The sequence below is a fragment of the Simochromis diagramma genome, unplaced genomic scaffold (genome assembly GCF_900408965.1).
Source record: "Simochromis diagramma unplaced genomic scaffold, fSimDia1.1 OVJJ01000618.1, whole genome shotgun sequence".
NCBI lineage: Eukaryota > Metazoa > Chordata > Actinopteri > Cichliformes > Cichlidae > Simochromis > Simochromis diagramma.
The window spans coordinates 9,056,616-9,200,794 of record NW_024387423.1 but is presented as its reverse complement, the minus strand read 5'-3'; the positions used below and the strand labels follow the sequence as shown (position 1 = coordinate 9,200,794).

Here is a 144,179-nt window from a genome sequence, read left to right as displayed (position 1 = left end):
GCACATGGGCAGAAGGTTATGAAAATATTTGTAGTCCTTCATACTTGTGCAAATTTTTGTCCATTTTTGTAAACAGTTAAATTAAAATTAACAAAGTCTTCTTCCTGTTACTTTCCTTTGAAGAGATTTGACTTCATACCAAAGATGCAAAGCTGCTGAGTAGAGAAAATTCACATTTAAATGGTGAAATTGGTTCTTGGTTCAGTAGTTTTAAGAATTACTTGAATTACTCTGTAAGTTAGAATGAATAAAAAAAATACTTAAATTACAAAAAACAGTGTTTTTCCCGAAATGTGTAGAGAAAAAACAGACAACAGAAGCGCCTGCAGCTCAGGAGGTAGGTGGTTTGAAAAGCTGGTGGTTTGATTTCTGACTGCTCCAGTCTACGTAGGCTGCAGTCTAAGTATCCTTGGACTAGATACTGAAACCCCAACTGCACCCAGTCCAATAGGCTGATGAAAAGAGAATTTCCCGATGCTATAAAATTGCACTTAATTCCTTTCAATATGTGTAAGACATCTATATTGATGTATTTTTATTGGGGCGCGGGGGGGAATTGTGATTGCCCAATCACTAATCAGCTGGTGTGTTGTTACTTCTCATCCCAGGTTCCCACAGTTATTAGGGCGACTTCCTGGCAAGCATAAGGGCCCATTGTAAGACACTTCCATCAATCCTTCCAGCGCTGCAGGGGTTAACAGTGCTAATTTTATATTATCAATTATCACCACTGTGCTGTTTCTATATTTGTCCATGTAGTCAGATGCATATGGATTTATATGCACACGTGCACATATCATGTACTCTGGTTCCCCCCTGGGACCACCCAGGTACAAGAAATAATTACTTCAACAACTCTGGGTTACATCAACATCCTCAACCTGTGTGTTTCATACTGTAACCCCCAGCAAATATTATGTCATCCACTTTTCTGCATGTCCTGATTTATGACTGGGGACTCTATCCTCGCAACAGCAGCTCAGCAGCGAACGTGGCCGTGTATTTGGAGTCATTTCAGCTCACAGCTTTTCAGCTTCTTTCACTCCTCTTGCGGTCGAAGAAATTATTGTCATATCTAAACATGGGTGCAATTATCTCTCCCATTTGGCTGCGTTGGTAATGTCAGCATAAAGCAATAATGTGTCTGACATTCAATGCGTATAACAACATCTGTTCATGAGCCATGTAGCATCCCCTCTGATATTCCTATTGTGATCATTTTCAATTGATTCTTTATGAGTCATTTCAGAGCTAATGACTTGTAAGCAGCATGTTGAAGAGAGGACCTTTGGGAGAAGGTACGCAGACTGACACGAGATAAGTCTCATCCATAGCGAGACCAAGGGGGCAAAGGCAGAACAAAGTGATCAACAATCTGCTGAAATTTGTGTATAAAAGACCGCAATCACACAGCTCTCGTCCGTGATTATATTCTAAAGTGCCAATTATGTCGCATCAGAAAACTACAGCGAGAGGTTGACACTCTACAATAAAGCAAATAATTTCCAGTTGAAGGAACAGAAAAAACGTTAATATGAGGGGTGGAAGATAGGGTGAGGAGGATCTCAGTTAAAGGAAGTAGCTAATAAGGTTTAATGGTGCGTGTCAGGAAGCCACAGTATGCAAGGGAAACACAGCTGGCTTCATTTTGTAAACTATTTGATATACACATCTATCCCGCTCACAATTATCAGCTGCTCTCAGGCCACTAGGGACAGTTTAGCAACTCCAATCAGGAACATTTTCTCACTGCCGTTCAACTGTAAAGAAAATCATCGCTGCACCAATATAAGGTGCATCGCTGCTGTACCAGTGGCCTGTTTGGGCTGCACTCAGTGGTCCTATAGATATAATGTCCAAAACCAGTAAGAAAATATAGTCAAAGATTACTAGATGAGCGTAATTATGGATGTGCAAAAAATGAGACAAATGTGAAAAACAGGATTATGGGAAGGACTGTTTTTAGGCAGATGAGGTTAGATGGAATTTCACAGTCCAGATGTTTGACATCACCACAAATGAAGCCGTACAACAAGCAGCTAATGCTGAGTGCTATTTTAATAACCATTAGAAAAACAAATCAGTGGCCTTTACGTGAGTACGAGTATTAACACTCTGTGGCAAATTAAAAATCCTGCAGTGAATACGTTACCTAATTAAAAGTATGAGGTTAATACAATGTTTTGGCAGTCATATTCTAACATTTAAGAAGTTACAGTCGTGACGCACTGATGTTAACATACATAGTTACAGTCCATCACTGCCAATAAGTAACTGATTGTCAGTGCTCACTTTAGCCAGTCAGGCAGACTCCTGACAAAATTTGTTTAACAACAGATAAACGCAGTCTAGGCTCCTTGACAAACAGAGAAAAGTATTGGTGTTTGTTGGCTGTACTGCTAGAATGAGCAGCAAAGCTCATCAAAGAGATTTCAAATGCAAGCCAAGCGTGACCACAAGAAATCCCCTCCCTGAGCTTCAAATCTTACACTGGGTTGGAAAAAAATGATTACAAAAAACCAAAGTTACAAAGTAAAGTGCAACTTTAATAAACTCCTGTTTTTAACTTTCAGGGAAAAAAAGCATAAGCATTATTGTTGATATTCTTCAGAAGTATTTTCCATATACACACATTCTGTAAATAAACACAACGGAAATTAACCACTTAGCTTTAAATTCAACTAAATCGAACGTTAACGTCATTACAGCTAAATTACACAATTACAGCTAAATGGAAAATGTGAAGAAATGTGAAGATGATAAAAAAAAATACATTTCATTATAGTTCAAAAGTAGAACGTGATACTCCTGTCATGCAAAATTACAAAATAGCAATGTGTGAACGCCTAAAACGTCTTTAAACACTTTTTTTGGTTGTTGTTTTTCTTTATGACTGTCTGGACATGTGCTTCAAACTCGTAACTGCTTTGTCTCCAAACTCAAGAATCTTTGAGGTTTTAGTTGTTGAGTGCTTAACTTCCTCACAAGGGTCAAAATAATTGTCAATGTCACTATCAGATTTAGTAACTGAATCACTGGAGGATAAACCACTAGAGGGGACACAGCTATATTCTCTGGCTGGGAGGATTTACACTGTACTGCAAGCAAGGATAAGCCCATCATTAAATCATTATGATTGCAACCCTTGACTGCTAGGGTTCGTCCCCCCCCCCCCCCCCCCCCCTTTTTTTTTTATGTAATCCACCACAGCATGTGAAAAGAGTATACTGAACTTTAAAAATTGGATGTTGTCTAACAAGCCTCTTTCATTTGATGGGTTTAATTTAAACTATTATCTTGTGGTTTCCTGATCCTATTATAAATATTTGAAGGGAAGTATTTATCATTGAGATACTGTATATCAGCACAAATGGATTTCCTGTGCAAGCAAAGGTCAGTGATTTAGATGCATAAACATGGAAATGGGAAACCTTCAGTGCCTTGACCTGTGAATCAAAGCAGTAATAACAAAGTGGTGATGTGGCAATATTAGTGGTAACCCCCCCCCCCCATCTTGTTAGATATACTTGCCCGTATGTTGTACAAATACGCTCTCAGCTGTACTCTTAACAGCAGCTGAGAGTATACAGGTATACACTCAGGTGCTGTTCTTGGAGATTTGTGAAAAGGCACATCATACTTCAGTCAAGCCCTTGCATGTTGCCTTGCCTTTTTTTCTTTCTTTCCTTTTCTGCCAGCTCTCTACCCCACCAGCTCTGGGGAGGCCTAAACAGGCGTTGTGGTCTGGAGCTGTTCAATGGTAACACCAAGTGTTTATCGCCCCGTGCAATGTGCAGGTGACAGTAATTATCAGCAGATGACAGTGGCAGTCCCCAATGTGGACCAGATGGTGATACAAGGGTCACGCAAGTATAGCCACAGGGATGAGGGCGGGCAAGAAAAAAGGATAGAAAAGGCCAAGATAAAGGTGGAAGAATGCAAAAGCAAAGGCACATTAGGCAACATGCTCCCTGTGTGTCGGGATAATACCACGAAACGGAAGCCTGATTTGAAAGCAAAAGAACCTACAGGTGACTTTTGGATCAGTGTGACGTACTGAGAGAGGTTACATTATAAAATAGCCAGCTTCCTGTTGAGGACATTTGCCCTGCATGCCACGTTAGCTTTCAAAGCCTGTGCATGCAGTGTGTAAACTTTATTCTTTGGGTAAACGCCGGCATATACAAACATATATCAAAGCCCAGTGCAGCCATAATCATAGACACTTAGGCAGATGTGTGATCAAAACTACACAAAGCAGCGGTTGCTGTTTGAAGTCGGTGAGGGGTGCATGTAAAATGGAAGGAACAACAACAACAGATGCTGATAATATACTACTGCAGGTAGCTGGATGCGGACTGACCCTGCTTTTTGTGTGGAGATTGTCTGTTTGCTCTTGGCTGCGGGTTGACACTTAATCTTCATAAATATAAACTTGAATGTTTGGTACATATTTGTTGGGTCGGTGAACAACACTGTATTTTACTAAGCTAAAAGGTGCTGAAGCATGTTAAAGAATATTTGTACCCATACAGAGAAATAAAAAAAATCATATTTCTTTTAGTGGAGATGCATCGATTGACTGGCCAGGGATTGGATTTCCCAGCATTCTTGACCCTGAGTGGTGACCGGTGACTTATGTAGGTGAGTCTTACTGTCCTATTACATTAATTACATTACTATTATGGTTCTTTAATGTCCAGTTACAAGCCAGTTCACTTTATGCATGTACCCTAACATACAGGCAAACAGACACGCTACCTTGTTACTATCAATGGAATGCTTCACTATAAGTAAAAACAAAAAGTTTGTCAAAGTAAAACTATAGGCGGGACTACCACAAAGAAATGTGCATAACGACAAACCCAGTCAGACACTTGGGTCACACCTCCGTCCAGCTGGATGCTTTAAAGAAGCTAACAAATACAAAATGGCTAAAGCTAGCCATAGCCACAAGCTAGCCACCTAAATATGAGCAAAGGATCAAAGCAGATACGAAGAAAGTTACAGAGATTGCTGAAAAAGAGAAAATGTTTGATGTTAACTGTTTAATTTCTAACCATAATAGAAAATGATGTAAGCACTTCACATTTGCTTTGTTCTATAAATCTGCAAATGCTTGTGTTTGGTAAGCTAACATACATTAGGTAAAGGTTGGATTGCAGCAACTCATTTTCAGTTATATATTTGATTTCATTCCAGTAGTAGAGCACTTTATTTTAAGTTGTATCAATAAGGGAAAACGTACTGCACTTTGTGAGAAATTGTGACGTATCAGAATTCATTTTATTATGTAAAATTTTGCATTAAATATAATTATTACTCAACATGATTATTGTTAGAAAGAAAAATCAGAATTCAGTTTTATCATGATTCCAACACTCAAGATGAGTCATCTGATATAAGATGATGTAATATCAAATATCACAACACCAGTACTATAGTTGTGCTTGTTGGTGTCCTTCCCCACATAAGTTAGATAAACAACTAGCAACCATGTAAATTAGAGCACCTGTTGATAGAGTGGAAGTTGTCACGTGTCTTAAGTGAAAAATGGTTATTCAACCAAGGCAATCAGGGCATTTTCCAAGCCCTAACCGAATGCCTAAACCCAACCAAACAGTGAAGCAAAGTGAAAGCCTTGTATGATGACTTGATAAAATAATAAAAAAATAACAATTTTGTTAGAGGGCTTGTTCACATATCATGTTCTACTTTTCAAGAGTGTCAGTTTACCAAGGATAGGAGACAGAGCAACACTCTGACCAAGTCTCACTTTGAACTAACCACACCACTGCTCACACCTTAACTTTGTGTCACACAGTGAAACTGATCAGATGGTACAACCTAGGCACTAATGACCAAGATATAATCTAGTGCCCGTTCTATACCATGAGTCTAACCTAGGACACAATAGAGCTATTGTTATAACACTGGAGTATTAATATTATTATACTGCCTAAAATTTTATCATTGCAAATGCCCAACACCTGCATGTCTGCCATCACTGTGCATGAGAACTGTACACCAAATAAAAAATGTGATACTGTCCCTGTTCTTTCCAAGAGATTAGGTGTCTCGTTAAATGCCACTCGAAAACCGCCATTAGTTCATTTCCCTCTTGGTTAATTAACATCTACTCCTGACCTTTCCAATGGATAGGTGCAACTTTATCTTGAAAGTCAAGGTTACAAAACTATGTATCAAAGCAGATTGATTACTGATCACCAGTCTGAAGGAGAGAGACTTTGGCTAACTGCTCAGGCTCCAGTGACCCAGCCGGGGGTCAGATGTATATGACATAACTAATCAGGAAGATACAAGACGGAAATAACTATACTTGTTGCGTTGTATGTCCATTTGAAAATGCAGTTTTTAAAAACCAAAAGACAAAATATTCTAAATCAAACTGCTAAAAATGTCTGTGCTAGTCTCAATCTGAATTATATGCAGTTTTATTCACAGTATACAGAGGTATAATCATTAAAAACAAAATAGGCACATCATGAGGCAACACTGGTTGCACCCTAGGGTACTCTTGGTCCTGTAGAATGGACTTCTACTTTTGTGCCATTATACAACCATTACGATGTAGAAGGACACTCATCAGACTTAATGAACACCAGCACATTACATTACATATCCATTTCCATGCTGAACGCTGACCAACATTTGGTTGCTCAAAGACGCACTCTACTGATTTTAGACACAGAGATCAGATTACTTGTTATGACAAGTGCCAGTGACATAATGCCTTTTGTAGCACTCCAAGAGCCATTTTTCTCAAGTCTGCGAGGTTACCTCGGATTAGACGTGAAGCTTCATAGTTTTCGATAAAATCAGTGACATAGATAGGTGTTCTAAGACAACATTAGTTATCCATGCCCCACATTAGTTTTGTGATCACAGATTTGGAGCAACTCCTTTCTTTTTTTCTTTTTTTTCTTTTTTTGTGTCCTGTTTGGATCTTTAGCCATCAGAATTGTTGTCTTAAGGCCAAGAGCAACTCCTTTAAATGTAAACAGTAAGGGAGGCCTCGCAGACATTTTATTAACATTTTGACAATATTTCAAGTAGTTCTTTTCACAAAGTGGAAAAAAGTCAGAGCATGGATGACTCTCATGCTTGTAATTATAGTGTCATTCATTTAACGGGAATATGGTCAGCTAAAACATCCAATCAAATTGGAATAATAGAAAGTGTAGCATGGGAGAGCCATGGCCCATTCTGGGGATTAAGTTACAATATCTTTGCTTTTACTGGACAAGTTTTTGTTTACTTATTTCCAGCCATCATTTCTAGGAATTTCTAGAGTAACCCATTATTGTTGTTTCAGAAACTTACTTACTTTAAAAAGGACTCACTTATGTTGATTTAAATCTATCTATCTATCTATCTATCTATCTATCTATCTATCTATCTATAATCTATCTATCTATCTATCTATATTATCTATCTACATATATTATATATATCTACATCTATATTTTACCTCAGTAACAGGTTTTCTACCAGATGCCATGGTTCTCAGCAGTGTGGGAAATTTGCCCATTCTATTTATTGTTTTGCCATGTTTCCCCCCCCTTTAAAATTATGTTAATTATATTTCATTTCACTGCTATAACAGTCAGCAAAACAGCTTCCTACATCTTTCTCTGTCCTGGACTAGCCCTTCCCACCGCACCCTCGACATGAGAATAACCAGTGATGTATGAAGCATGCCGTGTCTCCATCATCCACACAAGTCGTCCTTAAACCAAGACTCTGATCCCTATTCATTACGTCAAAGTGTGGAAGAGACATTTCTATTACCACACCAGATGTCCAAATCAACCATGTTGTTTCAGCGCTTACTGTGCTCAGCCTCCCTCGTCCCACCGTTTATTTACGTAGGGGAGCTCTGGCCGCCGGGGGGGAGTCCTGGCTAATTGTGAGCAGCTGTAATATCACAGGGCCATCATTAAGAGGGCAACGGCTTTGCACATGCATTCATAATCCACACTGAAATGCAACAGCAGCAGCGTTCGCCGACCGCTACTGAATTACCAGATTGTTCGTGTGGTCCAATTTTTACGCTGTGTTTACGAAGACTAAACCACTGGACATGATTAGCACCCACAACCGTGTGATATTTCTCTGGAGAGGCAGTCGTGGGCAGGTTAGAGGCCCGATCTGCAACATACGAGGGATGTGCGAGCCATTTGTGTGCGGAGTGGAGAAGGGTTTGCAGCACTCAAACTGTGTAGAGACTGAATGTAATCGCTCGGTAGTGTTGATGGAGGTTTCAACAGGTGGATCTAAAAACAAACTTAATTATTATTTAATCTTCTTCCAAAATCCTGAAATCATGCTTGCTCAATCCTAAAATGCCCATGTCGTAGAAAAGTAGAAATGTGATTCTGCTGCTGTTGGTGGTGTACTGTGCAGGATCAAGAAGAGACTAGAATAACCCGAAATCCCCCACCTAGACTCACTCCCTGGAATTCCAGCTGTTTATAGAGCAAACCTGAAAATAGAATGATGAAATATAGACAGAAAGTGTCACAATAACCTTCAATTAATTTACTAATGCTGTTTACACGAACATTGGCAGAGTGCTTTTGGGTGCCCTTTTTTGTCATATCTCCTTGTTGATGTTTGAATTTGTCAGTGCATGTCAGGACTCCAAAATGTTTTCATAATCTGGTTTTATTATAAGCAACACTGGCCAATGTTGAAAAATGAAGTCAAAAAGACAACAACGCGGCCACCGTGGCCATCCGCTCGGCAGATCGGACCGAAGTGGACCACACACAGTGCTTCAGTAAAGCTTTGCATAAAAGAGTTATTAGAATGCAAGAAAACTGCAAACAAGCCCCGTCCCACCACTCTGTGCACTCTCTGTGCACGTTTTGATTTTTCTAAACAACGGCGTCATTGCAATAGCATGATTGCAAATGCTTCTTCTGAATTTTTTTTTTTTTTAACTTTTTGGTATTGCATGTAGACAAAAACAAACTTTGGCTATTGGAACATCAGAAGATTCACATCCTGTATTTCAAAGTGTGTTTTGTGAGTGCTGTCTGTTTGCTGCGTCTATGTGTATGCATGAGACACAGAGGGAAAGAGACAGTGAAGCAGGGACATAAAGGGGTTCAAATTCATACGATAAATATTTACAGACAGCTATTTAAATTTGTTTGATACCTGGTAAATATTATATCAGTACAGTTAATTCACTCTGATATTTTACTTTTAAATACATGCGAAAATCTGGGATGTTTTTTTGTGTCCATATTTCCAGCAATGCCAAATCACCCCTGAGTCGGTGCGATACTGAAGAATCAACTCACCAGTGACATTTAAGATATCAGCCTGTTTTCTGTTTAAGCGACCAGACATACAGAGTTATTTCAAGTGGGCCCTTCTCTATTTTCACGAGAGAGCGTATGCAGATTATCGTCTCTATCAGCATCCTGATCTCAAATCAGCCCTTTCATTACCCGAGCTTAGCTAAGAAGAGACAGCATCAATATTAGATGTCAATGATGGGAAGAGGTGGCAGGCAACTCATAAGGTTATAGGCACGTTGTTCACGACAGGGCCAAGATCCCCGCAACATGAGAACGTATGAGTCATGGTGGATGACCTGTCATGGCAATACAGGGACCATAGATACTTCAATCACCAACAGTGTTTTATACTCCGGATGTGTGTTCATTTCCCTTAATAATACGTTCAACCATGTCTCCTAACAACATAATGAGGCAACATTTATATTGAAGGTATTTGATAATATTCACTGGCACACAAAACATTTATAATGAAGTTCTTGGCAAAATATCTCCAAGACAGTACACAGAACACAACAGTAACAGTTTGTTTGTATCTCATGTACCTATCATTCATTTAACTAAGTGTAAATCAAGTTATGTTCAGTTTACCTGTGTCTTTTAAAACTTTCTTCAGTAAGAAATCATCGAGGTTTTCCTCATATTTGCAATCATTTACCTTCTTTTATTTCCACTGAGCATCAGAGTGTTTTTTGTTCCTCCTATAGCCATCTACAGAATACATCATACAGGCATGTTTATGACTTTGACATCAATTTGTCCCCCTTCTTACTCTCATTTCATGAGAGTTGTTACGCTTCAGTCCGTGTGCTCGGAATGCAACTGCAAAGTGTTCCAGCTGGGCTCTCCAGAGGCAAAGCAAGGTCACGACAGGAGTTGCAGGGGCAGTGGGACAGGGCTATGTGTGTGTTTGTGTGTGCGTGAGTCGGGGCTGGGGGAGGTAGACGGTGAGAGGGATGCCTCAGGACCCTGACGGCTCCGGTTGCCTGAGCCATGACCGCCGGGGTGGGGGAGGCCAGCCGCAGATCGATCGTCGCGGAGCTGGATCCCTGCAATAGGGGGGCGATTGGATGCAGCGCGCTGGGACTGAATGACATAAACCCAGACGTCTAAGTGTCCCATTAGCAAGACAGCCGCCCATGTCATGGTCCCTCCCGCCCTCATGCTGCTGGCATCATATGGAAAACAGCTCAGGTGTTCCCCTCAATTGCTTGAGGACAACTGCAACACAGAGGACAGCGGTTGACACGGGTCTCTGCATGTGGCACTTCTGATCCTCCATATGTAACCATAGCAATTATATCTTTATGGCTTAAAACGAAAAAAAAAAAAAAAATCAGCAGAGGAAGCGGCAAATCACAGTGCATGTGTGTGTGTGTGTGTGTGTGTTTACATACATGTGTATCTTTGTATTTGTGTGTTTGCATATGTTCAAATCTAAATGGAGCAGGAGGAACCTGGGTCACAAGTGTACTTTCTCCACATTCAGCTCACAAGATGACACACTGTGGTCAGATTGTTGTGGACAATTCCTAAACACATAAGAAATGATGACAAAACAAGGAGGCCACACACAGAGATGCTGCTGCGACACACCGCCTGCCGGGCCCAAACACAGAGGCACAGCCAAGCTTAACGAGGCTCTGGTGAAGGAACAGCCCGCATGTTTTATTACTCTTTCACTCTCGACAAATGAGCATATTTAGATGTCCTCAAAATGAGCTTCAGCTCTGGGATCGCCTACCCACAGTGTCCATCAAACTCTTTGGCAGACACTGATTATAACATAGTCACCAATACTGCGTCAAGTAAGGGATTTGTAAGTAGTAATATTCTCTGTCATAAACATAAAAAGCTGTGTAGTTTCATGAAAATAGAAGGATTTTAGCTGAGGAGCCCATGAAAAAATAAGTTGCTTGAAATGACCCTGGGCAGACCAAGTAGGTGCTAAAATATAATCCTTTTTTGGGTGTAAATTTTCACAGAATTGTTAGAAAATTATTTTGCTACTTTGATCACTTTTACAATTAATTTCATCTAGTTTTAAAACGCTTTACTTACAAGTACACATTATGAGTTCATCCCCCACACACAAACAGACACACACACACACACCCTCAAATAGGAGACCACACATTCAAAGTGTGGTCTAAAGTTCAACTTGTGCTGAATATTGAAAAATACTTCCAAACACAGTGAGATTTATAAATGGGTGCTATCTGATTTCACTGTAAACTAAGATAAGCTAAATGACTCAAATCTACATTTTGACGCAGGGCTCTTTTACAAGACGGAGCCCCAGCGTGATTTAGGTGATACTGTTGTTATGGGTATGTGTCACTGCTGCTCTTTGTGTACTGGTTTACAGGTTCATGATGATGCAAAGGTCTGCCTTAAGTTTTATTTTTATCATACGAGGGTGAATGTGAGGTTTTATGTAGACCGTTCACATGCTTCTGTTTCCTTTGACTACAATAATATTAACTTTGTTGGGAATAATTCCACAGACAAAAATGCTGACAAGCCAAACATTATGCTAAGGATACAGTGCATCTGGAAAGTATACACAGCGCTTCACTTGTTCCCCTTTTTGTCATGTTACTTCTTTGTTCTAAAATGGATTCAATTCATTTTCCACCACAATACCCCAAAAATGGCAAAGTTAAAAAAGGTTGCTTAAAATGTTTTGTAAATGCATGAAAAATTTAAATACAAGAACACAATATTGTATACTGCAGCTCATGTGGAGTTGAGTGTGGACCCAAATGCAAATGACACGGAAACGCAGGAACGAGTTAACATAAAATGATTTAGGCTGAACATGAGAGTACAAAAAGAAATACCAAAATGCAACAGTTAACCTAAACTGGGGAAACATGGAACTAGCGAGCCATAAGGACAGAGGAGAAGAGACTCTGACAAAGGACAAGGAGAGACTGTGACAATATATACACTAAGGGGTGATTAGGGAATTTGAAACACATGGGAACACAGCAGGAACAGACATAATGAGACAAAAACTAAACACAATGCACACGAGACGAGGCCTAACAAAATAAAACAGGAAGTAGCATGGACACAACATACAGAGGGAAAGAGACAAACGGGGGAACGTTAAGGAACGAAACACAGAAGACTACAACTGGCGGAACATGACAACGAGACTGACTTAGTAAGAAAGATAATAAAACAAAGAAAGGACTGAGGGACAAGAGGAAAACAGAAGAGTAAACTAAACAACCTGAAGTAATCAGAATTACCCAAGAGGCAAATAATAAGAGAAAATTCACAAACACAAGGAAATTATTATCCCAACAGTGATAAGTAAACAAGGATTCAAAAGTCCAAAAACAAAACACTGGGTGAAAGACAAAGAATCATGACAAACATGTACAAACACACAGCCTTTGCTCAATAGTTTGTTGAAGCACCTCTAGCAGCAATTTCAGCCTCAAGTCTGTGCTCTGGCTGGGCCATTCAAGGATATTCACAGAGTGGTCCTGAAGCCACTCTCTTGGCTGTGTGCTTAGGATTGGATTGTTGGCTTGTTGGATGACGAACCTCCAGTTTGAAATCCAGAGCACTCAGGAGCAAGTTATCATCAAGAATGTCTCTGGGCATTCATCTTCATTCATTCATTCATCTTTCCCTCTACTCTGACTAGTCTTCTAGTTACTGCGCCCAAAAAACATCCCCAAAGCATGATGATGCCACCACCATGCTTTACTGTAGAGATGGTATTGGCCAGGTGATGAGCGCTGCCTGATTTCTGACCATAGAGTTGAAACTTTGTTCCATCAGATTTTATTTCTCATGCTCTGAAAGCGCTTCACGTGACTTTTAGTAAACTCCATGTGCCTTTTACTGAGGAATGGCTTTCCTCTGCCCACTCTACCATACAGACCTGATTAGTGGAGTGCTGGAGAAATGGTTGTTCTTCTGGAAGATTGTCATCTCTCTACAGAGCAATGCTGGAGCTCTGTCACATTGACCATCCAGTTCTCAGTGAGGTCACCTCCTTGACTGATGCCCTTCTACGCCAATCGCTTAGTGACTTGGTGGCCAGCTCTAGGAAGAGTCCTGGTGGTTCCAAAGTCTTCCATGTATGGGAGCTCACTGAGCTCATTGGGACATTCAGTGCTCTAGAATTTTTTGCTATACCCTTTCCCAGATCTGTACTTTAATACAATCCTGTCTTTGAGGTCTTTGACTTTATGCCTTGCTTTGAAATCTGACATGCATCATCAAATATGGAACCTTATATATGTATATATATATATATATATATATACAGCTGTGTGCCTTTCTAAATCACATCCAATCAAATTAATTTACCACAAGTGGACTTTAATCAAGTCGTAGAAACAACTGCTTTATGATCAGTGGAAACAGGATATACCTGAGCTCAGTTGTGAGTCTCATTGCAAAAGCTGTGAATACCAATGTACATGTTATATATTAGTTTGTTTGTTTTTTATTTAATCAATTTGCAAGAATTTCAGACTTTTTTCACTTTATCATTGTGGAATATTGTGAGTATTTTGATGAGAAAAATTTATCTATGTAATCTATTTTGGAATACGGCTGTAAAACGTTGAACAAGTGAACCACTCTGTGAATACTTTCCAGATGCACTGTATTTCAAATTTCTATCGATTGCTTGTTTTAAACAATTTCAAGGCACAGCTACTGAACGATAAATAGAGGAATGCGGTGAACTCTTTAAACTTCACTCGACTCCACTTTAAAATCCCTGGGAAAACCAGTGTGTTACCATGGCTACACATTGGTGTTGACTTTAAGCTCTCTAGTGATCGAATTCTCTCCCCCACAGAGGCAGTGTCAGCCTTCAGGTGGAAACAAATTGTAACAGGTTGACAATACCGTCTAATATCAGGATACTTGGGGACAGGACCAGGTTTACTTTTCAGAAAGTGTTCCGTGCTGCTTGGTACTCGTGATTAATACAGTAACTGGTGTGACTACATTAATGTGGGAACATGAGAATGCCGGTAAAAAATAATGGAAGCATGCAGCCACAGGCGTATTTGATTTCTTTTGTTAACAGAGATGTGACTTACACAAATGATGGAGTGGAGAATGAATCAGTACAGGAAATGCTCTCTTGCTAAGCCCTGCGTGTGGCCAAGAGAGACGACCATAAACAAAGCTCCTCTTTGTTTCTCCCCTCCACTCGCTCACTCTCTACTGCTCTCTCTCTCTCTCTCTCTCTCTCTTTCAAACACACGGACACTTACATGCACATCTGACATCTGTCCGGTCTTAGAAGTTCCCCCATGTATCCTAACCATTTTACACCACTAAAATTTATAATAAATTGCATTAAAATAACTTGGGCAAAAAGTCCCCAAAAAGCCACTTGTATCAAGCAGTCACATTGAAGGGAACCACGTGCCTGCATAGATATGTGGGACATTTGAGAAAGCAAAGTGAAAATAAATACTGTCTGTATCTGAATTATGTAAATAATAAATACACCAAGGAGCATGAACTCCAAAATCTCTGAGCAACTGCAAACACCAAAATAGTCTGAGAGAGCTCTGATCTTGGGAGCAGATGTTCAGGAAGTTACTCTTTTAGCCTTTTGGAAATTACCTATTACTATACAGACAAATAGTTTTTGCAAAGCTGCATACAGTAGGCCCGACTGTATGAAGGCAGATGAGCATCAAATGCATTTTAAAGTAAAATAAGAGACGTGTGCGTCCAAATAAAAGCAGCAATTCTGAAAGTAAAGCTGCAATAATTTTCTTGAAGAAAAATAATTTTTAATAAAAGTGAATGTATCCGTAAGACCATAACGAATAGTACTAAGTATATACTGAGGTTATGCTGTCATCCCATTATGAAACTGGGTTATAGGTAAAGTCATGTTTGAGCATCAGTTTAATTTCAGGCTTGTAAAGGTGGCTGTCAGATAAATGCATCAGAATATATATTAGTTAGTGAGGTGGTTATGATATACAGCTCTACAGTATTTTTAGAAAACTTTAATAGACTGATATTTTGCATATATATTTACTTATTTGAAATTAGGACGTCTTGTTTGGCCCTACCATTTGCTTTCTTTCTAGTTTAATTTTGCATCTCAAGGAACTGCAGTGATCTTATCCTTTTTTCTGCCCTTAATTGACTGATAAAAGGCTATGGAGCGTTGAGTCAGTGCAGGTATTCCTAAAAATCAAGGGCACAAGGAGAGAAAAAACAGTAAGTTGAGAGCCAAATAGATAATATTGCCTTGATCCTCTTCGTCTAACACTGGCATAATGCATTCTCCCCCTCACTCACTGTAATTGCAATACAATGATGTCAGCATGACAGGTGAGACTGAACGCGAGACAGCGTTGAATAAGCTGCCACCACAGTATCAAGAGCACAAAACGTATCTGAGACACTCTATGGGGTGTCAATTTAATCATGCTTAAACCAGGTATCACCTTCCTCCATGAATCTGCCATTGACAAAGAATCCAGCATACTGCGTTGCACTGAGCAGAACTAGGGCCTCAAGCTTGATAAGGTATCTGTGACTGACACTCACACGTACACACAACACTTCCCAGCAAGCAATTGACAGATGGTGACATGGTGGATGCAGCCAAGCTCTACGTCAGCAAAATCATCCCATGAAAATACCAGAATAATTCTTCCCAAAAAGTTGATTCTGTTACGTCCAGGTCAAGAGTATCAAGTTTTTGGATTTTCCTTACTTAGATGGTTGAGCATGCATAATTACAAGAATAATTAATGTTAAAACCGCTCTAAATTGTTAATCAGATGCAACTAAACAAATTAATTAATTAATAAAAACAACCAATACAGCTTTTAAATAATTCAGTGATGAGTGTAAAGTCACCAATGTGACTCATAAAAGTAATCTTAGCTATGCTTTGTGCTCCGCTGGCTCTATAATACCTGTAAAGTCACCTGAGTCATAGTCATAGCACCACCAAGTTACCTTCGACCCATCCCCAGCCCCCATAGACAGTAGTCCAGGCAAACAAGAAATAATTCATACAGCTTCCCACACAAGAGTGGGTGTCCTGTATCTGCCTGTTCGCTCCACTGCCTGTCTGTTATCACCTGCAATTGAAGTAATCCACAGGACTATTATACTCCAGCTTATTGTACAGGGGAATATAGCTGCTGCACTACCTCCAGTGTCACCACCTCCCAAGTCACAGCTGAATCATACCTGTGGAAAGCTGACACCTACATGACCAATACACTGTTGGCATGCATTGGCTCCGGGCTATTGCACATGTATTGTGTGCTTTATGCATATACAGATATATTTATAAGTATTAAAGTACCCATCGCATAGCAGTGTGATTATTATTATTATTTCAGAGTCAGTCCTCTATTATTTCACATGTGCAAATAGGCACATGAAAAAGGAATATACTATTAATAATTATAATTGTGATTAATTATGACATAAATATTATACGTATTATTATTATTTATTATATTTACAATTATTATCAAACCTGGAAGTATTTTGGTATAAGGTGTCAAAAAACAACAACATACAGAACTTTTGTCCTCGCAAAACTTTGGTGTTGTAGAGAGCCGTAAAAATGGTGAAAAATGACAAACTAAAGTCAAAGAAGTTATGCTTCGTGAACCACAGTTTTAACATTTGAGATTCAATACAGCACAAATTTACACAGTTTTTATTGCACTAGTACGTTTGGCCATCCTACAGTATTATTTTGTCTGTGATTTTAGTCCATCCTTAGGTGGTTGCTAGGCAACACGATGTTAGATTATATTATGCACGACAAAAGTTTGGTGGATATAATTTACATGTTATTGCTGGGACGTTAAAATATTTTTTTATAACGTGTTACAGGTGAATAAACACAACAAATGGGTCATTTGCTAGGCAACATGATAACGTCACAATATCTGATATAGATAGGAAACTTCAGGTGATGTATCAGAGTAAAAACAAACAAACATTTATAAGATATTATATAGCCCATAAACTACAGACCTGACTGTAAAAAATATATTGTTTTCTTATGATCTCGATAAGTTTTGTAGCTTTATGTAAAGTGTTAAAAATCGCAAGGTTTTCATTTGAAATATAACCAGTACAGACAACAAGGTCCTAGAATATGTAGCACAGCTACATGTGACTTTGATTGACTATTTAAAGTATGAAAATTTACAGATGTTTCAATTCTATGTGTAAACAGTAGTCTAGTTAGGATGCATTTCTCTGTTAGATGAACTAGAACTAGATAACTATTTTCCCAATAGTTTCCTATATCTTTAAAAATCCCTTTAGCCTGGACGCACAAAAAAAATGACATGTTCTCACTCTCCAATAAAACAGCATTTGAGGGGTTTAATTATTCAACACACTAAGTTGCAAACTCACACATATCCATGCTCACACAGCCTCTCATGTTGCCACAGGGCCAGAAATGCATTGTACTGGGAATTGTCAACATTCCCATGATGAGCCTGTAGGCCCTGTGGTCCGGGGAGGTGTCGAGATGAGGTGGGGCCAGAATTGATTGTAAATGCTGAATTATTCAACCGAGCCCTTCGCCATTTGAGGGAGTTTCTTCGGTTACGTTCAGAAGAGCTTTCATAGCAAAACAGGAGAATATTATCTTCCCCAGGCCTCCGTGGAGGCCCTGAACGCCGCTCATTAATGAGACAAAGCATCTAGAGCCCAGACACTGACACAAATTTACAAACGCACACAGGGAGAAATTCTGACACACGCATGCTAACATGCATGCCGAAAGTGCTGCTGACACTGATATCTCACGGCTGTACTTCTATATTGGCCAACTTCCAAAGTATGCAAACCCACTGCATAGGATTATAAAGAAGAGGGGAAATAAATGAGCGTGAAACTGCTAAATTATCCAATTTTTTGAGCTGTTTATGAGCATTACAAGTCTCTCTACACTAATCCCTTGAAATACATAAAAAGCTCATCAAAGTGTCGCTACTTTGATATGCTCCATTCATTCAAGTGTAACTGAGAAGCCTCTTGCTCACTTGAACAGCAGATAAATTTTCAAAGAACAAAAAAAAGAAGAAAAAAAAGGAAAAGCAGAGATGCCAGCTAATCCTTGGCCTTAAGCTGTTAAAATATCCTCAAAAGCGTTGCTGTAATGTCTGTATTTACATATTTACAAGACTCTCGCCATCTCTTTTAATACAAAGACGTGAAACAGAGATATCACAAACCCAATCTGTCGGTTCAAGGACAGCGTTTGTGGTTTTTATTTGAATACCATTATAATCTGCACTCAGTGACAGGAGTGTTTTATTACAAGTAAAATGAAGAGGGGCTCAATAAAAGTAATTAAATGTAAATGTTTCTGCTTTACACTGTTGTAGGACCTGACTCCAGTTACAAAAAATCCCGATGACCTCATGGCCCATAATAAATCTATCTGATCACATTCAATAGTGAAGCTTGCGAAGCATTCACGGGCGCTGTAATGTACTCGGCGAACAAAATGAGAGGGCTTTGGGTGCCAGAGATATGACTGCAGAACAGGAAACTCTAGCTTGGCTTTGCTTGCCTTTGGCCTGGGCTGTCATTAAATGACTCGCTGAAATTTTAATTCTCTGATCACATTAAGTGCTTGGGGAAGACAACAAACTCTGCGACACAGATCTTGGCGGTGTCATCTGTTCGCGAAGTGGAATATAAAGGTCCTTTGGTATAAGGGCAGTCATTCTGGGTTTTTTTCTTTTCTTTTTTTAGTGCTGGTGTCTTATGAAGGTTTTGGTTACACCTTTGCATAAGATGACAGCTTATTTCACCACCCAGACATCCTCACTGTCCTTGCCATCTTTCAGCAGCATGAAATCAAACAGATGACAGGTTGCACACACACACACACACGCACACACCCTTTTAGACACACGTTATTCTACTTCTGAATCAAATTTTAAACCCAACCCAACATTAACTGTTATTGTGACCTGAAGGCAGATTCCTACAGTCTTGTACAGCAGCGGTCCCCAAACCCCCGGGTCACGGACCGGTACCGGTCCGTGAGTTGTTTGTTGAGGCTCGGGTGTGGAATTCATGGACATAAACTGGTCCGTGGTGCAAAAAAGGTTGGGGACCGCTGTTGTACAGTCCTTACGGTAGCAGACTGTAAGGGTTCATTCTTCCCACAGTTGCCAAGTACTGCTCATAGAGGATCGTGCAACTGTGCATACAATTTAATAAATGTAAGTAATCTGTAGACTAATTCAAAGACATCATCATGTTTGCATTGTAATTATAGGCTCTATTGTGCCACGTCATAAAACTTTGATGCTAACTCAGCTCTCAAGATGCAGCAATTTGTGATTGTAATAAACATATAAGCACAAAAAATATGAAGATCAGAAGAAACTTTCCCAAATGTAAGATTTATGAAGTACTTTAGTGATTTATTTCTTGGTTTGTTTTTTTTTTTTTTTTTTTTTTTGCTTAGTGTTTTAGTTTTACAACCCTCAACCGTCTCACCTTTCCCATCAAATCAGCTTGCAGCTGCTTCAGGTACCAACAAGTGCTTTTAAACCCACTTCAGTGAACTAGAAAAAACTGGATCCACACTCACCAGGTGGCTAGAAACCAGAAGCTGTTAGTGAGCGGTAGTGTTGTTGTAACTGGCTTTTATTTGCTTACATATTTGGCATACAACTTTAGGAAATTATGTTAAGAGGTGTTGTTTTTTTTAATAGCTTGTTCGAGTGCCCCCAAAAAGTCAAACACATTAGTTCACATTGTTGTTATTCTTTGCGATACACTGAATTACTGGTCAGGCCACACTTTCCTTTTGCCATCTGCACTGACCTCATCAGTAATTACAGGTCAAGCATTATTGAAACTGGTTTTGTGTGTTTTAAAAAAGGTCAATTTATCTGTCAATATTTTCTACGTTTTATCATTCAAGGTCTTTCAGTAGCTCTCCATCCTCATTCCAGCAAACTAGTTTAATAAAAAGGGAAGATAACTCGCCATTGTCCCCATATTCTCCTCACAACAAATGATGCTTGGCAACTGCTGCCAATTCAAACATAAACAAAGCAGAGACCTCTGCACCCTCTGGCAACCTGATGAAAGCGAGACCCACTGAGGTCTCAAGGTTTTTGGATACATCGCTTGTAGGGGGAGTTTTTTTTTCTTGACCTAATTGATACTAGTTTTATCCTGTTTCAACCTACTGGGAAGCCAAAGGTGATGTTTCCATAAGAAGATCATGTAAATAAAGCCTACACAAGGAGAGGACCCCTACCAGCAGAGCATCATGGGAAGGGGCTACAAGCAGAGCCCACACAAGATGCTGATCGTGCCACTAAAAGGTTAAATATGGACATTGTGTTTCTGCTTGACTTCCCCCTGACCATCTTACTATTTGTTAATTATGGAAAGCATGGTGCTCTAATCTCTTCTGACAAGCAATCAAATGAGTTTGATATTACAGTATAAATGTTCTATAAGCAATATTTTTGAATTTTCTTTGGTTACTTTTGTATAGTGAGATAAATATGATTACGTATCTTCAGAGCAGATGGAGAAAGGCAGTCAGATGCAGGAATGGCATCGAGAATCCAATCAGTTTCCAATAAAAGACCTATTTCTGAAATAATCCAATTGTGATCTGAAGCTGTGTAATGGACAAAACAAAACTGCATCAAAGACACATGTGCAGTAGTCCTGGGGTTACACACAACAGTGATTTAGGCTATAGGTTGTGTTCACCAAATTGAGTTTGCCAGTAGGTAACGTATTACAAATTAATAGATAAATAAATAAAAACAGGCTGATGGGAGTGTGAAATCGGTGAAATACAAATGATATCCATCCATCCTTTCCAGCTGTCATGATTCCTTAGAGAAGTCAACATCACGAGCAAACTAACTGAGAAAAACAGCCTTTCTGTCCAATCATCAATGCTTGTATTTAGAAGAAGAGATAATAATAAGAAAAAGCATCTTCCAAGATTATAACACTCTATAAATATGTGACTATGCGCAATTTAAAACAAACATTCTATTTTCAAAGTTGGAGAAGAAAATTTCAAAGTACACTTATGACTCTTGTGGTTGTTTTTTTGTAAAAGGTGACAGAAATCTGAAGCTAAAGCTTGCAGTGCTTTTGACCTCTCAGTGGTATTATCTGATTACATTGCTGGCAGCCGAACAATACTACACCACAGAGGAGCCAGGACAGAAGCTAGACATACTGTACACACATTCACTAAGTTCAGCTGGCGAATGCCTCTCAGCTCAGTGGAAAACAGTATGGGCGGTAGAATACAAACTGGAAAACCCTGTGTGCAGAAACTGGTATAGAAGTACTGTATGAAGAAACAATATGTGCTCTTAATTTATAATTACTTTCAAGGAGTGCAGTACATGACACTCTAAATACATTTGCATGTTTACTTTGCTAGTTATTTCGTCAGTTCTTGGCAAGTCTGGCAGGTCTCATTGATTTGGAATGCAATGGCCCTCAGCACCTGGCTTCTGTTGTTTGAACTGTGACAAAATAGATTTTATTTGTTCATATGTGAGGACATAATTAGCTTTTTTTTTTTACAATTAATTTATTTCCTTCCAGGTCAAGTTTAATTTCAAGTTTATTCATTTATGTAGCACTTTTAAAAACAACAGTTGTTGACCAAAGTACTTTACAATAACACAGTCAAAGCAGAGGACATACCAATTCAAATAGAATATAGATTAAGAGAAAATAGAATCATGGAAAGAACAATAGAAACAGACTCATCTCGATTTAAAAGCTGAGTCAGAGCTGAGTCATCTTCAAATGGGACTCGGTTAATGAGCAACATAGAAAACTGAGCTTTAATCTCTTAGGCTGTAGTCGTTTGACTTCTACCACATTCTTGCCTCCTGATGTAGACCGTGTTGGTCTTTCAAAGTGAAAGCATTACAATTTGTGTCCATATAACTAAGCAAAAATATAGAGTTTTGTAACCGTTTCATGACCTGCTGTCAGATGCTTACTGCTTCTTTTGTATGGCTGTACTAACCAATAGTACAAAAATGAATGTCCATGAACAGATGTAGATATAATACTGAGACATTTCAACTACATAAAAGCGATGGCTTTGGTTAACTTGACAAATATATAAACTACTATCAGATGTTTTCTGAAATAACAAATTTCTGATGACTAAACGATGCACTCATAAATTTGATATGTGGGATTAGCTCAGCTTTTTTTCTAATTTATTTGCACACTGGACTGTACACACACGTAACTTTGTAGAAACAACTGAGTAATAGTTTTGAACTTTTTAACATGCAGTTACATTTGTGCAGTCACATGACTGATTCTCTTTTCAGTCATTAATAATTTAAATATACCTTATAGGACAAAAAAAAATGTATTTCCCTCCATGTATTTCACTTTTTTTCCCAAATCCCCTTCATTCAAACATATAGTTTGGCTGGAATATTTGGTCACTTGAAAATAAGTAAATTTACATGCAAAACGCATATTCTTCTTCAGTCTTAACAACTCTGTATTACATTATTCTTAGAAATTTTAGCACAGTCCCTGAACTGTGCTTGTTCAGTATTACCAAAGCAACGTATGATATTTAATGAACAATAAAAAACTGTTTTTGGAAATATAATTACTCATGTCTCCTAGATTATTTTTGATTTATAGTTGTTGTTGAGCGTCAACCTCAGTATGATATGTGCCTGCATCACCTGTCATAACTGTAATAATGACATGCCCCTGAAAAGAATACTGCTTTTGTCTCTCCTTTTCATCTTGCGAATAAGCTAATTATCTCTGTTGGCAGCTGAATAACACTGCTGAGTTCAATCGGACCACAGCGAGATGTTAGATTTGTCAGAACTCCGCTGGGTGGGGGATAGCCTTCTCTTGTGGCATTGGAGAACAAACATAAATCTTCTTCAACAATCTATTTTCCATCATACTTATTCACAGGGGACATCTCAAAGTGGTCTTTACCCTTTCTGTCAATGGCTGCCCTCATCCATCAATTTCATAGAGAATTATACCTCAGATCGATGTAGTTCATGACCGCTGAGCATTTGTCGAGGGGTAGTGGGGGCGGCTGGGGCGGGGGATGGCCGTGTGCAGAGGGCCGGGCGTTTGCGCTGCAGCTTGCTCTCAGAGCTCTGATGGCTACTTCATGTCGGACGTACGCTCATGCCCAGATAATTCACACGGCGGAGTGCGAACAAAACAGTGTTTAAGCGCCTATTTTTCTCACAATTGAGAATTAGAAGTGATGCAAAGAGACTAAGCAAACGCAGAAACACTCTCAAATAAATGGAAATGACTGACTGAATGAATAGAGCCATTCTAGCAAAAATGTTTTAATTTTCGTCACAAGGAATTATGTGCAGGAGTTTATTTTTAATTAGATTAAAAACACTTTGGCTGCCATTATTCCATTATGTGCAAATTAAAACTCTATGTGAAATGGATGCATTCGCACTACAGCTCATACACCAGCAAACAGAAGCCACATCAAACAAGGCTTTTAGTTTGGCAAATGGCTTTTTTTTCTTAATATGAAACAACAGATCAGAAAAAAATACAAATTCAAGCTTTAAAAAAAAAACCACCCCAGCTTTGGAGTGGAGACTAACCCCTGAAACTTTAGTCGTGTCCATGTTATCTGCTATTGTCACAAGCTATTATTCAAAAAAGCAGTTAAATTTAGGGAGAAGGACACACTAATAATAGGTGTGAGGGACAAGGCCCCGTCTAGCCATTATGGAATATTTAGCAATACCATTACACACCCTCTGACAAAGATATTGAGGCTGGATAATGGAGCTATGAAGAGCTGTAGCACAATGCATAATTGCTCCTTCTGAAACATTGATGAATTAAATTAGAGGGTGGGTGGGATCAAATTCATAAATCAAATTACAGTACCTTTGCTTCTGCATGCTTAAACAGTTGAGGATTCTTCAGAACTCACTTTCAAATTTCAGGGGGGAGGGGGGGCTAAAGTAAATCAAGTAGATGTAATTATGTCCATCTTCTCACTCCGGCATTGTCTTCAATTAATTTTTTACAAAGGCAACCATTAGCTACAAACTAATACCAGTTAAGCCTGAACAAAGCTGAATTATTAAATCTGTCAGCCTATATCCTGTTACGGCCTACTTATGAATAGTTGATTTAATTGACAAGGCTTATCGTACAGTGAGGCCTTCTGTGGCAGCTTGGGTTTTGAGATGCAGCGATATGTATAGTCCTGCGGTACAAAAGACCTGCTCACATCAGGTTCATTTAATGCGGGTCGCTGATTTGCTTAAATGAGGGATCTTATGACTGTCATAACTGCTTTATGGAACAGTAGAATATCAGCCATCATGGGGGCATACTCTGCTGCTGACCACGATTGAATGCCCAAAAGAAGAAATTAATCAAAATTCTTATGTGGAAAATATAAAATCAAAGAGAACACAAATGTAGCAGAGCTGGAATATCAAAAACATTTAACTTCAGTTGTTTATGCAGTTTTGGCAGATACAAACTACAAGCTTAGCTAAACGCAATAAAGTAAATAAGTTCACACAAATATGTAGCTCTATTTTAATTCCTTACATTCCTTTCCATTATGCAAATTCCTCTCTCTCTCTCTCTTACACACACACACACACACACACACACACACACACACACACACACACACACACACACACACACTTAAGACATTAAGTCCTCAACCTGGACCAGGCTTGTGAAGGATATTGGCATGTACACGAGATTGATGAAAATTACTTCCAGAGCATTTATTTCTTCTAATACCACTGAAAGAAGAGTGTGCACTCAGGAGATATTTGATCTGAATTAGGGAAACTGATGAAGCAATTGATTAATTGGAATTTAAGCCATCAGTCACTGGAGCCATCAGCAGCATCATTTACATTCCAAACAATCAGCTGATGGCCCAATAGGACACTAAGTATTAATACACAGCAGTCAATGTGATACTGCCACGCTGCCACCGGCCCTTATTGACAAGCACAATGACACTTTTAATCCCCACTTGATCAAGTTGCATACATTTTGGGATTTTCGCTCCAATTCAATATATTGTATTAATTTTTAATCTGGTAGGAGGAGAAGGGGTTTTAGGCAATCTTATCCATTCTCTGTGGCCAAAACCACTGAGACAGGGGAAGAGAGGAAGCATCTGTCTTCCTTTTACTTGATGTCAGATATTTTGCATCATTAACTGTTTTGACTTGCTTATGAAATGCAGCCAGGCCACATGAAGCACAAGTACAGCTTCAGACATTCTGACTTGAACTGAGCTGAAATGCACTAAAGCAACAATATTTAGAATGTATTCATGTCAGTTTGTACATGGCAGTTAAATTCTTTTTCACTACAATACATACAATATATCTGTAATGGCAGAAACTGGACATTTGAACCACATACTGTGTCTTTAGCTACGTGAAATCACTACCATTTTCCATCACCTCTCTAACGGTTCAACTAAACAATTTTACTGTTTTGTGTGTTTCTATTTCAAATATTATCTGTTACTTTTGGTCACAACTCCAACCGGTTAGTATGGCTGGCTATTTATGCTATTGCTAATCTCAAGAGTTTCACTTCCTGGTTAAATAAATGCTGTACCCCTGAGAGGTCAAACGCACTGCAAAACACCAGCAAATAGGAAAATACTGCAAAAGCAGGTGAAACAATAAGGTGACGGAGCAGCTGCAAAAGTGACAAGCTAACAGTAAACAGCTATAACAAGCATGTATCTACAGTATTATGTGGACCATGTGATTTAAAGCGCACACCTGCATCTTTCTCTGCCTTATAACACTGATGAATCCTCCGCTTCCTTTAAGCGTGCAATCCTTTGCATGTTTTTGTTTCTGTCACTTCCGCAGCTGTTCTGTCAGATTAGCATCTCATTAAAATGCTTCCGTTGTGTTTTGTGATATTTGTGTTTTATTCAGTTCCCCTTGTGTTTTGCATTCCTTTGCAGCATTTTCCTATTTGCTGGCGTTTTCTTAAGTTGCATTGCAATTGACCTCTCAGGGCGACCATAAAGAAAGGATTAAAAGAAATAAATCAATCAATAAACACCTACAATCTACCAACAGCTGAAGCAGTTTTGTTGTTTATTTCCAAAATATGAACTTTTACCACAGAAAGAGTCAGATTAACACTTCTATTGTTAGATCAGCACTGACCTATCATTATTTCCAGGCAAGCCTACAGGTAGTGGTTATTTTTAATAGCCACCAGGACAGGCTCATAATGTTCCCAATATAATATATTACATTACTGTAAATACACATGAAGTGCTTCCCAGGGTGGGCCTGCAACAACATATTTGACAGTAAAACAACAAAGTCATGTAACAGGAAATTCTTTGCATAAAAATAGAGAGTCTGAAAGGAAGCCAAAAAAATGAAACATTAGTACCACAATACATGGAGATCTGCTGTGAGTCATGCTATGAGCCACGATGCTGCGGCTCATAAAAGGACGTGCATAACCTTTAGCTTAGTTTCCTCAGACTACAAATAGTTTTTGTTCTCATGCTTTGGCACAAATTCACAGACGCAAACATGAATTACATGCCGGGCTATATGATTCACAGAAGGCACTGATTGTTCTTTCAAAGTGCCCATTACAGAGGCCTATCATTGCAACATCAAGCCCTCCTTCCCATTGACAGTGCTGACGTTTTCCCACTTGGCCTGAGCCCCCTACTGACAGCAACACCAGCAATGCTCCCTCCCTCACTTCTTTCTCCTTCCCTCTCTCCTTCCCTCTCTCTGCTGCTTCCACATCGTTAGATTTTGCTGAAGAAGTTAGTCATTAGTTGAAACAGCAGAGTGTTGTAATGAAATCTGCCGGCCACATCAATAGTGTTTACTGTTGCCAGTTTGCTTTGCTCCATGCTTTTTTTTTTAAATTTATTTGTTTGCTGTGCAGCAGTACAGCATCACTGTAATGACATCTACCCCCGTGGACGTGTGGGGCTGCACGTGGATCACATGTAGGTAATATTTAAAAAGGTACTTATCGTCTACCCTTTTGGTTAATCATTTATCATCACTTCATCAGATCTCACTGATAGATTGTTTTCAATAAAAGCACCTCTCTGTGGTTGGTTAGCCACATGGCTGACTGACTAGCTGAAACACTCTTCTCTGACTGGATACTCTTTTTTTTTTTCTCCCCCTAACCTAAAGCGCTAATTAAGTAGCCAGGGTGCTAAGTTACAGGGAAACAGCCAGCGGGAACCACAGTAGACAGACTGCACTGCTACAGCAGCGGCAGCAGCAGGCCCACTCACTGCAATCGTTTCCTCAGACGGGTGTCAAAACACCCCCAGTCTGCCTCCCGTCAAGTCCCCTGCGCAGAAATAGGAAGTGAGCTTCTGAAAGGAGAGATTAAAGTTTTCTGGAAGCACTGCTGGCAGCTGCACATGCCCTAAAGATAAACTTTATCCGACCACATGTGCAAAACTTTGCCGGAGCCATTTGTCATCTTCCAAAGTAATACATTTCCAAGTGGCTTGGATTTTAGACAAGAACATGAGACTGGCCACCGCAAAGTGGTCTGCTAGTGGTCCACTGTTTTGATACGGAGGGGAGAAATCTAAATTCTACCACATGTTTTCAAGAAATGAAATTGCCCTCGTGCACCTTGTTATGCTTTTCTGATTTTTAAGCTTTCTATCCCATCATTTCATTTTTAAATCGTAAACACGTCTTTTAATAAGAATCTTGTCAATAAGAGTGCTCCACGATGGATTTATGAAACACGTTTTCACTCAGTAAACACCACAGGCACATAAGTTGGTGTGTGTTATAGCAAGTAGCTATTTAATGTTTCTCAATGTAAAAAAAAAAAAGAGTAAAAAGACTTTAACTGCCATTTTGGTCAGTGTATGTAGTTGTATTAGTGAAGCTGAAATAACTGCCTTAATAAATATTAAGGCAATGAAAATAATGACTGTAAGAGAGCATCAGTATTCAGCATGTCCATAACAACTTTAATGAAAATGTAAAAAAAATATACTGATGACAATTTTTTTAATTTTTTAAGTAAATAAAAAGTAAACTTTACATAACAATCTATCTAGAACTGATAGCTTGATTTGAGAACATAAATTGGGCCTGTTGTACCACTGCATAGCAGAGATCTATGGTTGTTCTCCGAAATGACAACTGCCATCTGAAAATGCTTAGGAGACAGAGAAATAAAAAACTCACAAAAGTTCATTAATTCACTAATGAAATGCAGACTTACATTTTGAAGTTTGCAAAAAAAATAGCTTATTTTATTAAACTATATAAAGTTTTATTTTCAAGTATTTTCTGGACACGAATGACAGATGCTGGTCCTGATTTTGGTTCCAGTAAATCTGCATTAGCAGAGAAAAAAGCCTTGTTGATCCACCAGCTGTGGAAATCTGTCCAGTTTTAAAAGAGTGGCAGTGCCTACATTAGAGGCTGGATGGGTGACACTAGCATCACTCACAAGTTTTCAGCCAGGACATCGTGACAGTGTCCTCTTTAGTGTTTGTATATTCACTTGATTCTTTTTTTCATTTCAATTATTTTCCTTTTTCACTCCCTTTTTATTTTTACTTTTACTTGCCAGATGGGTTTGGTCACCAAAAACTACTTGGTTAAGAGAAAGAAAAATTGTGGCTTGGGATAAAATGTACTGCTGTAAACATTAAACCCGCATGTTAAAAAATGATGCCTACAGCACCCTACTGTGTTTACTTATACACCAAGAGGTCCTTAAGAAGTGCCCATATGTGTTGAGTTGGAGGTTTTACTAATTTCATAAACTGGTACTCTACAGCATTACTGCCAAAGGACAGTCTGTCAGATTTCTTACGTCAAATACTGACAGCGTGGCAGCGTTTGACGCAAAAACAGGCCGGTTCAGACTGAAAACTAAATTCTAACTCAGAAAAACTGATGTAGTCGCCAGAAACTAAGAATCTGTTTGTAGGTGTTGCTTAAAAAAAAAATCTTCATCCGACCTACTCTTGTGAGGCCTTGTGTGTGTGGCTTTATATAAGTAAAATTTAAAGATATGTATCAAAATGAGCAAACGCAAGGATTTGCTGTTTTCACCCACTAAACCTTCCCTGGCACACACACACAAATGAACGTACACATCCTTCCAGTCTAAGCCCTTGTGCCAGCTAGCCATCTGGTCAGAACATGATCATCATATGCAATCTGCCCACCCAGGCTGGCACTGATTCACCAGACCAACACTCCAATTACCCTCATCATGCCAACAGTACAGCAGAAAACCAAACAGCACACACATGCCACAATGGGACCCACCTGTGCAGGGGTGGAGCGGTTGCCAGATAGACTTGTAAAGGAAGGTCAGTGTCAGAGAAATCGAAACGCTAAACTCCACAATTATATAGTGTAATATATTATATGGTACATGGCGCAATTAGCATTTGTATCGTGAAACTGAAAACTCAAATTATACTGTATGTCATAAAGATGGATTCACCTTGCTTTAAATCATTTGTCTATATCATCACAATGAATTAGGGCTGTAAGGTCATGACCTTTGAGCGATCAATAGCAAAACATAGCCTGTGCCCACCCATGATGCATATGTGGTTGCTGATGCAAACATAAATGAAGAGAAAGCTCATTCATGCATCCAAGCATAAGAAGCTGAGGAAGCTTTTAGTGCGAAATTGAGAGCAGAAGTTTCTAAACGATGGATTTTGCCTCATCGGTGAAGCCTGACCATTACCTCTGTGGCCGACATCAGCTGATAAGCCCAGTGGCTCAACAGTGATCCATCTCTCGGAGCGTCTCCCTTTTCTTAATTTTAATTTTCCCATTTCTAACCAATGCTAATTCACCCCCTCTGCTGTATGATCCATAGACCAGGGCCTCAGCAGTGCAGAGTGCCAGGAAGGGTCACTGTCAATTATATCCATTTAATACCCACTTATGTCTCCAACGACGTCTTCTTCCCGAGGTCACGCAGACTTCGCCCTGCACTTTATCCAATAATCTCACAGAATATAGGCTTGGATATTCCAAAAGATCAATGTCATTAACAAGGAGCCACAGCACGCATTTGATTATGGATGTAATTAGTACAGGCTTGAGGGGGCTTGCTCCCATGCACAAAGAGGCAAAATCCATTTAGTATCAAAATTGCCTTAAAAATGGACACCACTCTGAGATCATTTTTGCAACTGATGACCACTATAATGCAATTAGTATCACTAATGACAGAGAATTAGGGCTCATATACATAATACTGAAATCTAACTTTGACAGATAGAAAAGAGTATTAAGAGTGGCTGGGCGCAAGTCGTGTTCCTAGTTGCAGTGAGAGGCTTCAGTTTACAATCACTAGTCTCTGCCGGTAATGCTGAATTGGGTGCTTGTTTATTCAGTGCCATTTTACATGTGGAAAAAAAAGGGCAGTCCTGTTGTTCAAGTGTCTCGGACCTGTGAAAGGTGACACTGTGGATGCTGCATTAAGAGGATGAGCTTTTAATAATTCTGTCACAGAGCCGGGAAATATCAGACCTGGATCACTTTACAGCCCTGCTGAAGAGAGCATGTAGCCTTTTCTCCATTGAGAGGCAGGCTTCATTAAAACTCTGGCCCCTGCTGACTTTATCTCTGCACATCAGATCACTCTCCTCCACTCCTTTTCTTTCTTTCTTTTTTTTTTGGCTCCAGCACGATCTCAGTCAGCTTTTTGACATCACAGACACACCTAGAGGTGTTGCTGTCCATCGGTAATGCACTGGTGTCAAGCAACTAGGTCAGCTGCAAACAAAGCAACCATCACTTATTGGTACCATATCATTTATAAAACATCCTTATTCTGTTTTTGAATTAACTGCAATACACGGGTTTCCCTTTAAAATACATGTCAAGTTTACTATTTGAGTTCCTTTCAGTATCAATAATGGCTGCAGCTTTCTGCTAATGTAGGTAAAGCAGCAACACATACCTCTTTACTGAGAGCAATCTTGGCCTTCGGTGGGAACCTGTTGCAAGGGATGTGAAAGGGAACAGACAAAATGACAGCACTGAGGAGAGTTACCGTGGCATGTATAGGATTGCATTGCCCTGAAACTCAAGCCTGTGTGGTAACAGGGTCAGCCACTTAAGATGGCAAGATAACCATGATGATGGACAGTTTAATTTTTTATATAATATCATCAACGGGTCATACTTCTCAGAGGGAGAGAGGGGAGCGAGAGGAGAGACAGAGTTTGCGCTCTTATGTGTCAAACAGTCTATAAAATGGAAAATAGATATACTCGCGGAACGATGTATTTTCTTTTTCTAGTTGAATTTAATGTCAGTCGCTAGGTAACTAACGATCTCTCCAGCACGCCGGGTATAAATGATGTAGTAACACACTGTAAAATGTTAATTATAGGCATTAACAACCGATAACATGTGTAAATGCCGTGCACACGTGTGCTTTGTATGTTAACAAAACCTCCCATACTTCATCAAACATTTCATGATGCTCAATTATAGGTCTGTATATTTCTTTCTGGATTAGAGGACCTCTTCAAACAATGGTAAAAGCAGGAGGAAGACAGCTGTATAATGTCTAGCTGAATTTTCTTTATAGCTGACTACCGAACCACCGTAAACGCACACATGCTAAAACCCTTCTCTGTTTTCCATCAAGTTGCTGTGTAGTGGTTATGTTAAATGTAGGTGGTAAGCTCATATATCTAATTATACAATAGCCAAACATTTTTTGTTAATGAAATGGAGGGAGTGTAATTGAAAACTTCAGCATAATTATTGCTTGGCAAGTGGCTGGCTTCGGAAAATTGCACGTGTAGGAAGAGGTCTCAGCAGGGGTACTTATGAATCAAGCCATTTCAAAAATCCTTACAGAGGGCCACATGCACACTCGCATGCACACAGCCTCACACTTTATTATCATTATTATAACTGTAAAAAATTGCAGCCAAAAACAGCAACATTACTTACAGAGTACAAGAAAGAAAGAGACTATACAAACATTCATGCTTTCTGTTCTTTATAATATGTTAGTTGCACCTTACTTCCTTAAAAAGACAAAACAAATTCTCACAATTATATTTAAATGGTCCTTAAAACTGTAACTATTGCGGGTTAAAGAGTGTAAGGATGTGAGCAGCTCAGGACATCACCTCATAGGTCCAGAGGAGCCAAGACATATATAGCCAGGTCTGGATGGTTTGGCAGTCGTGCTAACAATGTTTGTCACAACTGCCCTCTTTCCAGCTCAACCTCAAATGAGAGAAGTCAGAGAAATATGGGATTACCATGAGTTATTTATGATGCTGAAACCCAAGAGCCCTCTTTATGAAATCATCTCCGTTGATTGGGCTGCTCTGTCGGAGGGCAGCATCTGATATGATTTCAAATGGTTTAACATCAAAGTGGCTTGTGTAAAGTATGAGTAGTTTTGCACACGTTCAATCAAAATACAGATCTTTATCGGCATCACGCTGATTGACACGAGCGGACTGTTGTGAAACAGATACCGCGGCTGTCATAGTCATTATGGATTTTTCTGTCTAAAGATACAGCTAGTGGGGAAAAAAAGCATGCGGCCTCCAAACTAAAACGCTCCTCAGCCAGCCAACATGCGCTGGACTCAGAAACCTCAAACTTTTGTGAAGTCGTATCCTAGATCAAGGTCTAACTGCTGCAGTTTAATTTCAAGAAGGTATTTTAAATTTACATGTTATGATAAAGTTAAAATTTGACATAATTTATAGATATAGATATATAAATATGTGTGTGTGTGTGTGTGTGTGTGTGTGTGTGTGTGTGTGTGTGTGTGTGTGTGTGTGTGTGTGTGTGTGTTAGAACTAACAGGCTATAGATGAGGAGAGTGGAAGTCTGTCCTTAAGTTGTGCCTACTCAATGAAGGGGATAGAAAACCAAGAAGAGAAACACACAATGATACAATCAATGGCAGTCCATAGTTAATGAACTTTGTGACCTTTAGGAAAATGTACACTGCTCAACCAGATTCTGAGTATTTAATAATTCAGTTAGAGAGTAAGAGAGCCAAACAGAGGAGCATCTCTCACCCCATATAGTCAAGAATATCACTTTGTCCTGAGACAAAGCTTGACGTTTTATTGCTCTGACCAAGAGAACAAAAAGAAAAAAAAATCATTATGGAGACATTTGTGGTGGTTTTAATAAAAAGGCAGCATGAATGGACTAATGGGATAATCTATGCTAAAAACTAAACCCCCAAATGAGAGTCTATGACATTTGAAGCCATTAGTGTGGAGATTGTGGTCAGCGGCATGAATTTACATGTATGGGCATTAAAGAAAGTATGTGCTAGAAGTGGTGAGTGAGGAGGAGGAGATACAAGAGTAGCTTGATCTGCCATTGAGATCTTCTGAATGGGAGATCATAGGTGCATTATTGATGAGTCTCAGTTTGAGTTTCAGCTCCAGAGGAAATGATAAGATGTAATGCAATGGTCTACTGTGATCATGGACGCCATTGTCCTGCAGACTCCATTGCAGGCTGCTAAGTTTCCAACCTGCTGCCACAGCATATCTCGTTTTACTCAACACAGCCTAGCTTTATTTATATAGCTTTTATCATGCACATGCGCTGCTCAAAGTGCTCCACGGGGAAAAAAAAGAAGATATTCATGCATATAATTTTGCAAAACATACCTCTTTTAAATTACTTTTAAAGTACTTGCTTAGGCCGCTATATCTTTTACTACCTGGGTCTCGGCTGTGTGGATCTTTCACAAAAAGAGAAGAGTTGTCTCTTCACTTAATTTGAGATACAGTAAACTAAAGGGGAACGTAAAGGATTAAAATTGCTATTTAGTCTACTAATCCTCTTCTCCAGGAGTTAAAAGTTTCTAAATAACTCTGGTCAATGGTTTACATTCAACACATAGGCTAACTTTTAGAATTAAATTGTCAGAACTACATGATTTTTGGAGACAATGAACTCATGTTAATTTGACATCAAATTTTCATTTAGTTTTAGTCACAGTCTTTTGACTAAAAAGTCATTTAGTTATCATTTAGGCATCTAAATTCTTTTATTTTAAGTTGACTAACTATCAAAAGGTTATACTAGACTAAATCTATAGGTTGACTAAAATATAAAGTGTATACGTTTGATGTGATTTTATTGATGAGAGTTGCTCCACATGGTTTACTAAGAGTCTTATTTTTGTTGACATGTGAAATGTGAAATGTGTCCATATGTCTGCTCCACTCTTCCTCCCAAGCGTTGACATTTTGTTGTGTTTTCATGAGTAACACGGAGCTAGTTGTACTGTTTCCTGGTGCAGATCAAAAGTGTGTGTCTGTTACAGCACAAGGAGATTACTTCTAATTGGATAATCTGTTGGAAAATCAAGTTTCATCATACTTTTTGTCCTTGGGTGTTAGTTTTTATGTAGTTATTGTCTTGTTTTTGTCAGAAAAAAATGTTGTTGACTAAAAATATGATAAAAAATTATTGGTCAACTACTTTAACACTGCATTGAACACCATCTGTAAACATGACCACGGTAACACATAAGTACTTATTTAAAATAATCTTGGATGCAAGCAAAAAGCTATGAAAATATTATAGCCTGAACCTGATTTATTGAAAACATGAAGGGCATCTATGTAACACAGATTTTTTAATGATAACACATGGTTAGCACTGTCACCTCACACCAAGTATGTCCTGAGTTCGTATCCACTGGCCACCTGGGGTCTTTCTGTATGGTGTTTGCAAGTTTTCCCATGCATGCATGGAAAAACATGCAACCTATGCATGCAAGGGCTTTCACCAGGTGTTTCGGCTTCCTCCAACAATCCAAAGACAGGTATGCTGGCCACTTGCAGATTGCTACAGTTTGCATAGTAAACATTGACTTGCCTGCAAACACCCACCAACTACTCTGGTTTTTCACTTACAAGTTTTGCATCTTCCATTAAAGAGTACAACCTGCTAGCAACCAAAATAATCTCACCGATGTTACCGAACCACTGTCAGCAATCTCCTGGAATACTACCAATAATAATACCAACTGGTTGCCGCACAAATTTTTTCCTTCAACACCTGTGGCTGTGTGACGGAGAACTAAAATAGTGTGAACGTGAGGGTGAATAGGTATCTGTTTCTATTCTTTAGCCCTTTGATAGACCTACAACCTGTGAGAGCTGAGACTGTGTTCAACCTCCCGTTGACCTTGAAATGGATAAGTGTGAGAAAAGTGTGAGAAAATAGATGGATGGATTGTTATAAAAATAGAAAATGAACTATGTTTTTGAGCAGAGCTTAGGTTTTTCTTATACTTCTTAGTGCACCATCGATTTCTTTTGCAACTGTCCTTACAATAACGCTAGATTACATTTTTTTCAAATTCCACTACAACTTACATCACTGCTATGGTTTCATAAGGTTGGTAGTTCTTCAAATTTAAAAGCATTCTGGATGCTACAGTGGTACTAATTTGGTCAAGTGACTAACTAACTATGGAGTGTAAATGCAATGGAAATTTAAAACAAATACCAAAGACAAAAACAAGGGGAAGAAATCTGACCCCTCAGCTAACTTGATTATTATTGCAGTGCTTACAGTGTTTTCTGTGCCTGCACATATAATCAATACCACTAGGCAATTTTAAGCGTGATCAGTTTGGATGGATTATTGCTTGGCAGGAAGGCTTTAACATTGATCCTCTCATCATGTCAATCACCAACAGAGACAACTCTGAAATCTTCAAGTTCCATACATCAGCAAGAACTGTTCACGATCAGGACACATCAAAAACATTCTGAGTCATGACGGTTTTAAAGGATCTGCTGAGGCCGGGGTTTTTATTACCCATATTGTAAGGTTTTTTAGGGACTTGTGCAGTTTCTATGCTCTGCATCTATTTGTTTTCAGTATAGATCCGCTATCACTCTTTTAGGAGACAATTTCCAGCAACGGTGCGAAAAGACAGACTATGCAGCAATGTACTACCAAGAGAAAATACAGTTAAATTGTAAATGGTCGAGTAACCTGTAAAGAGAATGTTCTGTAATTCTGTGAAGTCAGAATGTGTCTATTGTATCCTTAAAGGGTTAGCAGTGTCATGAGCTGTTAAACTAACATGCATGTCCCCCTTTTGGTAGTGAGAGTAATTACACAAAGGATGTTGACTGGTACTTAGTATAGCCTTGCAATGAAAACAAGTGCTATCATTTATTTATTTTTATCTCTATTCTCAATATGTCCCAGAAACATGTTTTGGCTACATTGTTGTTGTTGCTTCCTTAGTCTGAGCTGATTTAGCTTTCGGTTGCTCTCTTTAGCTCTAGCCAACCAATTGAGCCTGGTTGACCTAGAACACATCACTACAGGTGGGCCAGCCTGGAAATGTTGGAACAGACATCAGATTTATAACAGAGATTTACCCAGCGCTGATAGTTGTAAGAAGGCTAGAATGTGATTGTTGTTTGATTTCAGTTGGAATCAAACAAGTGCCCTCTCTGCTATATTTGTCCAACTGCTGGAGCTAGTTCCTTCATTCATTCCTGCTGCTACGGGGGCTGAAATCCCATCTAATGAACAGCAGATAGCAGAGACTGGCTCAAATCAGTGTTGGGAAACTGGGACTGGCTGGTGAAACGCAGAGTGAGTTGTAATATCCTAATTTTCTCCCAGCTGGAGCAGGCTTGAAGCATGTAACTGATAGTGTCCGCATGCATATTTTACACTACAGCTCAGGTGTAGTGTTTCAGCACTTGCAAAGAACTGAACAGATTTGATAAATATAGACTACAAGACCCATAAGAAAATAAACATATATGGACCAAGCTTGCTACTGTTTTTGCTTCATCATTTAAGGAAACAGTATGATTGCATTACACTGTACTTGCCAGTTATTCTTTCAATGGATCATACTTTTACCATTCATAACCCTAATGCTACATGTCCTGTAGGCATCACAGGTCGCCCTATAAAAGCCCTTATTTCCACAAATTTACTTTTTCTTGCTTTCTGTTTGATTCCCTTTTACATCTTTAGTGGGTTTTTTGCAGGTAAAACGCTGAAACACTCAGTACTACACTTTTGCAAGTGGGATTGTCAGCTGTGTATATACTGCATAACAGGCAATAAACATAAGATGTCAACTCTATATACACACTACATCAAAATCTTACCCAACATTTTCTGTCTTAAAAAGCAATAATTCATAAGTCAAACATTACATCAGAGTATGTGTATGCCTCATTTGGCTTCACAAAAGAATGAGAGATTAGGTCGGAGGAGTGGATCACAATGCACATACTAACAACACTACTGTGGCGGGGTGTGGCTTGTGGCTCAGCTGCGGGGGAGGTGAGAAGCAGTGGGTTCAGGGTGTAGTGTCAGGGGAGGCTGACCCACTCAGCTGTTCTCCATCACCTGGTCATGCCTTCCCTGTTTCAGTAGGATGAGCGGGAGAGCGGCGTTCTGTAAGGGGACAAGGCAACTGGAAAGCTGCACAAGAAAAGAAAATATTGTAAATGAAAGCATCCACATGCCTACAGCGCTGTGGGTCCTTCATACCACAACTACAATTACTGGCAACTCTATAGGCCCCATACACCAATAACACAGTTAAACCAGCCGATTAAAACCGAAATAAGTCAATATTTATCATTGCATAACTCAATTGCAAAACTCCATTTTCTCATAATGGCCTCTGATAATGAGGAAGCTCTTCTTTGTCATGTGACTGAAATGGAGCCGAATCATTGGATTGTTACAGTAAGTCATGACAGTTTATTGGCATAGAATTCCATAATGGCACAAATCAATAGGAACCCTGGAGGCTTTCCCCTCAGCCGGATTTGACACATTTGAATAAGTGCCGCTGAGGGGGAGCAGGCTTGTATTGAGAGGATTCAATCACTCAGCAAACAGTGTCATGTTAACCAGAGTGATCTTCATCTTCCAAGGAATAATCCCCAGATGAGGCAAACTGCGGCAGCAGGTACAAAAACAAAAACCATCAAAACTTTCCTGCTGGAGGACAAAGCTGGTCATCAAAAGCCATGAAAATCGTTTGAACAAATAATGCTTATGCGTTCTGAGAATAAAAGATACAATCAGGCCCGTGCCCTTCTCACCCCTCCTCCTCCTTTGAGATCTCTGTGTTGGGAATAATATAAGGCTTGAGGGAGCGGGTTGTGAGATAAAAGGCCACATCACGATGATGATCTCTATCGATCGGCAACCTTGGGCACACAGAGGAGGTCCGGCATTTGTCACGTCGAAGCTGAACCCAATAGCTGATCCACACCGCTCTCTGATGAATTGGCCCTGTTCACCAAGTTTGTTTAATTGATGACGTGTTCACTTTCAGGTGCACCACCACTATGTTCCACGCACTCATTGATTTTCCAAAAAACACCCCCACCGTTCCTCGTACTTCTTTTCCTTGTTTTCTGTAGGCACCTTACTGCACACTATAATCGCACCTTGGCTAGCCCTCAGTAGCATTACAAGGGGGATATCCTTTCCTGCATCCTGCATTTCACCGCTCACGTAGTTTTTAAGAAATGGATATGTAAAAGTGAAGGCGAGTTTGCCCACTCTGGAGGCGTTTTGCAAAATTACACCCACACAAAGATCCACAAAACCGTTTTTTTTTTTTTTGTTGTTTGTTTTTGTTAACACACTTGACCGTGAATGTCGAACCTATTAGTGCAATAATTCCCATTAAAAGTCCTTTTTTTAAACTGAAATTAATTGTGATGTTTCTCACTTTTCTGAAACTTTCTGTTGCACTCGTTGTGGTAGGTGGTGCTAAATGGAGGGTATAATAACCACTGACTACAGTCAGTAGAGTGCATTAAAAATAATTCTGATGTTAATTTAGGACTACAAGCATCTATGTTGGTGAAATAGCCAATTCTTCATTGCAGCAAACTGTTAATGCCCACCAGGCTAAAGTGCACCATGCTTCATCAGCTCTTAACAATCCATACAGGAAAGAATTTGAGGTAACCACACAGTCCTATTCCAGGGGATCTGGGCTGCGTAACTTTGTCATCTTGAGAGCCTGCATGAAAACTAACACTTGCTGGAGCAGCCAAGCATCCAGTCAAGCGCTAGGTAGGCAGCTTTTGGCCATCACAGGGAAATTCCAGCTTAATGGGGGTTTCTGAGTTTCCAGTGTGTCCCTCTGCCATCCACAGAAAACACTGATTACCTGAGGTGTGCTATCACACACACACAGGCGCGCGCACACACACACACACACACACACACAGCTTTCACACTCTCTTAACTTTGGAGTTTTTACTTCAGGTGGATGCACATGCTTTAGACGAGCAAAAACAGGAGAAGTGTGGGTGTGAATTTGACACTGAAATGAGCACAAAGCTAAATTTGTGGCATCATTATAGGACTTGGAATTTAAGCAAATATAAAGGATAGGAGATGAAGCGCCTCAGCAGGCCACCGACCGACTCTCGAGCTGAGATATGGAAGTTTAAAAAAAAACCCCACAAAAGACACAGCATCAACACAGGCAGAGAAATTGTGCAAAAAGGCACACTTTTGGATTTAAAGCACCTATCTCAGATCCCAGAGCCTTGAGAATGGGATTGGATTACTGTCGGCTAGATTTACTCCTGTGGCTCTTCGCCACTACATCATCGTAGGGCCCCCTGCCTCTGGATCAATGGGGATATTTACTGCGCCTGTTTCAGGGAGACTTTCACAGTAGGCAGGGCATTAAACAAACAGCCGACAGCCCCGTCCCAATGATGGCCTGTCTGTTCACACTGTGCCATGCCCAAATGTCACACATTTTCACTTCAAACAGGTAGCACACAAACATGAGTCAAGTGTAGATGAAACAAAAGGGGGCAGGCAATTTGCTCTGTGTGCTGAACAAAGAGGGGAAAGAGCCACATTTCACAAAAAGAAAACAAACTAAAGAAACAGAAAGGCAAGTCATGTTTACTTAGATAATTAGCCTTGTAACCCGCTCTAAAATTATACTTGTTAAAAATCTCTTAAATGGACACACCTCAAATAATGCCTTGTCTGCATTCCCCCGGTTTCTCATAAATGTTCTCTTTTTAACAGTAAAATAAAATTGCACTTCACATGTCGAGCATTCCATTGTATTGTATTGCTTAATGGAAAAAAAAAGGACAGAACTGCAACAAAATATCTAATTCTCACGGGGGGTGGGAAAGCAACCCTACAGTGTGGTAATTTATAACCTCATATAACCCTCTAACTGCCCTCCTTTACAGCGCATCACTGTGAGCAGCAGCAGCCTGTTGAGCTATACACTTGAGAAGAAGAATCCCCGATCAGGGCCTGAAACAAGCGTCTTTACATGCATCTATTCTGGTTCTTCGCAAAACGCGAGCACATGATTGCAGGCACGAGCGGAATGTCATTCGTTTTCCTTCAAATATGGGCGAAATGAGCGCGTTCACAGAGGGAAACAGTCAGTATGAAATTTCTTCATTACTCCACAATTCCACTGACTAAGCCTGTGCGATCAGCTGACAGTGAAATGTCAAACAATGGGCTGGCAAACGGCAGCACGCATTACCGAAACGGAGAGAGAGAGCCCCCGAGGGCGGCCTTGGCTCACGTCCGTCAACGTGAAAAGTAATATGCGTGTAAAAGTCAAGGAGGAAAAAATAACAGAAAAATAAACACTTATGGCTCAGCGGTGAAAGCTCACCAGATGAGTTGTCACTTAGCTGCATTGGATAACGTGTTGGCTCCCTTACTGATTTCGCTAAAGAACCAAAATAATACATTTCTCCGCATATCTATTATTAAATATTAACTGTTTTGAGTTTCCAGGCATAATAATTATATCTATGAGATCTATGGTTGTAACTTAAATGTATTTGCTGCTCATTTGGTAGAAACTTTCCATGTAGCCTTTTAGTCTAAATGAATGTGTCCACACAGCAAATTGTAAAGTTACATCTTTAGATTTGGTGATTTTGAGTGACTTCATTTGTTTTTTGTTTTGTTTTTTCCCTTAGAGAATGATTTATTGTCCAGCTCTCCAAACCGATATGAGAGTGCCTTTAAAGCTATGGTTATCTTACTTTATATAGGGAGGAATTCAAGATCAAGGTTATAGTCACATCTGCCAGCCAAGTTGCCACAGATAAGCATTAAGAAAAAAGTCTTTTGTTCCAAGTGATTAAAGTTAGCCTCAACTTTCATCTTGCACCTGATGCGACTTAATGTTGTTCACAGCAGGAATATTTTCTTTTCTCCCCCATCGCTAAGAATATTTGGTGTAATTCAGTCTTGTCTTTTTTATGTTGGAGAAAGTGAGAACATAGGTTTTTATGTGGGAGTGTGAAGCTGTGTGTGTGTGTTCGCACACATGTGGACCATGTGTCAAATGTCCCGCAGCAAGAAGGCTGCCATCGTTTTACGGCTCTCACACAAACACACACGCACGCACACACACACATAATAAGTTCGCTGATTCCCTCTCAGATGCAGCACTGTCACTGGCAGACTGCAGCAGGAAGAGAAGAGGCTTTAAGGTATAAAGTGAACATTGTTTTACACATTAACACGTGATTCTTTCATTTAAATTACACAACAGTTATGGTTTGTTTATTTCTATTATGTTATTATGTTATGGTTCATCATGGGTTTTGCATGTGCTTAGCTAAAGCCTTGACCCGTAGTCACAAATTATTTGTAGTGTTCTGATATAACAATTCAAACTGAGATGATCTAAAATATACAAATACAAGGACATTTGCTTAACTGTGTGTGTGCGTGTGTGTGTGTGTGCGTGCGTGCGTGTGCGTGTTTACCTTCAAATGACAAAGGAAAACAAGGATTGCAGCTTTAACAACCTTCTCTTTGCATTACAGACAATGGGATCATTTTAAAATTGTGTGTATTATTACAAATTGCTGCATCTTTTATGTATTTATTAATAATTATAAATGTGCCTTTTTCTGCACGTGCAGAATAGTGGATCTCCATCAGTCGCATGCCTGTGTGTGGACAGAAGAGCACACACATGCACACACATAAGTAAAATAAGTAAAAATATGCAGACAATTCAGAAATATTTTTTCTTATAAATTGAAAAGCTCATTGCTAAGTAAAAACATAAACAAAATATTAATGAATGATTTTTTTTCTTGAAGAGCCTCTTTGAAGAAAATGCTTCCCAGACCATTATAAAGCATCTGGAAATGATTCCTTGTTTTTTTTTCCACCCATTTTTTATGACCCAAAAGAGGAAACATATCTTTGCTGAAAATCATTTTAGGCTCATCCAAAAAGCACCAGTTTGTTTTGGCAGATAAGATAATAAGTAATTTCTTACTAACATATCTGCTATAAGTGTGGTGGAATTTCAAAAGCAAAGTTGTTGTTTTTGCAGATATTTAAATAGCAATGGATTTAAAAGCTGTTTTCCACACTCACATGGTGGCTCACACTGCAAGACCAAATTTCAATGGTAATAATTAGGATGACTAAAAAAAAAAAAAAAAAAAACAAAGAGAAGGAGAAAGCGTATTAAAGATAAGGAGACCACTGCAACACACACACCTGTTTTCTTTTTATTTTATTTAAGAAGGTTGATTGAGTGATGAGTTTGTACTCTGACGAGTAGCACAGATGCAATAACAGAGAACTGACTCTGCCAATTGTAGGAGTGGTATGCTGAAAACAATGAAAACAGCACGTGATAGATAGCTCAGTCAAAAGGTTAACGGTAACTCACAGACAAAACGTCTTGTTTTTAAAAAGTGCATTCACAAACATGACAAATACTCTCAACTCATGATGTCTATTTTTTTTAAGTGATACAAAATATGCATACCTGTTTTAGATTTGTCTGTATTTCTATACATAGATATTTATTCAAAAGGGTCACTTTTTTTTGTTTTTTACAAAGGTTAAAAGCAGGGTTGTGGTCATAGCAGCTTCGGATATCTCTAGCTTCTTCACTGTGTAATGAGATAATCATAGTCTCAACCGATATCCAAATAAAACCTACTGTTTTTCTCTGTTGTTCAACTCAAATGACATATTGTCTTCATTGAAAGAGATTTTCATGAGTGAAGCCTGCAGTTTAGAAAAAAAGATCAATAAAATGCTTGGGCCATTAAATATATTTTTGTATACCCGCTTTTTTTTGTCAATATCATAAATACTAAAGACACACGACAATAATATAAGACAATGCTGGGAGACTAAATGTAAAGATTAAAATAGTTCAAACATTATTTTTTTCAAGTTTTCTAGATCATGAAAAAAAAAATCAGGCGAACACAGAACGTTATACTTCAGTCTTTTCTTCAGTCTATCCATGGCCCTTTATATTTAAAATAGCAACCATAAACGAGGTTGGCAGACATTGTTCAGACTGACTTTGAGCTAAAACTCTGTCCTTTTTGTGTTTTAGTCCTGTCCAGATAAGATGCTTGCCAATCATAACTGAGGCAGGATCCTGGTTTTCAAAGGAATTCATAAAAGCAGTCAAACGTACTGATAAAAACCAATAAGTACCATGCAAATCTTGCAAGACGACATATTCTCAAACAAGAGACAAAGTATTCTTCGTATAGGCGAAATATCAAGTGAGCAGGGAATGGGTGAAAGGCAAAAACCTCTAATCAATACTAAATACTATGTTTCCAAAAACAAACAAAAAATATTTAATCTGTACATAATATAGTACGCATGAGTTCAGACTGGATCAGCAGTTTCTTTCCTCATAAACAGCCTTGTAGTCTTTGCCTACCTGGAATTATACAGAAAAGTCTCTTTAATTGATCCCAATTTCTTTGTTCTCCTCCATAAATCTGGAGAAGGGACGGTTAGCTGTGACCTCCAGACCAGTCTTTTCCATACCCGTCATGGGAGGGCTGCTGCCTGTGTGAACGCGGTCCATCCCTCCAGGCATTGCTCCCAATGAAGTGATTCCTGCGCCACCAAGGCTGACGGGCAGCTGGGGGATGCCTCCATTCTGGATCACAGAGATTTCATTGTTCTTCATGGCCAGGCCATTGGTGATGGCGGCTGCGTACTGGTTCCAAAAGCCCGGGTCAACGTTCATGGCCCGAGCAGCAAGATCTTTCTGAAACATCTCGCTGAACTTCATGGCGTCCCCACCCAGCAGGGCCATGGGATTCTCCACAGACAGTCGTCGACCCCTTCGGGCTGGGGCATTGTTCCACATGTGCGTTCCCATGTGAACCTAAAATTATCGACAAAATGACAAACAAATGAAAAAAATAATGACTCTGTAATTGTAAATGGAAAATACTTGAAATAGAAATTGTGTGGGATGTACTGGAAAGGAAAACTAAATGTAAAAACATATAAGGCCACATTTTTGGAAGGCTCTCTGTTTTGTGCTTCTTTTTTCTTTTTTTTAATTGATACATAATTTTAAGCAAATAAAATGTATTAATGTAGTACTTTTCAAGAGCAAAAAACTGTTTGTTGGCAAAATCTGTAAATATTACAGAGCTTTGAACCTATGTAAAACTCAACTGATGCAATGTACTTTAAGCTGGGTCATACCTTGAGATTGCCCTTTGTGGTGAAAGCCCTTCCACAAATAGAGCAGGCGAAAGGTTTCTCCCCAGTGTGTGTACGCTCATGGATTTGCAGAGCACTGGCTGAGGAAAAATTCTTCCCACACGACTGGCAGTTGTGCTGCTTAGGAGTGCGTCGTGGAGGTGGGGGAGCCAACATGGGGTTGATGCTAGGGCTCATGGTGGTTGGGGGCGCTGCAGCTGGAACCTGAATGCCCACGGGCAGGTGAGGGTTGTCGCTCAGAGACATTGACTTCCCATGGCCGTTCATTTCCATTTTAATCATGTTTGATGCAGTGCTGGCCAAATTGGGAGTGCTCAGCCCTGAACAAACAAAAGTAAAAAAACAGAACAATTCGATTTATATTCTATTAGTAAAACACCAAAAGCTTTTGAACAGTCAGAATTTGACTTGAAAATGTAAAAAATCCCTGCTGAAATCTTAATAGTTATTTGGTCAAGGTCCTTATTATTCATAAACAACTCTTTTCTATTTTTTCATTCTCTTACTGTCAACAATTTTTCATCTTTAAATTATTATGATATTGAGATGTTGTTATTAATTCATTATTATGAACTCCCAAATGTGCCCAGATAATGAATTCACTTTAGATTTGTGTTTTTGCACATACACACCTCGATCTCTGTTTAGAAACAGCACGTTGAAGTGGCTCTCCTCTTTGATAAAGTGCCTGCCTGGCTGAGTGGCAGTCAGGTCAAGGGCCCCAGTGCCTTCAGTTGCAGGAAGCGGAGATGGCGTCTCGGATTTTTCCGACTTTACTGTTGCCAGGCCAGCTGTATTGTTGTCTTGGACCTCCTCTGCTGTCATGGCACTGCTGATGTTATTATTGTTGAGTGCAGCAGGGGATTTGGATCGCTGGCTCTCAGAATGACTGTGGGCTGGGGACAAATGCTGGATAGAGCCAGAGGACTCAGACAAAGCGGGGCTCCCCAAGCTTTGACCCTCAGCATCCCCAACTGCAGACAGAGAATCAGTGGTAAAGCAATCAGTCTCCCCTCCAAAGCTACTGCCATTCTGCAAAGGCTTCAGACCAAATGTACGAGTCATGTTGACGGTAGAGTCAATCATCTTCATCTGGTTCTCCATTGCAGCAATGCTGGAGATTACAGAAGTTGGTGGAGAGCTCCCAGGTGAAAAAGGTTTGGATGAGTCCATATCTCCCTCTTTTAAATCAACTTCATCATCTATGGCCTGCTCCATTTCATCCAGAAGGTCATCATCATAATTGCTCATGGCATCTAAGCTCTTCTCATCAAAGGAGGGGTCAGTATCCATTTCTTGCAGGCTTTCGGGGATGGGTGTGTTGGGAATTTGCCCGCCCATGTGCATACGGATGTGCTGCTGTAGTACAACTGCATTGGTGAATTTCTTTTGACAGATAGGACAAGAGTGCTGAACCCGAAGTGGAGGTTTGGACCTGTGGACACCAAAGTGTGTTTTCAGATTTCCCTTGGTTGTAAATGCCCGCCCACATATCTTACATTTAAAAGGCCTTTCACCAGTGTGGATGCGATAGTGCATCTTCAGAGCACTCTGGCAACTCAGAACACGGTGACAGATGACACACTGGTTGGGGTCAGTCATCTTCTTGTCAATATTCTCAACAAGCTGCTGCAACTTGGATGTCTCTGATGTTTGCATAGAGTCTAAGAGGCCTCCAAAGGGAAACTTGGCCTTAAAATGGTCTGAGAGCATGGGAAGGACAGGATGGGAGACAGAATTAGAGGCCGAGTTGGGGCTACTGATGGGTTCAGAGACCTGTCCACTGCTGGACGATGATGTGGAGGTGACAGTAGTGGAAAGAAGCACTTGAGTTATGGTCGTTGTGCTAGTCGTGTTCTCTCCCGGTCTAGTAGAGCAGCTTGCGGGCAAAAGAATGCCTTCGGGTTTCAGTAAAGGAGGTGCCTCACACCCTAGGCTTGGTTTTGGGGATGGTGAAGTAGTGGTCATGCATGAGTCAGTGATGATATTTGGGGACAAAGATGCACAGTCACTTGAGGGTGGGGATGGCCTCTGAGGAGACCTGTTGAGCGGAGTGAGGCTTGGAGACTCACCAAATCCTCCCATCATACTCGGTAATGTTGGAGGCAGCTGGAGTCCGACAGAGGTGGGAACTGTGGGAAGAACTGGCTTACTGTCTAGCCATGTGGTAACAGGTTTTTCTGGGGGCAATGACATGCCATATGGGATGCCTGAGCTTGTGGGAACATTGTCCAGGTACTCTGGCACAGGGTAGGGGTTCATCTGTATATGTGGGTATTTCTCTTTGTGCCTCTGGAAGTGGACTTTCAGATTCCCCTTGGTGGAGAAGCGGTTGCCACATATGTTGCATTTGTAGGGCCTTTCTCCAGTGTGGGAACGCAGGTGGATCTGTAGGGCACTGTCACTGCCAAACACCTTGGCACAGAACCGACACTTATGCTTGAAGAAGGGGTCCTCAGAGCTGGGCTTAGTGTCAAATACAGACACGTTTGGGGGCTTCCCCTTGCGGTGCTTCATTAGAGCAGAGAGAGGATCGAGTGCATTGGCTGTGGCTGCTATACTGGCCAGTGGATTAGGGAAGATAACACTGCTCGAAGAGCTGTGAGGTATCAGCGGTAGACTGGAAGAAGAGCTCAGGAGGGTGCTGTGAGTGAGGGAAGGAGGGGTGCTAGAGTTCCTGGAAAGAGTTGAGCTGCTGCTAATGCCACTACCTCCTGTTATACTACTACTAGTGCTAATGCTGTTGTTTGTGACAGAGGATGAGCAGGGGGGAAGTAGAGATGACAATCCAGTACCACTTGGTGGAGGAAAAGCTGAGTTAGTTGAGGATGTGATCGGAGCTGAAGAGTTAGATTGCTGACTGCTGCTTTGTGGTGTTTGAGAGAGAGGCCCTTCTATTGCTGAGGTCAGAGGTGAAGGTCCTTGACCATTGAGAGTGGCCGGCAGTCTAACAGGCAGCTGATGGACTGGGGGAGTGATAAAATTATGTAGCTGAAGCTGACTTGCAACAGGAGGGACACAGGAGGAGACGGGCCCCTGGCTTCCAGTAGCGTTGCTGTGATGGTGGTTAAGAGCAGGCTGTGGGGCAGACTGTCTGTTCATGAGAGCCACTTGACTGCGAATTTGTTCTATTAGCTGCAGCTGATGAATTTGCTGCTGTTGGAGGGCCATCAGCTGGTCCAAGATCATGGGAATAGCCATGGTGGAAACCCCACTGCCCGCTGCTGCCCTTACACTCTGTGAAAACTGGGCAACTGCAACACGGGTGCCATGAAGAGTCTCTAAGGTAACATTGGTGCTTGGCATGGCGTAACTTGTAACAGCAGAGGGAACGACATCATTGAGCTGAGGTAGGGAGCCATCTGGCTCAGGGGATGTCACATCTCTTTCTTCAGGATCCACATTTTTTTCGGGAGAAAGCTCCAGCTCCATCTGCTCGTCCTCTTTTTCCAGGACACTGACCCCATTTAAGGTTGCTGTCTCTGGGATGTCATCCCCCTCACCAGCAGGGCTGTGGCTCCCCTCCCTGGGGTCCTCACTGTCAGCCTGCTCACTAGGGCAGCTGGGTACAGGGGAGGGCTCTGTAGGGTACTCCTGTGAGGGGTTAGGTGTGTCCTCATTGTCATTCACTATAAGCACCAGGGGGTTCTTAGTGCAGCTCTTTAAATGTTCACAGAAGTCTGACCATTTGAAGAACTCAGCACAACACTTCTCACATACATGGGTCTCCTCACTGCCACTGCGGCTCTCATTCCCGCTGTCGGCATCATCCAGCACATCACCTCGGGCTACAAAAAGCAAAGGGAGGGGGGTCAGAGGAGTGAAAAGGGACAAAAAGAAACCAAAGGGAGGAGGGAGGGAAGAAAGAAGAATTAATGAATAAATAATCAATAAAGAATCCACACATATTTTCCAGTGCAGTGCTGCAAAGATTTAACCTTTGATTTTTTTTCTCTCTTTTAACATAACCAAAATCAATATTATTTTTTTTTTCACTCTGAACAAATTGCCCTAGTTCACCAATTCTCAAGACCCAGATTTGTGCATTCACACCCTCTCCATAGGGCCAGGTAATAATTTTCTTTGTGCAATCCATCAAATTATGAGGGCCTATCAGTTGTGGATACTGCCACTTAATGAAATTCCATAGAACATATTGATTTCCAATATTTCATACAATTCACAGCTGCCTCATCTGTTGGGTACAAATCAGGACTTTGATGGCCCTATTAGGATTCCCCTCTGCTATCAAGCTCAGTCATTTCCACTTGAATTTCAAATGCCTGGCTTTCCATTTAGCATCGCAAAGGTAATGCTAGAGCCCTGAATCTAAGCAAATAACTATACTGAACTTTTGCCACATTGTCACAAAAGTGCATTATCATATGTAAGTGATGATATCTGTTGACTTTCGACTTTTTTTTTGTACACTATCTACAAATAGAAAAAAACCCATAAATCTTGACCTTTTACAATGTGCGTAACAAATCACTATAATTTAAAAGTTTTCACAATTTCATTCTTTTTCAAAATGTTCCAAATAGAAAACATTCCCTTTAAGTTAGGCAACACTCAGTGTGTTACTCCTCTCTCTCCACTGGCCATGCTCTCTGACATAAGACTCAACAAATTACATGCTAGTGCCATGGCAGCAAAGTCACTGATTAGTTACACATGTTTAATCACAGTTGTAGGAAGCCACTTCCTCTTTGACATGCAACCATCAAGAGTCAAACAAACCCGTGCGAGCTCCGAGCGTGGACCAAATTCACACCTGATATAAACCATGTAAAAATGGCCTCCTCTTATTAATCCCCCCCCCCCCCCCTTAGTTATAGCGTGCGGGTCTCTCTGTCGGGGACGTCTGCATAAATAAAAATGTCTGAGTAGGAAGCACACTCAGTCACCACAAGACATCTAGCACGTACTTTATTTCAGAGTCGTCTCCTGTTCAGTTTACATTTGACGACCAGCGAATACCTGGTAAACTATTTATCCACAAATTAAACCACTGTGTATACACATTTAAAATGTTAAGACAATTTCATGGGCAATTGCTGGAAATAAAAAAAGATTTACTTCATGCAAAGGCTGCTATAAAACAAGGTTATGTTCTTCAGTGATCCTATATTGTTTAAAAGTAGTTAATAACTAAGAAAAAAGTTAAATTCGGGTTAATTATTACTGTATGTGTATGACAAAAAAATCCCAAAGCATAAAAGTTGCATGTCTGAATTTAGCTGCTTTCACTTGTGCATATTTTCCTTTTTCCTCTAAGCAGCTCACCCAGTGGGCTAAACCAGCTTGTTCACTAAATTTTAAAAAAAGAAATCAGAATCAGAAAATTCCTTGGAACATATAGTGCACATTTCCTTATCATTAAAAGACCCGTTATGCTTTTCAAGTGAGCAATAGAGAGATTCATACATTGCTTGTGCTAACTTCAAAGGTTAAAGTGGAGTAAACCATAGCAAAGCAGAAATGAAGCATTTTTGCCAATTACAGTGACTCATTAGGAAAGAAATTCATCACTCCTCCTGTAATTTGTGGCCAAAGGGGCCATGCGCCATCGTGGTCTGGTGTCTGTGACTTAATTAATTATCAGCAGAACAGTTTTGGACAGACTCCGTGCTCTCATCCTCATTGGGGTTAGAGCTGACAAAGTAAGATATTATTTTACTAAATCATGGGTGCTGCCAGTTAAAAAACATCAATTAAGGAATTAAAGGAAAAGAAAATGTAAAATCCTTATGGTTTTATCCCAAGACATACATTGTACGTTGAGGCCTCCGTATTAAAAAAAATCCATTGAAAAACAAATTAGTCATTTAAGCTCAAATACAAAACAGAAATTGACAAGTGAAAAGGAGCAAGTGACTGGAAACGTCAGCGACACGTGACGGCAGGCTAAAAAGCTCCTTAGCCCAGCAGCGGACAGCAGAACTCATTTCCATAATTGAGGGTTGAAAGGTCAACACAAATGAGTAGGCATTGTGTTGAGCTGATTAGTTATTAGAATGGTATTACTGTCAATCTCTTTTATTCATTCATACAATTACAAGTGGGGGTCTTTGTATGCCTCTGACCTCTCGCTCTCGCGCGCGCACACACACACACACACACTGACACGTTTCCTAAGACGGACAAAGAGAATTCACAGATTATGTGCATATGTACGAGGACAAACACCTAAAAAAAATTACGACACGTAGACCTGCAAAAGCATGCTTTTTTGCCGTTAGTAGAGTGTACCAGTCACTTCTACACATACACAGGCCTCTGCTCCTAAATTGACTTATTTTCAAAAAAACAAAAACAAAAAACCAAAAAGGAAAGAAAAGACTCTTATAAATTACATTTTGTCCATTAAAAAAAATCCTTCCTGTCTGATAACTTTAGTAACTTTAGAGCGCTAATTATTATTATAAAATAAAAAAAATCTTATGTCCGATGCTGTTTTTAAATTCAAATCTGAACGCTGTGTAGTTGTATAAAATACACTGCCTCTTTAAAAATGTGCACGCCGCTAAAAAACAAGAAAAACACACGAAATTGCCGTTTTCAGGTTTACTTTGACTAATGCTACAGTTAGTCAGCATTAATCATAGAAACACAAATTACAGCTGCGTACATTACAGATTATTGTCATACTTCCCGAGGAAAAAACAAACAAACAAACAAACAAACGAGCATTAGGAAAGCTCATAATCTTAAAACAACTGTGTTGCTTTAACCTGTACAGTGCTTTTGTGCTGTGGAGCTAAGAGGCGACATTTTGTGGTTGCTTTGGGTTTGCAATGCAACACAGTGGAAAGGGATGCATGCATACGTGTGTGTGTTTCTATATGATTTTATGTGTGTTTGTGTTGGGGAAGGGGCTAATATTGATTTTCCTATAGTATGAAAAAGAAGGGGACGGAAAAAAAATCCCATCCATTTTTCATTGCTTTAAGAGTCTTCATTTACGAATATTAAGTTGAAGGTAGTCAATAGGGGGATTGTAGACATTGAATCTGTGTGTCCGCTATCTTGCTCAGCTATCTCTGGCATGCCAACTGAAACTGCTAATCTGACATATTATATCAGATGAGGTATTCATGCTTACCACGGATTCTGTGAAAGTCACAGAGCCGGGCATTGAGAGAAGCACCGAAGCCTTGGCCAATTACAAATTTTCCCATTCTTAACAATTTCCAGATTCACATAATGAAAACAAACAGCAATGACAGTGGGAGCATTTACCCTACGTCGAGGTATTTCAATCTCAGTAAGTGCAGGGTATTGTAATTTAAATGCGCAATTAAAAAGTCTTCATCATACCCCGAGAACTTACATGTCATTTACACCAACAGCAGTCTGTGAGAGCAGTATATCGTGACCAGCCTCTGTGATTGCGCTCTTCCTAAAAAAGGCCCCTCCTTCTGCCCCCTTAAAATGCATTCTTCTCAAGAATGTGAGGATAGCTTAGGACCCTTAAAGAGAGATACATCCCTGTTGGTCCTGCTCAAGCTGGAAGTTGAGGGGGAAAAAAAAAAAAAGAAAGAGGCCTGCTGCGTCCAACAATGTTGGAATTTGTGGCCTGATTAAATTTTTCCATTACACTTTTTGACACACTTCCGCAACTCTAATCGTGAGTACAAAAAATAAATAAATAAATAAAAAATAAAGACGTTTCAAGTTATTTTAAGTTGTTTGACGAGACATTTTAACTGAGACACAGCGTGCACTCTGCTTCGTTCTAACTGGGACATAATCTGCACCGGAAGAAGACAAATGTCACTTAAATTCTGAACATTTGTAGTTAGTTCATTTTTGTTTAAAAGAATGACTCTTTAGCATACTGGTTAAGCGTCATAGCAAAGTTAAGATTAACTGCATGTTTGCATGATTTAAAAAAATAATAATAATCAAGATTCAATAAAAAAAGGAAATCTAAATAATTATGCTGTCCTGCTGTACCCATGAAGCATATCCACGAATGACCCAGTGCATCCTCGGACTTGCAGAGGCTCAGTCGTCCTCAGCACAGCGCTGTGAGTGTGTGTCATCGGCCTGGTCAGCCCTACTGCAGAGTGGTACAGTCATATCTGCCCCAACAGAGAGGCCTTTGTCATGGCCTGCAGATGTGGAGCAGCCAAAACATTAACGATTTGTTTGTGTAAGCATTTGCAATACAGTATTCAATGACGACACTCTGTCCAGATGACACTCGCCAAGATGCCTCTCTGCCTCCGGATTTACAAAAAGAGTCCGAGACGAGGCGCTCTCGTTCTCTAACGTCAAAGGAGATTTTTTATTAATCTTTGCTTGGGGTTTGTTTAAATCAAATTGAACTCAAAGCTATATGTTTCCTGTTTTACACAGAAGGCAGAGCTGCACATCTCCGCTCACACGTTGCTCCTCCGCGTCCCCACTTTCTGGACAAACTGGTGTTTAAAATCATCTGAATAAGCCAAAACCAAACCATCGAAACCAAACCATTTAAAGGAGAAATTTACCCCTTCAGCTGACTATATGTTAGCTTTTTACCTAAATCCTCCAAATCTGCTGTCTTGTCTAACATTAAATAGTTCTTCCCTTCCCTGTCTAGTCCTTCCTCTCAATCAGGATCTCACTTGTTCGTGTGCTGAGTGGTAATTAAGACACAGCCATATTTGAGTGCCTTCTTGAAGACATCTTTGGCACAACTATGTGGGTGGTCCACAGGCCTGCACCCAATGGTGAGAGTGGATTAAAACAAAAGGCAAACAAAGCCCCGCTGCAGGGGAAGTGGTAACAACCATGTTGTCACTACCAGCAGGGATTTTCTCACTTTATTACATTTTTCTGGATTCATAACCATACACGCCCGTGCCTCTGCTGCTATGACGAAAAGAAAGGAAAAGGGCTCAGCCCAGAATGAACTCTGAGAAGATTTTGACTTCAAATAATTGCGACTGTGACCTGAGCCTTGTTGTTACCTGTTCCTCAAGTCTCTCATGTTTTTCCAGAGTAATAATTTTAGAAAAAGAAATCTGCCTTTCTTGCTTGAACGATGCAGTGCATGTCCACTGACAACTGAGGAAATTTACCTTTGAAAATTCTTCTAAATCTTCGTGTGACAGCGCAGAGTTTGGCCACCATTGCTCCCCTGCACATTCACACCTTGAACGACACTGGATGCCGAGAAAGCGGTGGCGTGGTGAAAAGCCTGCTGCTGCTAACGCTTTCTAGGACACGAGGAAACTGCGCTGCCAAGGTCAACGGCACACATGTTCTAATTGTACAAGGAGCTTGACATCTAGCGGCAGGATCTGGCTGCCGGGGGCTACACAAAGGTTAAAACAGCAAGCTTTATAAAAGCACTTCTAAGCAGACCACCCCCTCCTCTTCCCTTTCCCCATCCTAGCACACACACACACACACAAACACACACACAAACACACACACAAACACACACAAAAACCCTCCCATGCCCCCAGGAGGAAAGTGTCCGGAAAGCCTGAGGGGAGATGATATGCCAGACAAGGGCTTGTTGGCACTTGATTTTAGTTTTTCATGTTTTCATGGATGCGGCACATTAAAGAGTACTCAGTAAGCTGCAGAGGGACAGCAGTCATAAATGCCACATACAAAGGAGACAAAATAATATTGAGAATATTTAGGGAAAATGAAGGTGTAAGCTGAAGCTTTCCAGGCACAGGGTTCGATTTGGCTGATTCTTTCCTTGTTTTCTTATTTGTAAGAAATGGTGAAGATCCCTGAGCACAATTTGAACACCACATTCTTCTTGACGTTCTCTTCAGCACTAAGCTGAGCAAAAATGGATTTTAAGTCTCAGTCGAGCAGCGGCTGACGACTGGAACTTTTGAATCCCGTCGACGTTAATACGCGGTGGTTATGTCAAGGCCAACAATCGATAGTGTTCGTCGCAAGCTGCACCACACAGCAACAGAGAGCGGAGAATCCGATCATGCTGCAACGACACACTGACAGGGTGACATTCGTAGCTCATCATGTAAGGTAGTGTTGGTTGAGGCATGGTATTATTAGGTTTATTTAAGTATGTATGGGCTCACTGTGCTCTGCCAAAGGCTTGAGATTGTTTCACTGCTACGTCTTTCCTGAAAACAAGCGAGCCAGTATAGTTGCTTCAGCAAGGAAAGAACATTCCACGGACACTTCCAGTCTCGAGCACAATGGCACTGACAGCATACAGTATGTTACCGATAACGCTGTCTGAGTCTGTGTGTATTTTAATTACGCCAGGAGGTGTGTGTTAATCTGTGGAATAAAATTCAGAATAAGTGTGTAGAGATTTTTTTCTTTTTAAATTCCTCTCTTCTTTTTTCCCCTCTCTCTGTGGATCTGACTGTTTTCTGTTTTATAAATTGCAATCAACATTTCAAATCAAATATTTGTAACCTAACCTTGAAATCATCCAAACGTGAGATTTGACAGGAGCAAAAACAAGTTTGATTTTCAATCCACAATCCTACAGGAGTGCAACCTGATGGATGATTATCTCTGTACAGAATCTGAGCAGGGTCATCTGAAACACCGAATCAGGAAAAGTGTCTGTGTTTGTCAATTAGTCAGAAATTATATTTAAAAAAAAAGGAGAGATCCAAAGAGTAAACTGAACAAAAGAGTCGGGAATCATCAGTGTGATCCCCCACCCACCCACCCACCCCTCACACCAGCATTTCCCCATGCAAAGAGAGCTTCTCCCCAGAGATTACATCACACATTTCTATTCTAAAGAAACCCTGGAAAATGTGTGTGTGCGTGTTCGTGTGTAAGTGTGTGTGTGCATGTGTGGGTGTCTGCGTCTGGGTGTGAGTGTGGGCCAACATGGGCCAAGATAGAAAGGTATAAATAATAGCAGTGATTTGTTGAGAGCTCTGAGCTTCACTGATACCCAAAACACACACAAACATAAACACGCACACACACAGCTTTCTAAGTTTAAATAAGAGAAATGAAATTGACAAATTGTGATTTTTTTTTAAAGTTTTCAAGTAAATTACAGTATTGTTGTTAAGATATGCTGCAGTAAATTGACATATTTTGTCTTATCCTCATATTTCCAATACATAAAATGATTTTTTTAAATGTTAGATTTGCCACAATTTCAATAATAATCTGCCAAATAATGTGGGACTTGTGCTCTGTACGTTTTTTTGTTTTATAGAAATCCAGTCATATTATTCCTGCAGCACTTCATCTGCCTTCGGACCTGACTTTAGCCCTATAATGATAGTGTTGCTGCGCAAAAGCGCAGTATAAAGGACAAATAATCCTTTTTTCCCCCCACATGGCGAAGACGAGCTTTGTCAACCGATCTTGTCGATACTGTGCGCAAAAAGGAACAAATCAAGTGTGCTAAATTTATGTGGGGTGGGGAGGTGGGGGTAAACAAAAAGCATTTCCATAACAAAACAAGTCTTCGACCTGCAACAGATTCCGCAGGCGCTCAGGGACAAGAGACACACATGCAAAAAAAAAAAAAAAAAAAACTAAACAAAAAAAAAAAACAAGATAAAAAATAAAAAATAGAAACGTATAAATTAAACGGCTTTTTAAATGAAGTGATTTTTAAAAAAAACTATTACGACCCATTGCTTTCACATCTGCGGAATAAATAATTCTAAACCTCTGGGAGAAAAAAAAAGGCAAATAATTTTCCAACTTCTTTCGTGTGTTTGTTACAGTTGTGCTTGCATTTCGGCGCGTGCGCGTGCACGTCCGAAACCAACTGCAAAAGTGTTGAAATACACTATTTTGCAGTGTACAGAGCTCCGAGATTTTTGTTTTTTAAACAGGCCTTTAAAATGGGCCTCCGGCACCTAATGTAGACGCTGTAACCAAAATGTAAACTCTTAACTATTATTAAAATTAACCTGCCTGACAAAAGACGATCATATGATGCAGGTTTAACAGTTTTTTGGGGGAGGGAGGGAGGGGGGACAAAACAGACACAAAACTTCTAAATCGTCAGACTTCCTCTTCGACTAAGGTGACACGTTTGACTTAATATTCGCATCGTTTTTTGATTTATTGCAAATGATTCCGCCTATGCCTATGAAATAAATCCAGCATCCCCACTACAAAAAAACAAAATAATAATAATAATAATGATGATAATAATCCAAATGACTTTAAACCTATTTAATTGAAAAGAATGTGTTAAAACGTTTGTCAAACAAAGTAAAGAAACAAACGTAAATTGAAGAGCAGAGCTGCGAGGGGAAGCTCTGAAAGCAGATCAGGCTAAAGGAACTTCAGCTGATCAAATCCACTCACCGTGCTCGGAAATCACCCCGGCTAGTGCGGGATCCTCGTCCGACTTGAGGTGCTGCGGTTTGGCTTGCTTGCGTCGGGACATGCTGCTGGCTTTAGTGGTGGCGATGCTGCTGCGTTTGCGCTCCGAGATGTGTCTGCGTTTTGCAGATACATCAGCGAAGAGCGAATCAACACACAAAAAGTTCGCAAACAGTCTGGTGGCGGAGAGAGAGAGGAGGAGAGAAAAAATATAAATCTGAAATTAGCCGGTGTTGCTGCTGCCGCTGCTGTTGCTGTGCGTTGGATTGCGCATGTCGGTATAATAATTATGATAGTGAATAATGCCTCGCGATTAATGGCAGTGTGTGAAGGTGGGGAGGATTGGCTGGAGGCCAATGGACGCGCATTGGATATGGTAATGAGGGACGGACTAAGCAATTAGCCGCTTCACTCTCAGACTTTATCCGTCTCTTTTGTCTTTACTATCCAACCTCCACCTCCCCAACAACACAAAACAACACAACACACCAAAATCTCTTGTTATACCCAGTTCACATGGGGTCTCCAACGAGGGGAACGCCGGGCTCCTTTGCCCCCTACTCCTTTGAGTAAGCGCACTGACTCACAAGTACTAAGGATTCACCAGCGCTTTCTTCTTTTTTCCTTCTTTTCTTTGACGAAGTGTCTCTCCCTGGCCTCAACGATCCATCGTTTATCGCAAAACTTCAGAAAACGTTTTCTCGTTAAGTCTGTCCCGAGATACTGGCTCAGTTCTCGCAGCCCCTCTCTCTCTAACTTCTTTTATTTATTTATTTTTCTTGTTCTGTGCGTGTGGCGAGGTGAACACGCAACTCCTTGAATCGGACTCAAAGGAAGCGACGTCTAAAGTCGAGATGTGTCAGATTTCTGTCGGTGGACATCTTCCCGGTGAAGCAGCCGCTGTTTGAGTTGCTACACGGGCACCGGCAGCAAGGAGAAGTGGACGGGACGAGTTAAGTTATTTGCAATAGAGCGATAAACTGCCACCAGCTTTTGCTTTTCTAAAGGCGCAGCTCCGCTCTCCAAACTTTGACGCGCGTCTTCCGAGAGAGCGGCGCCAAGATTAGCAACAGTGCTCCTCTCAGTAACAACAAGAACGTCTGTGTGATCAAACACTCGTGTGTCCGACAAAGAGAAGTCGCTTCGGTGCGTGTCTGACCGCGACGAAGTTCCTCCCGTGTACCTCCTCTCGCCGTGTATGCGCCCTCGGCTCGGTGCGCTCTCCAAAAGCGTCTTTTCTGGATATTTGCTGATCAAAAAAACCCTAAGCACCACTTGATTTCCGAAAAACCAAAACCAAAACAAAACAAACAAACAAAAAGAAAAAAAACTAAAGCTTTACTCGATGTCTTTCCTTCGCTCGGCTCTCGGGCTCATATCGAAACCAACTTTGAAGTTATCTTCTGGCAGCCCTCTAGCAGCGTCGGTCGGTCTCTCGCTGTTGGGCATGGCTCTGTGTGTGGGGGACTGCGCTGTGTGTGAGAGTCAACCCCCAAGCAGGGGTTCAGCCCATTGCTTTCAGCCACCACTAGGATGTACCACCACGTTACTGTTCAATGGATCGTCCTCAGACTTCTGTGTGAACACCCAGATTTGACCTCCCATCATATAATATCTCACCCGTCACCGCCCGTATCCGCCAGAAGGCTGGGTCATCATATTAATGCGGCAGAGTATTTTTATTTCGTGACATCGGCGATTTTCTGATTACACGGTAGGCTTTCAATCACAACACCCCGGCTTTATTCTAACTTTGATTCTGGAATGTGGACTTTTTACGCACGGTGGCGGTTTTTGAACATGTGGGCTGCTTTTTGATTTATGTACCGACACTAATATTGGGGAATTATTGCAAAACAACACAATAATAATAATATGAATATGAATAAGTAAAGTGTGTCAGAGTACACATCATACAGCATATAATTAAAACCTCTTTCCCTCAACACACAGTTAAAATAAATACAGAAATTAATTATAATTTTGAACTAAAATGTACGCATGCACGGTGGGGAGAAAGGAACCAAATGAGCTCGTGCTTGAGTGCCATGCGAACACTGCGTTTTATTTATTTATTTATTTATTTAACAGAAGTAACGGTTTCATGTTTATTTCCGTATTGCTAACTTAAGGAAAATGCATTTTCATATTGCATCGTTAAAAGTGGATGTGGAAAATGGGCACATCATAATCGCGCTTGTTTCCGACTTCAGGCGCACAAATGCTGCCAATTCCTGACTAAATTAGAAACCTTTTTACTGTAATGATAGATCTTCAGCTTTTTTCAGTTCATGGGTGAGCTCAGTTAGAGCTTCCCCGCTCTCCCCCCTCCCTCGCCCTCCCTCTTGTCTGTTTGACTTGTCTATTCCCCCGCGTCCACCTCATATGAGAGACAAATCTGTTGACAACAAGGTCGTCCTGTGAGCAAACTTTCGGTGCCCCCCCCCCCCCCCCCCTTTCTTCTTCCTCTCCATCTCTTTCCATCATCCCCTTTGAAGTTATGTCCAAAAGGCTGTTATTATCTGGTATTAATAGATGCAGCCCCAGGAAGACAAAATCAGCTATTGATAATTGCAAGGAGTATACGGCAGCTACTGTATCGATCGGCGTGTCCTCCACTCCCCTGGTACTGAGAGATAAGGAGACACACTCTTTAGAGCAATATAATTTCTTTTGACCTATCTGCTTGCTACAGACTTATGATGAATAGCCAGAGTGGCTGAAGTCCTTTATCACCAAAGTTACCCCCTTGATATAATATTGATTCTTTATAACTAGCTCGCCACACAAAAATCAAACTGTCCACTTGGCCATCATCATCATCAATATCATCACAAAGGCGGAGGAATGAAGATCCCCCGCGCGTCTAAAGGCGAGCCGTTACAATCTCCTCTGTAGGCCTAATCTTTATTTTGCTGATGATGAAAGGAGAGGGGAAACGAGGCAAGGTGCCATTTAAGACGCGGTGCCATTTAATCCGGTATAGACTACACATACACACACCGCACACACTTATAGAGAGAGAGGGAAAGAGAGGGGGTGTCCAGACAGGGCTGCCGAACAGCTTTGGAATTCACGTCGCTTGAAAAGTTTGATTTCCACTAAGCTTTACGTAACCCTAAGAGCCCCTGTGATTTTATATAGCTTGATCTGACTTCAAAAATAAATAAATTACCAAGTCAAATATTATTGTTCTCCAATTTACTGCAGTGGACGAGCAAATAAATACATAAATACGTTTTTTTTTAAAAAAGCACTTTTTTGTTTCATGGCACTGCGGATGCCGGATGCGCCTCAGAGGTATCCTTTAACCTTAAAGGCTGCTTCGCTGCAGAGCTGGAGCCCCACCGAGGCTATTACAACGGGGGCCACTCTCTCTATTCTCCGAGAGAGGAGTGAGAGTGCTGCTGGTGCTGCTGGTGGAAGAGGAGGAGGAGGGGGGGCATGGTGGCGGAGGAGGGTGGGAGAGGAGGGAGAGCAGAAACGTGTAATCACCCAAACAACCGTTTTTACCCGTTTCACCCCCTCTGGATCTGTGTCGCAAGGTGAGAAAAGGGCTGCTTGGGCTTCCACGCTGGCCCTCGCTGCATCACAAAGTGCACAGGCAGACTTCGGTAACAACTCCTCTCCTCTATTCTTACACCCCGCAGTCCGCTGTGAGCCTGTCTGCCTTTCACTGCGGATATCGTGGAGGGAGGCCGGAGCGTGAAGAAGACACCAGAGAGGTAAAAAAAAAAAAAAAAAAAAAAAGACTCCCAGAGTTTGAATTTACTGCTTCGCTTTGGCCGCTGTGCATCACTGTATAATAATAGCTTTAAAGTTATCCGTTACATATCTTTAAATAGAAGGATCTAAGAAATTGAATTTTTATATGTGTGGCTCAGGTTGTAAAGCATGTGATTAGACCGCTAAAGTGGCGCAGTATGAAAAAAAATATGCGTGTGTTGCGTCGGTGTCCAATCAGACGTCTTTGCGCCGCCGCAACTGGTGCCAAGACGCATTTACACACACCGCAGGCTACTGTAGCAGCCTATAGCAGCCTATGGCATAATCCCAGGGCTTCATCTGCACCAATCAGAGATGAGATGGAACTTTTTCTGCCACTGAATGAGCCCAATTACAGCGTCTCTGAAGGCAAACCCAAACAATATTTATGTTGTTTCATTGTCTGCGTACGCTTTTGAAGCAATCTATACTTACATTCTGTCTGTTGCTAAACTTGTACTTTATTCCTTGTAATTAGTCCACGAATAATTTACAATTTAGCAATGATTTTTTTCCCAGTCTTAGAGCTAATAAATACAATTATTACGTTTTGGCAAATGCATTAGTGGAATTTAGTGTATTTGAAGTATAATAATACTACACATATACAGCATCATTATAATGATTGTAATTATTGGAGTATGGTCACTATAGAGGTTTTAATAATATTGTGTCCTAGAGCTAATTTCTGCATATATACTTGTAAATGTATAAAGTAAACACATTGTTATCCCCCACCAGCCTTTATCCTTATACTACTGTATGTCTTAATACTTCGAAATTTGCATTTAAAAATTAATTATTTTAAAATGAAAAAAATAGGAGCACAAGTTGTGTTCTAAAGTTTATTGCGGCATGCAGAACTGTTTGTATGTTCTTTTTTAATTAAGTTTTGTTGAGGGGGGGTTCAGAGAAAGTCACTTCATGTGCAGCTTCAGCAGACACTGCATAGTTTTTGCTATGTGCTACTCATCTTTTAGTTGGATATCTAAACGCACACATACTTGCACACGATTTGATACATAATTGTGGACATCATGCATAAGTAATGGCTGTTGTAGCTGGGACTCTAACTAAGTGGTAACTGTCTGTGATCCTGCTCTGAAAATTGAGTGTTGTGCTCTCACACTGATCGCACAATCAGAGATCAGGCGGCACATGAGTCTGCTTGATAGAACCCAACCATATATTTCCAGTTATCATCAGGACCTGCTCATCGTGCTTCATTTGAGCCAAGCTGAGATAAAATGTGACAGGCAGCTTGTACCTGAGATGAGTAAAATTTGATTTGACTGGTCCAATCAGGTTTAATTGAAATGAATTGAATCAGCCCATTTCTTCTGCTACTGTAATTAAATTAGTAGCTGGGCCGCAATTGGACGTCGAGTTGGCACTTGAGAGGAGATGACAAAATGCTCATTGCTGCCGCCAAAGGACTATGTGTCAAATTTGGTGTGAAAATGCTGTTTGACACACTGGCATAAGCTGTCGCTTTGCTCGAAGTGTGTACAAACAAACACGCTGGGATTATCTCCTGGACTGAGCCACTTCCTCATGTGAATGAAAAAGTGTGGAGATATGCATGCAAGTCATCAGAACAAATTAAGTGTGAAAGCACATTTGCTGCATATAGAGTGCAGCAACATTTCTGTTATTGCTTTATAGCCCCCAAAACACCTAAATGAATGCCAAAAACACTGACGCTGGCTTGCCACTGCAGCTCTTACAAGGTCTGAAATAAAAAGGAGTCACAGACTCAGAGTCAGAAACCTATGGATCTCTTGAAAATTCAAAATTAAGAATTAACATGAGAAAAAGTTGAATAAAATTCTGCAGCATGCAGAAATAATAACACTGTCGACGTGTAATAAAACTGCAGTGCTCGTAGATCGGTTTATATTGGTGTAAGCTTCCTCGATAAAGATACATGTGAGAACATTATTGCACTTTGATGTTTGAATTGGAGGCCTTGTGTCAAATATCTCCTGTATCAACCAGGCCCACCACTCAGGAAGGGAAGAGGTTTTACTGCTCCAAGGCCTTGGTCATCTGTGGCTCTAATGCCATTTCCAAGAACAATGAGCAGAAAAGGGCTAAAGCCGCACTGATGACACTTAATCTCATTGGAATTCCTTGTCAGGTTTGACCTTGGAAAGATATTAGCCACTCGACAAGTGACTGTGGGCGAGGGGAGGGGCTGCGTGTGTGTCTGTCTGCAGTTACTGTGCGATTGTAAGTTTCTATTTAAGTATACAAATATGCTTCCCTGTGCTTTATCGCATATCATAGTGGCAAAATGATTTTCACTGAACTTGAAAGCCATTTCAGGTTTACAAGTGCAGCGTGAGCTTTTCTACCGAGTGTGTCTGCGCAGCGGTGTAGCGGTCGTGATGCGACTGTGGGGTTGTTTAGAAAGAGATTATCCATATGCATGTGAGCAGCCAGAAACCAGACCATTGGGCTGCAGGGATCTGTGGTCCAGTGATGTGTGTGCCACATTGTCTGTTCAATACAGGCATCTAAATTTTTAAACAGCATCAGTTACTTCATACTGCCATTGTTTTGGCACCATTTGCCTTGCTTAATCTTACAGTGCAGAGGTATGTGTCTGTGAGTGTGTGTGTGTCGGTGTGGGACACTGAGAGATTTTGTGTCATTATGAGTAGTTTGCGATTAGAAGTGTGTGTGTGTATGTGTGTGTGCGTGTGTGTGTGTGTGTGTGTGTAAATGTGTGTGTAAATATCTGTACAAATTTGTGGAGAGAGATAAAACTTAAACGCACTTATTTTTACACTGTGCCTCCTATTTTCGACATTCTCACAAGTGTGTTTCTGTATTTTACTCCTAAAGTGACTGCCTTCATTCAGTCCACAGTGTTGCATCAGTTTGTTTCAGCTGGTCCCACTACAAAGATGCATACAAGGTGACGTTGCTTGCAAACAGCCTGCAAGCATTAAAAGCAGCATTTAGAATCAAAACGATATCCATCCAAGTAAAGCTGAAGAGATCCCGTGTTGCCACTTTTTGCAAAAAAAACCAACAATTCCTGACTTTTTCCTTTTAAGTACTGGTATCTAAATAGATGCGCATTTGTGCACGAATGTGTTTCACAGACTGTTTTCAACTTAAGAAGTAGAATAAATTGGAAGTAAATATGACGCAGCATTTGTCTCAGTGATATCAGACTTCAACACCCGCACGTCCCAGAGACATAAAAAAAAGCAAAGTGCTGTTAGAACATTACTGCTGTAGAGGAGTTGCATGTTGTGGGGAAGATTCCTCAGTTTACCATTCTGGATGCACCGTTATGTCAACAAACCCTCAGTCTTTCTCTTTCTGTCTCCAGGGAGAAATATTTGCACAGGGAACCCTTCTCTGTATAGTTTCTATAGTATTCACTTCTTTGTCCCCAACGCTGACTTATTTATGGCAACCCGCTAATGAGCTATACGGTCTTTTGTAGTGAGAGACAGCATGTGTAAACATTTAGATTTTTTTTTTTCTCCCTCTTCAAGTACAAGGCGAGATCCACCAAATTAAAAGGCACAAAGTGAAATGAAATCACGCAGCAACCTAACACCTGATCAAATACAAGGTTACCCATGCAGTGTTTTGTGTTTTGCCGTGTTAATGCCCTATGTTGCTATCAGTCTGGCGTGTGTTTTGGAGGACTGCCAGCCAGAGGAGGAAGAGCACCTATTTTGTGGAGAGGTAATTGCTACACAGTAGCCTCTGATTGCCAGGAACTTTCACTGGGAACGGCCCCGGCTCCCTTTTCACTCGCACCGACAGCCTGATTACAAATCATCTTATTGATTTGATGAGTGCAAGATGTTTGCTAATAACTGTTCTCATACCATCTGTTAATCTTTGTTGTGATTAAAGAGGTAATCCCAATACCCATTATTCCCAATGACAAGAGCGGGGGGATCGTTCTCTTACACAAGCTTTAGTCCCTCGCAGGCCAGGCTGGGCTGAAAGGGAAGCTCGGGAGAGGGGGATGGGGGTGCAGTACCTAGGATATCAGCGATCTCCGAATGCAACTGAGAAGTCTGCGCCACCTTCCACATAACAAACGCGATACGAAAATAAAAGGGGGGGGGAGAATTACATCCTTGCTAAAAATCCATTACCTCGTGTAATCACGCAAAATGATTTTTCTTAAATATGATAATAAATCACAGGCTGGATCAATAGCCTGCGGACCAACTGCTATGCCCTGATAACGTATCAATCAATATTTAGTATTTAGTATTTAGATTTTAATTAATACCTTGGCGGGGCTCGCAGCCCGTTAGCACACGAAAGAAATATAATCTGTGATAAAAATAGACCAGAATAAATAAATTTTTAAAAGCAAATGAGCTCCTGTTAGCATTTGCACAGTAGCCCCTCGTATCTGTCATTGATCAGTCAGTTTCTCGGTTGTGATTAAGGACCCTTCAAAATCAAGCTTTGTGTGTGTGGAGGTGTGCGTGTGTGCATGCATTGCATAGAGGAGGGATGGACATGCGCGTGGGTTCACGTGGAAACATTTTCATCGATCATTCTCGGTAAGGCTGAGCTTCTGAAGCACCTGATCCAAACTGTTCATACACAGAAGATCAAGCGTGAAGGATGTGTTGTATTTCAAGTGAAAACATAAGCAGAAATATGAATATGAATATGCTACCAGAAGATTTCTGGTTTATCAGTAGTCTGAGATATATTATATATTGACAAATCATGTTTCTGTATGCTATGTTTACATTGTTTGGATTTGCTAACATGCATATCTCAAAGAGTTTGGTATTGCTTGATGATTCAAAAATATATATATTTGTTTGCTTTCTCGTCTTTTAAAAAAAAAATCACAAAAAATGACTAGCAGACAGAGAAGTAAGTATACAGCTAACTGGTTAAGGCCAAATACTTGCGTTAAAAAAAAAGTTATCATTGTTGGAAAAGACTCCAAAGATAATTGCAATTTCATTGGGAGCCTGAGCTGTTAAAATGTGTCTGTGTGGGAACGAAGTCTGCAAAGTTCCTCAAAAACTTCTGCTAGAAAAACAGCAGTTAGTCTGTGTAACTCACAATCTATTAGTATGTGTGAAGTTCCCGTTAGAGTTCACGAGTGTTGTTGTGGGGTGCAGTGATGGACAAACTTTAGTTTGTGATGGCTATGGGTTTGCTTACCCGTACCCTGGCTCAGTCCATTCCCAAACTGTGATCTTTTCCTGAACTCTACAAAGGAATTTTGTTGCATAAAGCGAACACAACAGCCAATGATTAGGAAAGAAGTTAACAATAAGAAAGAAACACTGATTTAAAACAAAGCAGCGCTAAGAGAGACAGAAAAAACCTCACATTTCCCACAGAACATGAGACATAAACTAATTTATTCTACTTCCACTCATCCGGCCTCCTTGTGTGGCCTTTGGCACTCTTTAGGGAGATCTTTGTTTCTCTTTTAGCAGAGTTTGCACTGGATGTTGAGTGTCGCCATGCTAGTGAATCACAGCACCTAAAGACACTTTGGTGTGTACAGCACTGACACACCAGCAGCTTCAGCAGAATGGCAGTATTTAAATAGGACTAAGAACAGGTGGAAATACCATGCAGACTATTTGTTTTCCCAGCACTAAAACTAGTAATCCTAATCTTAATACTCCTGCATGCTTACAGATATCCTGTATGCAGTAGCTTTAAATACTTTAAGTGATGCTTCCATGAATTACTCTGGAGCATACAGTAAGGAAGTGCAATTAATCAAACGATGTCCTGTTCTTACAGAAACACTTAAGCAAATAGTTTCAAACTGATGCATTTAAGTCATTGCTTCTTGAATTTACACGCAGGGGCCCTTTTATAATCTTTCCTTAAGGTTTTAAGTGTTGAACACAGGACTGCCAACCGCTTTTCAATTGGATTGAGTCTTGTGGCATTTGTAATTGGAATCCTTTTGCTTTATAACGAGATTAAAATAGTTAAATATAGAAGCAGAAGGGCAGAGTTTGACCATCAGGATGTGCATGGCTAACACAAGATTAATAAGACATAGTTAAACAGGATTCAGCGCTAATCCTCCTTCGAACTAGTGCATTTGACTTGACTGGTTTGACTTGTAATCTGATGACACGTGTCTTTCCTTACTATGTATTTTCTTAGTTAAAAATGCACGAATTATGATTCATGTATCAGGTATGTATTTACAACTAACTAACTATATGATGTCAAGTTGAGTTTATCAACACGACATTTTGTCTTATTGTGTTTGAAGATCAGCATTTAGTTGTACCTTACAGAGCATATGAAGAGGAGACTGAAGGGCTCTACAGATTTTTGGCTGGAGGCTGTGGTAGTTCTCAGGTTCCTGGAAAGTCAGTCGGTGACTAACAGGACATGTGCGTGTTGCTCTGGGCTACGGCTGGATTTAAGTGTCTCACGGCTGTCTGCTGTCTAACCCAGGTTAACAGGATATTAGGCCACAGCAAGTGGCTGGTCTCTCATTTAAGCTGATCCCTGACACACACGTCCAGTGTCACTTTGGCACATACTGTAGGACACGCGCATAAGTCAAGGTCACACCTTTGCCTGAATCTTTTTCATGTTTTAATATCTATTCAATGAGCATTTCTTATCAAAGTGATGAACCCCCCAGACACAGACAAGTTCCTCTGACGTGATAAGTCTGATTCAATATTTTCCCACATCCACAGCCATCAAACTGCAGTTATCACTGTTGAGCTTGAATATCAGATTAGCTCCGTGTTAAAGCTCACACACCATGAGACTGGACTGCATGGGCCAATCCCCATTAATCCCGTCTTACTGTTAGGTGGACAAGGTGCCAAGGAGGCCCTGTGTGGGCTGGCAGTGGGTGTATGTTAGCAGAGTGAGTCAGCTGCTGCCGGAATTACTGTAATTGAATTAGTGTATGTGTGGTAGTACACAACAGTTAAAGTGATATCATGTAAAAACACTGTAAAATTCACAAGTTACACATGTGTATCATCAAACTATATATTTAAGACTTTCTCAGCATCACCAGCATGAGGATTTACACGGACCAATCATTAGTAATACTGTGAGAGTTTGTTGACTCATTATAATGACTGTAAGGATATAGTTTCCCTCCTTTACATGCAGCCGGATTAAAGATGAGGTTATTAATGTTTACTTAAAAATAAATGAAGAAGTATTAGTATAAATATTTTTACCCTTATACATAAAAAATCATAGGTTTACCATAAACTCGGCATAGTGATATTATTTTTTTTTCTTTTTGGATTTTAAGCTGGCTGTGACTTTACAGTTTACTGAAGGGTCATTGCTATCATCAGCCCCATTTTCAACCATTTAAACAAATAAATATATGCTTAATCACCCAGTAAAGTAAGTTAGAGTCTAGCGCTAAAAAATAAGATTTAGCTTGTTGCAGACCAAAGAAAAATATACTGAATTTATACAAAGTGGAAAATAAAATGTGTCGTAACTTTTTGTTTGTGTGGAAACCTGCATATCATTAGGATGTATTTGTACGAATGTAAATACACAGATTCACTGCTACACAAATGAAAGTTTAGAGTCCTGGTCTGCAGGATTTGTCTTGATCAGGTGCCTCTGGCATCACATTTCGGCACTGGATGTGCTTATGGGTTTGCTTTTTCAGCATGCAGGATTAATGTTGGAAAAAAAAAATATTTCAACCCAAACCCAAAAGGAAAAGCGACTCCCAGAGTAGCTTTGTTTAAATCTTGTGTATGGGAATCTAGGATAGCATTAGCGCACGTTAGCAGATGCCTTCAGCTGATGGGAAAAAATTGTTTAAGGAGAGTTTTGCTTGAGCTTAGTACTTTTGCAAAGACATCATGGCAATAGAAAATATATACAGAAAATTGCGAGAACAATATTTTGCCTCTGATTGTTGAGTCGGTGTTTTGTTCGAGAATAGCTCACAAGCCTAAGCAGAAAGGTCCTAGTTTAATTCAAACTCATTTCTCTCTTCCCCATTTGCTTTTTTTTTTTACATATTTATTAGAAAACAAGAATAAAAAATTATATTTCATTGATTCACATGTGGAATTTCTGAAAAAAAAAAAAAAGGTCTACAGCTGAAAACTAAATTAAGAGAAAAGAAAAGCAGAGCAAACCAGAGAAACTGAAAGATTGAAATAATGCTGAAGCAGAGGATGAAGATGGTGGAGGGGGATGACGGACAGTTGTGGAGACAGGGTTGTTAGTTTATGTAGGCTGCGGGCTGACTCGACTGGAAAATTTTGATCACTTTAATTTACTATATCCAGGGTTGCCTCTCTCCCTGTCCAGCACTTTTATCAAGCCCTGTGAGCCCGTATTGATTTTTTTATTTTCTGCCCAGGATAAGAAGACAGAGAGTTAGGGAGCTCTGGTGAATGGAGAACTTTCCTCAGATTGCTGCTATTCTCCAGCTTATTGCATCCTGTCGTTTGTAGTTTCAGATGATGTCCAGTACGCCACGGCTGCTCCAGCCAATAAACAAGGTGACTAACAATGGAAGAGGGCCAGGAATGAAGAGAGGGAGACAAGCTAACCACCACACCACACACAGCTAGAATACAAGGGCGGAAGAGGACATTTTATAGCTAGAATTTGCCTTTTTTTTCTTTGTTTTTACGGCTATGTTGAGAGGCTGTTTTTAAAACGTATCATTATGACTATACTGCAGTATAGAAAGCTCATGTCATGTGTTTTATTTTTATTTCAGTCTTTTTAAAATCATTTTTTTTGGCATTAAATTTTGTCATCATATTAAGCGAAGCTCTGTGAGGCAGGGACATGATTTCTTAGGGATTTCTTAGCTAGGACTACAGCTGTAAAGCATTCAGCTTAAATGTAGTTTCTCTAAATTGTGCTCATTTAGGATCTAAAATAGCAAACCTTTTTTTCCTTGGACAGCGGAGTATTATAATCCTCCCCGACCCCTGAAGACAAGATACAATTTAACATTTTTTTAATATATTTGTATATATCTGTATTCTTGTTACTGTGTTTCTCCCAGAGCCAAATTAATTATCACCTTTGCCCCAAAGAAAAGGCAATTAAACAGGAGAGCTAATGGTTTTTCCTCTAAAAATGAAACGGGACAAAGGTTTTGTTCCCATTTCATTTTTTTAATAACGTGTGTATCAGACAAATTGTTGCATAAAATCTTCTGATTTTCTTTTACATTTTTTGCTTCTTTCTTTCTAGTGGCTCTATTTTTGCATTTTCATATGTTAACCTGTGTGTGTGTGTGTGTGTGTGTGTGTGTGTGTGTGTGTGTGTGTGTGTGTGTGTGTGTGTGTGTGTGTCTGAGAGAAGAGAAAGTGGGTGGGAGAGAGAGTAAGAGAGAGAGATTAGTGACAGTCTGATAAAAGATGTCTCCAAAACCCTAATTAAAATTGAATACCCCTGCGAATGCAAAGCAACATGCAATCTGCAGGTATTTCATTTAGAGCAACTATCTCAGCGTAAAGCTGCTTTTTTATGTCTTTCTTCATTGCACACAAATAGCTATACCCAGTTCATTTTATTTTTCACACTTCCACATCTGTCGCCGTCTTTGTCAGACCACACAAGCTTGCCCTTCTGTCCCTCTCTTGATGTAAGACAACACTGATAAAACAAAATCAAGCTGAGGAACCTGCAGTTTGTCCCCCCCCCTCTGAAAAGGCTTTCAAGGTTCAGCTCATTAAGATACTTAAAAAACAGAGAGCTCTCTAATGAAACTGTGAGCAGTGATATTTTGCAGGCAGCCCTTATGAAAAGGATCTTCCTCGCCTTTATTTCTTAACAAATAGCTACGCTGATAATGCTTTGATATCTATGGCGCGTCTATTTGTCAGGAGCAGTTTTTAGAAACGGATTGGATAGAAAGTCAAAGCAGTAACTCATTAAACTTTGATCCGACTCGTTTTGGAAATAAAAAATATGTAGACAGTTACAGTGAGTTTGATTGGTTGGTGGAGATGTGCACTTATGGTAACCGTGTGAAATAACGAGCGAGACTGATTTAATTTACAGATCATATCTGATCATTTCTCCTGTTCTGTCTTCAATAAAAAGTGCGTGTTCACAGTTCCTAAATCCTCACATTGCCTGCTTGTTGCATCATTTAAACTGAGCCTCTTCCTCTGTCTTTTTTTTTTGTGAGTAAGTTTTGTGTGTAAAACGAGAAGACCTATTGCACTGTACAGCTGAAAACCGTCTTTGAGATATGACCTGTGTTGTGGCTGCAGTAGCACTTTCACTTCCTACTGTCTGGACTCAGACTGCCGGCCATGTGATCTCAGTTTAGAGGAATCCACACACACTTGCCAGTGTCATCAGCAACTGGTGGCATATGGTTTACCCAGCGGTCAGACTCTTCAAATAGTTATTAGCTAGTTATTAATATTATTATTATTATTATCCGTTAGCTATTTCATTTGTTTGTTTTGGTTTTTTGACAGGACATTTTTTATTTTGGGGTTTATTTGTATGTTTTCTCCAGGTTCTTGGGAAACCACCTTCACATATGAAACAATTCTAATGTTATAGTAGCAAAAAAGAAAGAACTAATCAAAAAGAGAGTTCAGTCTCAATAACTAGAAGCAACGCAAATATAGGTTATAAAAAAGTAAATATTTGCCTGAAAAAAGGGGAAAACGTTGAATGGGAAATGAAAAATGATCTTTAAAGAATAAAGGAGAGGCTGACTGGATATTAACCAGGCCCTGTTTTATATGTTTTGTCGTGAAAAAGCATGAGCTGCACAAACAAACTAGGCTGCAACAGCCTCAGTGCAAAAACATACCAGTATCCAGGACCTCTGGTTTTGAAAAACCAGGAGTGCTTAAACATTGCTCAAAGCTCGCACCTATAATCATTTTTACTTGGCCGCCTGCCCATAATGCAGAGGAAATTGCTCTGGCTTAAGCCGCCGTTTAGTCACGAGGATATGGTCAATTTGGTACTCTGCCAAAGCCATACCCCTGAGTCATTTTACTGTATGTATTTTTTGTTATCCATTCCCAGAACAGCAGTTGAATCATACAGCACATAAATAATCCCCAGCACAGAGTTGAAAGTGGTGAACAATAAATGTGTCTTCGACAAGTGCTTGTTTTCCCCTAACCCCACAGAGCAGGCTTTTTTAACCTCCTCATTTTCCATGTAGACAGTTATTAACTTCTCAGATGATATCTTGTCATTGTTAACTATCGATTCCCGTCATCATTAGAGCGTCTAATAACGAGGCTCTTGCCTTGACAATTTTCGTATATCTGCCAGGAGTGACAGTCCCGCGTGTTAAAGACATGTTTACTTCACTCCGGGATCAATAAATGCTGTGAGCCAGCATGAGACAGTATAGGCCCTTACCAGTGTTATCGATGCACAGTGTATCACATTATGAAATATACGTAGGTGGAAGCTGCCCACAAGATTAAGGAGTCCTCATAGATCAATGAAGAGTATGAGCATTAATATGTGCTGCTACTTCCATCCCCTGGACACCATAGGTTATTTTTGCTCTCAGGCTGAACACCGATGCACGTGCTTTTGCGTGAACTGGGAGAATTAGATTTGCTTACCGGTGTTACAATCCAATATCTATCATTGAAAGGATTCTTTTCACACACGGCCAAAGGTCTCTCATTTTAGGCCCGGGCAGCGGCGCTGCAACTGAGTTCTTATGTAAGATTTTAAACTTATTAAGATGGGAGAAAATCTACTTTTGCAATGTGTTTGCATGACCGTGTGTGCGTGTCTGTGTGCGTGTGAGACAGCAGTGTTGAACTTGAGAATGAGGGTGGGAAAGCTTCACGATGTCAGGAAATGCTCTTTCTTCAAGCGATTTCACTGTTTAATTCCATGCTGAAATTTCGTCACCTTATATTAACCCTTTCATGATCTCGCTTTATTTTTTTCCCTTTAATCTGTGAAAGAAACCTCTTTGTTATTTGCATGTACCCTGAAAATGACTATATTACCCAGCACCATAAATATGACGTTTTCCCCTAGTAATCATCTTCACCACAACCAGTTGTCCTCATATAGAAAATGAACTCATAAAACTCACTTCCTATGATGCACGTCAGCCCTAAGAGCTTCTCATCTGAATATATCCCCACTGTGGAGGACAACAGAGGCGTGTTGTCATCCAGCTGACCCTTGAAGTGGCTAGATGAAGGGCATTGAGGAGGAGGGGTGAAGGGTGGAAGGGAAACTTGGGCCAAGGTCAAGAAAGCTAATTTGTTTCCTGTGTCCCCCTGCCGTCCCTGAGAGGCAGACCACACACTGCCCATTCAAAGGGGGGGGCTTTAATGTGGTCAAGGGTGCATAACATGGGGTTGAGCTCATCAGCTACTGGGTCCTGTATCATGTAAGAAAGAAATCATTTGTATTTTTTTCTTATTAAGAAAACTATTGTATAAAAGATATAATATTAGTGCTGTACAAGACTATATTTTGGGGCATTGGATAGAATGACAACCTGTGCAAACTATGTAGCGTTAAAGGAATTAGACAGATCTGAAGAAAGTAAAAGTGCACACTAACAAAAAAGTACACAAACATGTTTATTAACATGTTTATTCTATGTTGGGGTTGAATGTGGCCAAATATTTTACTAAATATCTTCAAATGGCACTAATTACTGATTGTATCACCTTTCTCTAACTGTGTCAGCTGGTCAGGGGAGCATAAGGAATGTGAAATAACAGAAACTACAATTGACAATCACTACAGTCATCAGCTGTGTCACCACGAAAATATATTTCACACACACACACACACACACACACACACACACACACACACACACACACACACACACACACACACACACACACACACACACACCACGCACACACACGATTATCATTAATTTATCATTATCTGCTTCTCAAGTAAAGTTTTGCGTTAGTTATTACCCTTTGTTAAAGAAAAAAAGTATCAAACAAAGAATTTACAAGTACTTTAGGAACTAGTGACTCCTCTGGCATCATTAATATGTTATTAACAGTAGAATCCTGAGTTGCCTTTTAAGTAGCTGCTATTTGCACCACCTTAAAAACTGTGATCTCCATCAGTAAGCACTGTAAACTGCAGTGGAACTACAGGTTAACAGCACTGCCCGTCATAGGAATTTGAAAACAAACTTTTCTTTTTAACTGATAAAGCTGCGGCGGGATTTGGTGAGTGTGGTCATGTATGAAGCTTCTCATCTATAAACTGAAAGGTAGCTGTGGTGTGTGTAGACTCACAGAGAGCTTTGATGTAAAGCTGTAAATATTAATTATAATTTTTCTGTTTGCTCTTGCTATTTTAGTTATAATAAAGCTGGCACCCTCCGAGTGGTCCGTTGAACACAAACGGGTTGTCTAAGCGGAGCAGCCCAGCGTTGTGTTATTTTAACAGACAAAGTCAAAGAGGAAGCGAATACGTTTGCCACCTCGGGGGCACACATGGTACCTCTGTCGATCCTGTAAAGCAGTATTTAATCAGTGCCTGCATAAGGATGCAGCCTTCAGTGGGGGGAAAGCCGTCAGCCATACAGAGAAAAGGCTTCAATTACTCAGCTACCGCATTTGACAAAGGCCAGACCCTGTAATTCACGGCGCATAGGTGTGTATATGTTTGAGGAACACACGCTGATTCATTTACTGTACAAATACTGGGATATAATACGGGCGCTACTATCCGGCTTTAAAAACAGTGAACATCTAATCGCAGATAAGTTGGCTAAGTTTTTAATGGATGAATATATAGATTGATTGACTCAAAGTTACCAAAGAGATCAGTATTTCTTTCTTTTTAATTAGCACCTGTGAGCTGTTTCCCATTAACACTGTGCACATTAAAAATCCCTCTGCTTTTTCTAATTAAGTAAAGTGGAAACAGATTAGATGGCTTCTTTGAACAAAGGTCAGTGATTGCACTTTGTCTCGCCCCACTGTTTGTTTGTTTGGCCGGCACCAAGAGAGAGTCTGCCACTTCTTCGCAGAATGTCACTTCACAATCACTGTTTGTTTTAGGGAACAGCCTTTTCTTACCCTTTCTGTTCATCTCCTCGCAGTGTTTTTTCTTGTTTCGTCTTCAAAATGTGATCAATAGATAAAGACGTGCCTTTCGCTCCTTTTTTTTCTTCCCTTGGTTCCATAGAGGCGAACGTATATTCTGCTCTACAGGTGGGAAAGAACGGCTGATGCGATATAGATTTTTTTGCTGATATGATTATGAAGCACGTGGAATGTCAGATTAAAGCCAAACTGATGAAAGATAGGCATCAATCGGGGACATCTCCGGAGAGGCTGCGAGGCATGACGTGCTTGTCAAGAAGGAGGAATATAGTGACTCATCCCTCCCTAATCTCCCCTTTCCTGGACAATTGATCTGCCTTTCATATCCATTAGCGTGGCTTTCATAGGTGCTGTAATGAATGGCCAGACAACAGACATACTTCAAGATCAAACTCGTCTCTTAGACGGAGAGAAAAAAAATAGCTGAAAAAACCCACAGATAGCAGCTGTGATTCACACAGGTATCTCAAACTTCTCCAAGTAGGACCTTCATCTTAGTGTTACTAAGAATAATGGTGTAACTTACAACCGTGGTGTTATTCAGTTGTTAGTACTTACATCGGTGTTTCCCATTCATAATGTACTTTCTCTGATAAAAGATGGAAAGAAGAAACAAAGTAGTAGTGTTGTACTGGTATAAAGTTATTCCATCTGTTATTTTAGGGATTTTTCTAATAAACTAGTGGTTAATGTCACATCAATAACTAGTACTTTTTAGGCTGGCAGCTAACAGCGGATGTCACTTTAATTTGCGAATGTTTAAAATGCTCGAAAGCACTGCAGTCAATGTCTGAATTCACTCCGATTATGATAACGCAATAAAAATGATTTAGGCTTTAAGCAATCTCTTCTAAACTATGAGCAGCTACTCACAACCACCCAGTGAGCACAGCCCCAATCAGACCACTGAAAAAGTGATTAGGTGGACATTTTCTCTCGCAATAAGCGGTCAGCACGCATTCCAGACGTTTTGATTCATCTCGGTGTGATTTTTTTTAGGTGGTGCTATGATTACCACCATCACATTCTTTCAGTCTGAATGTCCTCAACAACACTTCTGCGAAAAGTAAAAAAAACTAAAAAATAAAAGGAAAAAAAAAATCCGAGTTACGCATGAGAGGAAGCTGACAATGGGAGTCAGACAGGAAGGAGAGAATGACAGAATTTAATAAAGTTCAACAAGGCAGAAAGGATTGCAGAAGCTTTCTTTTTCCCCCCCCCACCTCCTTCTTTACAACTTCTGGCTACTTAAACACTTTTACACCCTGTCCTTTTATCTGTGTCTGCATTCGCTGACAGAGGAATAGCCGGACACAGAGGGAGACGCTCATTCCATTTTTATTTGAATGTTGACCGAGGATGGCCACCATCTGTGCAAACTGTCTGACTCTATGACTCTCCTGCATTTCCAGCCATATATATCAGACGGGGCTTCGCTCCTCAGATAATCCGCACATGGCAATTTGTCCTCCCCGCTCTGATTTGCCACTATTTAGGCTTCGATCACTATTCTCTTAAGTTGACACAAACAGAAGCACTATATCATTTTCAGCAAACAGCAATTTCTGTCTAACATCATCTCACACCCTTTTGTCAAATTTACTGTGGCATCTGGTGCCTTTGTTTTTCTTATTCCTCATCATAAAGAAAACCTCTTCAGTCTTCCCAGAAACCCAGCCTACACTTATGTCTTGCTGGGTACGTTTTTTTTTTTTTCTTTTCCCCCCAGTCACCGAGAAGCCTTCCACTAAGCTCAAACACACAAGGGGGAGTGGTGAAAATGGGGTAGATGACATTGTTTTCAGTGATATGGATGCACGGCTTAAAGACAAAAGTGTTGGTTGAATGTTGTCATGTCAATAAGCCATCAGTCGCGCCGCTAACAATAAGTTAATGATTCCCCAGCAGTAATACATTTATGAATAGAGAAGTGTCTTCTTCAGCCCAGCGGGTGTGCCCATTAAAACAGAGCATGAACAAAATAATTGTGATTTGCAGATAAAATCCACTTTAGAATGGGATTCCGACTGAGGAATTGTTGAAAGAGCTGTAATTTTCCACTAAAACGTGACACACACTCACAGGAGCCCTGCTAATCAACTGTGTGTGTTTGTGTGTGTACATGTGTGTGCCTGTTTTGAAGTTTGCATCTTTGCACTATATTCAAATTAAATGACAAATGCATTTAGTGGGAAAAGGTTTCCTTATTTTTTCCCCAATCTAAATGTTTTTTTGCACGTCCTTCGCTGTAACTCGTTTGATTTAGCTCATAGGTAGTAAAATATGTTTCCCTGCTGTAAGTACTGGTGGAAAAAAAAGAAAAAGAATCAATTCTCAAAGTGTGAAATCCATGTAAATGGAAACACATTAGACTAAGAGTACTCTTAAATAACAAAGGAATAGAAAGTTATAAAGTAATGATACTTTTTGAATAATGAATTAAAATAATCTTGATCTATACAATTTCCTTTCACTTCAAAAGCAATTTGGAGATGGACTTTTTGAATTAATTGTGGTTTGCAAAATGAATATAAGATCACAATTGAGAAAAAATACAATTTATAAACCTGCTGTATAGAAATATGTTGAGGTTTTATCCTTTTTGCAAACGTCTCTCTTTCCCTTTTATGGGTTTAAAATTGCCGTTCTTTAACTGAATTGATTGCGTGTCATATAAAATGTGTGCCAATTTTTTTTTACATTAATGAAAATTAGAAAAGAAGAAAAACAAAAGATTCATGCACATTTATTTTGCGTTTAAGAAATCTGAAAATGCTTCAAAAAGTGTTCCAATTCTTTTGGCTCTGGTGGAAAAAGTGAAGTGCAAAATTTGACATTTAATAAAATAAAAAATTAGATGGTAAATATTCCCGGGCGCACTCAAGATTACGATTCACTCTCAAGATTAAAGCTTGCAGCTGATGAAAATATCAGAGGTGTGTGTGTGTTTATGGAGACTGTATGTTTCTGTGAAATATTCTGTTTCTGCCCTCTTCTTCAGCAGTGCTTTAACGCCACCTGACTGGAGAATTACTTTCTCTATTTCCCATTTATTTCACGTTTTAATACTCGGATAAAAGTGGTAAAAACATGAGAAATAAACACCAGTTTGTTTCTTAATTAACAACAAATTCACAACTAAGGAACAGTTTTCGTCATAAAACTTAAAAAATGTTAATAAATACTGTGTAGTGTATCTATAAAGATTATTTGGAAGGTAAATACAACGTTGTAACTGATTTTTAAAGCACACAATAAGCAGGTTGGGTTGTGTGACAGTTGTGTGACTAACAGGAGTGTGAACGCAGGTTGTCTTGTTTTTAACAGTCACTGTTCAGTTTTGTCTTCATTTTTTTTCACTTTTTTCAAAATATTTGGTTATGATTGGCCAGCAAACCTGCTTATTTAGATTTAAGCAAATGAGGTTTGGATTTAGATACAGTGAGTTCGGAGTGAGATTGCTCTTATGATCGCAGCGCTTCAATGGGAGTCACATGGCTACAGCCAAAGGGCTAGCGGGGTACCTCTGAGACCCCAGCAGCTTTTACTAAACGGCGGTGCTTAAAGCCCTCAGTTTTAGGATGAATAATAATACTTAGCAAGTATATATATGTGTGTGTGTGTGTGTGTGTGTGTGTGCGTGTGCGCGTGTGTGTGTGTGTGTGTGTAGTAATTGAAATGTGCTGCAGCATTTTCCAAAATTTTGGCTAAACCCTGACCTGTGTTACTCTGATGTAAGTGACTGACTGTTTTTGACTGGTTTAATATTTGCTTAGTGTAGTGTTAGATATTTTGGTGGCAGCCCCCTTTTTTCCGCCCAGCTTTCCTCTTTGCTTTTTTGAGTTTGTGTAATGACACACTCCAAAAAGGTGAGAAAAGTTGACTGAGAAATGTGACTGCTGTTGGTGTTGTTGGCTTTGTGTCAGACTCAAAGAATTGCCCTCAGCTTTAGCTCAGACAAGTTCACTGTGTAAAGTCACAAACTGAGCGATCGGAAGGTAAGTCCACAGGCCGGCTTGTTAGCTAATAATTAATGTACAGTAGCATGAATTATATGAATTATAGCACGCTGTTAACAAATACCTGTGATTATCAGTAAACTAATAAACTGAACTTCACATCTTGAAGTGACACTGAAAATGATGTGTTTACGTGAACTTTTTTGCTCATAAACATACTTAGTTGAGTCTTGAAAATGAGAAGCTAGCTGTCCTTTGGTGCCCTGGTCAAGTAATAAAACGTCTAGACACCAACTAACATGAATTTCCCTTAAGAATTAGTGTCATCAGTGTGAGAGACCTGCCCTGCACTCTGGGGTGCAGTTTGAAATACTGTCTTTAAATCAATGCTCACCTCTTCACTCTCCCTTTAATTGAACTTTGTTGCCTCTTGTTAAGGTCTTTAGTCTAAGAAAACAGTCCTTAACTGTAATGAAAGCAAATCAAACTTTCTTCAAACAAGTGTTTGGCTACATGTTGCTATGTTGCTACAAGAAAAACAAAGAAAGAAATACGACTTGTCTATAGCTTCTCCACCAAAATTCACTAAGCAAGGAAACTTAGAAGATTAAACAGTTAAGTAGGTAAAGCGGAAACTAAACAGCGTTTACATCCACTGGTGACTAGGGGAGATTAAAGAAGGGAAAAAAAGGCAGTAGCTACAAAGAGCAAAGGCGTGTGCGAGGTGGTTTAGATAATGGCACTTTTCCTTTTTATTTTATACTGTCAACAATTGGCACTTTGGAATGAAGTCCACGCAAACCGTCTCCATGTATCATGCTGCTCATGTTTCCAGAGCAGTGTTATTGACACAGTAAATTAGAGGAGGAACACATCAGGTAGCTGACAGATCCGAGGCATCAACAGCAAACTTATAATCGCAGCTCTATCACAGTGGGTGAGTTTCTCTCCCTTTCTCCTCTTTTTTAATGTTCACACTTCGCATTTGCCCGTGCCTCTATAAGTCCATTCAGCATTTTATTTTATGGACATCTAAAAAAGAATGCTCTGCTTTACTGCGAGCATATAAAAGCTCCTCTTACCTGAAAGCATGTTTTTTCTTCTTTTTTTTTTGGCTCCTATATATTATTTTGTGCAGTTTGTACACAAGACAACGATGTAACTCTTCTTAATCTTTTTAAAGATTAAATGTGTTTATTTATGCTTTTTATAGCGTGAAAATCAATTATAAGGTATTTTACACAATTGTTGTTCCTTTATAGTTACCAGAAAAATGACTGATCATGTTCGGGAATTTCCTTCAGTTGTTTTTTTAACACAAGCTTGTATGTATTTATTATTGAGTCCTGTGGTTGGAAAACAAACAAACAAAAAAACAAAAACTGTCCTTCTTTATGACTAGTTGACTTTCCCGGGTCTTACAATAGCATTTTCCTACAGTGAAAAGCCTCTTTAGTCTTTCCACTTCTATAAATTCCCCTGAAAACCTCAGCTTGGGAACGCCACGTGAAGACATCTGTTTCGGTCGTGTCTGTTTCCGTATGTGATTATTAAGTGAAATTACTGCTGTTTAATCCAATATCCCTGTACTTCTCTTATGATTTATGTGTCGTGACTGTAGCATGACACGAGGGCCTTTCATCTCACATATTCTATATAACATTTTCAAAAGCATCTGAGGGAAGAGAGACAAGTAAAGTGGAACCACTGTAAGCATGTTTGCTGTTTATTGTGTTAGCATGTTATGTAACAACATTTAGCAGAAGCAGAATATTCTGTGAGGTTTTTTTTTCCAGCTTCAAAAATCTAGTGCGTAAAGTGTTTGGCGATGAGGAGATACCAGTGAGAGACTTGGGGGGAAAAAACACAACTTTTACTCTCTAAACGGCGTGGCATACTGCCCTGGTTACCATGGCTATGAGAAGGGTTTGAGAGCACATTAATCATGAGGATGTAGGTTTGGTTCTCTTATTCATAATAGAAGCACAGAAACTCCAGCCGTTCTTTCTGAAGCTAATTTATGATGTTTAAGACATTGGTTTGTAGATCATGTGGAATAACTCTGAGAAGTAGGAGAAGAAGGAGAGATTCCAGCAATTAGTCTGTAGCAACAGACTTTTTTGTAAGAAAAAAAGTGTTAAGATAAAGACACTTCTAAATGTTTTCCTATCAAGTTAACTTCTGACCAATTTTTTTTCATATTTAAAAGTTGTGTTGAGTTATTAGCGGATGTCAGTGTGTTCCTGTGCTGGAGGTTTTATAGCTTAATGAAGATTAAACGTCTTGAAAAAGTTTGGCATGAGAAGATGTGTTCATTTGCCGCAAAGGCCACATTTGGCACTCAACCAGCCAGTTCTTAATTGCTCAATCTGGAAATAGTAGATGATGCCTCATGTCATTGCACCTATACATGTCTTGATTAAATGGAGCTCTTTGTGCCCACGCATTTTACCTAGGACGGAGAGGGAGCTGATAAAAATTAGATCATGCATAAAGAAGTATCGCTCACGCTGTTGTGCCACTTTTCTGAGCGGCTATTTTTTCCCTCTTTGTCTTTGGTCAGAGACAGCAGATTGATGACGGCGTGACAGAGTGACATTGCATTCTGGGAACTCAGGACTATGGCCATAAATCCATGGCGATTCAGCTTTACAATGGCCCACTGTCTAGCCATCAGAGGGGTAGGAGGTTGTTACTGCAACACCCTAGTGAGCTGCTAGGGCACGACTATTGTGCTTCCTCGAGGAGGAAAAAAGGGGTAAAATGAAGACACCAGGGGGAAATAGGCAGGATGGTAATGAATTATGAAAAACTAATAGAATTGAAAAAAGAGGAAGGGGAGACAGAAAAACCTCTATGGTGAGTGGAAATTTCCCACACTCTTTAGACACTGTGATTCTTTTCAAGTAGATCTTTCAAATCTGAACCTCTGCTGTATTAGAAAGCAAATAAAACACATGGACAAATAAACACTCCGAGTTCTTTATTGACCTTGGACAACCAGCTGTGTTGTGAGTGCAGCTCAACTTGGCTCTCTACACCCTCCCTCAATTGTGTGTGTGCGAGCAGAACACAACTCTTGAGTATGAGTGCGTGTTTTGTTCAAACTGCATAAATGTGGTACCGTGTTCATTGAACAGCTGCCATTTTACAGTTTGTTTGGTTTTAAAAAAGTTGGAATCCTACTAATTATACCTATTAAAAAAATAATTAATGCATGCTATAGTTGCAGTAACACATTCTATTAATTGGCCTTGTAATATTGAGGACTTCGCACAATTATATTTACACACGGTGGAGAGGATATGATTTAAATACTAAAGTTTTCCTGTGACAATCCTACGTAACAGTATTTTAAGGCTACAACCCATAAACAGCGTCCCAGCAAGAGTGACAAAAGACTGAAGCAGATCCAATAAAAGCTGGAAGGGAGTGTGTTGCATTATCCAAAGTAGGTGGGACACATCTGTGACTACAGCCAGAAAACATCTGAACTGCGTCTGTATCTGTCTGCTGCTGTGATCCGGGTTAACCCCCTCCCTCAAATAACACAACTGAAACTAACGCACTGTAAAGCAGTGAATTCCAAGCAAGCTGATAGCTAACCAACATCTTTTTTTCTCTTCCTGAATAAATGGGCACAATCACTGAGTGGAAAATATTTCACTCCTCTATTTGATCACCACAAAGACTCTTGGTGATTTTGGCTCAGTAATGGGAGCCATACCTCAGCTACTAGCATTCCTGGAGCGCTTTCCTTCTTCTTCAGCGGCTTTACTGTATGTCCTTCCTCCTTCTGCGTGATCGGGCCTGCACCACTTGTCATCTCCCTGGTGGCAGCTTAGATTCTCCAATTTTTAGGTTAATTAATCAAAAATGATTTCTTTTCTCATTAGCCATGCAGTTGGTTTGCAATCTGCAAAATCGATGTTTTACAGATGTTTCCCTGGGTTTTGTTTTTCGAGACGGTGCTGATTTTTATTGGGTATAGATTTAAGAGGGTGCTGAGGGATTGTGAGTTAACTGAGCTGCACACAATCACACACACACACGCAGCCACAGACTCACTAAATGCATATTATAAACAGTCACAAGCCCAAACAAACACCTGCATGAATACAGGACAAAAAAACAATCGCATTCAAACTCAGCTCGGCTCGCGCTTACTTGCTTTCAGTTCCCCCAAATCTTAAGAAAATACAGTGTTGAATGTAATCTGCTCATCTAACTGATAGAAACAGCAGCTCTCTCTTTCTCCATTTTGGTTCGCCTGTATTGAGTCGATTGTTGCCAAACCCAGGGGGTTGAGCCACACACACTCTCTCGCTGGGAAGCACTCTTTAATCACGTAACAGCTTCTGGTTCTAGTTCCTGTTGGTTGTAAACAAATGTAATGTTGCATTTCCTGCAGTCTAGACATAACAACAAACCTGGCAAAACCAGAGAGAGGACTGATGGCGGTTGCTAAGGAGTGGCTGGCACAAGTCGCCAATCCAGGGTCTGTGGTCTGATGGAAGGAACACAGAGGTGAAGACAGCTGAGGTGTTGGGCATCGTCTTTGGTGTTATTTTGAGCTGTGCATCTCTGAGGAACGTCACAAGTCTTTGGTGAAAGCTTGTTCAGCGTGCTATTTGGTTTAACATGATTTTTTCCAGGTTTTAAAGATGTGTACAGTACTGTACTTTGTAAACATTTACCTTTTTTTTTTTTTACCATGTTTCCACTTATATATTTCTGCGTATACTAGTTATAGAAACTTTCTGAGCCTTCTGTGTGCCCATTGTGCCATCTGTTATGCAGTTGTTCTGCCGTGCCTGTGTGTGTGTGTTTGTGCCTACATTTGTACTTGTGTACACCAGTCCCCACCCACCGTTCCACTCAACTACACAGGAAAAAGAAGATGAAGCAGAGGAGCAAAGGAGCCCAAAGAGAAATTATTATTGATTTAATCACATAATCAGCCGCAAACACTTCAGGCCAAGATAGCAAATCCATAATAGCCTCCCCACATAACCACCTTTACAAATTTACCATCAAAGCCCTCCACGCACACACCGCAAACACAGGAACCAGGGGTCACCTTCAGTCGCTGGCAAAATATTGACTTTCCTAATGCTTCTATATGTTTTTGAGTTAAGCGTTATCAATCACCGATAAGGGCTTGATGTCTCTGAAACATAACTCCTGGTTGAGGGATTACAGCATCGCTTCTCTCGTCATAATCTAAGCATATCTTTTCAGACAAAAGGCGAGGACGGTAAAATCAATTTCGTCAGAAGCAGACATTTCCCACTGTGCCTGGTCCGGCCTGTCTTTAGATAAAGTACACGAACTCTGCGGTAACCTTTGAGACATCATGAGTTGTTTTTGTAAAAGCTTTGCTGTTAGCGCCTCAAGGAAAAAGAGTTTTAATCAACACTGGGGGGAAAAAACACGTATTTTCTTTTATTTCTAATCTGATTTCCCGGTTTTACTGAAATTATCATAAAACCCTGATGATGCATATCCTTTAAAGTACTGTAATAAATTATAAATTAGTTTTGTTGAATGAATGAATTTCACTCCTAAAGTCAAAAACAAAAGCACAAATACAAAAGCCGTTGTGTCTTTTTTGTTTCTATTAATTGTGCATAAGGCAAAAAAAAAACTTCTTCTAAAAAAAGTTTTGTTTGAGTCAATAAAGACCCAACAAATGATAATTTGACATCAATAGGCTGAGCTCTGTCTTCATGAAATAAACATAAAAACACTTCCAAATTCTCTCCCTGTTTTCAGTTTGTTGCCAAAAAGTAATTTAAAGCACCCAATGAGAGTGGGTTTTGTTACCTTGAAAGCAGCTGCAAGGCTGCTGTGAGGAGCTCGGGAAATCTCTCGCAGTCTTTCGACAGTCTGTGATGATGGCGATATTTGTTTTCCAGAGTATGTTTTTCAGAGCATGTACAATAGACGGACAGCCTTGCATTGATATGGTCCAGGTCCAGGGCTGTTTATGAAACTACCTCTGAAGGTTTTGGTGCTTAATATTTCAATGAAATCTCACTGTCATTTGAAATCATGCTGCCTGATTTAGGACACAATCGAGGTACAGTAGTCAAAAAGTAGATGTAAGATACAGTAGACAAGTATTTGCTCGGATTATCGACAGTTCTACATTTATAATAACTGCGGTCTGCCTTTTTATTATTAGTATTAGTATTATTATAGTAACCAAACAGCTGGATTTGTACTAAAAGCAGGAAGAAAAAGTTTAACTCCAACTGCTAATACTTTACTTCTGTATGACTTAGAAAGCTATTATAGTCTATACAATAGTTTAGACTGTTTGAAATCTATTGTTAATTTCACCCTTAGCAGCTGCTCACTGTTCAGCAATCTAACTGTTTAATAATAAGACCCAAACGCTAAATTTTCCACAATTACACATATGAAGGGAGGGGAGAAAAATAATCTAAACCGCAATCTTAACGTGTATTATGTATATATGTGTTACTTCAGATGGAAATGAACATTTAAAACCCTGAAATATCTGCCCCACTCTGTTGTTCAGTACACTAAGGCACACAATTTGTCTGATTTTGTGTGGAAAGCTAATAATGAATCTGATTCAGATTTCAACACTCCATCAACATCCATCTCTCCAGTGATCTATCCATTCAGTCGCCTATCCCTGTCCATCTAGCCCAGGGCTATGGAAGCCTAATTGTTTACCAAAGGGTTGCGGCTCATTTGCTCCTGGAGATTGGGCCTAATTAACACTAACTTATCTGAACACCGAGGAGCGCTGTCCACTCCACTTTAATCTAATCTGTACTCTTTCAAAAAATAATGAGATCATTTACACCTCATTAACGAGCAATGTAATGTCTGGGCATTAATCATAATGATTGCTTATCATTTCACTTTGCAATATTATCTCCTCTAATGAAACTGTTCACACAACTGCCAAGAGGGCCTTAATTGGTCGTGTGAAATCACAGAGCACCCAGCAGCTTGCCGCACCGTGTGTGAAGTTCTAATTTGCATGGGTGGGTGGGGTGTGGGGATTTGAGGGGTGGGCACGAGGGGATGGCATCACTTAAGAACACACAGAGAAATGCACACACAGGCATGGACGTGATGGAGTAAATGGAAACGTGGTGGGATCGTTTAATAAAGTGTTATTATTGCGCGGTGCTGTATGCAGACAAAAATGCAAGGAAATTTGCAAACAGTCCGGTGAGGTCAAATAAAAACCTTAAACTTGATATTGTTTAGACTTTTTCCTATTTTTTAATGTTAGGTCTCAAAACTAAATATATGCTTCTGATGTTTGCTGTTCCTCTCTCTGGCATAAGATCCATGCCAGTGGTGGGTGTGATTATCCAGGCAACATGGCATCCTGACTGATCCCAGCTTTGTGCCACCACCATGAAGCCCAAACAAGAAAAACACCCATCCAATATCCCCGTTTTTGCATTGTAGCCTCTTACTGTATATCCACCCAGCTGGCCATCCCCGGCAGCCCGGCCTCCTGGAGGATATTTTAATACCAGTTAGAATATATCATCCCCTCCAGTGTGTGCGCGGACCACCTAAAGAGGCCACGCTTGACTGGAAGGAGGAGAGCACTGAGGCTCCTCGGTGCCCCGGCTCCCTAGGCTTAGGAGGGCTTAGGTGCGGATGTCATTAACTCTTTCTCCCTGGTCAGAATGGCTAGCTGCTAATTGTGGCCCCTGGTCTGTGAGCTGAGCTTGTGTAGCTAAGGAGAAAAGGCTTGCCGTAAATTGAAATCTGAGCAGCGTGTCTGAGAATCGGGGTGACTTCCATCCCGTGCAGTTTTAAGACACAGTCATAATTCCTTCTGGGCTAATTTTATCATCCATAGAAACATTATTTTTTCTGTTCACTGCACCAAAATCTGTCACCCTTTTCATATTTTATTACACCGGATCACAATTCCAAGTAGCCAGTGACCACAGTCATTGACTTCAAGTCTGCCAGTCTTACTAAAACGCCTAGACTGAAGTCAGGTTGGACATTTCTTATGTTAGATTTGGTAACTTAAACTTTTTTCTTACTTTAAAAAGCAGTTTTACTTTTTTTTAAAAACCAGCAGGCATTTTTATTTTAACTTTGTTGGAACTGGTACTTGTTGATACATGCAGCATTCATGGTTTGCACTATCCTGACAGGCTGACTCTCCTCAGTAAATCCAGCCACAATTTCTCATTGTTAGAATAGAACTGTGCACGCTGTGTGTCTGCTGTTCACTGAGCTTTACAGAAACTAGCTTAAATGACAACTTTACCACAAGCAAATTAACACAACAAAACACCTTTAAGCACAATTCACTGGGCTACACACTGAACTTAGAAGATAGTATCAAAGTATTGATCCTATTGTGATAGTATCGATCCGATACCGATACCAGCATTTGTATCGGTACTATCAATATCTGGATCGATCCACCCACCTCTACTGGGCAGGTGAGAGTACTCTTTTTCAGATGCCAAGTGATGAATCCAGATGAAGCTTCAGTAGTTTGTTTAGTCATTTGCTCGTCTTTGATAAAAACACTAATGCTAATTCTGTCTTTTTATATATATAAATGGTACCTTTTGTTTCATTTCACTTATATATTTTGTAATGAAATAAGGCCTCTGGTATCTTAGTCCCAACATGTAATTGGTAATCATGCAGAACTTTAAGGTTCATTGTAAGATTAATTGTAATGCTGAGGACATAATGGACCTAGTTAACATGCAGCTGGCATGCAGATTCAAAAGTGTCCAGGATGAAGTCAGGTCCAAACACTCAGGAGGCCAGCACAAGTGTAAGGTGTCAGAAAAGTGGTCCAGAGATTAGTTTCATGTACCACAGTTCTGCCTCTCAGTGTACTTCCCTCCTACTATCAATCCTCCCTATCGTTGCCCCTCGTCTCCTCCGCTGTTCATCAGTCTGAAGCTAACTGTCAGCTCTTCTCCAGCTTATTAAAGGCTCTGGTTAACATCCGCTGTATGGCGGAGTCAAACGCCTGGGCTGGTATAACCACGTGCTGATATGATTTATTCTCTCCCCGAGGAGCCTTCTAATGAACAGAGATGTATGCTCAGCAGCCCCATACATGTAACCTCCGTGTGCTCAGAGGACGGCTGCGCTGTAATATGATAAGTACCATGTCGATAGCCTGTATGATATGCTAATCATACTAAAACACGGTGCCTCAGGCTCTCCCCGTGTTTATTTATGAAGGCTTGACCTGAGGGAGAGCAATAATCGGCTTTTCTCTGAACTCTCTAACCCTGGGAGCCAAGGGAACCGCCAATCACACACATCTGAGTCCTATAATTCCCTCACCTCTCTCTCGCGCGCTCTCTCGCTTTCTCTCACTCTCTCCTGTCCTTCTGTTTCCCCCTCAGCTCGAGCTGAAACGGTAGATTTATGCAAACGGCACCGAGTGTGCATTTTCCTGCCCACATTTGTCGAGGGCCACATGTCAAGGGCTCAAATCATTAAACGAATTATTAATTGGGACTGACGTAAACATGCTGTCAGCAGCCTCACCGACTTGACCGTGTTCTCAGCTCAAATATAACACATTGATTTGATGTGGCAAACATTTAGTCAAGACATCGCCACTCCTCTGATGCAGAATACATTGCAAGTATTGCACAAATATACAATTTCTTTTTGTAAACAACATTTGGTGAAAGTAGAAGAAATATAGCCAAACTGATATTTTATGATGACATGTGATATAAGTGTTTGCACGGCCTTATTAGATTTGCTGTAGTAAAACCCAAACATGAATATTCACATCGAATCAGTGTCGAACTTTTCAACACTTCAGTACCCCTTCGCTTCAGCTTTCCGTGCCTTTGACTTTGACTGCCTGCGTCTCGCTATGGATTGTCTTCTCATGAGTACAGCTCTCCCGTCACTGCAAACATGAGGCTGTGCAAATATTTTGAGGGAGAAGACAGGCTGGTTTGAATGGCTAGTGGATACACAGCGTGGAGTGGATATTGCTAACAGTGTGATTTCCTCATGCATTACCATTTTATTTATTTATTTATTTTTTGAGGGGTGACCACAAATGACGTTGAGTGTTCAATAAGCCTATTTTTCATAAAGTCTTAGTCGCAACGTATTAAAAATAAGTAGAAATGTGTCTTGGGGTAGGGTGTAAATCAGAGCTCGGGCCTTGCATCTGTGAGCTAGGAAACAAAGGTTTGTTTGTGTGCCTCAATCACTCTTGCTCATGAAAGCAGACACTTACTTGAAAAAAAAAAATCCTTCTCCTTTTCTTTTTTTCAGGGAAACACTCTAAACCAACATCCTGGGTATAAATTTGCAAAACGCAATACAGGCCTGATTGTGTGTTGAGTGGATGTGGGGTGCATACGAATAGACCCTGTACCCCTGCCTCTCTCCTCCTCCAAACAGTCCCCCACCACCACCACCACCACCTTCCCCCTCACCTCTTTCTGTTCTCATGCAGCCAAGTAATGTACAACAAAAAAAGCACAGCTGAAAGTTTTTTTTTTTAAATTTCCCCTTTGTTTTCTCGTAACAGTTTTGAATTCAGAGTTCTTGTTTGTGTTTTAACCAATCGGCCAAACCAGAAGCAGCAGGTGTTTGCAAAAGTAAAATAATAATGATGATTTTCAAAGGTTCATAAGCAAAAATGTAGTTAATATATATTTGTACGACAGATCACGGCACTGAAAACACTACTTCAGAAATAAAAGAAATTCTCAGCTGCTGCGTGGCAATATTGGATAATTCCACTTTAAGAGTTTCAAACTTTTTGAGCTCACACTGTTCACGCTTCCAACTTCAAATGTAGCAGCCGTCATCGCGCCATGTCTTTGGCATTTATAAGACAGGAGAATAACTTGAAATGTTCACTCTACAGTATCATAGCGATGACCGAGTCTGGGAGAATCTGAATGCAAACTCTGGGAACAAGTGAAGCTTTGGCACTGTCACCAGGTCAGCTCAAAACCCCCTCCAAGCCCAGCCCCTCAGCACCAGGTGTTCCCTTGCATTCAAATGATACTCTTATTCATAGACTGTCCCAACTGGAGTATTAAAAACTCAAAATTTGCAACTGAATGCTGATATAATCCTGGAAATATATGTCTCCATTAAAAAGTAGCCCATTTGAAGGAACAAGGCGGTCTTTGTGTGGGGCTTTATGTATATTTATCAAGGCGCTAAAAGGGAACCAGAGGTGGGGGTTAAGGAGAAGGGGATAGGGAGTAGCAGGGCAGACTTTCCAACTGTTTACATGTTAATTTCAAACTTAACAGCCCTTGTCCTGGAACTATTTATACACTGAATGCAAATTAATTTCGTCTCCCTCTGTTATCGTCCTTTTTCCCCCCCTTTTTTTTTTAGCAAACACTTGACTGTTGATGGAAAAATGCTAATTAATGGGTGCTTGGAAAGTTGGACTAACTGTGCCCCTGGATTTGAATGACAGGTTGCATTTTGTTAATATGAATGCTGGACTGCGACTCAGTTCCATTTTCGGGTTTAGCTACATCAGGTGTCAATAATGACCTTCGTCCTGAAGGATTTTTGCATAGTGTTACGCTTTTATTGGCGGCACTTTTTTTGATTCAGGATGTTGACTCACCAAAATATGCAAATGTTGAGAAAGAAAGCTGCCTGCCTGGATGTTGTGTTAAAGCAAAGTTTAATAGAAAAGTGCTACCTACAAGATATTTTTTCAAACCACTTGTTTCATTTTCAGTATTATTTTTCACTTTAATGTAACATAAAGCTGTCTTTATTATTACTTTCTTATTATTAAATTGTGAATATTATGCTCCAAAATAAAGTTTCCATTTTGCTTTACCCCACAGGTGTGTGGCATGTGGAAAAGTGTGCAGACACGATCAACATGTGACTTATCCTATAAACGCTCTTGAACAATTGCCTTGCTAATCACATTATGGATACAGTAAGCTCAACAAATTGGTAAGTGCACTTGCTTACATCTTTGGGGTGCTCTCAAGCAGATGAAGCTACTGCAGATTTGAAACTGCTGAATCAGTGTAGCACCATTGTCATAGCAGTTTACTGGTTCTGCTGTTCATTTTTGGTTGATTCTTTGAAAGTAGCTGCCGAATAACCGCGAGTGTCATCTCTCTGCCGATGACGCTTGACTATAGGTAACTAAAGGTTTTCACCTACCTGTAAGCAGAATGTCATAATATATCATTTTGGCTGTTTGCTGAATACTGGAGATATAAATATTCCCACAGATCTGCAAATCTTATTTGCATTTAAGCAGAACCACAAATATTTCAGCTGTTCATCTTGAATCAAAATGGCTTAGTCCCTAGAGTCCAACCAACAAGCAACCTCCTGGCAAGCTCAGTTCACTGACTGGTTGGCAAATGGTGTCTGGACTTTGCTAGCCTTTACTGGACTTTGCTAGCTCTTACAAGGTGAAATTGGTCACAAAGAGCGTAGCTACCCCAAAAAACCTCCAAAAATCTATGATTTATTTGGTTGCATATTGGCATGGTCATTCGCAATTTGCATGTAAGACAGTGAATTTCCTCTAAACCTTAACCATCTAATCTCCAAGCTGTGCAGAAATTTGAAGAAGGGTAATGGCAAGTGGAAGTGGAGAACATTCACTTTCAAAGTAAAAGTTGTGCCTTATTGATGCAATATTTTATCGCAACGGTAAGGTGCAACATTTATTTTTAAAGCAAATATTCTCCATTTCCTCTCTGCCTAGCACTTTTCACTACCCCTTGGCAAATAGTTTATTAGTGTTTGCAGACAAGTTGGCCTCCTCCATGCAAACTGGTGGCAACCACAGCAACCTGCTAGTGACCAAAACAATCCCAAGGAGGTTTTAATGCTGCACCATTTATCTCTTTGCAACCAATTTCATACTGGCAACTGCCAGCCACCTCCAGCAACCACTCATCAACTAGTTGTAAAACTCTTTTCCTTCAAGACCAGTAACCCATCTGGTAACTACAGGTCACCTGAATGGGGCTTTAGTAATTGATTTCATAGCGACTGCCAACAACCTCCAGCAGCCACCCACACCTGGTTGGGGAAGACATATTTTCCCCCCACAAACAGTGTTTCGCACATTTGCTGACTGAACTCTAGGCCTGTGTGACTGGTCCTTAACGACTTAACGAGTCAAATCTTGTTGGCATTTTAATATTTATTGAATTGAAGTTTTTCTAGATGCTAGTTACAACCCGTTATGCCTCAAAAACAAAGTTTTAAAAAGCTTTTTCGATTTCATGGAAGTTATATTTCTACCACTATCTTTGCTGTTGCAATGGAGTCTTGAGTGCCAAATCTATCTCTTATAATGTCTGGAATATACTGTTGTATTGAAGAGAGCAGTGTCATTAAAATCATTTGGTTTAAAACCGAAATAAAACAAAGAACAAAGGAAGAAAGACTTAGAGACCGAGAGAAAGAGAAGTTGATATGAAATGTGGTCAGCTGAACTGCCATGGCAACTGGTCAAGAGTCCACAGAGAAGGAATGTGTCTAATGAAATGTAACAATACCATCCCCCCCGCTCCCCCTCCTCGCTGCCCTCCCTCTCTCACTTTGAGTGAATGACTGAGTATGTTTTATGGTTGGAGTGCACAGGCTCGACTGCCGCTTTGTTTAGACGGGTTTCAGATGTTTGGCTCATTGTGTTTAGGTTGTGCTGATTGTTTTTTAGGCACATTTGAGTGAATAAACAAATGTCATCACTTCAGCGCCATCCTTCAAGAGCTTTTTATGTCAGTGTCAGTAAGTGATAAAACATCTTTTCACGAGCGCATATTTTCGTCCTTCGTCCTCACTTGATATATTTTTTTTGTTTGCTTGATACGCGGGAAATGACAAGGTCTCTTAGAGTGAATAGGATATCAATTAATTATACAGTCGTCAGAGTCACAAACCAAAGTGCAATACTTTAAGGGTATAGAAATTTGGATGAAGGGAAAAAGTTGTAAGAGCAGTTTGAGTGCTTCTTGTAATTACAATATAAATAGTAAAAAAAAAAAGGCCTATTACTGAAAGCGCCCAAGTTTGAAAATGAACCAATGAAAAGAGATCAGTTACTAAAGTGCTATATGTTGAAATCACTCAGTTATAACATGAATGTCTAAACCTAAACATGTTGGAAAATTCATAGCAGATGCTGACTGGTTTAGCTGGTCTCTCCTCATAAACCATGCATAAATCAACCATCACTGCCGCCTCTTTCTTTCTGTCTGATTATGATGCTAATATCACCACTCTAAACAAAGAAACAAGCCCAGTGACAGAAATGAGAGACATAACGCTTTTGTTTACAAAAGAGGGAAAGTATAGAGGTATTATGCGGACTACAAGACTGTGGGGCAGAGGGTGATGTCTACAGAGAGGTTGGATCGGCCTGCTAACGTGATCACCTGAATTATGCACAAACCATTGTGTCCAAATATCATAAACTGAAGCACGAACATCCCACCCCTCCCTCAAACACGGGTCGAAATTATTATTTATGTGGCTTCAGAGCTGCAGAGAGACAATTAGTCATATTCGTATGCTGAAATTAATTGAGAGAGATGCGGGAGATAAAGACAGAGAACAAAGACAGCTTTTTGTCACTTCTTTCTATCTGACAGGGATAATTAGATATATGAAATTGAAATTCCTCACTGGGGGGTCCTATTGACAACACTGTTTTCTGTTTCGCTCTTATCCCCTGTTTCTTTTGTGCTCCTGTTTATGCTAATTTGGACCCAGTGTTTTTCCCTGACCGCTAAAAGCTGCATCCTCCCCAGCCTTCAGATTCAATTCATGTAGAGCAGAGAGTAGCCTGTCAGCTATTCACAGCCCTTTACCTGTAACACAAGGACTCGGGGAATCAGTTTCTAATCAGCAGAATTTAGATAGCTGATATATACATGTGTATGTGTCACACTGCGTGGAGCTGCAACAGTATTAATTAAATGAATTAAATATAAAAAAAAAGATTTTATTTTATTGGATATGTGTTATTATAATATTTCAATTCATCTTTTTTAAATTCAATTTTAATTTTATGTCTCATTTTATTTTATATTATTGTTTCCTTGGTTTGGAGTTGTCACCACCCGATAAATTACAAGTCGCAGGCTTTGTGACACCAGAGATATTTAACTCCAAGTTCTATAACTTCCAGTTTTCTAGGGGGCGCTCATGAGATATAAGTGAATGGAGCTTGTTTTGTTGTAATTAGGGGTGGGTGTCTCAAAACTATATTACAAAATTTCAATAAAATTTGCAATAATATTATTTCTGATGAAACAGGAAAAAAAATACTGAATAAGGTTTTATTGATGCGTGTGGGCAGCAGCATTTATAAGGGTGAGTAAATGCAGGGCATTTCCATCCTTCTTTTCCAATGAGCTGCTGTCAGTGATGACACACAACCTAATTCAAAGTGTGATTCTATTGCAACAAGGTGCCAACAGCAGAAGCAGCAGCATTATAATGCAATTGTAGTGACACAGCAATATATCCAGTGACACCGCATAAGTCAGATGTAAGCACAAACGTAGCCTAGGTAATCTTTTTGGGGGGATTTTTAAATAAAAGTAGATGATAACACTTTAAATTTGTAGTTTCACGGTATAAAGTAGCTTAACCTTGTGAGGAGCCTGCACAGCATGTTTTGTCTGGGATGTTGCATCTTGGGTCAAGCCCCTGCTTGTCTCTACCTTGTCTGATAACCAGCTGCTTCTTTTACACTGATGTAAGCTACTGCCCTGTTATAACAAGGCTTCTCACATTTTTTGTTGTTATCTTTTGATAATGGATGCCATTGAGGGAGGCTGTCCTTTCGTATATACGTAAATGGATATTCAGTATAAAAGTGCTAGCACATTGTTAGCATTTATGAGACTAAATAGATTAAATCAGTTTTACTGTAAGATAACAGATAACACAATGATTTAAAAATGACACTGACACACTTACAGTCACTCCTTTTGTAAAAAATAGTGTAATATAAAATATTTCTGTTTAGAGGGAGCTAAACAAGTTACCTTTGACTGCTAGCTGTGTCAGTAGCTAGCCATTGTTAGCAGGCACCAGTGTGTGCTTTTGAACTTCAGCATTATCTTTTATTCTGTTAAACCATTTGCAAAAAAACCCCAGATAAATCTAATATAACAAATTAACTGCTGCCTTTACACAGTAAGTTAATAATTCACACTCACAAACTGTATTAGCTACACTGGCCAACCACTTAAAGATTGAGAAGTAGAGCGAACAAACTTTGTTGAATAACTTGCTTAAAATTTTATGATTTCATCTATATTATACTTTACCTGCTAGGTTGCCTATTTTCTAATGCCCCACATAATGACTTGAACATAAGTACCTTTGTGCATTTTCTGAAGTTCAGTCCTTTGGTTAGCATCATGTGAACCACCCTCACAGTATCAGAGAGGAACATCTGATAAAAGAACATTGTGGTTTTAGTGGAATTATGGGTTATGTCACCTTTCACCGCAAAACTAGAAGGGGCCTCTCAATAGTTTTCCTCTCACATGAGAAACAACCACTGTCATGTTTCTCACAAGTGAAGGAAACTGCTAAATGCCACAAAAAAGACCCACATAAAAATGGATTAAGCTGACAGCATGAATTAAAAGTGTTCTTGAAATGAAAGAAATTGTATGATGTACTATATGTATGTATCTACCCTTTTTTAAAATTTGTTGTCTGGTTTTGTGCTTATTTACTTATTTATTCTTTTATTGAGAATGTTTTTTTGAGAAGGTTGGTACTTCAGCTACACTTCTGCTTTTATTATTACACATGTCTGCCCTGGTTTCATTTTTAAGCATAAAGATCTCATTCCCAGAAAGGACCTAAGAAGCGCACAGACACTTAAGATTTTTCATGATAGATTCTCCATGTAATTCAAATATTTTGTAGTGTTTAAGCAATTAAAACTCAAAATTCAAGTGACGTTAGACTATTGCTTTTAATTTCCCCATTGTCCCACATGTCCCTTTCTTTTCAAAATGATTGTCTTAGAGATTTATATAAAAATTATATACTTACCTGATACTGATCACTTGCTGACCTCTTGCTGATCTTTTTTTCCTGCTCTAACATACATTAAAATACCAGCCTGCCATTATGGATTGTGTAAGACCGGAAAAAGAAAAAAAAAAGAGGATGGTGCATGGTTGTTAGAAGGGAAAGGAAGGCAGGATGGAGATATGAATTGAACCGGAAAGAGCCTTGTGTCTAATGCTTGCCACATTCGCTCTCGAATGAAGGTCTAATTACCCATTGGTATTTGGTGCCAGCGTTCCCAGGTCCCAGCAGCCCCTGGCCCTATGCAGGCACTGAGCGTCCAAAGCCAGCTGCCTTCCAAACACTTGCAGGTAAACAGGCCGGGCTAATAGTCCTACCACAAGGGAGCCAGATGAAAGAGCAGGAAACTGCTGCCAGAAGCCCTGAAAGGATTTATGTAAAGACGTAAAGACAGGAGATGCAGGGATGTAGTAGCAGCTAACCCTATCTAAACTTACCTATCTGTTTGCTTAGATGATTCTTTATGACTCGAATCGCAGGCCTAGCGTAGAGGTAAAATTATTATAAAGATAACATAAACATTATAAAGGCGTGTTCAGACAAACATATGTAAATGCTTTGTGTATACAGTGTATCTATCATGCTGGCAGTTATTGCTTTGTGAAGGTCACAGTGTAGACTTGCTGTAGTGTGGAAAGAGAGTGCAATTTTGATGAGCTTTACTGAAAGAGGATTTTTGAAGGGGTGAAGGTAAAGAATTACTTGAGGATGTGGAATTATAGATCTGTAGAAGAAAGTAAAAGGCAAAAGCAGCAGAGACTTTTGCTGACTCTAAGTCTTGCTGGTTCACTTGCATGCAAAGCTACGACAGTCTGATGTGTCACATATGTTCACTCTGAATAACCGCATGTGCAGATGTGAATGTGTTTGTCAGGGATCATATCCATTTTCTTTTGTAGTGTAAACACAGTAGCAATATCTCCTGCTGCCAGTTTAAAAGTGTAATATCTGTGAGCTGAGGAAAAGTGAGCAGTCTTCTGTGTTGGATACGGTTTTCATGAAAGAGCCAGCCAGGGTGGGACGGGAACATCGCCAATCATGACTACTCCAGATCCATCCTGAGGAACAGGAATTCCCACAAGCTGGATAAACATGCACTTTGGTCGAGAGAGCTGGGTGCTTGATAGTCGCTCTCTCATCTTTGAACACGGACATTCTCTAGATATTGATTTATTTTCAGAGCCAAAATAAAATACGGAGAGTTTTTCTGGGGGTTTTTTTGTTTTTTTTTTCAAGTGAGAGAGGAAAAGAGATGATTAATGGTGTCCAAAATTTTACAGCCTTTAGCATTACTTGAGGTTTTATTTCCTAGATGGTATGTGCCACTATCTGATGGCTTGGGAAGGACAGAAATAATATGGCTGCCACATGTGAGAGGACAACATGCTACTGCGGTTGTCCAGAGAATGTAAACTGTGTTTATCCTAATGGATTCCGACAGAAGCAATAATGGACACCGGGGCTAACTCGACTGACCACACATTTGAATTTTGTTTCCCTTCTGGGAATTTGTGTGTTTTTGTTCGACTTGAGGGTGTAATTTTTTGTGTCTGGCACAAATGGCGCTGACTATATTTCTCTCAGTATTTGAATATATAGTGTGTGTACTTTTGCGGTTGTCGCTTACATACACACACGGGCATTTGTGTTTTCATAAGTGATTACTGTGAATAAACTCTTTGTGCGTGGCTCAAGTCATAAAACAAGAGAGAAAGAACATCGTTATGGTAGTGGGGCACCTCACTAAAACGCTCCAGTGACAGAAAATGAAAAGCTGTAATTCCTCCTGTGAAGTGAAGTCTGACTTGTCAGAGTAAAGCACTTCCTATCCTTTTGTTCAGATCTCAAAGGGAATTATAGAGGAGAGCGTTAGATATGGCTGTTAATAAGACCAGCGAGCCCTGACCAGATGAATGTCTGAGTGATTTAGACCATGACAGTTGTATTAAACTAATGAAACTAGATTAGTTTAACCTGGAGACTCATATGTTCACAGAAAACATGAGAGAAAATAACATATATTGAACCTTTTATGGACAAGTCAATCAATTAAGCACTTACAGAGAGTAAGTACAGTCACCAAAAAAAAACCTCACACAAATCTACATATTTGTTTCCGTCATCATCATGATGAAGGAAGCACTTTTTTTTTCCAGAAGTGATGCAATCAGCTCTCATATTGATAAGTAAAGAAGAAGCAGAGGGTTGGGGCTGGGTTAGGTGGGGAGGAGGTGCTTGGAGATCAATGGGCTAATAAAACAAATCGATGGAATGAAACCACAGAAAAAAGTGAAGTCATTAATTTGCAGAGACAGGATGATCCCACCAACCACATGCATTGATTAGAAATGAGGTCTGTGGAGAACCTTCAGGGGGTATCATATTAGGGAAGGGAAACAATGGTCCAGGTGGAGTGGTGGTGGTGGAGGTGGTGGCGAGGGGGGGGGATGCTTTCCTCCTAGGTTTTGCTGCTGAACTACTGCAGGAGAATAGGTTAACTGGCAGATCAATGGCGTCTTCAGGGTAACTCCAAGAAAACAGTGGTTCTGTATATGCTCTCCAATGTACTGTCAACACATTATCGTGACACCTCCTTTTTTAAAAGCAAAGTGTACTCAAGCATGATTATGAAATTCAATACATCATATAGTACAAAGAGGTCCGCAAATAAGGTCAGAGGTGAGGGCTAATGTACCATTTTTATCAATATTGTTATTGTTAATCATGATTTGTCATCAATAATATTGGACTGAGTTATATACACTGCAGCCTGTTCCACGGCACTGTGAGAGCAGTGGAGCTTGCATGATCTGCAGTGTAGAAAAGGACTGCTTCAATACTGGGAGTGGTACTCTCTCCATATTGTGACTGTGTGAGTGCGTAGGTTGCAACAAATGTTACAGCTCAGCCCAGTCTCTTTGCGAACTATTAAGTTTGTCCAAATTTTGGCCTCACCACCAGTCCTTTTTTGGTTTTTTTTTTTTTTTTTTTTTAATTCAAAGAAACCCTTGACGCTTTCCATTGGTCAGGGTTCATGCAGACACAGCATAGCTTTTCTGAAGCCGTTTGGCTGAACGAGAGAAAAGAAAAGCAGGTGATGTGAGATTGACGACTTAAATACTTCATCAATCAATGCTGCAGCCAATGTGTTGTTTGGTGATTGGTGGAGAATTCAGGCAATCCATCTTTCCTACCAGCAACTGACATTCAAGATTCTCCTCAGGTTCTCCATGTATTGCCTTTATTTCTTTATTTCCAGGGTTAACCTAGGCTGCAGAATATGTGTGTTTGTGCGTGTTGAGGTGGAGGGGGTCCACGCTCTCCTTTCATCTGTTATTAGAGTCTGTTAGACATGTATGCTGCAGCAAAATCTGGCACCCACACACACGCAGGAGTACAACACTCAAGTCAGCTCATGAGCAGCCCTCCCATGCTAACGAGATCGTTTCACAGAAATTTGAAGGCATTAGTGTAATTACTGTAATTATATTTAAATGAGATTATACGCAAGACGACGGGCAACATCATCTTTGAAAATGTGTTTTAAATCGCGTGTCGTCTGGTCGATTTTTTCTTGCAGGAAATTAGCTGAATCGCTTCATATTTGAGTTTTGAACAGTTCACAAAATTCAGAGCGCAAATGCTAATCTGGTGCAAAAAAACGGCGCCGGAATGTTCACGTGTGGAAAAGAAAGAGAAGATATACTGTCTCACAAAAATTGCAGGTTTATATTTTTTTTATTGTGGATAAACCATTTTCTAAAACGAGTGTTTTAGACTCAAAACGTCTCAAATCAAAGCTGATAATGTAAGAATTCCTCCTGCCACCCACCCCCTGGATTTCTGCACCTTTAAACCTTACAGTTTATTTCCTGACACATTATTCTTTCTTTTTTTCATCTCACTGTCTTCCCCCAGTGTGGCCATAGTAATACTGAAGCCCCTGGGTTTTGCTTAATTAAAATACATCCTTTTTCTTTTCCCCTTGGAGTCCAGCGATAGAATAACTATGCAACAGGGTTAGCTGTATTTAGCTCCTTGAGGAGTTACCCAGTGTTGTGTCAGGCAGCCACTCACAGCTAAATCAACAACAGAGAGCGAGGGAAAGAGAGAGAGAGGGTATAGTATAGGAGGAAAAAACAGGGGGGGTACTGGAGGGCTCCCACATCGTGTAAACGCCTAGCTTTTCACACTGAGCGGCATTTTCATGCTAAGCTCCCAGCTTGAACTGAAATCCTCTCACTTATCCTCAAATCCGAGATGAAATACTGTCAGATGTACTGTGATCCAGGGAATTTAGTAGGAGACTGACAGGCCGGGTGGAGAGACATATGAGTGACTGATACCGAGAGGCACAAGTGCGCTTGTCCGTGTGGAGGAGGAGCAGGGAGAGAGGGGCGACGACTGTGAGGGGAGGAGATTTTTATCCGATGATTTGTCAGAGGCACAAAGAGTGACTCGTGTCAGTTAGGTGACTAGTAACAAAAAAAACAAAGTAGCACATTGTCACATGATCCAATCATTTTGCGCTACATGTATAATGTATTATTTTATACTGAAATTTAAATGATTTCTTTTCTTTTTTCCCCCCCAAAAATGTCTGTATTTGATTTGTGAAAGTGTGCTGTACACGGAAACACTTTCCTCACGCTAGTATTGCTCTCATTCGTCAGTCGGATGCTTTATGTGGGGTACCGGGGCTGATATTTGGAGGGTGTGTACATCCCTCATCTCTGAATAGCTCTAAGGCACAAGCAGGAAATGGAGTCCTGGCATTTTGTTTTGCATCAGTGCTCCTCTTTATTAGAGAGGAACAGAATCGACATAGAATTATAATTGGAAAATTGTAAGCTTGCTTTCATTACAATTAGCCAGATCACAGGATGCAATAAACCAATTATTTTACTTAAAAGCAAGTTTCCTCATCACTCTGCAGTGCGTCGCAGGATGTGTAACCTCATCCCACATGGACGTGCCAGTGAAACAGCAAACTCTCTGTCTCCTACTCTGTCGCTCCCCGCTTACATGTAAACACCAGCATGCTTGAGTGTGTTCAGACAGCTGAACATACACTGACATATGAACGCCATTTAGCGGCACCACACGGGCGCGTAAACACACACACACACACCTCAACAACATACAAATAATTGAGTAAGATTTGCTGGTACATTAAGTTTAATGTGTTTGACATTTGGCGGGAGGAAATGGTGGGCCCAAAGTGGAGTAGCCGGGTCTTTCTTCAATCAGGGCACTGCAGGGCTTCATTTTACAACCCCGACGCAAACCCAGACCCGTCAAAGCTAATTAGTGCCGTTGCAAATGGATGCAGGTCATGGCTCTCAGCGGATTGGTCCACAGAAGGGTCGCCAAAGGTCAAACCTCCAGTATGGAATGATATAAACAATCATCTATAGACCACAAACCAATCAATCCCTTTTAACACTATCCACTTCCTGGTCGGCTGCTCTCAGATGTCAGAGGTCAGTGTACAAAAAGACAACTGAGCCAGTGGGTTTGGGAGTGGGAAGCATATCCAACTTATTATCTATTTATTTGTATTTTACCAGCAAAATATCAAATGCATTTAAATCTGTTCTCTGATAGCTTCTGTTATGTTTGTATATGTGCATGCCCATTCATTTATTATTTTCCACTGCCTGCATGACAAAGCTTTAGATCTTGGAGAGGCAAATCCTGTATATTTAGTTAGTCTTTCATGAACTCTATACTACATAAAAATCAATAAGAGTGGAGTGAATAAAAAAATGATCTAAAACCATCTTCTTTCTTTGCAGCTAAAGCACACTGTGTGTGTGTTTTCATGCACACTGAATAAAGCCACTTCAACATCAACATGAAGTTCCGCAATTAGCCGGGCAGAGAAAAAAAGGACAGAAAGACAGCGAGAAAGGAAGAGAGGAGGGGTGGGGGAGGAAAAAGGATGGAAACCAACGCTTGAGGAATTGAATTACCAGAGCCTTTTCTCATTATCATTTAGCCGTCTTTTATGGCCCACCAGTAAGAGATGATGTTCCCATGACCCCGCACAATACACAGACATATTATTCAATCCTGCCTCGATGAAATTCCTGCAAATAAAACCTTTGTGCCGGGCAACAGCTAATTATTTGACAGATTGGCCCCCTTCTGGCTCAGGTTACAGTGTGGAGTGGCCATGTTTTAGCCCCCCACTCCCTACCTCCCACCCAAGCAAGAACACCACCAGCACTCCCTCCCCGCTCTCTTCCAATCCTGGTGCAGAGAGGGGCCACTTTGACAAAATCCCAGAGGGCCTCATTCTTTTCAGGAGATTATATATTTCTGCCCCCCCCTCCCTTCCCAACCATCTATCCATCCAAAATCAGGGGAGCGTGATGTGTGTGTGTGTGTGTACAGATGGGGGTTCTGTGTGTCAGTGACAGCAGTCATTTCATAGTTTAAAGGGTTTTCTCAAGCAGAAATATTTAATCTTCCCACGAAAACAAAGTTTGGTGGTGAACGACCATGATGGAAAGACAGAAAGAGAGATGTAAAAAAAAAAGAAGAAGAAGAAAAAATAAACACCAAACCATGTCAAATATGTGTTTTGTTACACTCTATTTATACTTACTTTGAAGAAATGCTGTACCTATGAATTGAGCATAATTTTTTGTAATACCAAATTAGAGAGTGGGGAACATTAAGGGATTAAAGTTTTGGGTGGGCATGCCTTTGGCTTTGATTCAGTCCACTAATAACAAGAGTTTGTCATTAGTGTTCGGACATGGACCACCAAGATAAATGCCAACACATGTTTAAATTATCTGGAGAGTAATGGCATTTTCCTTCAGCCCTTTCCCTTCCCATAAAGGTCCCTTGTTGACTCAACTATGCCGACATTTTGAGTTATCAGCTCAGGTTTAATCTGTTGCTTACTTTGCACCCATGCAGATGGAATAATTCAAGAGGTTGTACGTGTTAAAGAGGTTAAAACAAAGCAATGCGTAGAAATGATGTAAGGGAAGGCCACTGGGGAACAATGACATTTAATTACCGTGGATTTTAAGCATACATGAAATGTATAAACATGTTATATATAGAAGGATGACAAACTGTGATAAACACTTTCTCAGTTACACATATAATTATATATATATATATATATATATATATATATATATATATATATATATATATATATATTGTTCTGACATTTGTTATTAAATCAATTGAACTAGATACAGTCATTTAAAAACTGCCATATAATTGTAATAGTGAAAATGCCGCGACTGAAAGAAAAAGTCACAGATTATTTTTATAATCTTGACGCAGTGCTTGTAAAACCACAACACTTTTGCCTGTCACCCAAGAGAACTAAAACAGGGAACTACTGCTACTGTGTGAGGCATTTCTGCCACAGCGTTTCTGGAAATTGTCAGAGCTGAATATTTCTAAACGGGGAATTGATATCAAATAATGAAACAACCTGAAAAATGGAAGTTGGAGTTGGACTTAGAGGAAATCAAAAGGATTGTTGAAATGCCAAATTCTGAGGCCATGCCAAGCAAATGCTGCACTATGACCAGTTTGTCTGCAGTTTCCGTGCTAAGATTGGTGTTGTGACATATCAGGACAGGATGTCCTCTGAATTTGGCAAAGTCTTAACAATCCAACCCTTTATACATGAACTAACTATATGCAAACATCTTTAAAAAGACAAAACAATTTTGCCTTTTTTTAATGTACATCACCCCGTAAACACCACTTTGAGCTTCTGCTCCTAACAGTTCCCAACAGTTACACCCTTTTGTTTTTCCACCTCTTGTACGGTGAAATTCTTGCTGGGATCCAGTTGCATGTCTGGGATGCTCGACTACTGTGTTCACCTGGCATGAACCCAAGTGAGCAGAGCCTAGAGTATTCATTGCTCAACCTGGGTGAAGGTCATACAGTCCAGCTCTTCCCCACTTTGCTCCCCAGTGAGCAAACATATGGCCATGGAGCACCTTGAACATGTTTGGGTGACCAGAGCTACTTGGCCTGCGTTGCCACGGCAAAGAGAAAAAGTGGCACTAAGGGAGGTTTAGGCCTAACTTGCTAAAGCAGATCAAGGATAAGGAGGGAATCGGAGGCTGCCAACAACTGAGATCATCAATAACTAGTTGCTTGCAAACACTGAAAGCCATGTAAAGTCACCCAGCCGTGTGTGCACATGGAAATCTACAGAGTTTCTCGCCTGTCTTGTTTCTCCTCCCCTGTTTCTGTTGATATAAATGCTTGTAATCATAAGGTACAATATCATCACCCCATTGTTCAAACAGCCAAGCCTCATCTAATCGCTTCCACGTTTCCTCAGTGTTAAGCTCATTAGTGGGTGACCTAAAGGCATGTAGGAAAAAAAAAAAAAAGACAAGCAAGAGAGACAAAAAAAAATCTTTGGATAATGGATGCTTGCTGTTTTGAGACAGTAAAAATAAACAGGTCTGCAGCTTTGATAATGAATATGCTGCAAATGCTGGCCTACAGTGTGAGTTTATCACAAAAGTCCAACTAATAAGCCTGACTAGTGCGTATGTGCATGCATTTTTTAATATACAGTTGGAGCAGTGTGTATGAGCATGCCCAAAATTGAGTCCTTCATTCTATGTGTTGCTGCATGTGAGTGTATTTACCTTCCGGCTGGCTGAGGGTTGGGGGTAGGGGTGGAGAGGGTGTCGGAGATGACGATTCGCCGCTAGACTTTGTGAATGGGGATGTGAAACTGTCTCTAGTGTCTGAACGTCCGGCCCAGGTGGCGACTGGAAGGCTGACTTCATTAGCCTTAAAGAGGAAACAAAGGAAGATGCATCGTAAAAAAGTGCCATCCCTCATCTGCAAGGCCACCGCCTGACACATTAGGAATCTGTATGCTCAATTAACCACTGGCAGGCTCATTTTTCCTCTCTCTCTCTCACTCTCTATACCACTTTCTCTCTTCCCCTTGCTCTTGATCAAACAGAGCGAGCGGGAGCGATCACACTAGATAGAAGCGAAACTCAGTACGTAGCGTGTTTGTGAAGTTTGATGTATTTTACTTGCACGCTAACTGCAGTAGGTTAAAGGGAAAAAAAATACTTTTTTGTCAAAGTTTTAAAAAAAGAGTAAATTTTTTGTAAGCTTAATGATTGCAGTTAAACACATTCAAAACCCCTCCCTATGAATTCTACAGCTGTGTAATTTTATTCTTATTATCATTTATTTATGTATTTTTTGTTACAGGAGGAGAAATGTGATCCCTCGGAATAGAAGAAATCAGCTTTAAGTGGTATGTAGTTTATTTGGGACTTTTTTTTACTTGAAAAGTGCACAAAAATATGATCCACCACTTATATATTCTTATATATTCTATCAGAACTCATAAGCATAATTATACGCACAGGTGACAAATGAAAGGGAAAGACGACATCAAGTGTCGAACATGATGTTGAACAATGGGTTGTAATGAAGTTGTAATGAAGGGTTTTCTAACGTCACACAAGAATGTAAAAGAGCTATGTCCATCAATATTGAAATAATGTTTTTATTAAGCCTTTTCAACTTCTTAACTTTTTTGTTCAAACCCATGTTACTTGGTGTTCTTCATGTGTTCTGCATATCATATAACCTTGAGCCGCCAGCCTTAAGAGATGAGAAATGGGCCACAGAGTTTTCAGTTTGTTCTAACTATGCACCTCCAAGATTTTCTGATCCTTTCACACTTGCAGCCCCAACCAGTGCTCACACAAGTGAGGAAATTTATCAGACTTTGTACAGCTCCCTCTGGAGGGAGTAGTATATGTAGTAATAAACAGAGTTTAATGTGTCCAATCATATAAGATAAACACAGGGGCGGCAAAGGTTCCTCCTCATGTTTTGTTGATGGAAACGCATACATGATCACGCAAACACACACACACACACACACACACACACACACACACACACACACACACACACACACACACACACACACACACACACACACACACATAAATCAGACTTAAATCATATCAACAGTTCTCTTGAGCTGGGTGTCAACCTGAGGATCTTTATCTCACTGAGTTTGAAAAATGACACCTGGCTAAGGTGGGGCTTTGCTGTGTGTGTGTGTGTGGAGGAGGTCACCCTGATACGCATCAACCTTTGATTAACGATTTGAGCACAACGCTCTTTAAAAAGCACAGGCATCATAGCTCAGGAGGCCTCCATCAAACCCTTCGCTGCACTTCACAAGCCCAACTTCTTTTTATGATCTGACCCACCCATTTTCTTTCTCCCGCTCTCATGCCACCTCACTCCCACCCACGTCCCCTTCGCTATCACCTTTCTTTTGAGGCCTATCCAGAGAGATGAAAAATAGCAAGCAGCTGGCCGAGCACTTCCTTCCCCGTGTCAGGGTCAACAGTTCAGCATGCTGATAGAGACCCTTACACCTTTTTTTTTCAATAAGAGCTCCCCTACACTCACACAGGTCACTTTGCTGCATCGCTGGACAGCCGTACTCCTGCCATCGTCTGCGCTCCCTTTCATTATATTTCTTTTTTCATCGCTTTGTGAGTCGCTGATTGATTGATAGCTGCTGCTTTTAGGTTAGTAAAACACCCCAAATGTACTTCGATTGATACAAAATAAATATTTACATATTAATAATTAATGCATGCTATCTATTTACTGGGGTTTGGGTATAAAGAACAGCCTCAGCCTGTCAGAATTTGGCTTCTCTGTGTGAGTAATATTTACATTGATATATCATGAGGCTAAGCTAATAAACTTTTTGATGCTTGCTGCAGTTCCAATGTAGCTCCGTGTGGATTGACAGCAGAGGCCACCCTGGTCAGATTTTGAGTGGGTTCAGAAAGAAGTGCTAATCATAATGCTGAGCTAGCCTTGTTGAGCAGCTAATTACCTCCATTATGAAGATGCAGAGGCCTGATCAGAGGCGCCTCTGTGTGTACATGTGTGTGTTTTATATATGTGTGTGTGCGTACTTTCCTGTGCCGATTAAAAAGGAGGATTAGCCGTCCGTCCAAGACAGAGGAAGCCGGGGGGGGGGGCTGGTGGTGGTGGGAGGAGGGTGTCCCCCCCTCCTGGAGACGAGCCCTGACCTTCTCATTTCATCCTCATTAGTATCTCATGTCAACAGAGCAGCCACTCCTTAATCATCTGCTATCATCCCAGGCCTACACACACACACACACACACACACACACACACACACACACAAATAAAGACACAGAAAAACACAAACGGGCAAACAGGGCTACTTTTACAGACAGGGACCAGCACATCCTGAATACCCATTTATACTGAATATGAATGTATAAAGATCATTTTACAAGAAGAGTATGTATTGCATGTATGTATGTATGTAATGCATAATTTGTTACTTCAGTTTTCTGTGAAAAGTATTCAAACTTCTGGGAACTCTGATTACAGTAACACTGCATTCTCAGGGTAGAGTGTTAAATATTATTTGTGATCATGTAAAATGCCCTCTCAGCCACAATTAGGGAAGTAGCACCAAATGTCAAACTGTTTTTACTTTTCCCCCTTATTCATCTGCTTCTATTTTCTTTTTTTCAACAAATCCAAATTGTATTTGTTGGATTCGGTGTATGGGATGTGTTGTTGGACAGCAGCGTAGCTGTGTGGTACAGGGTGGGCTCGTCTGTCTGTGTCGGCCTCAGTGCCACGGAGGCCCCAGCAGGGTCGAGGGGAGCTGGGGCTCAGGGTGCCAGCACAAATGAGCTCCATTCATTTCCCCACTTCGGCATATGGTGGCCCATTGTCCTCGGCCACAGAGGCAGAAGTGATGCAATTTGTTGGCATGTCCTGTCATTTTCACAAACTGTCCATCCCACTGAGGCCCCGACCAGCAGAAGACAAGCAAGGGCAGCTTGTTGTTTTACCAGATAACATGTGTAGTTGTGCGTATGTGTTTACTGTATTCAATCCAGAGCTGATGGCGACACTCCAAAACAGAATAGAGACATATGTTGTCATCTGCGCAAATATTTTGATGAAGCACAAGGCAGAAACAACAGGATCAATGAGAGGAAATTACTCCGATTAAATCTCCCTGAAGATTATGATATGCAGTATGTATGTCAATCCCTGTTGTTTTCCAATACTGTTGTCTTACAATACTTTATCCTTATTTAGAGAATAAGATCTAATCTGATCTGCGCTTTAAGACATGAAGCTTCCTTATTTGCTTAATGGTAGATTTAAAAAAAACAGCAGCGTTAAAAGGAAATCAAAACCAACGTAAAAAGAATACACACTGAAACCTCAGATTCATGAGTGAGAGTGAACTGAGCAGCTCACCCTTGCCTGTTCCTGGTTTCACTATGCCAACCATGAAGTTGCTGTCTGCGAGGAGAGAGGAAGGAGTCTTGTTTAACTTCCTGAAAAAGCAAACTTTTGACATGAGGTGCACAATATTAGCAATGCAGCAGCAGAAAGAAAGAAGTGTCTAGACATAACTACATTTAGGTCAGACAGAGGAAAACATATGATCGCACAGTCATGCACAAAATGATGGGAGTACATGGTGTTGACAGGCAATTGAATGACCAGAGTCAAATGTCACTGAACCCATTCCATGCTAACATTTGTGAGTGTGCATGTGTGTGGACCACATCCCTGCTTCATGCTGTGGTGTCGCTCACTCTTGGCTGCGATTTGGTCAGAGGTTTTCTTGGGTGCAACCGCACCCGACTCTCCCACGCATGCACACTCTCACATGTGATGGGAACGTGGGCTTTCCACTGAGCTCACGTGAAGAAATCAGCGGGAGCACCTTCAGACAGAAGTTGACTTCACTTTAGCCTCTTTGAAGATTGATGACGTTGGTGCTTGTTTCACTGGATGTAAGGAACAAGTGGCCCCTCAGAGACTCATTACACCTCAGCAAGATTTGGAGAATAGAGTGACACTGCTCCCGATTACCAGATTCATCATTTGTATCGGACTGAGTTCCTGCTTCACAAATGCTGGATGGCGAACTAAACCAAAACTACTGACGTGGTTTTATGCCCTTTGCTGCAAAAGAGCTAAAGAAAGAAAAAATAGTGGCAAATGTGATGTGAGCTGCGTTTGTTTATTTTCCCTCACATGAGACATGCATAAACAGTCAGATAATCCATCTTTGTCCCCCCACGCAAACATTTAACCAGGCTCATCTTATACCCCAATCATACATCCCTGACCTCAATCCTGGCCACACTTCTCTCCATTTGCTCCCCCCTTCAACCCCGCCCTCGTTCTTCCAGCCACCATGCTTTGGTAGCACGGATCCTTCTCCGGCCCTATCCTTAACCCCATTTTCACCCTCCACCCCCACCTATCCTCCAAACCTGTCAGGGACTGGCTTCCCATGTCCATCAGCGAGTGATGGATGAGGTGGAAGGTCGTCACCCCACTCTCCAGAGTTCACGGATCCTATCAGCCATGCAGACACCTCCAAATCAAAGCGGGAGAGACGTTACTGAAATCATGCAATTAGGGTAAGAAACTTGGCTTTGCAGAATTTGCTTTTAGACGGATGTGCAACTGGCCATGAGTCATAACTCGTATATTCAGTGTCATTTTTGATGCTTTGTACAAAGAAAACTGCAACAAGGAAAATTAAAAGTATCAGTTCAACCGTGTTTTATGTGTTTACTTTTAAAGCGCGCTCAATCTGTTGCATTGCATCTTGCTTCCACGGGGGAAGATTGAGTGGAAGAAGAGAGTATATATAGTGTTATTTCAACAGGCTACACAAGAAAAAGATTGCTTGTTGTGTTAGGCAAAGTGCGAAGATTTATTGGATTTTCTTACAATAACAAGACTGCTTCTCATTAAATAGATATCCAACATTCCCTTGAAAAATAGGAATTATTTGCCCAAAGTGATTTCCCATAAAATGCAACGAAATTTGATTGCACCCTGGTATAAACTAGAGAAGAGTATCACCCCTGACTGACCTTAAATTGCCTCTTGATGCCTATGGCGCTGTAGGAAAAACAGTAGCCCTATTGGTTCATTTCACATATGTCGTGGTAAACAAAGCTACAGGATATGATTGGTGATTCAATTGCTGAGGAAATCAAAGAAGGCAACCTCAGAACCTGGATAAGTCTGCCCCCAGTTTTCCAGCAGCAGAGAACAAGGCGGCCAAAGGATGCAGGATATTCTCTCACTGATATCATTCTGTCGGAGGGAGATTGATAAACTATAAACACACGGGAAGAATAGACAATGCACAATGGTGTCAAGCGTCTTTGCTGACAGGAGCGTAGATCAATGTTATTTCCCGCTTTTGCAAAAATACCTAATTCCCCTTATTTAATCAAGCGTCTCCTTTCTCTGGCCCTCCTGGCTGATTTATTACACCCACTGCCTTTATGAGTACCTGTTTCATTTTCTTGTCTCTGCTCTGACATCTAAAGTGATAGGAATTTTATGCTTTTGATAACAATATGAGTTTCACTTTGCCCCAGAATTCATAGGCATGTCAGCAGCCAATAAATAACAACTGCGTGGCACAAAAAAAATCGCTTCCACGACAAAACATCCACCTAATGGGATTTACCTTGGGATGAAGAGGATGAAGCTTTGAATAGAAGAAACAGAGAGAAACAGAGGGCTGCACGGGGGGATGTTGATGGGAAAAACGCACGATCTCGGTAAAAAGGTCATGTCAGCAAGAGCGCGAGTGCAAGATGTTTTCCGGTGTCTTCTCGTCAGGATTCATAATTGGTGGGCTGTCATATGAGCATTTTGATAATGTCACATGAACATAAATGCCACGTTGTGACACACTGTTCTTCAGTTTGTACAGCAGGGGAGCTCGAACGGTGTCACGGCATGGATCTTCAATAAAAGACATTAGAGGTCACAGACATCTGTCTGACTTTATCCCAAAGCCCAAGAAGTGTGAAGATGTTGACAGTTATGCTTCTTATGTCACAACTTGTTTCAAGATATAATCTTCACCATTATTGTCAAAAGTGTGTATGTGTATAACATAAAATTAATGCACTCTGTTACTTAAAGACTCCCTAGAGAATTAAATTCGTCACACTACCGCTATTCATTACATTACTTTTGTGTTACTGTGTCACATGGCCTGAGAGCCACTCTTATATATAAACTTTAGGCTACAGTTTCACACACTGACACAAATCCTAACCCTTATGAGGACACAGGATCTTTTTTTTAGTGTTTAAGTATAAACACAAAGCTGACAGCAACATTGAAAACCAGCCAAGCACTACAGACCAATCGCCGCAGAAAGAAACGGGTACAGGTAGAACTGGAGGTTGCACTGACTTCTCTTCTCAGTTTTTGTTACCTGTTGAAGATCAGATTCTATCTCCTTGGCTGGTGTCAGGAAGCAACCGGCTTTAACATGGCTCTGGGTTCTTTGCTGCTAGTTTTGTGTTTGCACGGTGCACTTATTGTCCTTTTGTTTGTCCTTGCATGCAATGAAAATAAAATTTAATTCCAAATATCCACATCTCAAAAGGTCTATACCACTCCATCATTTTCTCCTCCCCACACATGAATTGAAGGCAGCTGATGTTACTCGAGGGGCACAAGACAAAAAAAGAAAAAAGAAAAATAAAGACATGTTAGTTGAGCTATGATGGTGCCGTATAACACAAGTATATGTCAGTATTGAATTTAATAGTAACACTATGAGTAACAGTACCGTGTAACAGAGAAATGCAATTTGATTACAGTAACACGCAATGCTAAAAATGAGACAAGCATGACTCAAATCCTTCATCAACAGTAATATATTTGACAAGAGCAGTGTCAGCATTGTTTAGCAGGAACAAAGTCTGCAAAGGGAGGAGGTTGGGGTGCATGGATAGGTCAACAAAACATGAACTATATGTATATATATATATATATATAAAAAAATTAAAAAAAATAAATATATATATATATATATATATATATATATATATATATAGATATATAAACCTGAAACATACGTAATATTACTGAATTAGCTCAAAAGAATGACTAGCAGTCAATCATAGCTGCATTAAGTTACTGCTTGTCTGATTTTCTTTGACTGTGTTAGTACATTTCACCACAGTCCACATTAAAAGTTCACTAAAGTTCAGTTGATGTTTAACAGTGAAAGTAAGAATTGTTTTCTGAAAGGTCTAATCAGCACCCCTACACTCTACTGTAAATATGTATGCTGTGAATGTCTGCTGTAAGAACTGTGGTCTCCATTAAAAAAGCTCTCTGCCCTCACTTCTTTATTCTTCTCCCCTTCTGTTAGACCAATCACTTCCATCTGTGGTCAGCTGTAAAAAAAAAAAAAGTGTGAGAAAGTAATACAAAAAATATTCATATGAATGAATATGCATATGAAAAATCATGTCCTGATTGTAGCCCTGAGAGATTAAATAGATTTATATTGACACTTCTCCACATTCCACTGACAAATTGGCCGTTTCTGCATCGTTGCCAAAAACCTGCTGGTTACCTAGGCAATGACATTAAACGGCTCTTTACGTGTGATAAAGTCAAACAAAGATGACGCACTGTATCCAGCAACTATAGCTAAGGAATAGGAAGTAAAATGTCAAGCATTTCAAAAGGAAGCTGCTGTAAACTGTGGTTATGGAGACTATAACAAATCATTGCCCAGACCTAAAAGTCTCTTTGTTCCTGCCAGTCCTGGTCCTCGCTAAGTGAATATTATGGCTCTGAGTGAAGGAGGGAGGAGAGTTCGATGTTTTTTGTATATCCCTACTTGAGCCTTGTGTGTGCTTGGCACAGGGGCCTCAAAAGAGTGCAAAGAATAGAAGAGGCAGGGTCACAACAAGTATTCGGCGCTATAAGGGCTTGAACTGGCACAGGCTCTTGGCATGTACACAATGCATGTTGGGATGGCAGTGTCCAAGAGCCTCCTGACAGAGATACAAGCAGCTTGGGGTGGAACCAGCATCTCAGTGGGGACACAGAAAACGAAGGGAGGGAGACAAGATCAGAAGCAGAGGGGAAAATTGAGACAGATTTTCTTGCAGGTGTTGAGATAATAGACGAACAAATGATCTAATTGTTGGAGCACGAATCAAGGATTGGAGTCCCTCAGATGGTTCGGGGGGGGAGGGGTTCAGAGATCACAGAGAAAGCAGGATTTGAATTACAAAGACAGTCTAGATGACATATGCTAAGCTAAAAACCATGACTCAGATGTTCTTTCATATTCACAACTGTGAAATAGTTTAAAGCGCACATATTTCACATCAACAGGCCAAAGTTTTCATTTATCCAGCTTTTTTCTGCATTTATGGTTTATGGACAACAGGTCCCACTCACTTCATCAGGTTGACATTTATTCTCTGAATAAATTACTGTAATGTCAGCAAAGAAATGTATGCACTTATCCATGAATTTCCTTAGTAGGATAAAGTTAGTAGTACTGTAACTTGCCATCATTTGTCCAAAATTTGTTATTTTCCCAGCTTTTTGATTTTTTGTGAGTATGTTAGCCCAGTGACGTCAAAGCATCATTGCGCTCTTTTTATGTGGTCAGGCTGGGAATATTAGGGGAACTATCTGAGGGACTTTTATGGTTAGATGACTGAGCGCCACAGCTGGCCTTCTTGAGTGTTCAGTGCTTATTACCTACCCAAACTGGTCCAGGGAAGGAGAACCAATAAAGCAGGATCCAAGAGGCTCAATGATGCACATGCAAAACCAAGTCTGAGCAATGTGGTGTTACACCACAGAAGAGCTACTGTAGCACAATGCTTGATATAGGAAAGGTATCAGGATACATTTCATTGTTGCTTGGCGTGCACAGGGCAGTGCTGACCTGTGTCCACAATGCAACAATCAAAAAGGGTCCACTTCCTCGTTTAGTCATGATCTTTTTTAAATTCACATGCACACTTGAACTTTTGATGATGTCAAAGTTTGCAGTCCTGTTTTTCTACTGTAATTCTTTCTTTATTGTGTTTTATTAATTTCTCATCCTGTCAGATGGTTTCTCTGTCCCCTCCTGGAGGTTGAGCCGTACCACTACATCACTGACTATTCACAAAATGCTTGTTCGGTGCAGCATATTAGCACGTACGGTTTTACATTAAAGTTACAGTCCCATAACATAGAAACACATTTATGCACAATCTAATCAACAAGCTCCTGCTTTAAATTATTCAGAAACACCCCTCACCTCTATCCATATTCTCCGGTGAGAGAAGCAACGATATATTTGGAACATCACACTTTTAAGAGCGTGAGCTTCAACTCCCCTGGGTCATTTTCTGCTCTGGTCTTAATTGAGAGTGTTCTGGAAAAATCATTACTATATTAATGATTTAACACAAAGTAACTACCTGCTTTTTTCCAGGAGGAAAGGGAGATTTGCTTCGAATCAATACCCATGCACGCTCATTATAAGGGGGGTAAAGTTATAGTAATTAGGCAGACACCAATAACTTTTTAATGATCTTTGTTTTTAATTGCATATTATCGGGTTGCACAGTCTGTGTGTTTATACCCAAATATAAGATAATGGTGAAAGGAGAAGTAGATTAAAGAGAGGAGGCACCTGCAATTTTTTTTCTCTTTTTTTTTTTGTTTTTACTTCAGCAGCAAGAACAGATAGTCTGCAGAAAAAAAGGAGGACAAATGTGACCATCCCTTTGTGTCTTTTCTTTTGTGCATCAGTTTACAAGTAATGTGCCCATACTGGCAGTCTGGGGTTTTGAAATATTTGTGAAATAACACTTCCCTTTCTGCTGTCTATTAGGCTGAGGAAGTGAAAGGACTGTAGACAAAAAAAAGGGGGCACAAGGATCTTTAAGAGAAATCATTAATATTTCAGTTATATCATAGAGTGTTTCAATTAAACACTTACTGGTTAAGTAAAAAAATATTAATACAGTAACTGTTTATTCAGTCTGTTTTCAGCTGATTGCTGGCAGTCGTGTGTCCCGCTGTTGATTAAAGGTATCATTTCGCCACTACAAAATAAAAGGCAATGAAAATATAAATTAAAATGAGGATAAAATGCAACTGCAATGGGCAGCCATCTGTTAGCTCTTAAAGGGGAAGTGGTATACTCGAAGCAGCGGAGGGCTGTGTGTCTCAGGAAGAATAAGAGAGGGAGTGGGATAAATGTGGTGATAGAAAGAGCCCAGGAATGCCAGGCAGGCAATCCAGGACTGCTCTGAATAAGCGAGCAAGCCAAGAGACGTTTTTCTTCTTCTTCTTTTTCCGCCCTTTGCCCCGCTCTGCCTCCCTTCTCCCTCCCTTCCTTGGCCTGTTCGCTCTGGCCGGTTCCCCCGAAACACCGCAGCAGATTGTCGATCCAACGACTCCCTTGTCAAGTGATTATCTAGGAGCTTTAATGTAATCTTCCGCTCTCACGTACCATATTTCAATTACGAGTGCCATTGCGAAACAAGCTGCATATTCACTTCACCAATCGCCCCGCTGCTGCCTCAACAATGTCAACTGTAAAAGAACGCCAGCTGAAGGCAATTACGCATGTTTTCAGAGCCAATTATGATCGCTCTCACGGCGGCGGTTATGCCACAAGCAAGGGAGTGTTAGGAAATTTTTAATTTAATGACAATATGCTCATGGTAGGATTCAGCATGCGGCCCCCACTCCCAGGCCTGCCATTTCAGAATCCACAGAGGGAACCATTAGGCAGATAGGAAAAGATTATGGCCTCTCTCAAGGGCCACACTGGGAGCACAGGGATGGCCTCAGTAGTGCCGGGTAGATGGCATCCACTCATCCTCTCTGCAAGATCACAGCTGGCAGGGCCGAGTCCAAAGCGGAGAGGCAGGCTGGTTAGCTCGTCATCCAGTTTGGACTATGCCTGCAGAGGGAGCATAAACTCACACATTCTCACAGCAGACCGGAGGCTGAGAGATGCTGCGGAGAGAGATCAAAGTCTGCTCTGCGGGGCTTCCTTCTTCGACATTGCTGAGACACGGGCTTGACACCATTGAGTCTGAAAGCTTCTGGTAAATGGTCTTGAATTTGACATGAGAGGTTTTGGGGTTGTTTTTTTTCCAAAATTGTGGAAACAAGTTTTCAGCTTTGTTTCAGAAAAAGAGCTTGGAGGAGGAAAAAGCTGTAAAATGACACACGTCACAGTAAAATATATATTTTTTAAAATTAATCTGTCAGTTACTGGTTATGAAGTAAATGACAATGTCATAATACATGTTTTAAAAGATCTATATTTTACGAAAGCTGTTTTGCGTGCATGATCGCACGACCACTACAAGCAAGAGGTTACAGAACAGTCAGGTTTGTATTCATCGTCACAGCAGCAAAATAGGTTTTACAGAAAGAAAGCATATTGTTCGTAAATTTGGGTTTTAACGGTTTTAAAGGCTCAATTGTTCAAAAAACAAAATGCAGGTTAGATCTGAGCCTCCCCTCCCTCTCCCAGTGGGATGTTTGTATAAAACCCAGTCAGTTCTCGGGGGTAGGGGTTGACAGGAGAAGACATCGCCCCAGTCCCTGGGAGATTGGTGAACACAACACATATATTAATGCATTAAATGTGTTGACTGTGTTCAGCCCAGAGATGCAGGAGTGAGAGAGAGCGAGAGAAAGGTTTGGGGGAAGAGGAGAAAAAAAAGCTGTTGTTATGTATGGTGTTGTCTTGTATACCGCGCCTGGCAGTGTGTGTAAGTGTGTGTGTGTGTGTGTGAGGTGGGGGTGTTGGAGAAGTGTTGGCCAGATTATAAGGCCTGTGTTGAGAGATGAGGGATGGCCAACTTGTAAACAAGTGACAAGCGTCCTGGATGACAATTCCTAATCCATCATAGTGCTGTCAGCGGTGACCGGCGAGGTGACGGACAGCACCCAGGAGAGGGGACAGCTGGTGCACGTCAGTCCACATCATAATTCGATTTTGCACATGAGCCGAAACAGAAGAAGAGTCAGAAAGAAGAAAGAACTTTCTGTCAGTTGCCTTCTTCTCAGTCAGTCGTCTCCATTTTCTCACCTCTGTCTCATTCTTCATCGTTTTAAGGCTCTGAAATGATGTAATGCTCAATTATGGGGAGGAAAAAAGTGATGCCATCAATTTTGTAAAAGTTCCTTGTGAGTTCAGTTGAAAATGTAATCTTCTTACATATTTGTCAGCATTTACTAAGTGGCAAAAAACATTACTAAACTGACAATAAAGAATACATAAGTTTATATAAGAACATAATATGCGTGAGGTTTTTTTTTAAGTCAATAGAGACTGAAATGTTATCCTACTTAGTGACATTATCTTGCAATGCAACTTCAGTGAACTGTTTTGTTTGTTTGTTTTTCAGTGATAACAGGAATCTTTATAAAGAGGTTGGCTTTACTCCCAACTCATGACATGATAACACAGAGCCAGCCTAGCAAGTGGACTAGGTATCTGCCCCTACCCTCCACACACACACACACACACACACACACACACACACACACACACACACACACACACACACACACACACAGACACATGCACACACACACACATACACATACACACAAACCAGCAGGGGGACCCAAGAGTGTTCATCCATCCATCCATCCATCCATTCGCTTCCGTTTCTCCTTTTCAGGGTCGCGGGGGGCGCTGGAGCCTATCCCAGCTGCCCCAAGAGTGTTCAAACATCTCAAAATAAAGACTGATTAAAAAAAAATCTGCAGTAATCACACAAAACAAAATCAAAACATCTTGATGAATCTGTTCAGCTTGCATCAGAGCTGGTGTTATGTAACTACTTACAAGTAGATTACAACAAATATGTCCCCATAAAGTATTTATTCATCTGAGGTTGCAAAGTGAAAGATATGATGAAGCTATGTTTCCACGACTAATTACAGCATTACATTAAGTGTCAAATGAGCCCTGAGTTCAGTCAAGGTTTGGTGAACTAATGTCAGCTGGCAGGTAGTTAGCGTTAATTTAATGTTAGCTAGTATTAATAAGAAAATAGCTACATTTGCCCCCTTAAAGATAGACAACTCTATTAGTTTTACAGAGCTACACAGATTTAAGTTTTTAACAATATACAAACTTTCCTGCATGTTAGCTAGATTATGTTGTATGTAAACCATAGCAACCAAGTATAATGGCAAAGTATAGCAGCAAAATGTTATTTATGTCATTTTCTCTAGTCAACTACTTTATTCAGAACAAAACCAATATTAGGAATCTATGTGTAATAAAATTACCAACCAACTTATAAAAAGAGGCACATGGTAAGATCTTAAATAGACTGTGAGTGTTAAAAAAATAAATCTGCACATCATACTCATTATAAAAATAATCCATAAATGAATTTATAGCTGAACATAGGACAGTATGTTCCCCAATGTTTTTTTTGGAATTCTCGTGTCTTTTAAGAGAAAATTTGATTTTTATTTTTTACATTTTGAAAACTTGTAAAGATCAGGTGTAAACCAAACCTAGACTAAATATGAGAGATATTTGAGCACAGGTGTAAAGAGGCCTATGAGTATTAATCTTTCTTTTTGGCTGCTGGTGCGTTGATTTAGTTGCCCATGTTATGTCAAGGCCGTCATTCTTTTCTTAAAGACCTTGCTTCCCTGCCAAACCAGGATTTCCGATTGAGGGGTCTCAATAACAACTTTGATGTGGACGGCGTTCTGGAGGGTGAAGTGAAAGGCGCTAGGGAGGGGGGCCACACAATGGCCTGACCTTCCGACTGCATCTGCACAGATCGCACTCTAAATGGTCACATTGATGCTGCTTCTTAGGCCTTTTCTGGGAGCCCTGATGGAGCCAACACTGGTGGACTGGGACACAGCAAAGCCTGGGCACCTGCCAAAAGACAGGGACAAATTGATTGAGACCAAGCTAGCTCCTCCTGCATTTAACCCCTGCTCCAGCACCAGTTGGTCCTTCTAAATCACCACATAAGAAAACAGAAAAAATAAAGCCTAAATGGAGCTGCTGCTGCTAAAACATATCCCTCTTTAAATTTACTTTTCATTATTTTCCATTTCAATTTTTCTTTGTTATTATTGTTGCCTGCTGATTGTATTCACTTCTGTTTTTACTCTATTTGTTAATTTCTATTTGGTTACATTTTCACTCAATTACTGAAAAAGTTGGCCTTCAGTCTTTTTGGCTCAGTTTGCAGGGGCACTTGTGAATAAATACAAAGTTGGAAGAGACTGCTTGCATTGTGCCAGAGGCATTGTCACTCGTAATGATGAAGGTGAAATTAAAAATCCCTATAAACCATGCTGTCTTTTACTTGAAAAACCAATTAAAACAACTGAGTTGATTTGCCATCCACTAAAACTACAAAAGCCTCCATCCTGTTAGTGTAGTGGGGTAATACAACAAAATCTGCTGCATGCTTTACCACTTTTTTCAGTAATGCTACACTGGAGAACAAAAGGGGGCGGTTATGTGTTTAAATTCTTAAATGCAAGCAAAGTTCTAGTTATATGCTTTCGTTTTATATCAGTATCAATAAATGCACTGCTTTCTTTCCACAGAGGGACACAGTTTTCCACCCTCAGATGTCTTGCTAGTACACATAAGGTCACCACAGAACAAGAGTGGGAAGAATCTGGGAGCAAAAGGCAAAATGGTTTGTGTCGATTTAAGCAAGAGGGTAATAGGAGGAGTGGGAAAAAAATCAATAACAACATAAAATTGATTTAGTGCGTGTCATAAAACATAAGTAAGTGCTCTGAGATGGAGAAAACTGGAGTCTCAATTTAATCTGCGCAAAAGCTGCACTGTACAGATGAAGCGATGTCAAGAGGGAGAAAGATAGGAAGCGGCTAAAGGAGAGTGGGTGGGAAGAAAGAAGAAAAGCAGGAGGGAGGACAGAGTAACTCACAAGATAGAAAGAGGAAGATACAATAAAATCTAAAAGACAGACACTTAATTGTCATATTAAAGACTCTTTCCAGTGCTCGGCAGAGTGGAAGGTTAGCTCCCATTCATCATCTCGCTAACAGCCGCCTGAATGAAATCACAATTAAAATCTGCTCAGTATTGTCCCTGGGACGTTTCGCGAGCATTAATTTTTTCCCATTGATTCTCTACCCCCCATAAATCAGAAATGTTGCAGCGCATGCAATGGTTTATGGAGAAGGGATTATGGTGTTATGAAGCTAATGTAGCAGAACCGTCTCATTTACACACAGCCTCCCTGGCCAGCTTACAGGGGACGGAGTTATTACACTATTACACAGCCTATCACAAACACAACACACTGACGCTGTTTAAACGATACATTTAATTGGACAGTACTGTAGATTTACAGATTTTATGATCATAACAGCATTGTGTTTTGAGGATTCTGTTCATTTGCAGCACAAAAGTGCAGTAGGAGAAGATTACAGCATTTGTCGCAGAAACCAATGATTCTTTAAACATCTCAGAAGGATTATCCAAAGCCCTGATCAGTTCCTATATATAATTTTCCAGTATATGGTTCTATGGTGTAGACTTTTACATTGTTAAAAGACAAATCGAAGCATTGAAGTTTAGTTTAGTCTGAAAAAGTTTTGCTCTGCCATTCCTAAGTTGCTATTAAAAAAATAATAAAGTAAAGGAGAATATTAAATGCCGTAATATAAAATAAAAGGTAGAAGAAGACACAATAAAATAAACAGATAGTTTTAAAGTAAGTAAATAATAATAATTAAATATAATTCTCAACAGAAATCTCCCTCACAAATAAGAGCCAGTGAGGCTGCTAGCTAGCTAGCTAGCTGCCCGCTAGGCGTTATCTCAGCTTCTTTTAAACATTCAGCATGACCTCGTCACCGTGTTTGCAGTGGGTTTTTGTTTTAAACTTCAATAATGTGATTTGTAATTAAACTGTCTCCATTCTTGGTTAGTGGTACTCTGGTATTTTTTTATGAACATGTTAGACAGTGCTTTTGCGCTCCCTGCTAACCATGCTCGCTGGTTAGCTAATAACATAGCACACCCCCGCCTTCTGTGTAAATGCAATCAATTCAGTCTAAATGCTAAAATAAAGGCTTCAATACAAGGTGACAAGATGACTGGTGAAAGCACAGTGGCTACATCCATCTTTTAGATATAGTTTAAGACAGAGCGCAGTCGTTAGTGGGAATAATGCACAGCATTATTATTATTTGCAAGCATCTGGTCTTTGTCTGAAATCATTTTCTTGTCCAGTCATTTGCTGCCTTACCTATTTTGCATAATAATTTAATCTGCTGTGAGCAGCAAACTGTCATTATGAAGGTGTATGTGATTTTTTTGTCATTACTGACAGGTGTCATGTCATGCAAAGCTAATTTGGTTCTACAAATTACACTGCATTGTATCGTAGAACTTTTAGTTTGTGTTAATTGCATGCATAAATTTCCCACTCATTTTGGACACTCAATAAATACTATACCATCTTTATCATTTACAGCTGTGTCTTCCTATGAGCCTTGTAAAAGAACATGGGTAAATGCAACAGATTTGTCACTGTGTTCTCATAGCACATTGTTATATTGTTGTTTTTTTTAATGGCTTGAGCCCATCAGCAATCCAAAATCCATAACTATCAAAGTTCATTCTGAGGGAGTTAGATCATAATGAACTACCCAAACATCACATCATCGTCACATAAACTGGTTCTGACACCAGCTAAAAAGGGAGATGGATCATGTGCTGTAGCTTTTTGATGCTGGAGAAGTTTATATTTTGATGAAGCCCTTAACTCATAGCTAGAACACCATCACCACCAGACATCTCTATACAATGAACACACATATACACACACACACACGCACACATAGAAACACACACACTGCTTTTCCAACAGTGGTAATTGTATCTTCAGCGTCAGCGGCTTAACAGGACCAAATCATAGCAAGTACCTCTTGGCTAAAGCAAACCACTTCTACTAGATGAAGTGCATATGTCTGCCTTTGTGCAAAGATGGCCTAACTGCAGTTTAACTTTATCCTATAACAATAGAAATGATATATACAAGCAGAAGTACAATGACCTTTGGAATTTCAATATGAAGATGAAAAGCAGCAAGTCTCTTTGACAGGCTGCCTCACAGCCAGTGTCTACATGTAAAAATGATGTATGTAAAGAGAAATATCCATAAGTGCCATGGCCTGCAGTCTTTCCCATACATGGCTTTTACTGAGCCTGGTGACATGTTGAAGGCACTGTATGCAACGACATGAATGACAGCTTTACAGTGTGCATAAAACTTCTCTGTAGACAGAGGCACACGGTTATACTGCCTGGTGTCTCCAGCTCTTAAGAAAACAGCATCAGGAAGCTTCTGGTATTAATGTGCAGACTGGAGTTGGACACTTAAACAGGGAATCAGTGCCATCTCTGCACAGCTCACGCATTCGTTCATTTACAAATTAGTGCTTTTACCGAGGATTTTAATGACTGAAATGATGTTTATTTTACTTGTTTTTTCACTTATTAATGTAAACAGCCCTTAGTATAACACGATTTCCTCAGTATTTATGTAATCACAAGAACGATAGATCTTCATCTGGAATTTAGCACTCTTAAACTTGTGCAGAGTTAGTTGAACCGGCCAGAAAGTCCAGCAGGTGGGGAACTGGTTCCTGCACCAACATGGTAAGTTCTGCAAGGCTGTAGAGAAGAACGGGGACTACTGTTGCATTTAGGCTACAGTTGTTGGACTCACTGGAGAAGCAACTGTAAGACGAGGTCTGCCACAGGATATGATAACACAAATTCAACAAAAGAATAAAGCACAAAATTCCAAACCATACAAAAATTATTTATAAGATGGCACAAAACACAATAGGTGTAGTGGTAGTGCTTCTTTCATTACTGCAATTAAGTTAAAGGACTTTTTCTACACAGAACGAATCTTGTTTAGCTTGAAACATCAGCTCTAACAATATCTAATGTAATGATGTAAATGATTAAAAAAATCTTGCTTGGTAAATGTAAAAAGGCAATGGTAAGTGGAATATAATTAAAGCCCTTGAATTAACTCAATCACATATGGTGACTTTTAAGTCTGTCGGATTTATAAAAAGATGATTGAATTGCCTTCTAAGGAGGGGAAATAAAGATGTCACACTTTGAAAGACACTACGTGCGTAATTACTAATCAAAGCTGTCGAGCAAAGGAACAGAGAATTCGATTGCCTCGAACTTTAACGGAATCAAACTGGTTCAAAATCATAAGCCTATAATTCTTCACGTCTTACAAGGTATTCATTTCATAAATGGCATTGAAAAGTAACATGTTGTGCCCGAATAGGCCCGTCAAACATCCACATTTTCACTTTGTACTGACTGATCCCGGGACTACAGAATAATGAGGAGCCTAGAGAAATCTCAGGAGTAATGTAGAACTTGTACAGCAGATAAACAAATCATTTGCTCTAATGCGTACGTTATCTAAGTAATGATACGGCCGTGAATAATGTTATTTGACAACAATAAATGGCTACTTGATAAGAGGACCGGGGATTTACAGTGTCTGTGGGGACAAACATGATAGCAGTGAAATAAATGCATTCTAAAGCGCAACGCTGTAATTCAATCTTTAGTGAAGATCTTTACGGTGCAGCCGGGGCTTCCACCGTCAGCTGCAGTCTGCCATAGAGCATCACATCTCCTAGATAAATTCTCAAGACAGTCTGTGAAATGCTCCCATAACCAGTGACACGAGATGATTTCCCGCCTCTGACAAGCCCCAGTATTGAGTATGATAACACTTACTTTGTCTTCATCCTTGGCTGGAGTATAATATCAATCCGTTTGATGATCCAGCAAACCGAGTCGAGCACTTGTGTATCAATCTTCATACATCGCTGCCTAGTGTCTAACAAAGAGGCCAGAATGGGATCATTCAATCACTCCTGGGTTGCGCTCTGTTTGGTACACTTGGCCTTCTTTACAGCTCAAGTTTTTCACTCTCTGTGAGCATCTGTCCTATTTTTCTATTTCAGTTTCCCTCAATTTCCCTTTCCTTGTCGGGGATAAAGACACTTATATGTCTGCACGCTTGTCATAACTAAGCACACTGTTGTTCCTATCGTCCAGTTGTTGCTATGCCTTCCAATAAACTGTTTGTCTTACCTTTGATTTCAACAACCGTAAAGCATCACTCCATAATCTTAACCACTTACCCCTACAGCAGGTTGAATCCGTCCTCATTACCCTTCTCTTTGGATATCAAAAGGAATCCGTGTACGACGTTTTTTTTAGATTTTGACTTTACTTTTGTATTTGACTTTTTATTTTTAGTTGCTGTTTATGCACCAAAACGACTTGGTTAGGTTTAACATACACCCGTCCAGGTTTTCCACATTAAGAGAAACGTTGATGAGTCCTGCAATAGTCTAAAACCCATTTTTCCTGTCTTACTCTTGTTGGATGGATCAGTGGATGAATGGTTTGACAGACTTCTGTCAAACTCCAACAACATCTAAAAGTGTCTTACTCTTTTAGATGTTGTTGGAGTTTGACAGAAGTCTGTCAAACCATTCATCCACTGATCCATCCATACATCTATATATTCACTTGACCAAAACAAAACTGGGTTCAATTCAGGATTGCAGAGACGCTGAAGCCTATCGAAGCTGTCAAAGGGCAAAAGACGGGGTACATCGTGTCTCAACACGTGCAGGGGCCTTCGAGGGACAGCAATTTTGGGTCCAAAGACAAATTTTCATGGAATCTTAAAGGTTTACTTCTGACAATTGTGGATGCCATACGATGCCAACAATTCTCTGTATCCCCCCAAAAAAGAAATAAAAAATGTTATAGCTGCAAATAATATTTAACAGTTACAGCATACTGACTGTTTCCTATTCTCTGGTCAATAAAGGGGGTTTTGCAGCCAATGTTTGGTAGCAGGATTTGGTTCATTGTGAAGACAACCATGAGGCTATAGTCTTCCACTGAAATATAGCTCAATCAATAGACACGCAGCAATCAACTTTTACTTGTCAGTTTTGATATATCCAGTCATAGCTTAGGGTTGTTTTGCGATGTCTAATGTTCTGTGAAGATGGGCTTTTCATATTCTTTATCGTTTCTCACTCCTTTTTTCACCCCATCAACAAAAAAATGTGTTCACACTTTTGTGAAATAAAACCTCTAAGGGAGAGAAGGAGGGGAGAAATGAGGAGAAGAGAGGGGGGGGGACAATGAAATTTAACCCGTTTAAAACTGTATCATTTTCCGACCGTACCTCAGGGCTCTGGGTGTTTATCGGTGGGACTGGAGAAGCAGAGATCACCGGACTGGTAATTGTTTCCTCTAAATCTGCTGAGCTCTGAGGAACACCAAGTGCAGTTTTTCATCAGACAGAGAATGAGAGGGTAAAAGGACAATACTAGGAAAAGCAAAAATGCTTTAGTCCATCATGTTGGTTTTTATCACTTCATCTAGCACGTTAGGAAGGCCACTAGCCTTCCACACAAAATAATTATAAACACAGCTTTTGCCAGTGACGGGGAGTTGGCGTTGCTTTCTGCAGTCAGTAGAGCACATACAGTGTTTTCTTAGAATAAAGCTATTAAAAAGAAATAAATTACGTCTGTTTTAATTGATAAAAAAAGAGAATATTTTCAAATATTCCTTAATGCTAACTCGATTTGACATTTTGCTACAGAGTCAAAGCTCAGCAATAGGCCTGATATCTCATTTAGCTGTAAAGTGATGTGCTCTGCACGCAGCCACAAAAAGACATCAGAAAAGCAAAGTACTGCCACACTCCACTCGGACCAATTTGTCTCCATCACTCCATTTATATAAACACTGAATGATTTAGCTAAAATTGTGCCGAGAATCTTATGGGGATTTTTTTCCCCTTCTGCTTTATTTTCATTATACTTTGAGTATGTTAGAGGTTTCGATTCTGCGTGTGCATTTGGCTTTGAAAGTCTCAGATTTAGAGCGGTGGTATTGGCTCATTTTTCATATCCATTGTTGGCTTGTCAGGGTGTCATAGCTGTTCCACAGAGCTGTTAGATCAGTCCAAATGTATAAATCATCCAGGATCTGACACACTCATTTAATTTGGGGGGCCCTGGTGCAACAGCGGGACTATTAATGAAAAATCCCTGCCCTGTTTGCTGAGTGGGAACATTCAGTCTATTTTATTTTATTTTTTACATGGATATTCCGCATTATTTCGCCGAGTAGGCTGTTGGCGACCAACCTGGCACTTTGTCATTTATCATCATATGCTGTGTTTGTCAATCTGCTGAATTCTTTTGGTCGGCAGTCCCATGCAAAGATCACTCTGCATATTAAGAAAACGGGGACACCTCCGAGGGCGCTAGGTGAGCCAAACCTCTCACATTCCACAGTGGTTCCAACCCTAGAGCCTGTGTTATTGTTTTCCATCTGTGAAATAAAGTAACAGGTACTTAATGTACCAAAAACAATTTGTACAGCAGTTCTTTTTCCCCATTGAAGGCGTGCATGGCTCGCTGAGGGCTCCCCTTATCTCAGCGAGGCTAATCCATTTTCACACTGCGCTCCGGCGCTCTCATTTTACAGCTGAGGAGCTCTCCGGCTCCACGCTGGGCCTGAAATGGGACCCCAGTCACTGTGGCCCCTTGGAGTTTGCGTAGGTAAGTGTGCAGAACAAATGCTGAAAAGTCTTTAGAAAGTTAAAGGGACTAGTTTGGCTTTTCTCTCTCCCTCGCTCTCTCCCTCCCTGGGCTCCAGCACCTGCATTTTTTTGTGCATTTCACAGTGTGAGCTGCCGTGCTTGAGCGCTGTCGAAGGAGAGTTTTTAATTGGAGAAGCATTAAAAAAAGTGAGAAATGGTGTATTCTGCGCTGGCGTGTACCTGTTCAGACTGTTTTATTTTGTTTTATTTTGTTTATGCTATTCTATCTGATGAAAATGCTTTTGACAGGTGAGTATGAGCCATCAAACATTTATGTCACAGCATAAAACTAATGGAGCAGGTCATTGTCAAGGTGCCTCACTGGTGTAGACTCACACAAAGGCCCTGTTTACAAAGCATGTATTGATACCACATGTGCAAGCTGCAGTACGAGCTGAATAGTAGCAAGTGGGACTGATTGTGGTTTAAAATGATTACCGCAAAACTTGATGGATCACTGTTGCACATCAAAAAAGCCATGATTAGGATGTTAGGGATCAGGAAAATAAATTACTCCTAAAATTGCTTAAGCTGGTTGGTTTAGTGTGTGTGTGTGTGTTTTTTCTTTTTCATCTTTTATACACTGCAACCATATTTAATGTTAGTGGGATATTTCACTGTTTTTGAACTTATAGAATGAAAAACACGTTTATCTTTTCCTCAAAGTGGAAGTATGTGCATTAAAGCAGGCTGTGGCACAGGAAAAAGCTGGCAGCTCTGTTACTTGATAATGATATTTGGGTCCCACAGCTTCCACATGAATTACTATCTAATGGCGGCCCTTCTGTCGGTCTCGTGTCACGAGTGTTTTTAAGTGCAGGTTGGAAGGAAAGGGTTGTCTTTGTTTGGGACAGTCAGCCAAGATTAACTGGGATCATCCTGGTTCACAGATACAAGGTAAGAAAGTCCCCCAGAATAAAATAACAACAATCCAAATGCTTAAATTAAAGGAGGAAACAAAGCAAAGTTACAAATGTAACAAAAGTCAATACGTGTGACTTTGACAAATTGTCTGTGTTTATATGATTGTTTCTTTTTTTCTATTGTTTTTCTAGATCCTGACAACATTCAGACATTCACTCACATATCACTGAAAAACTGTTTTGTTTCACTTGCGAGTCGTGCTCCTAACCCTTCGCCATCCCATCATGCCAAGTCATTTAAGGCATCTGTGGCCTCTCTGGCCCAGCCTCTGCAGCCCCATCAACCCCCTGCCGCGGCTCATAACAGCGCATGCCCACTTGGCTGGGCCAGCCGGGAGGGCAGCCGGGCCAGGACTCCCAGGACTCCCAAGCATCCAGAGCAGCTGGAAGCCCCATCTTCCCATCCTGCTTCTCAGCAAAACAATCAAAACAGAAAATCTATAATAAATCAGTCTCAGGCTCTATATGGGAAAAGAAAAAAAAAGAGGAGGGATTCAGTCAAGGAAATCGCTGTTTGAAAACTGAAAGCAATGAATTTTCTTCAGCTATCTAAAAAAAAAAGTTGCCAGATCCAACCTGGAGTGTGTGAATGTAATAGAGTGCCGCGACTCCATTAGCAGGAGCTGTCATGTTTCCCTTTTCGACCAATAAGATATAATGATGACAATTATTTAAAAGAAGAAGAAAAAAACACACAAGGTGAAAAAAAGGTGAAAAAAACAAAAGGTGTAAGGAACCTTCTAATGTGACTAACTCTGGGTTGTGCATTAGCAGTTACACTATATACATATAAGTGTATGTACAAGCCTGCTGATTTCAAACTAACTTAGACTCATTGAGTTAATACCTCTAACCTAAACAACTGTAATGGAGAGCATGAAAAATCTCCCCTCCCCCTTACTTCTCACACCCTCCAAGAGGACACAAATACACACACACAGAGTCTGACCACCCCAAAGCTAATGCAGTTTACTCAGAGGGTCATCTGTAGTTCACCACAGGGCGATTAAAAAAAAACAAATCAAACATATTCCCTTTTAGTTTGTGTCTTCATGGGATGATATGAGGGAAAATAAAAGTAGGAGAGGAAAAATAAGGTGTTGTCATTTTACATATATATATATATATATATATGTATGTGTGTGTGTGTGTGTGTGTGTGTGTGTGTGTGTGTGTGTATGTATACAATTAATATTTAAAAAAAACTTGATGCTTTAATTTATGTTGTATGGGCATCTACAGGTAAAATCAGATGACAAGATTTTTCCAATGAAAAAAGAAACAGTGGCTTCTATCTTGGTGGGCTTGCCACTCGGCCCGATTGTTTACATTAAGATGAGCTGGATTCTTTTCTCTCTCCCTCGAGTGGAGTGATTTGAAGTTTGCTCTCTCATCCATGTAACTAATGCTGAGCGAGGCTAAGCTAGAATGCATCTGAATGGGCCTCCGAGCTGCAGGAGGAAGAGATTCATAATCACAGGCGAGATGACAGGTGGATCAAATTTCTAAACTTTTTTTGTGCGCGCGGTGACAGGCTATCAGTCAGCAGGCAAAGACGATGTTTTCTTAACCTTAGAGTTGCATTAAGTTGACATCCTGCTGTAGCGGAACTAGGTGACATATTGATGTGGAGGAAATATAACAGGCGGGAAGCTTTAAGGCTTTAGGACAGAGAGGGGGGAAAAATTACAAGCAAGAGAGGTTTGGGGAGGGGGTTTATGGGTAACAGTCAAACAAAGTGACCATCTTTATGACCTGTCTGTGAATATGCCTGCTTCAGCTCTGCAGAAGCAATGATTTAAAAAAAAAAGAAAAAGAGGTTTAATACACTAGAGTAAAAGAGCAACACAATAACAGAAGGATTAGTTAAAAAAAAAAAGATCAGCAACAGCCGTTTAGTTATACGGGTTTTAAAATAAATACATAACTAAATAAACATCACTTTTATTGATTAATACACAGCAAACAGCAAAATGGACACCCTACAGCAATTTTTCAATTTAGGACTCGAATGGCGATGCCCCCTTCGCCATTACCCGAGAGAGCGTATTGGTGAGGCGGACTAAAGCCCGTGCATCAAATCAAAAGTGCAGAGTGTTACCATAAGCATGAAGACAAACTGCTCTCACGTTTCTAAGTACAGAAGTCTATGTTCAGTTACTTTGTCACAAATCACTGCAAGGCTTCCCTCCCAATCCGTCATTTCGGGATTACCGGGAGTTCGCGTAGGCGCTGCCATCGTCACACAAGCCTGTCACCTGCTCAGTGGGGGTAATAATTGGTATGAAATAGCGTTATGGACAGCTGAAAAGTAAGTGCTCTGATTGACTGGGAAGCCACTCTGAGGATTCCTGTTTTACACTTTGTTAAGGTTCTCAGTTCTCCTTAACTCTCTGCTCTTTTTATTCCTTCTCTTTCCCTCTCCTTTCATTTTAGCCTCATGGATTTGCTATCACAGAGGTTTAACAATTTTGCTGGAACCTCTGTCAGAAAATATATTTTTTTAATTTAATGACATTTTTTTCAGCCAGCTCTTGACTGACTCCATTTGTGGGGGTGTAACTCTATCAGAAAGCGCCTACCTGCTCTTTCAGTCATCCTTTTTCTGACTAGTCGAGCGGAGAAACAGAGGGACTAGACAGAGATGAGAAAGGCGAGATGGGAAAAACGACAAGGCTCACAGGTGGATGTGGTTTTAGCCTCCATATTCATTTTTATAACTTTCTGACAAATACCCTTTTGTAATTTATGCCAAGAATTATCTGCGGTGACAAGTGGACAGAATGTCAGAGGCAGAGATTGAGCAGTGGTGCAGCGCAGAGACTTGCTGCACGCCTGTACAGAACAAACAGCCGTGGAAATCTGTACAAGGTGGTGGTGATGGTGGTGGTGGTGGTGGGGGGTGTATAGCAAATCACACAATACACGACATACACTTGACAGTGAACAAGAAGAATTTGTTTCGCTCTAACACTAGAGACAAGGTGGGAAAGAAATGGGAGGAGATCAGAAGACTGTCACTTACAACAAATAAAACAGATCTAAAAGAAAAATGACTCTGCCTTTATTGTGAGATGTCTATGCAGGTTGACTTGGAAATGAGTAAAGTAATAAAAGAATTAATGCTCTTTTAGAAACCTTCCAGTGAGAATGTATGGGCAGAGCTCCAAAAGTCACCATTTGAATTTGTCAAACTGTGAGAGGCAAAAACGACGGAAAAAAACCATCACAACCCTTCTTCAGATCACCCAGTTGTTATTTGTGCCTTAATTCAGCTGCTGGTATTAGTCTCTGAAAAGGCAGAAGCGGCTGCTGTGATGCTCCAAGCCTCACATATTCTTTTCTATGGCTTATCAGTCGGAAAGCCAGAGGAGCTGTCCGGTCTCATTCTCTCATTGGAGAGCACATGTCAGGACCTATTTGCCACTGGTTACTTTGAGAGTGACATCAGTGATGACCCCTTGACCCGCGCTGACGGAGAAATGCTTCTGCAATAGTTTTCCATTACAGAGGCGAGAGAGCGCGGACACCAGACAGATATGTTGAAATGGGAAAATAGGAAAACTGGAAAAGGCATTTAGACCTGTATTTGACCTATCATGTTTCAGTTTTCTGCAGGAGCCTTTTATGAAATGACTATTTGACCCGTGAACAAAGCCCTTGTCATCACCCGCTTGTTTTCTATGCACTAACTGGCCACCAAAAAATATTACAGCTGAGGAAACGGGGTCTTTACACCAACACATGAGCTTCTTTTCTTTTCCTTTCAGTTTTTCCTCATTCTTTTCTTGTTGCTCTGTCTCCTTGTCAGTCTCATTATGTGTGAATCAACCTGGAATGTATCTGTAGATTTCTGAAATAGAGTACAAATTGCTATCACGGAGCTTTTGACATGCTTCTCAACAGGTTGGAAGCCAATGTTTCATAAAGATTTGAGCCGTGCTTTGTTCACCCGAAAGCACTCTGGTTGAGACTGCGCTTGGATTTCTTCCAACACGATAAAAAAGAAGAACAATTAAAAACAATTGCTTTAATGTTGGTTATTATAATGCACAAGTTAAATTTCATTGAATGGAAATTTGAATTGACATTTTAACTAAGAAAGCGTAAAAAACCCCAATATTAATATGTAATACATATGTTTTTTTTATATTTAGTTACATCAGATGTCAAATGAACAGTGTTGTTTTTCTTCAAATGTGACGAGACATGTTGAGTTTCACCTGCTAAATTTAGTGTGAAATTTTGGAATATGCATATATTTGTTCTCTTTGCAAAACTTTGATGTGAAGATTTAAATGCTCTAGCTACACTGAGCACCTACTGGCAGACTTTTCCTTCAACTGTGAAAGGATCAACAGCTGGCTTGGCTCAATCCACGGAAGAAGAAAAAAGTACAAAGAGTAGAACCTCTAAAGCACACTACTTTAATTACTTCATTGTAGTACATGTTGCCATATACTGCAATTGCCAGGCAGCCAGCTGAGACTTCAGAAAGTTATTGAGCTTAATTGAGATAACCATAGAAGCAAAGCAAAACAATGGAAAGGATTCATTAGTGTATTTGAGTACAGTAATGCACTTATGTATGTTTTCTAGACATCTAATATTAAGTGGTTATTTCTATTTTATTCCATTTGACTTTTTCCACATCAATAAATTTCAAAGGCAAATGTCAAGATTTGTCTGAAAAATTTGGTTAAATTAAATTTAAGGAAATATACTTCTGACAAGTTTGTTAAAAACTTGGAAAAGTTTGAGTGAGCCTTTCACATTTATTTTGTTGACTTAAAAAAACAAAAAATCAATGAGCAGTTTAAACTAGGGATGCGTGCGACTAAATGATACTTGGTGCTTATATAATGTTTTTCTACTCATAAACAAGTATACCATAAGCCTCATTTACTCACATAGCACTTTTTTGTTATTTACAGACCAATAGATGCTTGAAACTTAAGAGCAACTACCTTGTCCAAAGGCATTTTGATATGTTGACTGGAGGAGCCAAGGACTGATTCACTGACTTTCTGATTGGTAGACAACCTGCTCTTCCACCTGTGCCACAGCCACCCCAGTCAACTAGCTTTGTAAAAGTTGCTGGTCTTGCTAGTCGACCCCAGAAATACTAGCTGCTTAAACTTATATTTATTTTTTTTAAAGTACCAGTTTAAAGATGACAAACAGCTACATTTCCCAGGGGGGTAAACAGACGACAGTCATGCTAATAGGTGTGTTTCTGTATCATCCCGATGTAAAATATATATATAAATAAATAATGGCTGGCTGTTTGCTGGCTCTTTTACAACAAACTTGAATATGATCACGTAAATGAAACCAGGGTGAGCACCTTCTGCAGCAAAAGTTAACACTAGCATGACAGAAAACAATGGTCGTGTCCAAATTCATGGGCTGCATCCTCCTGAGGCCGCATTTGTCACAGCGACACGCCGAAGGCTGTCCAAATTCGTAGACTCCTCCGAATGCAGCCGACAAATGTGTCCTCCTTTTCCCCGAATTTGAAGGATGGGTCGGGTGTGTCCTTCGTGGCCTACCATATCCCAGAATTCATAGCGCGGCCCAGCCAAACTCCAGTTTCCAATAATGGCGGCCGCTACTAAGTTTTAAAATTACTCTTACTAATATTTCTGGGTCACAAAATAAACTTTTAACATATTTTCAGGTGAGAAAGTAGCTGTGTAAACATCAAATATCTGCTCGGTTTATCGAGATATCGCATATTTGCAAAAGTGCTTCGACGTTTTCGGAGCATCTGCTACCCACCAGCTCGATAGCTAGCCGGGAGCTCGAGGGTCACTGAAGCCGCCGAGAACGGCACAACTCCCGGCACATCATTTTCAGATCACCGCGGAGTTTCGCTACTCAGGTTAAACGTAATATATAAGTCACTTAGACAACCTAAAAATGTTATTGTTGGGCTTTTTTCAGTGTTTTATATGTTCGTGAGTAAATCAGTTTGGCTGAGATTAAAGTTATTAGATTAGATTAGATAAAATAAAACTTTATTAATCCCCCGGGTGGGTTCCTCCGGGATTTTCACACAGCTGAATAAACGTCAAACAGAAAACTGATTAAACAGAAGTGTGAGACGGTCGAGAATTTACGCCAGTGTCCTGTTATATTTTAGATAGCAAGGAGCAGACGGCTGTGTTTATTAAACTCCACCGAGACAGCGGTGACGCTAATCAGAAGGCTAGACCGTCTAATTTCCCCAGCCGTTTACTTCCGACCTACCTGACCTTCTGAGGACCCGGCCCACGTAGACCGCGAAGGCCGGGTCCTCAGGAGGATGCAGCCCATGAATTTGGACACAACCAATGTTATTGAAGCTAGCGCTGTTAAGGCTAGCTAAACCAGCAAGCTAATCTGACACATTTGTTTGCAAGGTCAACGATTTTAAAACATGACTTGATTAAAAAGAAATGCAACTTATGGTTTCATATATCTTCTAAAATATGCAGAAACTCTGGCTACCTTTTAACTACATCCATTCGATTATGCTATATATATATCCGATTAGATTACGATTACGTTTTAAATGGTTTTAGTGTTTAGTGTTCTGTCATTTATACTCTACTGGTCTAATTTTTTTTCAGTAGTTCAGTATTTAAGAGTTCAGTATTTAAAATACTGCTTAAATAACAACAATGACAATATCAAAATATCACAAATCCATATTAGCAGAACAAATACTTTTGGTGGTGTTTCATATGACCAGATCCTTTAACAAAATCTGTTGCTCATTCAAACACTTTAACCTCAGTTACATTTTATATAACAAACCAACTCATCCATCAGAGTCCCATTTGTGACACTACAATATGGTCTTTGACTCTTGTAAATATGTTATGTGAATATCATTAATAGCAACTGTGCTCTTCCATCAAAGTATGATTGACAAATTACCCACAGTAAACCATGAGGAGGAAGGCAAACTGTATAGGAAGATGTCCACTTAGAGCACTGATTTATGTAATATGACAGGGATGCTTTTCTACTTTATCACCCATTACGCTTCCCTACAGCTCATAAAGACATATGTCACCACATGAAAGCTTGGCAGGTCATTCTGTAGAGACAGCGAGTGCGCTAGCTAGTCAGCTATCACTGCTGGCCTTCGCCTTCCTGATGAATTACATTTATGAAAGCTGCAATTACCTGATTGCCTCGTCGCTTTGGCTCCCACTCACGAGCAGGATTCATCACAGCCCTATAATTTCTTTCAAATTAGCCATGAACCTTAGTCCACAGTGTCAACAGTAAATGCCATGGTGACCCTACTGAGTGTAAGTAATGTCCTCTTTGGTCAGCACAATAGTAAATGAAATAAGCGGCTCCTAGAAATGAACATCAGAAGATATGAAGTAGCAAGAAGGTGACATCACAATCACTACAGACCCAGTGGAAGATATGAAAGGTGCTGGTTAGATGCTAGTCTATCCTGAGATCGGCATGCAGCAGCTGACAACATGGCATAGCCCCCAGGATCATCACCATAAGCCCCACAGGAAGCTAGTAGCAGATTGTTATTTTCTATACCTCCCTTTCCCCAAGCAAACTGACCTTCTCAGACCTCCCAACACAGAAGCTCCTCTATCCTCAGACCAGCTACACCCTGAGGATTCGCAAAACAAACTAACTGCTGGGCTGGTATGGGCCCTCCCACAGACCACCATCTCTCTCTCGGCATGGAGGCAACACTTCTGATTCTGTTTTTCACACACAGAATCAAACAGAGCTATGAAATTTATATAGCGCTAAACTCTCACTCGTACATTGAAGGTGATCAAGTTTGAGTGCAGGAGCAAAGTTGTTTTTTTTTTTTTATCTCCAGGAGGTGCCGCGCAACGTGAAAGTTGGAACAAGCATTTCCTCACACATTCATAAATTCATTAGTCTAAACTTTTCAGTGTATCAGTTACATTAAGCCTCATTAACTTCTTTTTTCCTGCTTTATATCAGCTAATTAGCTCAGGGGTGGCCACAAATTAATTACCATCTTCTACACCCTCATGCAATTGCATTGTGTTTATTTAGTCTCTCCTATTAACTTTTAATCTTTTCCTTCTCGTAAAAACAGGCAATTAACATTTTTTGATAAACAAAAATGATGCTTGCTCAGGGATAATCAGCAGCTCTGCATGTCGCCCTTACAAAATTATCCTGTCAGCTAATTTGACCCTCAAACCACCCTTAGTCCAGGGCTCTTTGGTCTGTTAGACTGGCTCGGTGTGTAGCAGAAGAAAAGTGTGTGACAGCAGTGTGACCCTTGTTGCTTTTTCATTTGTTGTCGGGGTTTTTTTTGCCTGCACTTAAGGCAGTAAGTTTGTGTGACTCTACAACTTACTATGTTTTTTTTAAATATCCTTTTTCTTTTCTTTGCTGTAGCCGAGTTTGGCAATCAGGCAATATGACAGTAAAGCTTTGAGCATTAAGCAAAGAGATGCTGGAGAAGTCTTCAATTTTCCAGTGTATTTCAATAAGCCAACACAATGGCTGCTTCATTAGCTCATTGATTCATTAATGTAGCCATCATTCTTCCTCATATTCACCGAGCACAAACACCGATGATACAAAACGTAACAGTAATGATAACTCCGGCTCCGGTCGAATTCCTGTTAAGGCACCAGGCGGCAATCCGCTTTGATAAAGAGGCCCATTTATTCGCTGTCTCCCAGCACAGGGTCATCCTTCTCCATATTCGGTGTATTGACCCAGGTTGTTCCTTTTATTACAAGCAGGTTTTTTATTGAAGGATGATTACATTGAATGATGTCAAGCGAGGGGCGAAAGAATCGACCAGAATAATGACGTTCCGGTGAGGGAGAAAGTGATGGGAAGAGGGGTGGAGGGGGTCGATGGCTGCACTTGCCCTGTCTTTCTGCGCAGCCTCACAAATTGAGACGCATCCGTGCTCATCCATTATTTAAGGCCGATCGGAATCTCTTGGCAACTATGGATTTGATCATCATTGCCGTGTCCATATTAAATATGTGACATAAATATCACAGTAGGGGCTTGTCAATAAGAGAGCAGCTTGGGACATGAAAGAGAAAACAATATATGGATACGAGGCAGAGCCACGATTAGAAACTCGTGCAGACGTCTCGCTGCTTCTCTGACTAGGAGCTGTTAAAGATATTAGAATGGACCTTGAATAAACAACGAGTGGACTGCACCTTTCCTTAGGTTTTCACATGGATATATTGCTACAGCACGTCAGCAGCTTCGCTTGTGACATGTCTTAGGTTTATAACCAAGCACACAGATCGATTTTTACAGTGAGTTGACCGTTTTAAAAACAGGACATTTTCTAGCAGACCTTTTTCTATAATTTTACACATTTATCTCATAGTTTCACTGGTCCTACCCACAAGATCAAAGTGGGCTGTATGTGTGCCCACGATGTAAAATGACTTTAGCATCCCTGATCTAAAAGAATGCCAGTATCCAAGGCTCCCCAGCGGATCACGTCACCTGTCAGTGGTTTTAATGTTGTTACTGATTGGTGTAACTGTGTGTTTACTTCAAATTAAGCTAGACCTAGATAGCAATGGCAGACTTTACCCATTTAAATCATCAGCATGTAAACATTTACAGTGTGAGCATGTTAGTGTGCTGATGTTAACATTTCACTCAGTGTGAGTGTTACTGAAGCTGTATGCTTTCCTTTTGTTTTCTATAAAAATTGCTTGTTATCTTCCCTCGCTGAAAGTGCGGCTAAGCCCCTTAGCTTAACTCTTCCAAAATACCTGTTTAAATTTTCTCAAATAACCTTAAAGGAGGCGGGATTGTATCTTGTCTTTATTTTTAGCAACAGGCCCACATGCTTTCTCATTTTGCAACAGGTCTTTAGTACTACCGTTGCTTATTATAGGGATTTTGCTCCTCTATTTAAGGATGACCAAAATTGCCTGAAAGTCTCAGTCCAAGGTGGTTTATGTTAAAGCGCCAGAATGTGTTATATCTTTGGTAAACAAAACCAGCAACAAAAAACAGGCATTCATTCCTATGAAAATGTGTCTGTGTGGGCAAAGTAGCAGTGCGCAAAAGGAAAAAAGAGGGTGTCGGGTTGTAAGTCACCACATAAATAAGGTGGAAAGAGAGTTGATAACAAGAACCAGCATCTGCCAGGCAGGCAGGCAGGCAGTATGTCTCCTCTCTCCACGGTGGACTCTTCGTCTCCTGTGATTTTCTCCAGCTGCTGGCCATGAATACTGGCCTATGCACTCTAGATTAAAGCAGAACACATGTTTCTCTGCAGGCTAGACTATATATCATCCCCTGATAGCCAACGACACACGCTTCTACAAATTGTCTCAGAAAAAAGACAGAGCATGGAAAAATACGGATATGAGATATGTGTTACTCAGCGGTTTGACTGTTGTTCCATGTATGTTTGTATTAATCTAAATGTGATTTTTCACCAAATATTGAAATCATTAGCAGCAGCATAACTCTATTCAGTTTTCCCTGAGCTTCTGCTCTTCAATGGAAATATCCATATCATCGTTCACCCAGCAATGGTAAACAAGCTTTTATAGATTCTGAAGTCTGCTTCCAACGACTCTTGCTCTTGGTGTCTTGGTTGAGCCACGTAAACAGTGGTTTATGTCTCTGGGCACTGAACATGTTGCTTTGCCCGTGCACGACCCGACTGCGTTTGCTGATCGAGTTGTGCTTTTAACTGTGAGCACCACAGGTGGGTTTCAAAAGCATCTACTAGATATAATCTCAGTAAAGCTGAGCGATTGAATTGGACCTCTTAATTAGTTTGTGATGTTGGTGCCTTTTGGATTACTACATTTTTTTTCTTCAAATAATTCATGTGGTGACTAGTAATTGTAGCCCATACCAGTATTTTTACAGTGATGTTTATAGGTTTTTTCTAGTTAGCGGGTATCTCTGACTGTGTGATGTATCTATACAGACTATAGATGTGCATTGCTACCTAAGGCAGCTAGTCACACAGGCCTAGAGAACAAATGGCAACCATCTGGCAGCCACTTATTACTAAGTAAAGATTGGTATGTTCTGACTGGCTAACGAGTGATTGCTGGAGGTTTCTGCTAGTCATTCTGAAATTAATAGCTAAAGCCTCATTCAATCAGGCCTAAAGTCCAGTCAGTGTCCCCCTGGCAACCACCAACCAATGGGAAAAAGCATTTTGCAACCAGCTGGTGAGCGTTGCAGGATGTTTCTAGTGCAAAATTGTTAGCAAAGAGTTATAGAGTGCTGCACTGATTTGCAGATTATCACTTTCTTGATCGCTTGATTGCATGTAGTGTTTGTGGAAAATGCTGAATTATCTGTAAATATTTGGAAGCTAGTCATAGAGCAGCAGTGCAACTGTAAAAAGTGTGACGCAAACTGGAAATGCATCCAACATATTTCAACAGGTTCTCTGTTTCCGGTTTGTGTTGCTTTTTCCCCATTTTTACTGCAGCTCAGTAAATAAATGGGGACTTGTTATAGACAAGTCAGTGTCGTCCATGCAAACCACAGGCACGAAACAGCAATCTGCTAGTGACCAAGGAAATGGGGTCCATCCTTTTTATACAGTTAATGCATATTACTGAACTGTGCCAACTTTACCATTACTGGGGGAGGTGGAGGGTTATTTCACAGTTATATTTTAAAGATATTATGATTATAATAAATTAATTAAAAATCATACTATCAAAAATATTACAATGATATTCACACACACATAAGTTTCAAAATCCTGCAGTTTTCACTGATTGGTTACAGGAATTTTCGCATGTGAGATAAAAGTGTATTCAGATGAAATTTTCTTTTCTCGCAAAACAAAAACAGTTGTTCCACTTAAACAGTCAATGCATGCGATGCCTTGTGTTTTATCTGTTTTGCATTAAATCATAACAGGAGAAGTTTATTTCTCTTTGATTAAGATTTATGCCATGTCTCTTTTGTAGACAGAACTGAAAGAAAGTATGCCCCTAAACCTTAAAGCAATTATGTTATAATACATGTCTTAGCGTCTAATTTGAAGATTATGTATTTGATTGGAGTAAATTGTTTTGATTTTCACTCGTTCATTATATCCCGCTTGGTTATCCTGCTTGTTAATTTACAAGCACTTAAAAATAAAAATAGATGTTGTGTTATTCATACAATGACTAATTTGACTGTTTCACTTTGAAGAATTTCCATGAACAATATTAAGATTTTTCATTGTGTAAATGACGTGATAATTTATAAAGAATTTGACGCTAGCCACAACAGAAAACGACATTTAACAGACACTGATAGCAGAAAAAATATTCCTTCCTTCCTGACAAGCTTCTTTCCTTGCTTTAATAAAAGTACCCACTGTCACTATTGCATCAGCGTAGAGGTAAGTATCAGTGGAGCAGGGAAAACAAATTCAGTAATAATTAACTTGGGTCATCTACTCATCTGCTATGGCTCATAAACCTTAGAGAAAATTTCTCCCAGAACTTTTCCAAAGCTTTTAAGTCTCCCACATGAGAGATGTTTTACACAAACCAAATCCGCTCTTGCTTCAGTTCATCACCCACGTTGGCAAAGCCAGATCTTTGTCCCTTTCCCTGATACGTGACTTGTGCTGTAGTGAAGATCCTGGAAAAAACATTACAAATCATCTGCTGTCAGTACTTTTTTATGAGCTATTACACTTTCTGTTCTCTCATTTTATAACAGATAAAACCAACCGTTCTATGACGGTTAAAAAGGAAGCAAAAGGTGACATGAAGCCATGAAGTCTATATTTACATGGACAATAAGAGTGTGAAAAGAGACATCAAGAGATAGAAATTTAACAATTATGCCTGTTATGGAGTTTTGACCTGGTCTCAAACTGCTGTGCATTATTTTGAATAGACATTCAGTGTTTTCCCTCGTTTTCAAATATGAAAGTTGGAAGAAACTTAGAAGCACATTTCAGTATAATCAAGTCCAATATAAAAACATCTCTTTTCTAGACTTAACTCATTAAAGCGCTCAGATTACTGTTGAGGTTTTGTTTTTTTTAATAGGTAAAATGAGTGTCGGTTTTGCAATATAATTAATCTTTATTCTTTTCAGTGTAGGTTTTTTTTGTTGCTACAAACTTAAAATAAAAAAGTAAATTAAAGAGTATTTTCTGCTGTTTCTGTTTCACTCCAGCAGAGCTACCTTCTATGTAAAAGTAGTCCATCGTTTTGTGCATTGTTAAGCTTAACTGGAGAGCTAGTAGACAGGACAGCCTTTAAGTCTTCAAGATTTTTAGTGTTATTTTGTCCCAGGTTGATACGTGTCAGTTTCAAAAAGTTTTCATTCAAATTCTGAAAAGGCACCTGCGAATTTGCATTACAATGCACCAACTATGTGCAGTTCCAGGCAACAGACTTCAATATAAGTATAACAGGAATGACTGCTCGGCTCTCAGGTCTTCATCCGTTTTTGTCAGAAACTGAATATTATTTTGGGTCTAATAGTCACAGCTTTCTAAAAGCTAGTATAATCAAGAGTAATAAACAAGTATATATAAAGTTCCACCACCTGGGAAGCTTGCATAGTTGGTGCATGGTAATGTAAATTATTTGTGGATAAGTCACAGAAAACAGCCGGACATGAGAATGTCAGCAGAGACCTTCATGCTAACCGTCTAATGACACAATTGACATCACCGGGCCCCTTGCAGATTCCCAGAAAGCATCATCTCTGCTTAACATGCTTGCTGCTGGCGATGTGGTGGAGAAGAAGCTGCCCTATATAACCAAGATGTGACAGCTAATTCCAACATAATCTAGAAATCTCATAATGTAAGACGTTACTTTTGAAAGTAGCAATACCCATCACAGCACAGCACATTTTTTGTGAGTTATACTGATGTATGTGGATTGTGTCTACACATTACGGCTGTTTGGAGTGAAGACAGTGAATAGCTTGCTAAATGTTTTTCTCTGGTCGGTCTTTCTCTCCTAAAACCCCTTTCTCCTGTTTTACATTTCTTCTGCTATCTTTTACACTCGCCCAGACAAAGTGTGGCCCTCGAGTGCGCCAGCTTTGTTGTTATGTGTCGTATAAGCTGCCCTCTATGCTGGCTGTCAGCTGGCTGTGGAGCTAATATCAGGGCTACTTCTCTGGCTGGCAGACCCAATCAGACTCTGGAAGCTGGGCTGATTGGGCTGACATACTCCATCAAACCCAGCATCAAACCTCCTCTGACCATACACTGGGGTCTGACTGCTTCGGACATCAAAGAGTAGGCCAGTGCAGGCCTTTTTAAACAATCCTAATATAGACCACCTTTTTCTTTCCTTCTCACTGCTTCTCTCAGTAGAAGTTTGGGATGTTTCGATGCATTTTCTCTTGTCATACTTGCAGTTTCAGAGGAAACATCGTGAAGGTGTGAATGATTTAATTTAACAAGTATTTTAGATGCATTTTTATATGTCTTTGCCTCTGTCTCTAATGTGCCTGCTGTTCGTGCTTTTTATGTAATATTTCTATTTCTTGTGTGTAGTAAATGAGCTTCAAAGGATCCAGTCAAATGTTCCAGACTTCTGTACTGTGTTGTATTTAATATCAAAACATGTGGCATCAAGACTCGCACGCTTTGAACTGCTTTTAATCCGAGCATCTCAACTAACCATACCGCACTTCCCAAATAAAACTGTTACTAGTTTGACATAATTAAGTATTTCATATAATTGCGTTGACTTTAATCATCTTTAATCACCCAAATATATTCTAAAATTGAAATGTTTATGAGAACATGGGATTTTGCGGGAATGATCGCAACCCCGAAAGCCTTTGGACAAACATGTCGAACCTTCTAATTATCTAGTATAGTTAAGGAAGTACACTCGGCATATGTGCGTGTGTGTTTTATTCATTTCCGCCTGGAGGGGAAAATAAAATGTTGTGAAAATTTGTCAGCCTCCGTTTGAGGAGCTTTACAATGTCAACAACATTGTGAGCGTCCTTAGAAAAGAAACTTAAAAGGAACTATTAGAGGCCTTGCTGCTTGTTTGTAAATTCCTAATAAGAATTGATTGCTTTTTAGACAGAGAAGGGGGAAAAATACAATTTTCATGCTCATTGCTGGTTATTACAGAAACCTTAATGGAGCATTTGTAAATTATTTAATTGACTGCTTCCACTAAAGGATCTCTAGAGCCACTCACACACCATTCTCTCCAAGGCTGAAGAGGTGTGCCAATCACAGCGCCATTGTTTCCAAAATGACAGCAATATAGATTGAGTGCCGCCTCGAAAACATTTAGCCCTCCGCTCGGCATCAGTTCTGTAGGAATTTAAAACGCAGGGTCTGACTGGGAAACTCTAGCGAGAAATGATGGCTCGTCTTTGCAAAACTGGAACCAAAGAAGCATCGGGCTGTCTTCTGCCACCACAGGGGGGGATGTCTGCATCAACAGGCCCCCACAACGCGGTGTCTAAGTAGTTTTTATGGACTCAAATTGTCTGGCGGAGCAGAGGCAGATGGGAGGAAGTCAAACACAATTTTTAATACAATAATAATAATGAAAGTGGTACAAGATGCATTTCCAGTGTACTTTAAGCAAAGCAAATACACAAAGAGTAAGTTCTAAGGCTCGAAGGGGTAATTACACAAATGCTAAGTGAATGCAAGTAACATACAGTGTCCCTGACCGCACAGAAACAGCCATCTCTTGTTTGACATTCTTCTAACGACCTGCTGTATCGCCTTTTGTCATTCCCAGCGAAACCAAAAAAGGGTAGAGGACACAATCATTGCTTTCATTCCTCCTCGTGGCGATGCGCAATGAATCCAGGAAAGGCAGGCTTGTGATACATTTATTCATTATCATTTTAATATAGCCACAATGCATAATCAGCCGCAATACAGCGAGCCTGAGCTGAGAAAACAAATTAGTGGAAAGCCTAAGGAATTTTTTTTATTTTTTTTTTCCGTTAGCCTCCGTTCTGCATGCTCGTGGCATATGGCTACCTATTTGCAACAAGAGTTCATTTGCAGATATATAAAGAAATCAGTGCAGGGACAAATAAAATTATGTAATAAAACTCAACCAAGAAGAAATATTGCTTGCGAAACATATGGCACTGTCAAAAATTATCACTTGAGACGCTAAACACAAATACTGGCAAGTACAATTGCAACACGTTCCAGCCTAAATGAATTAATTCACTTCATTATAGAGTAGAAAGGTAGGAGTTATAATCGCCTCAATTAGAGTGAAGCTATAAAGCGAAAGATAATGTATATGTAATTTCTTTTAATTTAGCTACCATCTGTTTGTTGCAATTGAACGCACTGTAATATTTAGCTTTTCATTAGTTTGTTTTTCTCTCGGCGAGACAGATTATCGTGTATGAGCGTGGGACTTTTTTGAGTTCAATAAACCCAGGATGATTGATTTCATTTTAATAGCTTCTTTTTTTTTTGTATATCACTCTGTACAAAACCTTGAGTG

At 40.2% G+C, this 144,179-nt stretch overlaps 1 protein-coding gene and 1 long non-coding RNA gene across 4 annotated transcripts; one reads left to right on the top strand and one right to left on the bottom strand.

The window, feature by feature from the left end:
- Positions 1-42,968: 42,968 nt before the first annotated feature.
- Positions 42,969-59,734, bottom strand: sall3a (spalt-like transcription factor 3a). The gene is made up of 5 exons (XM_040013043.1): positions 57,779-59,734; positions 57,254-57,447; positions 45,601-48,756; positions 44,951-45,288; positions 42,969-44,621 (listed from the first exon to the last, which is right to left on the bottom strand). The coding sequence occupies exons 2-5, from the start codon at positions 57,333-57,335 to the stop codon at positions 44,190-44,192; spliced, it is 4,008 nt and encodes a 1,335-aa protein (XP_039868977.1). The 5' UTR covers positions 57,336-57,447; positions 57,779-59,734; the 3' UTR covers positions 42,969-44,189.
- Positions 59,735-60,704: 970 nt separating this feature from the next.
- Positions 60,705-120,979, top strand: LOC120722177. Of its 3 annotated transcripts, none has more exons than XR_005693368.1 (4): positions 60,705-60,996; positions 90,911-91,025; positions 105,405-105,450; positions 119,670-120,979. It is a non-coding gene; the product is annotated as an uncharacterized LOC120722177 (long non-coding RNA). The 3 variants fall into 3 exon arrangements; XR_005693369.1 differs by lacking the exon at positions 119,670-120,979 and having other exon boundaries at positions 60,747-60,816; positions 60,922-60,996; positions 105,405-112,038; XR_005693367.1 differs by lacking the exon at positions 119,670-120,979 and having other exon boundaries at positions 105,405-112,038.
- The last annotated feature ends 23,200 nt before the right edge of the window (positions 120,980-144,179 follow it).

What these genes read in the sequence shown, in the direction of transcription:
- sall3a (XM_040013043.1), bottom strand. Translation starts at nt 57,335, where the DNA reads ATGTCCCGACGCAAGCAAGCCAAACCGCAGCACCTCAAGTCGGACGAG. An exon ending in CGGGGTGATTTCCGAGCACG is followed by an intron (nt 48,757 to 57,253) that starts GTGAGTGGATTT and finishes TGCTTTTTGTAG; the next exon opens with CCCGAGGTGATGTGCTGGAT. An exon ending in GTTTCTAAACAGAGATCGAG is followed by an intron (nt 45,289 to 45,600) that starts GTGTGTATGTGC and finishes TTGTTTGTTCAG; the next exon opens with GGCTGAGCACTCCCAATTTG.